Here is a 143803-nt window from a genome sequence, read left to right on the forward strand (position 1 = left end):
CATTCTACTGCCAATGTTTGTCTATGGAGATTGCATGGGTGTGTGCTCAATTGTATACACCTGTCAGCAACGGGTGTGGCTGAAATAGTCAAATCCCACTCATTTGTAGGGGTGTCCACATCATTTCGTATTTTTAGGTGTGTGTGTGTGTGAGACTAAGTTGCTCCGGATAAGAGTCTCTTGCTAAATAATGTATGCGTCTTGGCTCATACTGATGCAGTTCAATAAAAACAAAATGTAAATCATTCATTTTCATTAATTGTATAAAAATGTATTTATGATCAAGGACACCATTGAGTAACACCGAGTACAACAGGAGTGACCGTCCAAGATGATCAATGACAACAGAGTCTTATCGGCCAAACTTTCAGACTGGTACATAAGAGATTCCACACAAGACTAAGAACAGCATTGAAAAACATGATTTAAAAGATAAAACAAAATGTTAGCCGTTTTGCTGGTGCTACGATTTCAAAATAGTCCGGACATAACAATTGAGGTGATAACTTGTGTACAAAAAAAATGATTTTTACATAGGGCTGGATTTAAAAGTATTTTTTTTTTTTTTTTTTACAAAAAGTGCAGGAGCTCCGAAGCCTTCCTTCCTCCTTAAACTCTTCATCACACCCTAAAAACAGAGCATCTTAAGGGTATTTTTAAAGATCTTTACAAAAAAAGTGGTGAAATCTCAAATATACATTTTCTAAATTAATATCTGGGCCATCATTATGGCTTGTTGAATGGTCTTCAAGTGAAACCTTATACTACATTAACATTACGACCTATACACATCATGATGATTTCATAAACATTTCCTCCTAAAAGATAGTTTAAAACCCGCACATTGTTAGAGACCACATAAACTGCACTTAAAAAAAAATGGGACTAAAAAGCAGACTAGGAAATAAGCATGCATACCAAATTACACCCTATTCTAGTGTATAGTGCACTATATAGGGAATAGGTCCCATAGGGCTGTGGTCAAACAGTGCACTATATAAGGAATAGGTTGCCTTTTGGGATGCAAAATTTGCAGGCAGACAACAGAAAAATCACTTATCCCCCCCCCAAAGGTTTAAAAAAAATATGTAAAAGAAGCAGTCAGTTAAAAGAGGAATGCATACTAACATCAGAAGCACAGTGAAAAGTAAAAAAAAAAATATATCCGTCATATATACACATGTAATCGAGTGTGTATATTATACAGGTTTGACTGCCCATTCCTGTTCAAATGAGTCTGGAGCAGTCAGGTCCTCACACTCAAATACTGCATGACATTCAGTTCAGTCAGTCCAAAATTGTAGCTGCAGATGAGAAATATCTCCCAGAAAGTCGCCACGGTCCTGTTCATTTAGGCACCAAACCGAAGAAAACGGTCCAAATTGGAGAGGTTCTGCCTGGACTTGTCCAATCAGAAACGTTTTATTTTCCTTAGTTGCAAAACGTTTGTGCCCTAACAAACACGGCCCTACTTTCAAGAATAAACAAGACGTCCGTCTAGGCAGAAGCCTTTTACAATACAAGGGGATTGCTCTAGTCTGGGGATACAGTTTAGTTTGAGTATAACAGTTTAGTTCGAGAATACAAAACATATACAAATACTCAAACTGTACATAGCTTCAGGAATTATAAAGATTGGTGTTTTGTTGTTTTCTGTAACAAGAAAATCCTCTGCAATGGCGTTTTGTTGTTGGTATTTTCATGAAAATGTTAATCGGTAATGAAAACGTAGTTGTAGACAGAGATCCATATAAAACAACATCCTCATTTGAGTCAGTTAAACGTGATTCTCCTCATCTCCGCTGTGTTGAAAGGAAGGCATCCCTCTCCATGTACTGCAGGGCTAGTCCATAGAATTAGAACGAACATTCTAATATAAATATACATTCTATATTTCTATGGGTTAGCCTGCTGGGTCAACCAATCACAAATCAGTCTGGAGGAAGGAGATCGTGAAGACGAAACCGGTCTCTGACGTAAGGCCTTACGTCCTCATTCTGTGGGAGAGTAAGAACAGAGGTTGCATAAAATAGTACACCAAGAGAAATGACTGAAGTGACTTTCGTGGAGGAAGAGAAAGAACAGAAACGGGTCTGTTTATGCAAGCCGTATACAGACAATCTTACAGGTACAAGGGCAAATTTACATTTTACTTTTTTTTTTTTTCTCAAATGTTTGATTGAGTACATAAGGAAGTCGCTTGAGTTGGATGCACATCCAACAACATACCATCTCCACTAGCTTCTCCAGAATGAGTACATACCATCTCCACTAGCTTCTCCAGAATGAGTACATACCATCTCCACTAGCTTCTCCAGAATGAGTACATACCATCTCCACTAGCTTCTCCAGAATGAGTACATACCATCTCCACTAGCTTCTCCAGAATGAGTACATACCATCTCCACTAGCTTCTCCAGAATGAGTACATACCATCTCCACTAGCTTCTCCAGAATGAGTACATAACATCTCCACTAGCTTCTCCAGAATGAGTACATACCATCTCCACTAGCTTCTCCAGAATGAGTACATAACATCTCCACTAGCTTCTCCAGAATGAGTACATACCATCTCCACTAGCTTCTCCAGGAAAGGAACCAGCTTGAGGAGCTCGTTATCATTCCTGTCCATGAACCAGCTCTCGATGGGAATCCCATTGGAAAGCTGCGATGAAGAACCATGACGTTTTGAATAGTATATGAATATATGCTACTTTGTCGTCACTTTTATCCAAAATACTTTGTATATTGAGTGCATATAATTTAAGTATGCGATTCCTGCGGGATAGAATGAGTAGCTGTACTGTGAAAGGTATGAAGGCTTACCTGATAGGCGAAGGCTTGAGGTGAATTGTCGATTATTATGGTTTTTGACAGATCTCTTCCAAGAATGTTTAGGTCCTTGATGTAGTTTCCTTGAACACACACACAGTGCTCACGAAACAACCGATGCCTGTAGGAGAGGTAGAAAAATAACCAAATGATTAGTCAAGTGTAGTGGTGGGTGTTAGGACATTAGCACAAGCTTTATACACACACCCTAATCCCTACGTAGGTGCACTACTTTGGGGAATATTGTGCCATTTGGGATACAGATCATGGTGCAACTCAACACTGGTTAGTTGTAATCGTTCAAAAGCAATAACTTTTTATTTAACTGACCTGACCAACTGTTTCTTGGGGTCCAGGATGTTCAGTAACTTGTCTGCATACACCTTCTTAGAGGCAGTGAACAGAATGATCTGTGAACGACAAGAAACCCATAAGAATAATTTTAAAAGATATATATTTCCGTTCCGTTTGATTGTCTGTCCCAGTGAAGTCTACAGTAGAGGATTACACGAGAACGGGACGCGCGGGAATCAAGTTCGGGACAGGATCAACAGTCCACAAGAATGGGCAGTGCAGTAATAGGGGTGGAAATACAGTGTCATGTCATAGACAGGACAGACAGGGGTTTTTCTTTATTTTTTTACATTGTAGAACAAACAAACAAAACATGAAAACTATGAAATAACACACATGGAATCATGTAGTGACCAAGAACGTGTTAAATCAAAATATATTTTATATTTGAGATTGTTCAAAGTAGCCACCCTTTGCCTTGATGACAGCTTTGCACACCCTTGATATTCTTGCAGCCACAGGCATTGCTTGCTGTTTGGGGTTTTAGGCTGGGTTTACATTTACATTTTAGTCATTTAGCAGACGCTCTTATCCAGAGCGACTTACAGTAGGGAATGCATACATTTCATGCATTTTTTTGTTGTTGTACTGTATAGCACTTTGTGACATCGGCTGATATAAAAAGGGCTTTATACATAAATTTGATTGAATAGCCTACATACTTTTGCACGCAAAATTGAGCACGGGACGGCAGTGATTTATATGGAGAAGGGACAGGACAGTTCCGGGGTTATAGAACTGTTGTGGGATCAGGATAGTACAGGTGGGGGGGGAATTGACAGAACAAGACAGGAATGAATATTCACTCTAGTCTACAGTGGTCTGATGTCTATGTATTAAACACGTAGGACCTCACCTCGTAAATTTGAGACATGCGCTCCAGGAACTCTCTGAAGAACGGCCTCAACCGCACATACACCTGCAGAGAAGACAGAATCATATGGAAACCATATGTCAAGAGCGTTCCCTGTTCAGTGAAAGATATATTTTGCATGATGAAAAATAGGGGTAGGTTATAGAAAATCAACGGACCATCAATGTAATAAGAAATCTCAGTTGCCAGTAGCAACCACTACAGAATGTCCGGTCAGAACAAGGATGAGGCGGATGTCCAGGTTAAGGGGGGGTTTAATGGAAGATAGCCACATACATCTGACCACTCATGGTTCAGATAACTGACAATCATGTCCAGTGAGACCTGACATTAACTACGGGTCAAATTGTTGCGCTTGGCTGGAACAGAGCTGGAGATGAATCATGCCAAGTGATCCTAGTCCAGAACCCCTCCCCAGCGGAACAGCGGAGTGTTCGGGAACCCCTCCCCAGCGGAACAGCGGAGTGTTCGGGAACCTCTTCCCAGCGGAACAGCGGAGTGTTCGGGAACCCCTCCCCAGCGGAACAGCGGAGTGTTCGGGAACCCCTCCCCAGCGGAACAGCGGAGTGTTCGGGAACCCCTCCCCAGCGGAACAGCGGAGTGTTCGGGAACCCCTCCCCAGCGGAACAGCGGAGTGTTCGGGAACCTCTCCCCAGCGGAACAGCAGAGTGTTCGGGAACCCCTCCCCAGCGGAACAGCGGAGTGTTCGGGAACCCCTCCCCAGCGGAACAGCGGAGTGTTCGGGAACCTCTTCCCAGCGGAACAGCGGAGTGTTCGGGAACCTCTTCCCAGCGGAACAGCGGAGTGTTCGGGAACCTCTTCCCAGCGGAGTGTTCTGGTTCTCAGGTCACTTATGTCATTTGATGTTGAAGACACCGACAAGTACCCCTGCATGGGGGGACCATCCAAGCGAAGAAACAAGTGAAAGAGGGACCCAACATGTCCGTATGCACGTACACTTAAACATCAGACCGACATGGATTTAGTCCACGGAGGGAAACGCTGGTAGTTCTCATCAGGATGGGGACGTTTCAGACCATACGGTGTTCCCAGGGTCCAACACTAACTGAAGTCCAGGTAATCTAGGCCGAACGAGAATTGCTGATAAGTAATTGGCTGACCTTGACCAATAAGACACTAACAAAAGTGGGGGTCCCCTGAATGGGATACTAAGCTGCCTGACTAGAAGCAGATGACTGAAGCTGGCCATTTTAACATGACAAAATCACATAAAACCTAATGCTTTTTCTCAATTTGTCTTACCTTGATTCCTCATGTCCCCCCTCTCCTCGCCTCCTTCTCAAAACGCATAGAAGTAATCCATGGGAAAAAAGACCGTGGATATTCTCTTACAATGTGGTTTGAGAATAAAGCGAGGAGAGAGAGAGAGAGAGAGAGGACACAAGGAAAGAATCAAGGAAAGAAGAATTGAGAAAGAGCCCTTGACAATCACTTAACACCTGTGGATTTCTATAGTATCACAGCCTGTACCTGGTAGATTACATCTTGGAACAGGACAGGGAAGGTCAGGGCTGCGTCCTCCAACTCATTCAGACTACAGTGCACCAACGTCTCGTCCTGATGAAGACAAACAGTACATCTTCTGGTTAGTGGCTGTTCAACCTTCTTTAGTTGAATGCACCGATTGTAAGACGCTGTAGATGAGAGCTAGCCTAGTCGCAGATTGGTTTGTGTTTCTTCTGCCTACTCCAATTGTCAAGCCCAATTTAACCTTTGCTAAGCCCCAGAATTTTGAGAAACCAATCGCACCGCTCCGATGGGACAGCAACTGTGGTAGTCTGGCACCCAGGCTATATTAAAGAGAGCAGAAACAGAACGGCACCCAGGGTATATTAAAGAGAGCAGAAACAGACCGGCACCCAGGCTATATTAAAGAGAGCAGAAACAGACCGGCACCCAGGCTATATTAAAGAGAGCAGAAACAGACCGGCACCCAGGCTATATTAAAGAGAGCAGAAACAGACCGGCACCCAGGCTATATTAAAGAGAGCAGAAACAGACCGGCACCCAGGCTATATTAAAGAGAGCAGAAACAGACCGGCACCCAGGCTATATTAAAGAGAGCAGAAACAGACCGGCACCCAGGCTATATTAAAGAGACCAGAAACAGACCGGCACCCAGGCTATATTAAAGAGACCAGAAACAGACCGGCACCCAGGCTATATTAAAGAGAGCAGAAACAGACCGGCACCCAGGCTAGACATGAGCTTCTGCTAATGACTCAAATACAAAAATGTGCTACTCACTAAATCTAGGACCAGGGAGAACTCTGGTGTGCTGCGTGTTTTGAGAGGCAGTGCTGGTTTCCTGGCTATCTGCTCCTCAGTCAACGGAGGCACATGCTTGATGAAGAAGTACCTGAAAACAGAGCAGGCACAGAAGATTTTCGTTGGTCCAAGTAAAGAAAAACCTTTACACACAATACTTTTCTTCAGTTTGTTAGATGGTGATGACGACACACAGATGGGCGACCTATTTCTACTACTTATTATTCTACAGACATTTAAAGAGAGAGGCATTTAAAACGTTTGTTTGTTTGGTAAGGTTGCTAAATAAACTAAGAGGTACTCACGGATCAAAGACTTCCCAGTCCTCCTCGTAGGTGCCGTCTGCAGGGGCCGTGGGAGGAGCGTGGGAGTAACAGCTGACTGGGGTGCATCCCGGAGCTGGATGACATCATATTTAAATGGAGCAGAAATCCACAGGTTTTATTTATTTGCATTTACTTTTCTCCCCAGGTATTTCAACATAGCAAACACAGCAAGTAAAAATTCCACTGAATATTCCAGATCACTAATCACTGGGTTTTAACCTGTTAGAAGGGGGCATATCCCCCCGTGGTGACCTGTTAGAAGGGGGCATATCCCCCCCGTGGTGACCTGTTAGAAGGGGGCATATCCCCCCGTGGTGACCTGTTAGAAGGGGGCATATCCCCCCGTGGTGACCTGTTAGAAGGGGGCATATCCCCCCGTGGTGACCTGTTAGAAGGGGGCATATATCCCCGTGGTGACCTGTTAGAAGGGGGCATATATCCCCGTGGTGACCTGTTAGAAGGGGGCATATATCCCCGTGGTGACCTGTTAGAAGGGGGCATATATCCCCGTGGTGACCTGTTAGAAGGGGGCATATCCCCCCGTGGTGACCTGTTAGAAGGGGGCATATATCCCCGTGGTGACCTGTTAGAAGGGGGCATATCCCCCCGTGGTGACCTGTTAGAAGGGGGCATATCCCCCCGTGGTGACCTGTTAGAAGGGGGCATATCCCCCCGTGGTGACCTGTTAGAAGGGGGCATATCCCCCCGTGGTGACCTGTTAGAAGGGGGCATATATCCCCGTGGTGACCTGTTAGAAGGGGGCATATCCCCCCGTGGTGACCTGTTAGAAGGGGGCATATATCCCCGTGGTGACCTGTTAGAAGGGGGCATATCCCCCCGTGGTGACCTGTTAGAAGGGGGCATATATCCCCGTGGTGACCTGTTAGAAGGGGGCATATCCCCCCGTGGTGACCTGTTAGAAGGGGGCATATCCCCCCGTGGTGACCTGTTAGAAGGGGGCATATCCCCCCGTGGTGACCTGTTAGAAGGGGGCATATCCCCCGTGGTGACCTGTTAGAAGGGGGCATATCACCATGGTTACCTGTTAGAGGGGGCATATCTGTTTCTGTAACCATCTCCCCTTCCTCGACAGGTGGTTCTGGTGTAGCCAGGGGAGCCGGTGGTGGTACTGGAGCTGGGGCAACAGGAGACAGGACGATGCCTTCTGTAGATGTGGGGGTACTGGTGGACATTTCCTCCACCTCCAGCTGCTTCACAATCTCCTCAGCCTCCAGCACCTGCCCAGGTGAGTCAGACCCAAGAGTGGCTGGATCGGGGAGACACAGGGTTAATCTCAAAAAGTATTTTCTGTGATTCTTTGCATATTCTCTCGTTAACTCCGAACAGAGAGGAATAAGGCAATGACGAGAGAAGAGTGAGCATGGATGAAGAAAAAAAAAAAAGGAAAAAAAAGTGCAACCCACAGATGTTTTACATTTAAAACCTCTGTCTGGACGAGGGGAATACACAGAGTGACGTGGAGAAGAGGGAGGTATAAGAGAATTCCTTTAGGACCGGTAAAAAAAACGTTAAAAAACAAAACCACGGGGCTGGTATCCCAGACAGATTACGCCAAGTCATGGACTAGTAAATCACGTTGGAGAAACTCCATTGAGTAAATGTGTTTCAGTCCAATAATAGGTTTAATCTGTAACCGGTCACATTCTTAGACTGGTCCTCCTGGTTGAAAAAAAAACAAAAAAACACAAGACACAATGATGAGACTTGAGGCAGATTCTGTTACCCGTCTTGGTTGCAGGTGAGAAGAAGTTGAAGACTGGTGAGAAGATGGTCCCCAGGAGAGTAGTGCGAGGAGGGCTGATGGCTACCTCCACGGGGACTTCCAGTTTTCCATTGGGCTTCAGGGGCTTACTGTTCAACGTCATTGGATCTGAGGGGAAAACAAGAGAACTTGACTATTTCCAATGAAACCTTCAAAATCCACCTGCTTATGGCAATGCAAGATACTTCCGATTTCCTGAGAATGATCACCGCCTCCTTATAGCGGAGGGGAAGTGTTATCCACGTGGTCGACAGCCCGAACTCTTCCACTGGATATGACAACATCCACACAATTATAGCAAAACAGGACATTTCGATGTCATGAACATTAATGACCAATTGACTCATTGCAACATTTCCAAAAGCAGATGTTCACAAAGATGGCGTCGTGACAACAGTTTGTCATTTAGCGCTATGAACGACTCCATTATTAATACAGATTACAAACTGGGTGGTTCCAGCCCTGGATGCTGATTGGCTGACAGCCGTAGTATATCAGACCGTATACCACGGATGTGACAACATGTATTTTTACTGCTCTAATTACGTTGGTAACCAGTTTATCATAGCAATAAGGCACCTTGGGGGTTTGTGGTATATGGCCAAAATACAACGGCTAAGGGCTGTGTCCAGGCACTCTGCGATGCGTTGTGCATAAGAACAGCCCTTAGCCGTGGTATATTGGCCATATACCTCCCCCCCTCGTGCCTTATTGCTTAATTATGCCAGAGGAATGTCTTGACTCACCAGGTTTGTTAGCCCTTCTCCTGCAGCCCCCGGGGATAGCTTTGTTAGGAGGATGAGGAGAAGACGTGATCAGGTTGCTGCTGTCCACTTTACAATCAATACGACTCCTCTTAGCTGGGATGTCATGCTCCATCTGACATAAAGGAAGCAGAGTAGGAGGGACTAGTAGTTAGTGTCACGACTTGCTGAAAGCAACATTCAATATGGCACCCTTCTGACTCGTAGCTTTTATTTAGGATGCTACTCCTCTTCAACCGTTTAAGATCAAAACGCCATTCAAACTATAAAAAGGTGAATTGCACCAGCAGATTTTGGCCTCTTTTTGGGGGGGGGCTTGCTCCTCAAGAAATGGCAGCCATGACAGAAGCCAAATGTGACTTGGCTTGGGGGTGTGGTTTGATGTGGGTGTGTCCTTGCCACCACCAAGACACACCCATCTGTCAGAATCTTTAGCATTTGATGTACAAATCCCATTCAAGTCATGGGACCGATATTAGTATTTTTCCAGCATCATGTCCAAATCATTTGAAAGTATCTCAAATTGATTGTGAAGCTCAACAAAGTCAATTGGATTATTTGAACACGAAGCGTGTTAAAACGCTAATATCCATCCCATGAATGGGATGTGCTGCAATTTATTTTATATTTAACCTTTATTTAACTAGGCAAGTCAGTTAACCTCTTGAGGATACCCTAGGATAGGGGGCGCCACAGCGCATTTTGAAAAAAAATCGTTCCCATTTTCAACGGCCTACTAATCAAACTCAGAAGATAGGGCATGCATATACTTATTATATATGGATAGAAAACACTCTAAAGTTTCTAAAACTGTTTGAATGGTGTCTGTGAGTATAACAGAACTCATTTGGCAGGCAAAACCCTGAGACATTTTCTGACAGGAAGTGGATACCTGATGTGTTGTATTGAGTTGAAACCTATCCCATTGAAAAACACAGGGGTTTAGGAATATTTTGGCACTTCCTATTGCTTCCACTAGATGTCGCCAGTCCTTTCACAGTGGTTTGAGCCTTATAGAGTCAAAACTCAGTGAATGACAGGAGTTTGAAATTGGTCACAGGGGATGGGCCATCACCATTATGACGCCGGCGGCCATGTCTGCCCCCACCTTTGGAAACGGTTTTAAAGGCAATGAAATCATCCCCCTCGAATCTTATTGGCTCTCTTGGTGTTAGAGGCCCTGAACATTTATTTTATACAACGTTTGACATGTTTGAACGAACCTACATGCGCGAGGATTACTTTCAGTATGAAGTGCAGAGCTGCGTTTGGAGAGAGCCATAGGACGCGCTACCAACATCAGGCTAATGGAACGTGAAGTATGGCCTTTTTGACCGAAAATACATCTGTTGTGGACCTGGGATGCTTTCTGATGAAGACAACTAAAGGTAGGCGATTATTGACAATATTATTGAAGATGAGATGGTTCATACTGTTGCGTCCAAGATGGCGCCGAGCACTGTATATTAGCTGATTTTCTGAGTATCGCATCTCCTTTTATCGCAAAGTGTGATTACCCAGTAAAGTTAATTTAAAATCTGGTATGACGGGTGTTCTCAAGAGATATTCATCTATAAATGTTAGATTGACAATATACATTTAAAAAATCGTTATAGTATAGCAATTTATTGAAACGTAGCATTGTTTACCGGGACGCTTTTGAGGGGAAATTAGGTAGTCAACGTCAGACAGAGATGTAAAATGCTGTTTTTATATATAAATATGACCTTTATTGAACAAAAGAATGCATGCATTGTATAACATGATGTCCTAGGGGTGCCATCTGATGAAGTTTGTAAAAGGTTAGTGCTACATTTAGCTGTTTATTGATAATATGTGATGGAAGTGGTTGGTCGGAAAATGGCTATGAAGCTGCTTTTTACGATGGACTCATCTAATATAATCTAATGATTTGCTTTTCCTGTAAAACCTTTTTGAAATCGGACGACGTGGGTCGATTCAGGAGAGGTGTATCTATAAAAAAAAAAAAAAAATATTTTTTATTTTTGTAAAAAATTATGATAATTTTTTAATGCTAATTGGCGATATGATTTTTCGCTGGATTTTGATCCCGCAAACGGGATCAGATGCTCAAGAGGTTATCAAATTCTTATTTACAATGAGGGCCTACCGGGGAACACCTCTACACTCTAACCACTAGGCTACCTGCCACCTCTACACTCTAACCACTAGGCTACCTGCCACCTCTACACTCTAACCACTAGGCTACCTGTCACCTCTACACTCTAACCACTAGACTACCTGCTGCCCCAAATGTGAGCATTTGCAAACAGTTCACACAAACACACCTTGACAGCATTTCCCCTGATGAACTTCTTGATGGTGGAAAACAGGCCTGTCTCATTCTTCTGCATTCTGGGGCCTCTCCTGGTCGCGGCAGTGGTCTCCACCTCACAGTGTTTCCTCTTGGCCTGGGCTGGGCGTGGGGCTGAGGCTGGACGGCCGGGGCTGGATTTGGGACCAGGTTTAGTGCTGGGCTGCTGAGAAGCTTTCCGCACTCTCAACCTCATCATCCTACACGTTACATGGAAGACTGGTGTGGCAGCACAGCAAGCAGACAGGGCAATATATATTACAACTACAACAAAGAAAACACGGGAAACCAGTGAGGTGACATGTAGCCAAGTCAGAGCTTTAACACTGCCACAACACGTTTATTTATTATAGCCCTAACAATGTGTTTATTTTACTTTGTTAGGATGTTTGGCATATTCTTGACATCTGTATTCCCAAAATCGATTATATCTAAAAAAAAATATAAAAAAATAAAAGAGTATTGAGAATTATAATTAACCGTTATTGTAATTTTAATTTATAAATATTTCAGAATACAGATTTAAATTCACAATAACATATCCACAGTGGGATGATCTATGCTACAGTACTATGCTACAGTAGTTATTTTATGAACACTACCAGAAAAGTGGGCGGTGTTCATTCTGCAAGCTTTTTTCTCTCCTTCTAGCTGAAGTTGTTGCCAAACTTAACTAGCTGCTTGTATGAGGCCTAGGTAACTAGTTAGAAAACGACGAGAATTCCCTTTCACAAGCCAAGTCATATAGGACTTTAAACCAAATATGAGACTTGACCAAAGTCACCTATATATGGCTCCAAACATTAGTAATTTGTTAGCTAGTATCTAGTTAGCAAAACTGTAAGTGCAAGCCCGTGAACAGCGAGTGACAGGCATGAACATTGCATTAGCTAGTTAACTGTTATGTAACCAGTGTTAGCTAGCTAACCTTAACTGTTAGCGACCCAATTATTTTATTACGGTCATTCTAAAACGATATACCGGTATTCACATAGTAAGATGGCTAGTTAGCCAACGAAATCGGGACTAACGATAAAAGTAACGGCATAGTTGTCTGGCTCGCGAACTAGCTAACGTTAGAGTTAGCTAAAGCTATCCACTTAAGATTAGCAGGCTAGCTAGCCATTTTGATTTCACGATTGCCAACCAAACAACATGCATAACATCGGGCAACAGTTTAATATTAGATTAAATGAAACAAATGACTAGAATTGCAAAACACGTCGCTAGATATAGTTAGCTAGTCACGTTAGCTGGTAGCATTTAGCTACACCAAGCTGGCAAGCTAGGTGCTCACTGGTGATATGGCAATCGTTTGAATCAAAGACATGTTGACACAGCCATAAACAATGAACGTTACTTACCGACGGTCCAATAAATTCGTAACCAAACTTGCCGCTTGCCTGTCCACACTGGTAGCCGCAACAGGGCGGCCACCGAGAGAGAGAGAAGTCTGGCCGTCGTTAACGCTGCCAGCTGTGTTCAGAACCACAGACCATCGACGGGCTCTTTGGACGCCATTTCCCGCCTCATCACAAATTCTGAGAGTGCACTCGATAAAACTACTCTGACTCCAGCGCTAGTTTGATGTCTAGGAATGTGGATTACATTACATGCAATTTACAGTGTGCCCACCATCGCAAAAACAGCTACAAGTAACCACTGAATAACGTCATAAGTATGCGGTAAAATGGTTTGTAAGAAATATATTATTTTCATGATATGGTTTGACTGCTCACGTGTTTCAATACGGAGCATATATGTGGCTGCTGCACCGGAGTAAACCGAGTGTACCCACTGTAATGCGAATCCTAGCTCCCTCGTCTGAAACCACGGTTGATTGTTACATATATATATATATGTTTAATGTATTTAACTAGGCAAATCAGTTAAGAAGAAATTCTTATTTACAATAACGCCTACCCTGGCCGAAACCTAACCCGGACGATGGGCCAATTGTGCGCCACCCTATGGGACTCCCAATCACGGCCGGTTGTGATACAGCATGGAATCGAACCAAGGTCTGTAGTGACGCCTCTACCACTGAGGTGCAGTGCCTTTGACTGCTGCGCCACACATATGACCTGCGCAGGCGCAACTAGGCATTACTGGTACACAATTTATTTTCAAAAATAGGTTTGGAAAGCAAAGTCTGATCGCATATACTTCCAAAGCCTACTAAGCATACTGAGTACCAGTATGTGTGGATGCCTTGTATGGTGTGGTCATTGTAAGCAGAGAAGGACGTCATACTATAGAATTTGTCAAACATAAAAGGGATCGGCATAGGACTAGCCCTTCAGTGTAGCTTATCAGCAAAATAGATCAAAAATAGTACAAAATAAAATGTTCTTTATTAAAATTACTCAACTTTTATATTTATTTCCTATAGAAATGAAAGCAGGACAATCATATGTAATAAAATCATATTGAGGTGAGGCTGATTGTTACATTAGCTGTATATATCTAATGTTTGCTTTGGAAATTCATATTTAAATACATTTTAGTATAAAGCTGGTCAATTCTCTCCTAATAATCCTCATGAGTTGTGAGAATCCCTGTTACTCCCATTTATAAGACATTTAATTATTTACAAGCCATTATCATATATAGATAAGTTTATGTGCTGCTAACATGTTGTGTTGCTACCATGCTGTGTTGTCATATGTTGCTGCCTTGCTATGTTGTTGTCTTAGTTCTCTCTTTATGTAGTGTTGTGTTGTCTCTTGTCGTGATGTGTGTTTTGGCCTATATTTATATTTTATTTAATCCCAGCCCCCGTAGGAAGCCTTTTGCCTTTTGGTAGGCCGTCATTGTAAATAAGAATTTGTTCTTAACTGACTTGCTTAGTTAAATAAATAATTAAAATATAGCCTATATGTGAAAAACTCTGCCTTATGGCACTTTAAACGATGTGTACAGTATGCAGTGCTTAATTTGTTAAAATCGGGAGGTCCCGGAACACTCAGCGAGAGAGGGGCCAGACTATATGCCCTCGAATATAGCTGTGGGGTTTACACAAGTCCGGATTTCTTTTAGCCTAATTTTCAAGACAAATGTACAGCAATTTTTTTTTTTTAAGTCACTGCAGGTCTCCTGCCATATGCACACATACTCAGTTTACAATAACCGTATTTCATATAATTTAAGACTAACAGTAGAACACACATCACAATATCAGAGTATAACTTAAGATTTTTCTTATTTTATGTTGGCTACAGCAGAGCACATGATAATATATAGGCCCACTGCCTATAACATGAAGCGCATATCCCCCCCCCCCCAAAAAAAAGATATAGATGTACTTTGTAAAGTGGTTGTTCCACTGGATATCATAAGGTGAATGCACCAATTTGTAAGTCGCTCTGGATAAGAGCGTCTGCTAAATGACATAAATGTAAATGCATATTCAGATTAAGGAAAATATGTTCCTGCCTCAAAACCTCCCACAATGACTTTCCATGTTAGTAAATGTCTTGCTCAAAGCCATGAGTATCTGTGACGTTTAGTCTCCTTGTAAGGCTGTTCAGAAGAATCTGTCTGTAGTACCTATTATTTTTTTTCATTTTGAGTGTTAACGATAACGTGGGTGTCCTCTTTAGCCTCGTCTACAATGCTTGCTTCCACTAAATGCTCCTTGGTTCGGGCATGTTAAAAAACTTTTCAAAGGGCTTTTTTTTTTTTTTTTACGTCACAGGCAGAGGACATTAGTGTACATTCCACCCAATCTTTTGCTAGTTTAATCCATCCAGTCGTTTCTAGACCCAAGCTCTCTACATTTTTGCATGTTGTACAGCCCAGCTTTTAATTTCACATGACAAGCCAGGGGTTATACCTTTGCTTGTTCTTGAACTGAGCCTCCGTTCAGTGGATCAACCTGGGCTCAGAGCATTTCGTATTATTCTGTACGTAAATCTGAGATGCTCCTTTTAGTATGATATGTTACATTTCGTATGGTATGTATTAATTTGTGAATGTCCATCACCCATTTCGTATGGTACGTTACGATTTACAATTCCTAATATATGTTACGAATTTGCAAAACGTACAATGTTACGAATTTTAGCTAGGCGTCTAACGTAAACTAGGGGTTAGGTTTAAGGTTAGAGGAAGGGTTAGCTAACATGCTAAGTAGTTGAAAAGTAGCTAAAATGCTAAAGTTATCTGTGATGAGATTCGAAGGCCTACTTGCTAGTGGAGGTGGCAGGATTAGCAGCGCTGCTAGCTAAGGCATGGCCATCAGGGTCAGTTTTCCCCCACTCCTCTCTTCCGGCACTGACAGTTCTCTGGTTCGCTTCGGGTTTGATTCACAATTTTTCTCAGGATTGTTTAACTTGAAATACATCATCATTGCTTCTTCTTATCCATTTTTAAAATTTGTCTTTCCCACGTTTCAAATTCAGTAGGGAGACGACTAGCCTAGGCTATGTGACTACGTACAGTAGGGGCCTCTTCCCTAGCTGACCACCACTACCAAGACCTGTGTCAAGATCAGTTACTTACCCCCCACCGACCCTACCCATAACCTTTAAGTACAAATAAGAAAGCAGGTCTGGAATCAGTGTGGGAGGATAGGATGATTACACAGGATCCTCGTGCTTTTACCTGATGGTTTTTCCAGGGGTCGGGAGAAATAACAAGTAGGCAATTTGATTTGACTGATAGCTTTTATTAGAATGTTTATAGTGCCAACAGTGAAACAATTAATAAATCATGCCGCAAGAGGTACCAGATCCCGGAAAATAGATGATCTGGCTCAAATTAAGCACTGACAGTATTATTAGAGGTTTTATGGAATATATATATATATATATAAAAAAATCCAATTGTATTTTCAATATCTTGCTTAATTGTATTATGGTTATTCAAATAGTGGTCTAGGAATAGAGTTGTAAAGTTCTAGTAACTTTCCAAAAATTACCAGGTTTTCCAGAAATCCTTGGAATTTTGGGAAAGTCACAGGAATTTTGCAACCCTATCTGGGAATCAAAGATCAGAGAAAAAGTTGATTACATTGTAGCAGTCTGAAACAGCTGAATTGGTTGTAGAAGCTTCTATTTCATCCCAAGGTGCATGATTTTCCTGTATGGTCCTGGTCCACCCCAAAACCCCCTATGGGAAAAATATCAGATGTATTGTTTGGACTAATATTAGCAACAAAAAGCTCTATAAAACATGTATTCCCTGTTTAGTCTATATAAAAGGTTGGTTTTATTAGAGCACACAACAGAAAACATTTAGTGATGGAAAATGAGCATTTCTTACTGGTCAAATCAAGTAAATCCATCCCCCCCCCCCCCCATTGGTGCCTTACGAACACGACCCAGTAATTATCTTTGACAGCTACTTACTTGAGAAGTCCATGCCAGTACAGATGAGGCATCACGTCAGCTTTCATGTGGTACATGGTCCATCTCTCCTTGCTTTGGTCAATAGGGAATGTCTCCAATGGCTGCCCACTATAGTCAAACTCAGCCAGAATGACGGTGTTGTAGTTCGTCACCAAAGGGCAGGATGTGTAGCCATCATACTGTAAACACAAGTATTTTAGCGCTATATTTAAGCAATAAGGCATGGCGGGGTGTGGTATATGGCCACTCCGCTTTGCGTCGTGCCTAAGAACAGCCCTTAGCCGTGGTATATTGGCCATAACCACAAACCCCCACGAGGTGGCTTATTGCTATTATAAACTGGTTACCAACATAATTAGAGCAGTAAAAATAAATGTTTTGTCATACCCGTGGTTTACGGTCTGATATACCACGGCTGTCAGCCAATCAGCATTCAGGGCTCAAACCACCCAGTTTATAATAATGTGGATACGTGCCAAAAGGCACCCTATTCAATTCATATTGCACTACTTTTGACCAGGGCCCTGGTCATCAGTAGTGCACTATATAGTGTGTCATTTGGGACATATCCTGTGTTATCTTGAAGATTCTAAAAATACTAATACGCAACGCATGTAATTTTTAATACGAGGTTAAGTGTAATAGTGTTATGTAAGGTAACGTACCTTCCTATCCGGCTTTTCATTCTTCAACACTTTTGAAATTGTTCTATCCAGAATACTAGACTGGGCAGCTGGAAATAAAAATGCACCATATTCTTACTGACGCTCTTCCCCATGCTCAACAAATGTAGTACATGTAGGTCCAGGTTTTCAACCTCGCAGGGAAATACCACAGCAAAAGTTTTGCAACAGCTGTTTCCCCTGGTGTTTAGTTGTGGTAGCGCTATTCATGTTTTACTAGTGGCAAAACAGAAGAAACAAACAGACTTACCCACGGCAGCAGCTGTTTTGGATGTCGGCAGGTTGGTGCAGTCTCCGATCCCAAACACGTTGGGATACTTGTTATGTTGAAGGGTCTCTTTGTTGATGTCTAGCCAGCCAGCCTCATCAGCCAATAAGGATCCTTTAACCACCGGGTTGGGTCCCATCGGAGGAGTGACATGAAGCATCTCATACTGAAAAAGAAAGAAAAGCTTGATTCCCTGACTGAAAATTAGCACAAACAAATCAAACTATTACTGTCATGTTGTTGCCCAGCAAATACTCTGATAGTGAGTTAAGCCCTGTCTGATAGTTAGTGAGTTAAGCCCTGTCTGAGCCAGAATGACCCATAGGCTCCTGCCCTATCTCCTAATTATGTAGTGAGGCAGCTTGATGTACCAGTACACCCCCTGGACAGGATGCTAGTCTATCTCCTGTTTCTGTAGTGAGGCAGCTTGATGTACCAGTACACCCCCTGGACAGGATGCTAGTCTATCTCCTGTTTCTGTAGTGAGGCAGCTTGATGTACCAGTACACCCCCTGGACAGGACGCTAGTCTATCTCCTGTTACTGTAGTGAGGCAGCTTGATGTACCAGTACACCCCCTGGACAGGATGCTAGTCTACCTCCTGTTACTATAGTGAGGCAGCTTGATGTACCAGTACACCCCCTGGACAGGACGATAGTCTATCTCCTGTTTCTGTAGCGTGAGGCAGCTTGATGTACCAGTACACCCCCTGGACAGGACGCTAGTCTATCACAGGGCCTTACCACCAATCTATCCCCTTAATGCCAAACAGAGGGACATCAGGTACCATTTTTTAGAGTCTTTGGGAGTTCGATCCCCAGTTGAATCATACCAATCTTCTTATCTTAGAAACACCAACCACAAGACCACTGAGATAGCGAATGCTACAATAACTGTGAATGCTACAATAACTACATCTGCATACTACGTTACTTAGCATCAGTTTTCTATGTCAACTTAAATAATATGTTAGAAAAGTGTGAACATATCCCTCGGCTACATTCTTTTTTCCATTAGCAAATTACCTCCAACACTTTGGTTTCTCCAGGATTGTCGAGGTTTTCAAACACAGCTTCCTGCTTGTCGGCGCGGACCTCGATGAGATTTTGTCTGAGATTCACCTGGATGTCGCGACTCTTCACAATCTCCCACAATGCATCTGCATATTTCTTGACCCCAAACAGCACTGGCAGTGATGTGTTGTACACAACGTTGGCCTTAGCCCTTTTTCCTGTCTTCGAGAGGGATCAGATCAGAATAAACCTGTTATAATATTGAGGAAGGGTATGACACAGATGAGAGCTGGGTTGTGTTCATTAGGTACCAGCAAGAAATACACTTTTACCATTTCAAAACGTTTTGCTACGGTGTGCACTGATGAACACAAGTCAACCCAGATATAAAAAGGTATTCTGAATCTACATTTTTGTAACAGTTTATCTGATGCATTTTATATCACAATACCTTTCTGAGATAAGCATCGGTCAGGTACATGATCTTCTGTGGTGCTCCTGCACACTTCACCGGAGTGTTGGGGAAAGAGAATACAGCATTTCCCTCCTTGAAGTTCTGCAGTGCACTCCAAGTCTTCTCCACAGTTTGTACGGAATAGTTTGAACCAATCTTAAATTTTACCCAATCTTCAATCTCAGGCAGGCCCTTGATCTAGAGAGTGATTGTGAGACACAAAAATAGATGATCATTGGCAGAGACCGACTCATACTATAAAAGGAATTATGTTAAAGGCCCAGTGCAGTAAAACGTGATTTACCTGTATTTTAAATATATTTCCACACTAAAGTTGGAATAATACTGTGAAATTGTGAAAAAATATGATAATGCCCCTTTAGTGTAAGAGCTGTTTGAAAAGGCCACCTGAAATTTCTGCCTGTTTTGGTAGAATGGAGTTTTGGCCTGCCTGGTGACATCACCAGACGATAAATTCGTTAATAGACCGATAAGAGAGTTCCAAACCTCCCCACTCAGACAGTCTGCTAAGAAGCTATTTTTGTTTATTTTTTTGACCATTTTAATTGATAACAATTCACAGTAAGTTATTTCATTGTTCCCCAGAAATGATTTGATATTGAAACAAACATGTCTGCATTGGACCTTTAAAACAATATTGAGGGAGTGGTGAAAGGCATAAAATGAACAATATGGTGCTTATTACCTTCTCATAGTGTAGCTGTAAACCTAAAGCCACTATCAGATATTGGTAGGAGATCTGTTACAGGGAAGACAATACAAGTTCCAGTCAGTTGTAAGGTAAAATTATTGTAGGCCTACTTCCTTGTTATTAACAAACATGCACTGAGTATACAAAACAATGAATAACTTTGCTCTTTCCATGATATAGACTGACCAGGTGAAAGCTATGACCCCTTATTGATGTCACTTGTTAAATCCACTTCAAATCAGTGTAGGTGAAGGGAAGGAGACAGGTTAGAGAAGGATTTTTAAGCCTTGAGACAATTGAGACATGGATTGTGTGTGTGTGCCATTTAGCGGGTGAATAGGGAAGAAAAAACAATGTTCCCTCAAAAAAGAATTCAGCACTGAGCACATTTCAGGTCTGCTGAGCGCAAACGTGAACGTTGTGAAAATTCTGCGCAACTTCCTGAACGCCTTTACTGTCAACACGGAGGCGTAACCACTTTAAGTTACAGTTTTAACAGTGGCCAAGTAGGCTACTGTGGCTATTTGATCATAATCTAGGCTTACCAGAGTTGCCTACCATTAAAACATTTTTTTGAGAAAATGCATCCCATAACATTAACATTCTATCATTCAGCCTACAGTATCAGCCAATGTGTGGTGTTCAATGTAGGCCTACATTCCATAAGACTTCTGAAAAAAACATGCAGTGCTTGACATTAACCCATTTATCCCCTTGTCCTTCAGACAAGCAGGTGACTGAAAATGTTGTTTGATGCAAGAAACCACTTTACAAAATAAAATGCATTATTATACCAATACAATTATTACAGAGAATCAGACAAATTATGCTACCCTCTGCCTATTCACTACTTAGCTTACTCAAGCCTGTCTCAAAATACAACACTGCTCCTTTAAGACAACAAAAAAAGCTTGTTACCTGACTCGCTTTTCAAAGATGTCTAGAAATGTACACGTTGTGTGCTCTTGTAGGAAGCAATCACTCCACTATTGCTGACTACAAACGATCTACAACTGGGCTAATAACTCACTAACTAGCAAAGGAAATGAACAAAATGGACACACATGGCTACATGCAGCTCTCCCTTTGATCTCAAAAGCACTGCATCTACTCACGACCACTCATGCTGTAAACACGGTCCAGTTCAAAGTAAATGCCACAGATCCATATGGCAATGGTCTATTTGCATATAGGCCTACTGCAGCTTTGATTGGTTATGCCACACCGGTCTGTTCAATCTCGTGCTTCTCTACGTGGGCCAATGTTTCTCCTGGGCGGCAGTCCCAGGGCAAGCGCGCAGTTTAGAGGGAACATGGGGTGCAACTCACTGTTAGGAAGGCGTTCCTAATGTTTGGTATACTCCGTGTAAAGGACATGTAAAGCTGAATGATTTCATTGTAATTTGTCCAGTTGCATATCAAGAGGATCTATATTGCAGGCCTCTCCAACCCTGTTCCTAATTTAGTGAACCTGACTCTAATAATTAGCTGGTTGATAAACTGAATCATGTCAGTTACAACTGGGGTTGGATTGAAAACCTACAGGAGAGTAGCTCTCCAGGAACAGGGTTGGAGAGCCCTGGTGTAAACCTACAGGAGGGTTCTTCTCCAGGAACAGGGTTGGAGAGCCCTGGTGTAAACCTACAGGAGAGTAGCTCTCCAGGAACAGGGTTGGAGAGCCCTGGTGTAAACCTACAGGAGAGTAGCTCTCCAGGAACAGGGTTGGAGAGCCCTGGTGTAAACCTACAGGAGGGTTCCTCTCCAGGAACAGGGTTGGAGAGCCCTGGTGTAAACCTACAGGAGGGTTCTTCTCAAGGAACAGGGTTGGAGAGCCCTGGTGTAAACCTACAGGAGGGTTCTTCTCCAGGAACAGGGTTGGAGAGCCCTGGTGTAAACCTACAGGAGAGTAGCTCTCCAGGAACAGGGTTGGAGAGCCCTGGTGTAAACCTACAGGAGAGTAGCTCTCCAGGAACAGGGTTGGAGAGCCCTGGTGTAAACCTACAGGAGGGTTCTTCTCCAGGAACAGGGTTGGAGAGCCCTGGTGTAAACCTACAGGAGGGTTCTTCTCCAGGAACAGGGTTGGAGAGCCCTGGTGTAAACCTACAGGAGGGTTCCTCTCCAGGAACAGGGTTGGAGCCCTGGTGTAAACCTACAGGAGGGTTCCTCTCCAGGAACAGGGTTGGAGAGCCCTGGTGTAAACCTACAGGAGAGTAGCTCTCCAGGAACAGGGTTGGAGAGCCCTGGTGTAAACCTACAGGAGGGTTCTTCTCCAGGAACAGGGTTGGAGAGCCCTGGTGTAAACCTACAGGAGAGTAGCTCTCCAGGAACAGGGTTGGAGAGCCCTGGTGTAAACCTACAGGAGAGTAGCTCTCCAGGAACAGGGTTGGTGAGCCCTGGTGTAAACCTACAGGAGGGTTCTGCTCCAGGAACAGGGTTGGAGAGCCCTGGTGTAAACCTATGAGAACAGGGTTTGAGAACAGGATTGGAGAGCCCTGGTGTAAACCTATGAGAACAGGGTTTGAGAACAGGATTGGAGAGCCCTGGTGTAAACCTACGAGAACAGGGTTTGAGAACAGGATTGGAGAGCCCTGCTCTATAGCCTTTTATCTTGCCATCTGATGTTGAAGTGTTATGGCTTTTTCATTTTTTTCCCCCCAGTTTAGCATTTTGCCTCCAGCACCTTCACTAAATTGTTTTTGCTGTGTGTGGTAGATTCAGGCTGTTATGCGCAGGAAGGATAAGCAACACAGATTATGACAACACTTGACTGACCTTTGCCTTCAGATCGAGACCAATCCCTATAATGACATTTCATAACTTCAATCAATGTGAATTAAATCAAATAAACGATATGGAAAGTAAACAGCCCTACCTACCTCCATGCCATTTCCTGTGCGCACAGTGTTTGTGTCTGGGTTGATCTCCTGAACCCTGGATCTAACCCATTTGACACCAGACGGCACAACACTGGCAGTAGGGCGACCAGAAGAGGCCACACCTTTAGCCCCAGCGCCAACCAATGTCCAGATGGGCTGATAGTAGTGCATCTAAAACCACAGGAAGAATGTTGCTTATTATAAACTGGGAGGTTCGAGCTCTGAATGCTGATTGGCTGACAGCCGTGGTATATCAGACCGTATACCACGGGTATGACAAAACATTGATTTTTACTGCTCTAAATTACATTGGTAACAAGTTTATAATATCATTAAGGCACCTTGGGGGTTTGTGATATGGCCTATATACCACGGCTAAGGGCTGTATCCAGGCACTGCGCCTAAGAACATCCCTTAGCCGTGGTATATAGGCCATATACCACACCCCCTCCCCGGGCCTTAATGCTTAAATATATACTCTTGTGCACGAGACTACATGTTCCACATCCAAAATGGCCCCCTATTCCTTATGTAATGCACTATGGGCCCCTGGTCAAGTAGTGGACTATATAGGAATAGGGAGCCATTTGAGACTCACCCACTGTCTTTAATACCTCACTGGGTTCCACTATGGCCACGTTTTCCGCCCCTAGCATCCTCTTCATCCGAGCACTCATTGTGATGCCACCACTTCCTCCTCCCAGCACTAGGACCTTGTAATGCTCTTTGGAGGAGGCATGGCTGCTGCTGCTGGTGTGGAGATGACAGATGCCAATAGCAGCAGTCCTATGGCACTGCCTCCACAGGGCTGGCTGCCGATGCACCACTCGGACTGTAGCCATGTATTATTTACTGTATGATCTCTAGAATGGATTCAAAGTCAGGATTCAGTTACAGTGATTCCATAGGGCCTAGTGACTGACAGATTATTGACAGGAAGTGATTACATTACATAGGGCCTAGGCCGAGTGACTGACAGATTATTGACAGGCAGTGTAGTCAAAGAAAAAAACAGCAGAAGGTGCATGTCTGCAAACATAAAAAACACACGAACAATTATTAGGTTATTGAGGCTACTGGTTATATTCGTCTTATGTGTAAGGTTAACTGTGTAACTGTTCTATCAATTGGACTTCTTTAACCTAGCTAGTTCATTGCCAACCCACATAGTACATATGCATATTTCATAGCCCCCCCCATGCCAAAAAAGAATAATAGCATTGAGCAAAGTGATTTGAAGTCTATGCAGAGCAGCCTATTCACTCCTATTCATATCATTCTGCCAAGACCTCTACTAGCTTGGGTTAAATGTGGAAGACACATTTCAGTTAAATACATTCAGTTGGACAACTGACTAGGTATTCCCCCATTCCCTTTCAATGCAACTTATTCTGGGAGTCTGTTGAGACATTGGGCTGGGACCACTCTAAACACTAGTCAACATTTAAATGGTGAATTATAGGATCTCTGATGATCCCACAGACTGTAAAACACATGGACGAAGTCATCGATGACGTCACCCCATTGTTTCCTATGAGGATGCTCAGTGGGGTATTTCATGATCAGGAAGTGTGATTTCAGTGTGTCGAAATGTTTTTGGAAACATTGCATGCATAGTTTGAGCTACTCTAGGAAATGATGTTGCAGGTTAGCTCAGTGCTGTCCTTGTGGAGTTTCTCAAATTGAAGGCAGACCGCGGTACTGCAGGCTGCCATTAGCAATTAAATGATCCTCATTTCTTCGTCTGTATGTTCATTTTATCTTTATTTTACTAGGCAAGTCAGTTTACTAGGCAAGTCATTTGACTGAAATGCCCTCAATATCTGACATCCCAGTTAAGGATACAATCATTTATCTGGGAATAACAAAAACTAAGAAACAAAAGCTAGATGTTTTCTGAACTTTATTTAATTTCACATTTATTTAACCAGGTAGGCAAGTTGAGAACAAGTTCTCATTTACAATTACGACCTGGTCAATATAAAGCAAAGCAGTTCAACACATACAACAACATAGAGTTACACATGGAGTAAAACAAACATACAGTCAGTAATACAGTAGACAAATAAGTCTATATACAATGTGAACAAATAAGGTGAGATAAGGGAGGTAAAGGCAAAAAAGGCCATGGTGGCAAAGTAAATACAATATAGCAAGTAAAACACTGGAATGGTTTGTAGTGGAAGAAAGTGCAAAGTAGAAATAGAAATAATGGGGTGCAAATTAGCAAAATAAATAAATAAATACAGTAGGGGAAGAGGTAGTTGTTTGTGCTAAATTATAGATGGGCAATGTACAGGTGCAGTGATCTGTGAGCTGCTCTGACAGCTGGTGCTTAAAGCTAGTGAGGGAGATAAGTGTTTCCAGTTTGAGATTTTTGTAGTTCGTTCCAGTCATTGGCAGCAGAGAACTGGAAGGAGAGACGGCCAAAGGAGGAATTGGCTTTGGGGGTGACCAAAGATATTCCTGCTGAAGCGCGTGCTACAAGTGGGTGCTGCTATGGTGACCAGTGAGCGGAGATAAGGGGGGACTTTACCTAGCAGGGTCTTGTAGATGACCTGGAGCCAGTGGGTTTGGCGACGAGGATGAAGCGAGGGCCAGCCAACGAGAGCGTACAGGTCGTAGTGGTGGGTAGTATATGGGGCTTTGGTGACAAAATGGATGGCACTGTGATAGACTGCATCCAGTTTATTGAGTAGGGTATTGGAGGCTATTTTGTAAATGACATCGCCGAAGTCGAGGATCGGTAGGATGGTCAGTTTGGCAGCATGAGTGAAGGATGCTTTGTTGCGAAATAGGAAGCCAATTCTAAATTTAACTTTGGATTGGAGATGTTTGACGTGAGTCTGGAAGGAGAGCTTACAGTCTAACCAGACACCTAGGTATTTGTAGTTGTCCACATATTCTAAGTCAGAACCGTCCAGAGTAGTGATGCTGGACGGGCGGGCAGGTGCAGGCAGCGATCGGTTGAAGAGCATGCATTTAGTTTTACTTGTATTTAAGAGCAGTTGGAGGCCACGGAAGGAGAGTTGTATGGAATTGAAGCTCGTCTGGAGGGTTGTTAACACAGTGTCCAAAGAAAGGCCAGAAGTATACAGAATGGTGTCGTCTGCGTAGAGGTGGATCAGAGACTCACCAGCAGCAAGAGCAACATCATTGATGTATACAGAGAAAAGAGTTGGCCCAAGAACTGAACCCTTTGGCACCCCCATAGAGACTACCAGAGGCCCGGACAACAGGCCCTCCGATTTGACACAGTGAACTCTATCAGAGAAGTAGTTGGTGAACCAGGCGAGGCAATCATTTGAGAAACCAAGGCTATTGAGTCTGCCGATGAGGATGTGGTGATTGACAGAGTCATTGGCCAGGTCAATGAATACGGCAGCACAGTATTGTTTCTTATCGATGGCGGTTACGATATCGTTTAGGACCTTGAGCGTGGCTGAGGTGCACCCATGACCAGCTCTGAAACCAGATTGCATAGCGGAGAAGGTGCGGTGGGATTCGAAATGGTCGGTAATCTGTTTGTTGACTTGGCTTTCGAAGACCTTAGAAAGGAAGGGTAGGATAGATATAGGTCTGTAGCAGTTTGGGTCAAGAGTGTCCCCTCCTTTGAAGAGGGGGATGACAGCAGCTGCTTTCCAATCTTTTGGAATCTCAGACAACACGAAAGAGAGGTTGAACAGGCAACTAACCTGATCATAGAAAGAACTCAAAATAAATGTAACCCAGCTAGCAATGAGGAATCAGCCCAGCGCAGATCCTGGGAATCATTGGTTACAAAGGGATGTAGCTCTTTGGTTACTCTCTTTCTCAGAAGTTTCTTTTTAACTAATTACATTACATTCGTTTCATATAAATGAATACAAAAAGTGCTACCTTACTAAACATGAACTTAAAACGTTTTTTAAAGACATTGATGTTTATTGTACCTTCTGTAATGAACAACCGGACTGTTTTACGTTTATTTTATACCCGGAAGTTGTTGAAAGATATGTAGATGTTTTTTGGGATTATATACATGCACATTTTCTCCTTCTACTTGAAAATGTTATTTGTTTTTTACAAAGTATTGCAAAGGCTATGCGAAACCTTCTTAATCAAAATCATTGTTATTTTAGCTCAATTCCAAATTCGTAAATGGAAGAGTCGAAAACCTCTATTATTTGAGAACGAAATTCCAACACAATTTCTTCTTCTCATAACATAAAAAACGGTCAACTTTGAATGTTTGTACTTTTTACAAGGTGTTTATTTAAATGTATTGTATGTATGTATTCCATGACTGTTCTTTGTAATGTTTGTATACTTTTTTTCTACTATATTGTATATTTTGAATTGCTTAAAAATACATTGGACTGGGACTGAGTCGAGGACCAATGTCCCAACAGACTCCCAGAATTTGTTGCGTCGAAGCTAGAAACCTACCTTATTTAAGAAGAAAGTTGCGAAAACGGGATATGATCCTTGCAAGCTGGCGATCTATGACTGGCTACTCAGACTCCTTGCTCTGGTCAAATGTACTGTCGATCTACCTTCAGTGTCTTAAACACACCTCGAGAGCGTGTCACCGATTGCGTAGTATAGTTTTCGTAGTAAGCCACTACAGTAAGTACAAATTGGCCTCGTTTCACAAAACCCGGACTTCATGACGCTTGAAAAAACATTCCGCCCACAAGAAACACATGCTTGATCAAACCTCTTCAAACGGAAGCTGTGCAGAAACATGAGTTGTAAACAAATGACTGCACAAGCTCATCGACCTGTTGAAAGTCTATCAACTGCTGAGTGCATTACTCGCAATGTCCACATGATGACACCATTGTCAAAAGAAAACCCTGGCAATGGGTCACTGCCAATGACGTACAGTAACCCTTAAGGTCCTTGTGTAATGTGATATTGTACCCCCTAGCCCAATTGTCCATTGTATATTATTTATATATACTTGTGTTCCTACATGTACTTCCTGTATTGATTTGTTGTTATGTATTGGCCATTGAGAGACGGTTTGAAAGGCTTTGAAGCCACCGTTCGGGCATTTTCGCACTCCCCAGTGGGAGCAGTCCTCCGTTAGAATGGTATTTCAATGAAATGTTTCAAGGACAAAATTACATGTATTTAAGCATGATTTGTGTTTTAGTGGTGACATTTACATTAGTTTTCTAAAAGAAATGGCGTTTAGCTAACATAATATAATTTATAAGTATGCATTAAGGTGTCTGAAATAGAATAAATGTGGCAAAAACTAATGTAGACATTAATAAATACTTTTTCCAGCGGTGGGGGGAGTGCCAAGATGGAGGTTGTCACTAGTTATCACAGCCACAAAGTCAAATTGGATATATCGTCAAAATTCCTGAAAACAAAAATTAGATTTAAGGTTAGGCATAAGATTAGCAGTGTGGTTAGGGTTCCGTTTAAAATCTGATTTCACAAGAGAAATTGTAGAAATAGGCGGGGTTTATGACTTTCTGGCTGTGGCAACTAGTGACGACCGAAATTAGTGTGTGTGTGTGTGTGTGTGTGTTATCAAATCAAATTTTATTAGTCACATGTGCGGAATACAACAGGTGTAGTAGACCTTACAGTGAAATGCTTACTTACAAGCCCTTGACCAACAATGCAGTTTAAAAAATACGAATAAGAATAAGAAATAAAAGTTACAAGTAATTAAAGAGCAGCAGTAAAATAACAATAGCGAGACTATAAACAGGGGGGGTACCGGCACAGAGTCAATGTGTGGAGACACCGGTTAGTTGAGGAAATTGAGGTAATATGTACATGTAGGTAGAGTTATTAAAGTGACTATGCATAGATAAAAACAAAGAGTAGCAGCGGTGTAAAAGAGGGGTGGGGGGCAATGCAAAGTAGCCATTTAATTAGATGTTCAGGAGTCTTATGGCTTGTGGGTAGAAGCTGTTTAGAATCCTCTTGGCGCTCCGGTACCGCTTGCCATGCGGTAGTAGAGAGAACAGTCTATGACTAGGGTGGCTGGGGTCGTTGAAAATTTTTAGGGCCTTCCTCTGATGCTGCCTGGTATCGAGGTCCTGGATGGCAGGAAGCTTGGCCCCAGTTTTGTACTGGGCCGTACGCACTACCCTCTGTGGTGCCTTGCGTTCGGAGGCCGAGCAGTTGCCGTACCAGGCAGTGATGCAACCAGTCAGGATGCTCTCGATGTTGCAGCTGTAGAACCTTTTGAGGATCTGAGGACCCATGCCAAATCTTTTTAGTTTCCTGAGGTGGAATAGGCTTTGTTGTGCCCTCTTCACGACTGTCTTGGTGTGTTTGGACCATTCTAGTTTGTTGGTGATGTGGGCACCAAGGAACTTGAAGCTCTCAACCCACTCCACTACAGCCCCGTCGATGAGAATGGGGGTGTGCTAGGTCCTGCTTTTCCTCTAGTCCACAATCATCTCCTTAGTCTTGGTTACGTTGAGGGATAGGTTGTTATTCTGGCACCACCCGGCCAGGTCTCTGACCTCCTCCCTATAGGCTGTCTTGTCGTTGTCGGTGATCAGGCCTACCACTGTTGTGTTGTCTGAAAACGTAATAATGGTGTTGGAGTCGTGCCTGGCCATGCAGTCATGGGTGAACAGGGAGTACAGGAGGGGACTGAGCACGCACCCGTGAGGGGCCCCTGTGTTGAGGATCAGTGTGGCAGATGTGTTGCTACCTACCGTCACCACCTGGGGGCGGCCCGTCAGGAAGTCCAGGATCCAGTTGCAGAGGGGGGTGTTTAGTACTAGGATCCTTAGCTTAGTGATGAGCTTTGAGGGTATTATGGTGTTGAACGCTGAGCTGTAGTCAATGAATAGCATTCTCACGTAGGTGTTCCCTTTGTCCAGGTGGGAAAGGGCAGTGTGGAGTGCAATAGAGATTGCATCATCTGTGGATCTTTTTGGGTGGTATGCAAATTGGAGTGGGTCTAGGGTTTCTGGGATAATGGTGTTGAGGTGAGCCATTACCAACCTTTCAAAGCACTTCATGGCTACGGAAGTGAGTGCTACGGGTCTGTAGTCATTTAGGCAGGTTGCCTTCGTGTTCTTGGGCACAGGGTCTGCTTGAAACATGTTGGTATTACAGAATCAATCAGGGACATGTTGAGACCCGCACCTTGAAAGTGGCAGCTCTACCCTTCAGCTCAGTGCAAATGTTGCCTGTAATCCATGGCTTCTGGTTGGGGTATGTACGTACAGTCACTGTGGGGACGATGTCCTTTATGCACTTATTGATAAAGCCAGTGACTGATGTGGTGTACTCCTCAATGCCATTGGAAGAATCCCGGAACATGTTCCAGTCTGTGATAGCAAAACAGTCCTGTAGTTTAGCATCTGCTTCATCTGACCACTTGTTTATAGACCGAGTCACTGGTGCTTCCTGCTTTAATTTTTGCTTGTAAGCAGGAATCAGGAGGATAGAATTCTGGTCGGATTTATCAAATGGAGTGCAAGGGAGAGCTTTGTACGTGTCTCTGTGTGTACAGTGTACAGTACAGGTGATCTAGAATAGTTTTCCCTCTGGTTGCACATTTAACATGTTGATAGAAATTAGGTAAAACTGATTTAAGTTTCCCTGCATTAAAGTCTCTGGCCACTAGGAGTGCCGCCTCTGGGTTAGTGGTTTCCAGTTTGCTTATTTCCTTATACAGCTGTCTGAGTGCGGTCTTAGTGCCAGCATCTGTTTGTGGTGGTAAATAAACAGCCACGAAAGTATAGCTGAAAACTCTCTTGGCAAATAGTGTGGTCTACATTTTATCACAAGATACTCTACTTCAGGCGAGCAAAATCTAGAGACTTCTTTAGATTTCGTGCACCAGCTGTTGTTTACAAATATGCACAGACCGCCCCCCTTGTCTTACCGGAGTGTGCTGTTCTATCCTGCTGGTGCAGTGTATATCCAGCTAGCTCAATATCAATGTCGTCATTCAGCCACGATTCCGTGAAACATAGGATATTACAGTTTTTGGTGTCCCGTTGATAGGATATTCTTGATCGTACCTCGTCTAATTTATTGTCCAATGATTGCACGTTGGCGAGTAATATTGACAGTAACGGCAGCTTTCCGACTCGCCTTCAAATAACTGGGATGTTGGCCTTTTCGGATGTTCGGAGAATGTCCTGTGCATCCTGCTTGTTGAAGAAAAAATCTTCGTCAACATCCTGGAGATGTTGTAGAAACATCTCAAGGATGATCAATGCAAATAGGATTCACCTGAGCTTTATTTTAAGTCCCATAACAAAGGGTCTGAATACTTATGTAAATAAGGTATTTCTGTTTTCGCTTTATCATCATAGAGTGTAGATTGTTGACATTTTTTTTATTTTATACATTTTAGAATAAGGCTGTAACATAACAAAATGTGGAAAAAGTGAAGGGGTCTGAATACATTCCGAAAATACTATACATTACTGTTACACTACATGGCCAAAAGTATGTGGACACCCATTCAAATGAGTTGATTTGGCTATTTCAGCCACACCCATTGCTGACAGGTGTATAAAATCTAGCACACAGCCATGCAATCTCCATAGCCAAACATTGGCAGTAGAATGGCCCATACTGAAGAGCTTAGTGACTTTTAATGTGGCACCATCATAGGATGCCACCTTTTCAACAAGTCATTTCGTCAAATTTCTCCCCTGCTAGAGCTGTCCTGGTCATCTGTAAGTGCTGTTATCGTGAAGCGGTAAACTTCTAGGAGCAACAACGGCTCAGTGGCAAAGTGGTCGACCACACAAGCTCACAGAACGGGACCCTTTACAAAGACATGCTAAACTTTGGGGATATGGATTGTTTTTGTACTCTTGTGCAGTACAACTGTTTGCAACCACCTTTAAAAGAATGTATGGATAATTGAACATACAATATAAAAAATATAAGTATTATTTATACCAGCATTTCTTTAGAAAATACACTTTTAATGCAAATATATAGTCTACAAAACGTACATTGGTCTATTGTGCTGGGCAACAGGTTTAATACAGAGTGCTTGTGACTCCTTACTCCACCCACTCCGTTTCCTGCAATGCAATACACTGCACATGCACTGCATATTGGCTTATAGAAGAAGAAAAAAACGCATCTAGGTGCCGATGCTAGTCTACTCACTAAAGTCCCTAGAATACAAAACAGATGAGTTAGGACAAAAAGCTAGGTCATGTTTGCTACTGTAGCTTGAGGTTGATGTTTGAACAGTGGCACACATATCAGAACCATGGACAGCTGCCATTTTAGAATGGAACGTTGTCTACCTATCTAAAAATACGTTGCCCAAAAGCATATAAACGTGATTTCATCTTTTAGTCCACACACTGTTCCAGTAAGATCTTGGATAAAAAGGTGAGAAGTGAGGGGAATTAAGGTTTGAAATGTTCACTAGGACGGTCTGGAGTCATCGTGCTCTTGTGCAGGGTGGCAGGTAGATTAGCGGTTAAGAGCTTTGGGCCAGTAACCGAAGGGTTGCTGTGTTCGAATCCCTAAACCGACTAGGTGAAAAATGTGTCCATGTGCACTTGAGCAGGGCCCTGATTGCACCTGAAAGTACTAAAATATAGTCTTGACCCAAATACCAATATCAACATGAGATGCAAAAACACAATGGAAACCTGGTTTGTCATTACATGAAGTGCTAACAGACAGGCATACCTGTTTTAGGCCTTTGTCTGGAACTTCTGGCCTTTTGCTCTGCCCATTCCATTGGCACCAATGCATTAATCAAATCAAATCAATTTATATTTATGTGGCGGACTGCAATAGCATCGAATAGTCCCTGCGATATGCAACTGTTCAGGGAAATCAGGAACCAATACACACAGTCAGTCAGGAAAGCAAAGGCAAGCTTTTTCAAACAGAAATTTGCATCCTGTAGCTCTAACTCCAAAAAGTTTTGGGACACTGTAAAGTCCATGGAGAACAAGAGCACCTCCTCCCAGCTGCCCACTGCACTGAGGCTAGGCGACACGGTCACCACCGATAAATCCATGATAATCTAAAATTTCAATAAGCATTTCTCTACGGCTGGCCATGCTTTCCTCCTGGCTACCCCAACCCCGGCCAACAGCTCCGCACCCCTCGCAGCTACTTGCCCGAGCCTCCCCAGCTTCTCCTTCACCCAAATCCAGATCGCAGATGTTCTGAAAGAGCTGCAAAACCTGGATCTGTACAAATCAGCTGGGCTAGACAATCTGGACCCTCTCTTTCTAAAATTATCCGCCGCCATTGTTGCAACCCCTATTACCAGTCTGTTCAAACTCTCATTTCGTCCGAGATCCCTAAAGATTGGAAAGCTGCCGCGGTCATCCCCCTCTTCAAAGGGGGTGACACTCTAGACCCAAACTGTTACAGACCTATATCCATCCTGCACTGCCTTTCTAAAGTCTTTGAAAGCCAAGTTAATAAACAGATCACTGACCATTTCGAATCCCACCGTACCTTCTCCGCTGTGCAATCCGGTTTCCGAGCTGGTCACGGGTGCACCTCAGCCACGCTCAAGGTACTAAACGATAGCATAACCGCCATCGATAAGACAGTACTGTGCAGCCATCTTTATCGACATGGGCAAGGCTTTCGACTCTGTCAATCACCGTATTCTTATTGGCAGACTCAATAGCCTTGGTTTCTCAAATGACTGCCTCGCCTGGTTCACCAACTACTTCGCAGATAGAGTTCAGTGTGTAAAATCGGAGGGCCTATTGTCCGGACCTCTGGCAGTCTCTATGGGGGTACCACAGGGTTCAATTCTTGGGCTGACTCTTTTCTCTGTATATATCAACGATGTCGCTCTTGCAGCGGGCGATTCCCTGATCCACCTCTATGCAGACGACACCATTCTGTATACATCTGGCCCTTCTTTGGACACTGTGTTAACTAACCTCCAAACTAGCTTCAATGCCATACAACACTCCTTCCGTGGCCTCCAACTGCTCTTAAATACAAGTAAAACTAAATGCATGCTCTTCAACCGTTCGCTGCCCGCACCCGCCCGCCCGACTAGCATCACTACTCTGGACGGTTCTGACCTAGAATACGTGGACAACTACAAATACCTAGGTGTCTGGCTAGACTGTAAACTCTCCTTCCAGACTCATATCAAACATCTCCAATCCAAAATCAAATCTAGAATCGGCTTTCTATTTCGCAACAAAGCCTCCTTCACTCATGCCGCCAAACTTACCCTAGTAAAACTGACTATCCTACCGATCCTCGACTTCGGCGATGTCATTTACAAAATAGCTTCCAATACTCTACTCAGCAAATTGAATGCAGTCTATCACAGTGCCATCCGTTTTGTTACCAAAGCGCCTTATATCACCCACCACTGCGACCTGTATGCTCTAGTCGGCTGGCCCTCGCTACATATTCGTCGCCAGACCCACTGGCTCCAGGTCATCTACAAGTCGATGCTAGGTAAAGCTCCGCCTTATCTCAGCTCACTGGTCACCATAACAACACCCACCTGTAGCACGTGCTCCAGCAGGTATATCTCACTGGTCATCCCCAAAGCCAACACCTCCTTTGGCCGCCTTTCCTTACAGTTCTCTGCTGCCAGTGACTGGAACGAATTGCAAAAATCGCTGAAGCTGGAGACTTATATTTCCCTCACTAACTTTAAACATCAACTATCTGAGCAGCTAACCGATCGCTGCAGCTGTACATAGTCCATCTGTAAATAGCCCACCCAATCTACCTACCTCATCCCCATATTGTTTTTATTTACTTTGCTGCTCTTTTGCACACCAGTATCACTACTTACACACCATCATCTGCTCATCTATCACGCCAGTGTTAATCTGCTAAATTGTAATTACTTTGCTACTATGGCCTATTTATTGTCTTACCACCTCACGCCATTTGCACAAACTGTATATAGCCTTTCTTTTTTTTCTATTGTGTTGTACGCTTGTTTATTCCATGTAACTCTGTGTTGTTGTTTCTGTCGCACTGCTTTGCTTTATCTTGGCCAGGTCACAGTTGTAAATGAGAACTTGTTCTCAACTAGCCTACCTGGTTAAATAAAGGTGAAAAAAAGAGAAGAAAATATAGCCCTTCTTACATCAGCTGATATCTCAAAGTGCTGTACAGAAACCCAGCCTAAAACCCCAAACAGCAAGCAATGCAGGTGTAGAAGCACGGTGGCTAGGAAAAACTCCCTAGAAAGGGAGGAAGAAACCTAGAGAGGAACCAGGCTATGAGGGGTGGCCAGTCCTCTTCTGGCTGTGCCGGGTGGAGATTATAACAGCACATGGCCAAGATGTTCAAATGTTCATAAATGACCAGCATGGTCAAATAATAATAATCATAGTAGTTGTCGAGGGTGCAACAAGTCAGAAACTCAAGAGTAAGTGTCAGTTAGCTTTTTCATAGCCGATCTTTGAGAGTATCTCTACCACTCCTGCTGTCTCTAGAGAGTTGAAAACAGCAGGTCTGGGACAGGTAGCACATCCGGTGAACAGGTCAGGGATCCAGCAGGTCTGGGACAGCAGGACTGGGACAGGTAGCACATCCGGTGAACAGGTCAGGGTGTCATAGCCGCAGGCAGAACAGTTGAAACTGGAGCAGCAGCACGGCCAGGTGGACTGGGGACAGCAAGGAGTCATCATGCCAGGTAGTCATGAGGCATGGTCCTAGGGCTCAGGTCCCCCAAGAGAGCGAAAGAAAGAAAGAAAGAAAGAAAGAAAGAAAGAAAGAAAGAAAGAAAGAAAGAAAGAAAGAAAGAAAGAAAGAAAGCAAGAAAGAAAGAAAGAAAGAAAGAGAGAAAGAGAGAATTAGAGAGAGCATACTTAAATTCACACAGGACACTGGAGAAATACTCCAGATATAACAGACTGACCCTAGCCCCCCCGACACATAAACTACTGCAGCATAAATACTGGAGGTTGAGACAGGAGGGGTCAGGAGACACTGTGGCCCCATCTGATGATACCCCCGGACAGGGCCAAACAGGCAGGATATAACCCCACCCACTTTGCCAAAGCACAGCCCCCACACCACTAGAGGGATATCTTCAATCACCAACTTACCATCCTGAGACAAGGCCGAGTATAGCTTACAAAGATCTCCGCCACGGCACAACCCAAGGGTTACACTGTAAATGCATTACTCTTCCCCTAATGGAGTTACCAAGTGGGCCTATGATAGACTGGCATATCTCACAATAACCAAAATTAACTTCATGCTGATGAGCTGGCCGTGCCTTAGCTTTACACATTTAAATTGTCCCTAGACCAGCCTTGACATGTGGCAAAAAAAATTATAAATACAAATACGACAAATACAATATTTGCCTCTGGGACTTGGGTTTTGGACTTGGAGAAACATATCACTTTCAAATTCCTAGACAGAGCTATGGATGCAAGGACTGACCATCCATGATATCAACATTATAGTTTTACCATGTTTTTGGGGGGCCTTTACAGTATTTGTTTACATTTATTTTGTTTACAAAAATTTGTAGTAAAACAAGCTTATATGTTGGGTTTTGATGGACAGTTGAACTAAGCTCATGAAGCCTTTACTGTGTAAGTAATATTCAGTTTGCTTTATCAGGTCATTCATTTGGAGAACATCTCACCATACCCAGTGACGGTGAGGAATCAACAAGAACAGGAACTATCAAAGCAATTAACATACAAGTATGACATGCACATGCTAATGATTAGAATGGTTCTTCAGGTTGGGGTAGAGATCAACGAGTTAAAACACTACCCAGAGCTGAGGGCAAACTCAGCTCTTGGTTCAGTGTCCTCCGCTGGAGCCAGAAATAAGAACATGGTTATACTACCCTCCTTATTTATGCTGTTGTCTTCTGCTCTGCTGGCAGATGGATACTAAAGTAAAGATTCCTCAAATCAAGATGTTGTTGCTGTCCTTCATTTTCTTACAAGTGTATACGTCTGGAACAATATACTGTACAAGCACTACATATTTCCAGAGAGGGCTTTCTTATTCATTTTGAAGTTATGATCTATTTTATGAGCACCGCCAACACCACCACCAACAACAACACAGTGAATGGGATGATTAATTAAAAAGCCAGCAACACTCTGTATTATTCAGTGCCCCATGAAATGACACCATATCTAGATTCTACAGACCCTACTGACTACTCCCAACCCCACTTTTACATCAGCACAAATAATAGTTTTTCACTATAAGCCAAATATTGTCAACATACCAGTCTGAACGTTGTATTTTTACATATCTGATTTTTTTTCAACAAAAATTCCTTCTTGCATTTGCTTATAAGCACAATGCAAATTGACATTGATTAAAATGTAATATACTGTATTTTGAATGGGTTATCCACCTTGCAATGTTTTGAAATGTGGGCTTTTATTTTAAAGGGCTCCTCATTACCATAGGAAAGTGAAGCTATCGTTAGTTCCGCTAGCAGTAGTGAGAGAAACGCGCAGATTCTCCAGAGCTGCATTTGAGTCTAAATCTACCTCCTTCACTTTAATGATGAGGGATGGTAAAAAAAACTGCTTGATTGCCATAGCGACATCAGGAAAACTGGGCAGTTGTGCTTCAAATACAGCAGTTTTGTAACATTTTAATTGAGCCTTTCATTCTCCTTAATTGCCAGTGTGGTGAGATAAGTCGATCAGTTGGTATATGACGATACATGCGCTGCTCTGTAAGCCACGTCTATGTGGGAAGAACAAGGCATGTTGCACTGGGACACGTTTTAATACAGTGAAAAAAGCCTCTCATTTTACAATGGGTCCGTCATGGTTATGTGTGGCCTAGTTATGCTAATATATTTGAGATCAATGTATAGAGTACCACATTATGAGTAATAATACCCATAAAACCTAACGGTCAAACAAGGAAATGGTTCCAATAGTTTTCCCACCATTTTACCCATAGGGCATTTTAGCAATACATAAAATAAGGGCTGTGTTTCGTGTAGGCTTACCCTGGTGTGACGTTTTGATAACCGTGTAAAACTCTCTAGGACAAGGTGACTTATTAATATATTTGCCTGTATTTACCCCCACCCCCAAAAAATGAAATGCTAATTAGATGCTAATGTGGCTATCATAAAGAACACAATACCCGTTAGCAAAGGTGTCAGTTAGAGATGACGTGCAGGAGGTTGCAGGGATTTGTAGTCTTGCATGATGTCTACATTTATGCTAATAATAATTTTCGAATCTGAGAGTAAATAGAGCCAAATATATTATTATTATACCTTTATTTCAACAAGGAACACAGACTGAGACCAAGGTCTCTTTTACAGCTGGGCCCTGCGTATACATGTTTACACATACAGTTTAGGTACAATGATTAAGAAACTACACAAGACAAACAAAATGATTACAGACAACACAAAAAAATTGTTTACTAGACGACCTAAATTATTGGGATCATCTTGTTATCGTTAGTGTTTGAAATAGATTAAGCTCGTTGACAAAACAGACCATGTGATGCCTTTTTCACACAGAGATTTGTCAAAGATCCAAGGTAGGTCAGTGTAAGCTATGTGATTATTAGAGACAGCTTTATCGCAGTGGATGTCATTTATTAATTTACTGTTATAGTATTCATCAGTAGAAGCTATCATAGCTGCGGGGAGTAGAGGTGTTGAGGGTTCTGCAGCACCCCCTGGAAAAATCAGAATAGAAAAAGTTAACTTTTTTTCCCCCACAAAAGTAATGCACTGGGCCTTTACTAGTCCTGTATTTCAGGATCAATATAGCCTTCTGTAGAACAGCCAGTGGTGGAAAAAGTACTAAATTGTCATACTTGAGTAAAAGTAAAGAATATGTGTATGAAGGTATAAATTCCCTTAATTTTGCTGGACCCCAGGAAGAGTAGCTGCTGCTTTGGCAGCAGCTAATGGGGATCCATAATAAATACAAAATACAAACTAGCTAGCCATTTCACAGCGGTTACGCATACTTTCTCCACCGCTGATGGTGTGTATCTAATTGTCGTACCTGAGTAAAAGTAAAGATGCCTTAAAAGAAAATGACTCAAGTAAAAGTGAGTCACCCAGTAAAATACTACGTAAGTAAAAGTCTAAAAGTTTTTGGTTTTAAATATATTTAAGTACCAAAAGTAAATGTAATTGCTAAAATATACTTAAGTATCAAAAGTAACAGCAAGGTCCTTTGCTGTTGTTCTGGGATTGATTTGCACTTTTCGCACTAAAGTACGTTCATCTCTAGGAGACAGAACGCGTCTCCTTCCTGAGCGGTATGACGGCTGCGTGGTCCCATGGTGTTTATAGTTGCGTACTATTGTTTGTGCAGATGAACTTGATACTTTCAGGTGTTTGGAAATTTCTCCCAAGGATGAACCAGACTTGTGGAGGTCTACAATTTTTTTTCTGAGGTCTTGGCTGATTTCTTTTGATTTTCCCATGATGTCAAGCAAAGAAGCACTGAGTTTGAAGGTAGGCCTTGAAATACATCCACAGGTACGCCTCCAATTGACTCAAATGATGTCAATTAGCCTATCAGAAGCTTCTAAAGCCATGACATCATTTTCTGGAATGTTCCAAGCTGTTTAAAGGCACAGTCAACTTAGTGTATGTAAACTTCTGACCCAGTGGAATTGGGATACAATGAATAATAAGTGAAATAACCTGACTGTAAACAACAGTTGGAAAAATTACTTGTGTCATGCATTTTAAATTTACATTTTAGTCATTTAGCAGACGCTCTTATCCAGAGCGACTTACAGTAGTGAATGCATACATTTCATACATTTTTCTTTTTTTTTTGTACTGAGTAGATGTCCTAACCGACTTGCCAAAACTATAGTTTGTTAACAAGAAATTTGTGGAGTGGTTGAAAAATGTGTTTTAATGACTAACCTAAGTGTATGTAAACTTCCGACTTCAACTGTAAGTATCAAAAGTAAAAGTATACATCATTTTTTATTGATATGATTTCAATCCCTTTCACTCCACAGAGAAAGTAATAACCAGAGTCTACATGACTCACCTGAATCCCTTTCACTTCACAGAGAAAGTAATAATACCACTGAGAATTGTCTCTGTCTTTCTCAATGACTTCTGAAGACAGAGTGAAATCCCTATAAAAGAAAATACAATGTTGTTATTCTGAGGGGGCTGTCTCCAGGTAAATACAATGTTGTTATTCTGAGGGGGCTGTCTCCAGGTAAATACAATGTTGTTATTCTGAGGGGGTTGTCTCCAGGTAAATACAATGTTGTTATTCTGAGGGGGCTGTCTCCAGGTAAATACAATGTTGTTATTCTGAGGGGGCTGTCTCCAGGTAAATACAATTAGATTGGTGATCCTATGCAGTCGCCAATGCATCTAGGGCAGCAATTCAAGACAGATTCAAGAAGACGCTTACATGCAGATTATAGGTGAATTGCACGGGCATAAAAAGCAGGAGGAAGGATTGTGTGGAGATTAACCGTCAGCTCTTGTGTTTTGGTTCTGTGTTGGCCAGGTGGATTTTCTTGGAATCATTGACAGTGACAGCAGCCAGAATACTCTGCTCAATAGCCATTGGGAGCACAGCATAACCACAGTAGTCAATGTGTTCTCCTAGCAGTAATGATTGATTTGATTTATTTCACCTTCATTTAACCAGGTAGGCAAGTTGAGAACAAGTTCTCATTTACAATTGCGACCTGGCAAAGATAAAGCAAAGCAGTTTGACACATACAACAACACAGTGTTACACATGGAGTAAAACAAACATACAGTCAATAATACAGTAGAAAAATAAGTCTATATACAATGTGAGCAAATTAGGTGAAATAAGGGAGGTAAAGGCAAAAAAAGGCCATGGTGGGAAAGTAAATACAATATAGCAAGTAAAACACTGGAATGGTAGATTTGTAGTGGAAGAAAGTGCAAAGTAGAAATAGAAATATTGGGGTGCAAAGGAGCAAAATCAATAAATAAATACAGTAGGGGAAGAGGTAGTTGTTTGGGCTAAATTATAGATGGGCTATGTACAGGTGCAGTAATCTGTGAGCTGCTCTGACAGCTGGTGCTTAAAGCTAGTGAGGGAGATAAGTGTTTCCAGTTTCAGAGATTTTTGTAGTTCGTTCCAGTCATTGGCAGCAGAGAACTGGAAGGAGAGGCGGCCGAAGGAGGAATTGGCTTTGGGGGTGACCAGAGAGATATACCTGCTGGAGCGCGTGCTACAGTTGGGTGCTGCTATGGTGACCAACGAGCTGAGATAAGGGGGGACTTTACCTAGCAGGGTCTTGTAGATGACCTGGAGCCAGTGGGTTTGGCGACGAGTATGAAGCGAGGGCCAGCCAACGAGAGCGTACAGGTCGCAGTGGTGGGTAGTATATGGGGCTTTGGTGACAAAACGGATGGCACTGTGATAGACTGCATCTAATTTATTGAGTAGGGTATTGGAGGCTCTTTTGTAAATGACATCGCAGAAGTCGAGGATTGGTAGGATGGTCAGTTTTATGAGGGTATGTTTGGTAGCATGAGTGAAGGATGCTTTGTTGCGAAATAGGAAGCCAATTCTAGATTTAACTTTGGATTGGAGATGTTTGATGTGAGTCTGGAAGGAGAGTTTACAGTCTAACCAGACACCTAGGTATTTGTAGTTGTCCACATATTCTAAGTCAGAACCGTCCAGAGTAGTGATGCTGGACGGGCGGGCAGGTGCAGGCAGCGATCGGTTGAAGAGCATGCATTTAGTTTTACTTGTATTTAAGAGCAGTTGGAGGCCACGGAAGGAGAGTTGTATGGCATTGAATCTCGTCTGGAGGGTTGTTAACACAGTGTCCAAAGAAGGGCCAGAAGTATACAGAATGGTGTCGGCTGCGTAGAGGTGGATCAGAGACTCCAGCAGCAAGAGCGACATCATTGATGTATACAGAGAAGAGAGTCGGCCCAAGAATTGAACCCTGTGGCACCCCCATAGAGACTACCAGAGGCCCGGACAACAGGCCCTCCGATTTGACACATTGAACTCTATCAGAGAAGTAGTTGGTGAACCAGGCAAGGCAATCATTTGAGAAACCAAGACTATTGAGTCTGCCGATGAGGATGTGGTGATTGACAGAGTCGAAAGCCTTGGCCAGGTCAATGAATACGGCTGCACAATATTGTTTCTTATCGATGGCGGTTAAGATATCGTTTAGGACCTTGAGCGTGGCTGAGGTGCACCCATGACCAGCTCTGAAACCAGATTGCATAGCGGAGAAGGTGCGGTGGGATTCGAAATGGTCGGTAATCTGTTTGTTGACTTGGCTTTCGAAGACCTTAGAAAGGCAGGGTAGGATAGATATATGTCAGTAGCAGTTTGGGTCAAGAGTGTCACCTCCTTTGAAGAGGGGGATGACCGCAGCTGCTTTCCAATCTTTGGGAATCTCAGACGACACGAAAGAGAGGTTGAACAGGCTAGTAATAGGGGTTGCAACAATTTCGGCAGATCATTTTCGAAAGAAAGGGTCCAGATTGTCTAGCCCGGCTGATTTATATAGGTCCAGATTTTGCAGCTCTTTCAGAACATCAGCTGACTGGATTTGGGAGAAGGAGACATGGGGAAGGCTTGGGCGAGTTGCTGTGGGGGGTGCAGTGCCGTTGACCGGGGTAGGGGTAGCCAGGTGGAAAGCATGGCCAGCTGTAGAAAAATGCTTATTGAAATGAAGACATACAGTTACGGTTTATAGCCCTTATAAGGGATAACATTGATTTATGTTTTACTGTACATCAAGTTTCAAGTTAATGTCACGGTGAAATGCCTTTCTTGCCAGCTCTAAACCCAACAATGCATTAATCAATCATCACCTGTCTTTATATTGTATTTATGCATTTCTGCTTATAGCAGCATCTATACATATGTTTACATACCTATTAGATTGACTCTTCCACAAGCTCGTGCATAAAAGAGAAGATTCACCTAACTTTTCATACTTTTTCTCAAAGGCATCTTTCAGATTTTGCAACCTAGGAATACAATACATCGGGAAAATGAAAATGAATGAACAATTCAGGGAGTGAGTTGAGTACAAAACTGTCTTAGTGTTGCTTACTATACATGTATAATACATGCATTGATAGTTTTAGCAACTGTAATGACCAATATAGTATGTAGACAATTATCACTATCATAACTCACCTTTCATTTGCACTTATCAGAATCTTTGTCTTTGGCGGCCATTGTTTTCAAACCAAATACCAACCGGTTGTTTTTAGACTAGTGGTAAATCCCCAAATCTAGCCAGGGTAGCCTACTATACTGAAGATAAAGATTGAAACACACCAATACTAAACTTAGCAAAAACAAAAAAACATCCTCTCACTGTCAACTGAGTTTATTTTCAGCAAACTTAACATGTGTAAATATTTGTATGAACATAGCAAGATTCAACAAATGAGACATAAACTCAAGTCATTTTATTTTAAGGCATCTTTACTTTTACTCAGGTACGACAATTAGGGGGGGGGGGGGGGGTCAAAATCAAAAGTAACAGTCAGTATCTGGTGTGGCCACCAGATGCATTAAGTACTGCAGTGCATCTCCTCCTCATGGATTGCACCAGATTTGCCAGTTCTTGCTGTGAGATGTTACCCAACTCTTCCACCAAGGTACCTGCAAGTTCCCAGACACGTCTGGGGGGAATGGCCCTAGCCCTCACCCTCCGATCCAACAGGTCCCAGACGAGCTCAATGGGATTGAGATCCGGACTCTTCGCTGGCCATGGCAGAACACTGACATTCCTGTCTTGTAGGAAATCATGCACAGAATGAGCAGTATAGCTGGTGGCATTGTCATGCTGGAGGGTCATGTCAGGATGAGCCTGCAGGAAGGGTACCACATGAAGGAGGAGGATGTCTTCCCTGTAATGCACAGCGTTGAGATTGCCTACAATGACAACAAGCTCAGTCCGATGATGCTGTAACACACTGCCCCAGACCATGACGGGCCCTCCACCTCCAAATCGATCCCGCTCCAGAGTACAGGCCTCGGTGTAACGCTCATTCCTTTGACGATAAACGCGAATCCGACCATCACCCCTGTTGAGACAAAACCGTGACTCGTCAGTGAAGAGCACTTTTTGCCAGTCCTGTCTGCTCCAGCGATGGTGGGTTTGTGCCCATAGGCGACGTTGTTGCCGGTGATGTCTGGTGAGGACCTGCCTTAAAACAAGCCTACAAGCCCTCAGTCCAGCCTCTCTCAGTCTATTGCGGACAGTCTGAGCACTGATGGAGGGATTGTGCGTTCCGGTTGTTGCCATCCTGTACCAGGTGTGATGTTCGGATGTACCGATCCTGTGCAGGTGTTGTTACACGTGGTCTGCCACTGTGAGGACGATCAGCTGTCCGTCCTGTCTCCCTGTAGCGCAGTCTTAGGCGTCACACAGTAATGGACATTGCAATGTAGTGACCTGGCCACATCTGCAGTCCTCATCTGCAGCCTAAGGCACGTTCACGCAGATGAGTAGAGACCCTGGGCATCTTTCTTTTGGTGTTTTTCAGAGTCAGTAGAAAGGCCTCTTTAGTGTCCTAAGTTTTCATAACTGTGACCTTAATTGCCTACCATCTGTAAGCTGTTAGTGTCTTAACGACCGTTCCACAGGTGCATGTTCATTAATTGTTTATGGTTCAAGGATGGGAAACAGTGTTTAAACCCTTTACAATGAAGATCTGTGAAGTTATTTGGATTTTTACGATTTATCTTTAAAAGACAGGGTACTGAAAAAGGGACGTTTCTTTTTTTGCTGTGTTTATCTGCTGACTTTTATAAGCGGGTCCCTGGATATTTTTGAACTGCTGATCTACGACCAGCTCTTCCTACCAAAACCACAACCTCAAACACTTTCAGTTAAACAAAAAACTGTTTCTAGACCAGGTGTTAACATATTCATTGTAACGAAACGTAACAACACGGAAGAGTAGAAGAAGAAAAAAAGGTTCCAGTTCATAGGAATCACGATTCAGGCTGACGTTCACGTTGCGCAGAAAGGCATTGGTGGCGGATAACGTTGGAGCTTGAACAAACTGCGACTCTCTGCTGCCTACCGCTAGCTAGCTAGCTAGCATGATCCTCTCACCAGTGCTCCCTACTTCTCTCCACACTCCTATTTAAAAGAGTCACTCCAGCGATGCACCTACGCTTGTACCATTAGCAAGTTTGCTGTCGAGTTAGTTAGCTTCGTAGTCAAGATGTCTGATATGGAAGATGACTTCATGTGCGATGATGAAGAGGATTATGATCTGGTAAACTCCTCCGAAGTAAATATATATGGATATTGTAGCTGATTACCATATACAGCGTATTTAGCTAGCTAGTTAGCTAGATAACCAGCGTAAACATTCCACGTTGCACTCCACTCCGCTAACTTTAGCTAGCTAACCTATTACTCTCAGCTACGTTACTGTAGCTGTTGTTGGTGCTCATATCATTGACAGCTAAATTGCGTAGTTAGTTAGCTAGCTTTGTTTGCAATGATTTGTTCACATACTGCAACTAATGGTTGCTATACAGTTTGCACCGTTACATGATCCAGCTGTTTGCTTTACAAATCACCATGACAAAACAACACACATCATCATGAGCTAGCTAGCTGGCTAGCTGAATGTCAACACAACAGTGGGTGTTGATCTTGTAAACTGCATTGATGATGAATTGTGTGATTTCAGGAATACTCAGAGGACAGCAACTCTGAGCCCAATGTTGATTTGGAGAATCAGTACTACAATTCAAAGGCCCTGAAGGAGGATGACCCCAAAGCAGCTCTCAGCAGCTTCCAGAAAGTTAGTTATCACACACGCACGCACACACACACGCACACCATGTCAATGTCTGTCCATTTATTAAATGCCTCTTTCTGAACCCCAGGTCTTGGAGCTAGAGGGCGAGAAAGGAGAATGGGGGTTCAAAGCTCTGAAACAGATGATAAAGATGAATTTCAAACTGGTAAGCATTAGACATTAGTCTCACAAGTCTCCAAAAATAGTCTCTGAAATATTACATGTAGGCTACCTACAACTATTGTCTGACAGGCATACTGTAGGAGTAGCCAAGGTATTCATAAATATGAACAGCCTACTTTATGCGACATCTCTGATCAAATGTGATAATATTTTGTAAAGAAATACCATATTATGGGAGCATAAAATTGTATTTTGAATTACATTTCTTTAATTTGCCCCCCCCCCCCCCCCCACACACACACACACACAGATGAATTTCCCTGAAATGATGAACAGGTACAAGCAGCTGTTAACATACATTCGGAGTGCAGTTACACGAAACTACTCCGAGAAATCCATCAACTCCATCCTTGATTATATCTCTACGTCTAAGCAGGTATCGTTCGCAACATCAAATTATCAATCAATTAACAATATTGATTCTGTGATCATCTGAGCTTTACAATTTTGGAAAATAGTCCGAACAAACTGAATGTTTGAAGAGAAGGGAAATATTTTTACATTTTTTTTTTTTTTAAGATGGACTTGCTGCAAGAGTTTTATGAAACCACATTGGATGCATTAAAGGATGCCAAAAATGACAGGCTTTGGTTTAAAACCAACACTAAGGTATGATTCATTTTAAAGATAATACGTAAAGTTATATATTTTTCTTATGTCATTAATTCCATCCACAATATCATCATAATTAACATTTTATACAATGCAAAAAACATATGTGGCAAGTGGCATATCATTTATATGGAGACAGTGACTTTGATACTTGTGTGATTTGGTTTCCTCCTCGGTTTGTCCTGTATGTTGTTTAGCTTGGGAAGTTGTACCTGGAGAGAGAAGAGTATGGTAAGCTTCAGAAGATCCTGAGACAGCTGCACCAGTCCTGTCAGGTGAAGAAACACTCCTCATCAATGCAATCAGAGGTTTTCACAGAGGTTTTACCACCAAATCTAATTCAGCATTATAACATCATAATGAAAAAACATTCTTGTGTGTTCTTAGTGACAGTAGATTGGAACTGTATTGTATCATTGTAGCCCGGTCTGAGTTCTGTTTGCGCTGTATAGACAACTTCTATAGCTGTTGTCATGACCACAGGAGTCAAGACAGCACAAACAGATCTGCGGCTGGGCTAGTATGGCTGTGGAACCATTGTGGAAATCTAGAATTCCCTGTTTCTCCTCAAGTGTCTGTGGAATTATATCTCTAGTATTTGTTCTGTCTAGGTGTATAGACGGATGATTAGTATTTGTCCCATGTTCTGTCTTGGTGTATAGACGGATGATTAGTATTTGTCCCATGTTCTGTCTAGGTGTATAGACGGATGATTAGTATTTGTCCCATGTTCTGTCTTGGTGTATAGACGGATGACGGTGAGGATGACCTGAAGAAAGGCACCCAGCTCTTGGAGATCTATGCTCTGGAGATCCAGATGTATACGGCCCAGAAGAACAACAAGAAGCTGAAGGCCCTGTATGAACAGTCTCTACACATCAAGTCTGCCATCCCTCACCCTCTCATCATGGGAGTCATCAGAGGTAGACACATCTCTGCCTACACCTTAACTCTATAACCACGTCTCTACCTACACCTTAACTATATAACCACGTCTCTACCTACACCTTAACTATATAACCACGTCTCTACCTTAACTATATAACCACGTCTCTACCTACACCTTAACTCTATAACCACATCTCTACCTACACCTTAACTATATAACCACGTCTCTACCTTAACTATATAACCACGTCTCTACCTTAACTATATAACCACGTCTCTACCTTAACTATATAACCACGTCTCTACCTTAACTATATAACCACGTCTCTACCTTAACTATATAACCACGTCTCTACCTTAACTATATAACCACGTCTCTACCTTAACTCTATAACCACGTCTCTACCTACACCTTAACTATATAACCACGTCTCTACCTACACCTTAACTATATAACCACGTCTCTGCCTACACCTTAACTCTATAACCACGTCTCTGCCTACACCTTAACTCTATAACCACGTCTCTGCCTACACCTTAACTCTATAACCACGTCTCTGCCTACACCTTAACTCTATAACCACGTCTCTGCCTTAACTCTATAACCACGTCTCTGCCTTAACTCTATAACCACGTCTCTACCTACACCTTAACTATATAACCACGTCTCTGCCTACACCTTAACTATATAACCACGTCTCTACCTTAACTATATAACCACGTCTCTACCTTAACTATATAACCACGTCTCTACCTTAACTATATAACCACGTCTCTACCTTAACTCTATAACCACGTCTCTACCTACACCTTAACTATATAACCACATCTCATTCACTACACCTTAACTATATAACCACGTCTCTGCCTTAACTATATAACCACGTCTCTACCTTAACTATATAACCACGTCTCTACCTACACCGTAACTATATAACTTAGGCTCCTGACTGGTGCAGCGGTCTAAGGTACTGCATCTCAGTGCCAGAGGCGTCACTACAGACCCTGGTTCGATCCCGGGCTGTATCACAACCGGCCGTGATCGGGAGTCCCATAGGGCGGCGCACAATTGGCCCATCGTTGTCCGGGTTAGGGCAGGGTTTGGCCTGAGTAGGCCGTCATTGTAAAATAAGAATTTGTTCTTAACTGACTTGCCGAGTTTAAATAAAATAAATAAAAAAAACTTTATAACCCAGACACACATTCATGGGCTCTTTGTCAAGGGTTTTTCCCTTTTTTCTTGCATTCTTGCTTCGTTCTCAAAACACATTGGAGGAGAAGACCCAAGGTCCCTTCCCTCTGACGTAGTCCTCTAATGTATTTTAAGTAGGAGGCAAGTACAGAGTGTCCTTTTTCAGGACCATGGTTGATTTTCTAGGAAATGATCCCTGACCATGTCGTTTGGTCTCTCTCTTGTTTTGTATTCTGAAGAGTGTGGAGGGAAAATGCATTTGAGAGAAGGGGAGTTTGAGAAGGCTCACACAGACTTCTTCGAGGCGTTTAAGAACTACGATGAATCAGGAAGTCCTCGACGGACCACCTGTCTGAAGTACCTGGTGTTGGCCAACATGCTGATGAAGTCTGGAATCAACCCCTTCGACTCCCAGGAGGTATGAAAGGTCTCATTAGTGATAAGAGATGAGTCTCTCTTAGGGATGGTTTCCCAGACCCAGATTTAAAACGTAGGGCCCTGTCACAATATTATAACCTGCTAATTAAGTAAATTCATTCATATTTTAGTGAACATGGTGATGTGCGTTGTATTGGTGCATCTTTCATAATGTTTGAGTATCTTTACTCATGCTGACATTTGTTTCTCTTAGGCTAAACCCTATAAAAATGATCCAGACATTCTTGCAATGACAAACTTGGTCAGGTAAGACTACATCTCATTCACTATTCCAATCTAACCTTTCTGGGAAGAGTTTTGCTTTGGCTGTTTGTCTACACACCGTTTGTCTACACACTGTTTGTCTACATTGTGTTGTATGAACACTGTCTGATTACTGAATGGAAACCAATGCTCTATTCTGCCCCCCCCCCCCACTCCCCCTCCAGTTCCTACCAGAACAATGACATCACAGAGTTTGAGAAGATTCTGAAGACCAATCACAGTAACATAATGGATGATCCGTTCATAAGGGAACATATAGAAGGTATGGTCTAGACATCATTTTCAGACTGATGTATTTGGTTAATGCCATCGTCAAAACACAAACATATTAGTAAGTAGTAACAAGCTTATAAGCAAGTTAAAAATCCTTATGCCTGGTGGCATGTAAAGTGTTACTGAAAATTCCTTCTATTTAATAATTTATTTCCTTTCTTTTGTCTTTCAGAGTTATTACGAAACATAAGAACACAAGTGCTCGTCAAATTAATCAAGCCTTACACGAGAATACACATACCTTTTATTTCCAAGGTAAGATCACTACAACGACCTGTCTCTGGCATTTTTGTTGTTGTTGAAAAAAGCAAAAATGTTCTCTAAATTTGAAGGTCATTATAACATTTTTGTCTCTTTTCAGGAATTGAACATTGATGTCTGCGACGTGGAAAGCCTTCTTGTTCAGTGCATTCTAGACAGGTAAATTGCATGTTGTTACATCATTGTGGCTTAGCGGTCTATAGGCACTGCATCTCAGTGCTGGAGGTGTCACTACAGACCCTGGTTCGATTCCAGGCTGTATCACATCCGGCCGTGATTGGGAGTCCCATAGGGCGGCGCACAATTGGCCCAGCGTCGTTAGGGCTTGGCCGGAGTAGGCCGTCATTGTAAATAACAATTTGTTCTTAACTGACTTGCCTAGTTAAATAAAGTTTCAATAAAGGTTAAATAAAACAATAATGCACCACAGTTTTGTGAATTTACCATCATTGACCTTCTATTGAACTTTTCTTCTTATACCTGTCAGCACGATCAACGGCCGCATCGACCAAGTCAACCAACTGTTGGAGCTGGATCACCAGAAGAGGAACGGAGCCCGATACATGGCTTTAGATAAATGGACGAATCAGCTGAATACTCTCAACCAGGCAATCGTCAGCAAACTGGCCTAATCAGAGTAGTCAGTAGTGTAACTGAAAAGTTAACCATTCGATGTTGGGGGTATTTCAACTTGAAGGAGCGAGTTAACCCAATTCATCTCGATTACAGTAGCAGTAGGCTACATTCAGTATTTTCATCTATAGGATTGATGATATTCGAAGCTTCCATTGGCAAACGTACTGTCACTTATTATGTGACTGATCATTTAAAATGGAGATCAGAGGTGCCAGCTTGTGTTTCATGGCCTTGGGCCAGTTTCCCGGGCACAGATAAATCCTAGTCCAGGATTTAGAAGCATGCTCAATGAGAATGCTTTATTGGGTTTAGGAGTTGGACTAGGCGTAATCTGTGTCTGGGAAATCGGCCCTTGCGGCCTAAAACCAACCGATTTATAATTTCTATTAGAAAACGATGGCCATTGTACAGATAGAGGATTGTAAAATCCCACTTATGTACATTTCTTATAGTGAAAGGACATGTCTGTCCTCCGCCTTCCGTGAAAACAAATTATTTCTAATATTAAGGTTGAGCATGTTCCATGTCAAAATCAGCATGCCCTTTTCTGTAAAATATCCAGCGCTCTATACAGTATTTCATTAATGTAGGTCCATGTTTCATATGGTACATTGTTTTGACACTGTTGTCAAACAATTTCAGCTTTTCTGTTTTATTAATGAATAATAAACGATAAATTGTACCTTCCTATGGTGTCACTTCTGAAATATTTTTTTTTAACATATTTTTGCAAATCATGTGGAGGAAACTCATCTTCTGTAAATATCATACTTCAGCAAACATCTCTACAAATCGTCCCAAAGCACTATTTTCTTTCACTTCCAGGTTGGTGATTTGGCTGTTGGCAACAACAAACCCCCCCCCCCCCCCCCCATCTGTGTTTGAGCATGGCCATTGGTGGGGGTCGTTTGATGACGCTTGTTGAATTCACCAATCAGCGACGGAGAGTTTATGCCGCTGTTTGGGCGCGCGAGTCGAAACACAGGAAGTTCATTACTATTATTAACCTGCCAGATTGATAGCTATCTTTTGTTGTTCATGATATATACGCAACCGTTTTGTTCTGATTGGCAACTGTTAACAAAACTGTACTCTTGTCAGGCTAGTACGTTATTAGGTAACTGTGCCCGTCATGCCAGTCGTTCGATGCTTTGTTTGTTTTCTGGTAAATGGTTGCTATGTTAGCTAGCTAATGTTAGCTAACCAGTCCGATCATTTATTGCCCAGCATCATGTGTATCTGCTGTTTTGTAACGTTTTACATTTGATTTTTTTTTTGTCCTCGCTGACAACCATTTATCATCGGATATCCACTTGTACTTCAAATCAAAAGGTAAGGTGATCAGTGAGTGGACTGTTTTGATCACTCTTAAAACTAATTGACTAACGTTAGCTCGTTCGGCGTCGTACTAAGGGCATAATGACAATGTTTCGGATACGAGGTGTGTGTGGTTTGTGTGAGCCCTCCGCTCTCACTGTCAATCAAATACACAGCCACGTCATGAACATCTGCGCTCTCTTGTGCTTTCTCAGCTCTTCTCTCACTATTAGTACTGATCATCATGTCCATCGACTTTGATAGTGCTGCTCTGCAAACTCAACATGAGGAGGAGGAATACGACCCAGAGGACTATGCCCGAGAGCAAGAGGTACGAAATACTCTGTCATTCTCTCTAACACACACAGACTATGCTATTTTTGTTGATAAACTTGCTTGTTGCTAGGGTAGTAACGTACCTCTGCAAGACGAGTGGATCAGAAATGTATCATGTGCCTATGAAACAGTGTTGCTACTATGTTTTCTGGCAATGGTTTCATTGTGACCTCAATTCAGAGTGTTTTCGCAGATAGTAGACGTGCTGCCACTCCGTAAGGGCGGGGATAGTGGTGATATGTATAATTATCGGCCCATTTCAAGGCTTCCTTCTCTAGCTAAGATTATTGAATCCTTGGAGTAGGAAGCAGATAATTCAGTCAACCTTTTTTTAATTTTTTTTTATCTGTTCTTGATCATGGTGTTCTTATTTATCGAAGTGTAGCTGCTACTACTCTGAAACCTTGGAATGAGTAGGTGTGTCCAAACCTTTGACTGGTACTGTATACAGTACCAGTCAAAGGTTTGGACACCTACTCTTATTCTATTTTTACTACATTGTAGAATAATAGTGAAGACAAAGCTATGAAATTACACATATGGAATCATGTAGTAACCAAAAAAGTGTTAGAAAATATATTTAGATTTGTTTATTTGAGATTCTTCTAAGTAGCCACCATTTGCCTTGACGACAGCTTTGCACACTCTTGGCATTCTTTCAACCAGCTTCATGAGGTAATCACCTGGAATGTATTTCAATTAACAGGTGTGCCTCGTTAATTTGTGGAATTTCTTTACTTAATGCGTTTGAGCCAATCAGTTGTGTTGTGACAAGGTAGGGTTGGTATACAGAAGATAACCCTATTTGGTAAAAGACCAAGTCCATATTATGGCACGAACAGCTCAAATAAGCAAAGAGAAACAACAGTCCATTACTTTAAGACATGTTCAATCTGGAACATTTCAAGAACTTTGAAAGTTTCTTCAAGTGCAGTTGCAAAAACCATCCAGCGCTATGATGAAACTGGCTCTCATGAGAACCGCCACAGGAAAGGAAGACCCAGAGTTACCTCTGCTGCAGAGGACAAGTTCATTAGAGTTAACTGCACGTCAGGAATTGCAGCCCAAATAAATGCTCCACAGAGTTCAAGTACTTAGAGGTCGACCGATTCATCGGCAGGGCCAATTTTCAAGTTTTCATAACAATCGGTAATCAGCGTTTTTGGACGCCGATTACATTGCACTCCACGAGGAGAATTTTACATAATTATGACATAACATTGAAGGTTGTGCAATGTAACTGCAATATTAGACTTAGGGATGCCACCCGTTCAATAAAATACGGAACGGTTCCGTATTTCACTGAAAGAATAAACGTTTTGTTTTCGGAATTGACCATATTAATGACCTAAGGCTCGTATTTCTGTGTGTTTATTATATTATAATTAAGTCTATGATTTGATAGAGCAGTCTGACTGCGCGGTGGTAGGCAGCAGCAGGCTCGTAAGCATTCATTCAAACAGCACTTTCCTGCATTTGCCAGCAGCTCTTCACAATACTTGAAGCACGGTGCTGTTTAGGACTTCAAGCCTATCAACTCCCAAGATTAGGCTGGCAATACTAAAGTACCTATTAGAACATCCAATAGTCAAAGGTATATGAAATAGAAATTGTATAGGGAGAAATATTCCTATAATAACTACAACCTAAAACTTCTTAACTGGGAATATTGAAGACTCATGTTAAAAGGAACCACCAGCTTTCATATGTTCTGAGGAAGGAACTTAAACGTTCATTTTTTTTTTTACATGGCACATATTGCACTTTTACTTCTCCAACACTGTGTTTTTGCGTTATTTAAACCAAATTGAACATGTTTCATTATTTATGATACTAAATAGATTTTATTGCTGTATTATATTAAGTTAAAATAAGTGTTCATTCAGTATTGTTGTAATTGTCATTGTGTGTGTGTGTGTGTGTGTCGATTTAATCGGCATCGGCTTTTTTTTGGTCCTCCAATAATCGATATCGGCGTTGAAAAATCATAATTGGCCGACCTCTACAAGTAACAGATACATCAACTGTTCAGAGGAGACTGTGTGAATTAGGCCTTCATAGTCGAATTGCTGCAAAGCAACCACTACTAAAGGACACCAATAATAAGAAGAGACTTGCTTGGGCCATGAAACACAAGCTATGGACATTAGATTGGTGGAAATCTGTCGTTTGAGTCCAGATTTAAGATTTTTGGTTCCAACCGCTGTGTGTTTGAGAGGCAGAGTAGGTGAACGGATGATCTCCACGTGTGTTTCCCACCATGAAGCATGGAGGAGGAGGTGTGGGGGTGCTTTTCTGGTGACACTGTCAGTGATTCATTTAGAATTCAAGGCACACTTAACCAGCATGGCTACCACAGGTATTCTGCAGCGATACGCCATCCCATCTGGTTTCCACTTAGTGGGACTATCAGGTTTTTCAACAGGACCCAACATACCTCCAGGCTGTGTAAGGGCTATTTGACCAAGGAGTGTGATGGAGTGCTGCATCAGATGACCTGGTCTCCACAATCACCTGACCTTGACCCAATTGAGAAGGTTTTGGATGAGTTGGAGTGAAGGGAAATCAGCCAACAAGTGCTCAGCATATGTGGGAAGTCCTTCAAGACTGTTGGAAAATAATTACAGGTGAAGCTGGTTGAGAGTATGCCAAGAGTGTGCAAAGCTGTCATCAAGGCAAAGGGTGGCTACTTTGAAGAATCAAAAATCTAAAATATATTTAGATTTTTTTTAAATTCCTTTTTGGTTACTACGTGATTCCATATGTGTTATTTCATAATTTTGATGTCTTCACTATTGTTTTACAATATAGAAAATAGTACAAATAAAAACCCTGGTACTTATCTATCTTATCTATCTTATCTTGCTATGCTAGCTTGTGGGTAGAAGCTGTTCAGGGTCCTGTTGGTTCCAGACTTGGTGCATTGGTACCGCTTGCCATGCGGTAGCAAAGAGAACATTTTATGAATTGGATTGTCTTTGACAATCTTTTGGGCCTTCCTCTGACACCGCCTGGTATAGAGGTCCTGGATGGCAGGGAGCTTGGCCCAAGTGATGTGCTGGGCCATACGCTCTACAACCCTCTATATCGCCTTGCGGTTGGATGCTAAGTAGTTGCCGTACCAGGCGGTGATGATGCAGCCATTCAAGATGCTTTCAATGGGGGAGCTGTAGAACTTTTGAGGATCTGAGTGCCCATGCCAAATCTTTTCAGCATCCTGAGTGTGGAACAGGTGTTGTCGTTAGAGGTCGACCGATTAATCGGAATGGCCGATTTTAATTAGGGCCGATTTCAAGTTTTCATAATAATCGGTTTTTTGGGATTTTTATTTTTTACACCTTTATTTAACTAGGCAAGTCAGTAAAGAACACATTCTTAGTTTCAATGACGGCCTAGGAACGGTGGGTTAACTGCCTTGTTCAGGGGCAGAACGACAGATTTTTACCTCGTCAGCTCTGGGATTCAATCTTGCAACCCTTATGGTTAACTAGTCCAACGCTCTAACCACCTGCTTTACATTGCACTCCACGAGGAGCCCTCCTGTTACGCGAGGGCAGCAAGAAGCCAAGGTAAGTAGCTAGCAAGCATTAAACTTACCTTATAAAAAACAATCATAATCACTAGTTAACTACACATGGTTGATGATATTACTAGTTTATCTAGCCTGTCCTGCGTTGCATATAATCGATGTGGTGCGCATTCGCGAAAAAGGACTGTCATTGCTCCAACATGTACCTAACAATAAACATCAATGTCTTTCTTAAAATCAATACACAAGTATATATTTTTAAACCTGCATATTTAGCTAAAAGAAATCCAGGTTAGCAGGCAATATTAACCAGGTGAAATTGTGTCACTTCTCTTGCGTTCATTGCACGCAGAGTCAGGGTATATGCAACAGTTTGGGCCGCCTGGCTCGTTGCGAACTAATTTGCCAGAATTTTACGTAATTATGACATAACATTGAAGGTTGTGCAATGTAACAGGAATATTTAGACTTAGGGATGCCACCCGTTAGATAAAATACGGAATGGTTCCGTATTTCACTGAAAGAAAAAAGGTTTTGTTTTCGAGATGATAGTTTCCGGATTCGACCATATTAATGACCTAAGGCTCGTATTTCTGTTTGTTTTATCATATTATAATTAAGTCTATGATTTGATAGAGCAGTCTGACTGAGCGGTGGTAGGCATCAGCAGGCTCGTAAGCATTCATTCAAACAGCACTTTCGTGCGTTTTGCCAGCAGCTCTTCGCAATGCTTCAAGCATTGCGCTGTTTATGACTTCAAGCCTATAAACTCCCAAGATTAGGCTGGCAATACTAAAGTACCTATTAGAACATCCAATAGTCAAAGGTATATGAAATACAAATGGTATAGAGAGAAATAGTCCTATAATAACTACAACCTAAAACTTCTTACCTGGGAATATTGAAGACTCATGTTAAAAGGAACCACCAGCTTTCATATGTTCCCATGTTCTGAGCAAGGCACTTAAACGTTAGCTTTCTTACATGGCACATATTGCACTTTTACTTTCTTCTCCAACACTTTGTTTTTGTGTTATTTAAACCAAATCGAACATGTTTCATTATTTATTTGAGGCTAAATTGATTTTATTGATGTATTTTATTAAGTTAAAATAAGTGTTCATTCAGTATTGTTGTAATTGTCATTATTACAAATAAAAAAAATAAAAAAAATGGCCGATTAATCGGTACCGTTTTTTGTTGTTGGGGGCATCCAATAATCGGTATCGGCGTTGAAAAATCATAATCGGTCGACCTCTAGTTGTCGTGCCCTCTTCAGGACTGTGTTGGTGTGTGTGTGCTGTGGACCATGATAGAGCCTTAGTGATGTGGACACTGAAAAACAGTAGCTATGCCAACGCACTTAATCAGCATATTTAATAACCACGTTAGTCAGGGCTCATTTGAAGTGATGTTAATTAACTTCTCTTTGGAATGCATGGGCTTTGCCAAGGTTGAGCATAGACAGTGAAATGTCTGATTTTAAGTTTTATTTTTATTTTTTATGATTGTCGAACGTAGATAGACATGTTCTTTAGATTTACTGAAGAGGGTCTGGGTCGGTCTTGTCATCCGGCAAATGTGTCATGACATCATCTCTAATATTGTGGTATTTTTAGGCAGAAATCATCTGTGGTCACACTGCCCCACTCTTCAGTAGTGTATCTGTACAGTGGGTCAGTGGGAATCTCTTCAGTAGTGTATCTGGTACAGTGGGTCAGTGGGAATCTCTTCAGTAGTGTATCTGGTACAGTGGGTCAGTGGGAATCTCTTCAGTAGTGTATCTGTACAGTGGGTCAGTGGGAATCTCTTCAGTAGTGTATCTGTACAGTGGGTCAGTGGGAATCTCTTCAGTAGTGTATCTGTACAGTGGGTCAGTGGGAATCTCTTCAGTAGTGTATCTGTACAGTGGGTCAGTGGGAATCTCTTCAGTAGTGTATCTGTACAGTGGGTCAGTGGGAATCTCTTCAGTAGTGTATCTGTACAGTGGGTCAGTGGGAATCTCTTCAGTAGTGTATCTGTACAGTGGGAATCTCTTCAGTAGTGTATCTGTACAGTGGGTCAGTGGGAATCTCTTCAGTAGTGTATCTGGTCAGTGGGTCAGTGGGAATCTCTTCAGTAGTGTATCTGTACAGTGGGTCAGTGGGAATCTCTTCAGTAGTGTATCTGTACAGTGGGTCAGTGGGAATCTCTTCAGTAGTGTATCTGTACAGTGGGTCAGTGGGAATCTCTTCAGTAGTGTATCTGTACAGTGGGTCAGTGGGAATCTCTTCAGTAGTGTATCTGGTCAGTGGGTCAGTGGGAATCTCTTCAGTAGTGTATCTGGTCAGTGGGTCAGTGGGAATCTCTTCAGTAGTGTATCTGGTCAGTGGGTCAGTGGGAATCTCTTCAGTAGTGTATCTGGTCAGTGGGTCAGTGGGAATCTCTTCAGTAGTGTATCTGGTCAGTGGGTCAGTGGGAATCTCTTCAGTAGTGTATCTGGTCAGTGGGTCAGTGGGAATCTCTTCAGTAGTGTATCTGGTCAGTGGGTCAGTGGGAATCTCTTCAGTAGTGTATCTGGTCAGTGGGTCAGTGGGAATCTCTTCAGTAGTGTATCTGGTCAGTGGGTCAGTGGGAATCTCTTCAGTAGTGTATCTGTACTGTGGGTCAGTGGGAATCTTGAGGAAGGTAAGCCCTTATGATATAGCCTGGCGTTTTTGTGTTTCTAAGACACCGCCTGCTCCAAACAGATGTCAGTGTGTTACTCACCTCTCAGCCATCTGCTCTGTTCAACCCTGAACCTGTTACCTGTTACCTGTGCTGGGATATTATTGACCCAGGCAGGCAGCCTGTTGTCATACTGAAGCTAGCTCTGCTCTGTTCAACCCTGAACCTGTTACCTGTGCTGGGATATTATTGACCCAGGCAGGCAGCCTGTTGTCATACTGAAGCTAGCTCTGCTCTGTTCAACCCTGAACCTGTTACCTGTGCTGGGATATTAATGACCCAGGCAGGCAGCCTGTTGTCATACTGAAGCTAGCTCTGCTCTGTTCAACCCTGAACCTGTTACCTGTGCTGGGATATTATTGACCCAGGCAGGCAGCCTGTTGTCATACTGAAGCTAGCTCTGCTCTGTTCAACCCTGAACCTGTTACCTGTGCTGGGATATTATTGACCCAGGCAGGCAGCCTGTTGTCATACTGAAGCTAGCTCTGCTCTGTTCAACCCTGAACCTGTTACCTGTGCTGGGATATTAATGACCCAGGCAGGCAGCCTGTTGTCATACTGAAGCTAGCTCTGCTCTGTTCAACCCTGAACCTGTTACCTGTGCTGGGATATTATTGACCCAGGCAGGCAGCCTGTTGTCATACTGAAGCTAGCTCTGCTCTGTTCAACCCTGAACCTGTTACCTGTGCTGGGATATTAATGACCCAGGCAGGCAGCCTGTTGTCATACTGAAGCTAGCTCTGCTCTGTATTTTCTCTTTTGTTAAAAAGTGAAACTTCATAATGTCTCTCTCTGTCTGTCTCATACTCTCTGTAGTGTGAAGCTAGAGCAGAGTTGCATTCAACTAGATTTGACTAGACCAGACCTCTCACTCTATGGATTATAAAACAGCAGAGTTGCATTTTACTAGACTAGATCAAGCTTGGATGGATTATTGAAGCCCTGACTGGACTGGATTATCATTGGATTAACATTGCGTTAAAAAACTGCATTTATTCTACAGAGAACTGACTACATTTTTGCTTCTATGCTGTACGTACAGGAGGCTGTTATGCGCAACAAGTCAGTCATGTGAAAACTGTTTGTCTGCTCCACTTAACCAGGCTGTATGATGTGTGAGAGCCAACAATAGAGTCATCTGACTGGGAACACAAGGCTAGCCTAGAACATGTCTGGCCGTTTTGCCTTCGAATGTTTCATCGTCGCACAAGAATGATCCTCTGTGTGACGAGACCAGACTGGAATGGAGCTGAAGTAGATGTGTTTCCTCACTTCTGTTGATAACTCCCTGAGTGGGACATTTTAGTGAGTCCTGCTCTGGTTGGGGATATGCGTCCTATGATTGAGGACACAGTGGAAAATGTGAGGAACATCCAACAGTCCTTATGGGAAGTAAGTAGCTGTCTATGCCTTTTCCTGTTCCGGTCTACTCAGGCTACGGTCTACTCAGGCTACGGTCTACTCAGGCTACGGTCTACTTTATGCTACAGTCTACTCAGGCTACGGTCTACTTTATGTTACAGTCTACTTTATGCTACAGTCTACTCAGGTTACAGTCTACTCAGGTTACAGTCTACTTTATGCTACGGTCTACTCAGGCTACGGTCTACTCAGGCTACGGTCTACTCAGGCTACGGTCTACTTTATGCTACAGTCTACTCAGGTTACAGTCTACTTTATGCTACAGTCTACTCAGGCTACGGTCTACTTTATGTTACAGTCTACTTTATGCTACAGTCTACTCAGGTTACAGTCTACTCAGGTTACAGTCTACTTTATGCTACGGTCTACTCAGGCTACGGTCTACTCAGGCTACGGTCTACTCAGGCTACGGTCTACTTTATGCTACAGTCTACTCAGGTTACAGTCTACTTTATGCTACAGTCTACTCAGGTTACAGTCTACTTTATGCTACAGTCTACTTTATGCTACAGTCTACTCAGGCTACGGTCTACTTTATGTTACAGTCTACTTTATGCTACAGTCTACTCAGGTTACAGTCTACTCAGGTTACAGTCTACTCAGGCTACAGTCTACTCAGGTTAGAGTCTACTCAGGTTAGAGTCTACTCAGGTTAGAGTCTACTCAGGTTAGAGTCTACTCAGGTTAGAGGCCTACTCAGGTTAGAGGCCTACTCAGGTTAGAGGCCTACTCAGGTTAGAGGCCTACTCAGGTTAGAGGCCTACTCAGGTTAGAGGCCTACTCAGGTTAGAGGCCTACTCAGGTTAGAGGCCTACTCAGGTTAGAGGCCTACTCAGGTTAGAGGCCTACTCAGGTTAGAGGCCTACCCCATGCTACGGTCTACCCCATGCTACGGTCTACCCCATGCTACGGTCTACCCCATGCTACGGTCTACCCCATGCTACGGTCTACCCCATGCTACGGTCTACCCCATGCTACGGTCTACCCCATGCTACGGTCTACCCCATGCTACGGTCTACCCCATGCTACGGTCTACCCCATGCTACGGTCTACCCCATGCTACGGTCTACCCCATGCTACGGTCTACCCCATGCTACGGTCTGCCTCATGCTACGGTCTGCCTCATGCTACGGTCTGCCTCATGCTACGGTCTGCCTCATGCTACGGTCTGCCTCATGCTACGGTCTACTTTATGCTACAGTCTACTTCATGCTACAGTCTACTCGGACTTCTTCATGCTACAGTCTACTTCATGCTACAGTCTACTTCAGGCTACAGTCTACTCTGGCTACTTCATGCTACAGTCTACTTTATGCTACAGTCTACTTTATGCTACAGTCTACTTTATGCTACAGTCTACTTTATGCTACAGTCTACTTTATGCTACAGTCTACTTTATGCTACAGTCTACTTTATGCTACAGTCTACTTCAGGCTACAGTCTACTTCAGGCTACAGTCTACTCGGGGCTTCTTCATGCTACAGTCTACTTCAGGCTACAGTCTACTTCAGGCTACAGTCTGCTACAGTCTACTCCAGGCTACAGTCTACTCCAGGCTACAGTCTACTCCAGGCTACAGTCTACTCCAGGCTACAGTCTACTCCAGGCTACAGTCTACTCGGGCTACAGTCTACTCGGGCTACAGTCTACTCCAGTCTACTCCAGGCTACAGTCTACTCCAGGCTACAGTCTACTCCAGGCTACAGTCTACTCCAGTCTACTCCAGGCTACAGTCTACTCCAGGCTACAGTCTACTCCAGGCTACAGTCTACTCCAGTCTACTCCAGGCTACAGTCTACTCCAGGCTACAGTCTACTCCAGGCTACAGTCTACTCCAGGCTACAGTCTACTCCAGGCTACAGTCTACTCCAGGCTACAGTCTACTCGGGCTCCATACTGAAATGGCACCCTATTTCCTGTATAGTAACTTTTTGAGCATGGCTGGTCAGAAAGTAAGTCAACTAAAGGGAAAAGGGTGCGTTTTCAGCCTTACTCTTCACTCAGGGCTCCCTGTCGCTCTGGGTCGTGTAGAGCACGTGTATTTATGTTGATGGCTGTCAGGGAAACCTGTCGTGAGAGTCTGTTCGCCTGGGCATGACGCCTGACGTAGTGAAGAGTTGCTGTCTTTCTGTTGGACATTAGGTGAGGAGGAGCTAAGCTTTTTCTCCACGCTGGCTTGTTTATCTCCACGCTGGCTTGTTTTTCTCCACGCTGGCTTGTTTATCTCCACGCTGGCTTGTTTATCTCCACGCTGGCTTGTTTATCTCCACGCTGGAGGTTATTTGCTCCTTACAGTTTGTGTCAAATCAGAAATGACTACAGTGAAAATGGAAAAATGCTTTTCACATGTTGGATTTTGGAGGAGAGATGCACTTTAAAAATTGGCATTTGTTTGTTTAGAAATAAATACTTATCTTTTAAGCAGTCCTGTGAACATTCTCCAGGTTTTCTATAACTCCTGAGACTCCTGGCTGAGGGAATTCGTTGAACTATTTGAGCGGTTGCCCCCACTGTTTTCCTAGACTGTCACTGTATAACTCTGTAACCAAGGTAACTACAGAACAGTGAATCATATCCCCTTGTTTCTTCTTCTCTAGCTCCACAAGCTGCTCACTGACCTGCCTGATGACGTGTTGTTTCTTCTTCTCTAGCTCCACAAGCTGCTCACTGACCTGCCTGATGACGTGTTGTTTCTTCTTCTCTAGCTCCACAAGCTGCTCACTGACCTGCCTGATGACGTGTTGTTTCTTCTTCTCTAGCTCCACAAGCTGCTCACTGACCTGCCTGATGACGTGTTGTTTCTTCTTCTCTAGCTCCACAAGCTGCTCACTGACCTGCCTGATGACATGCTGGAGGACAGCAGAGACTCCTCCTCTCCTGAGCTGGACTGCTCTGCCTGCAGCAACACAGACACACGGGACAGGTAAGGTTATTTATTTTCAGCCAGAGACAGAGATGAAATAGAGAGGGACTATAGTAGTAGTAGTAGCAGCAGCAGCAGAGGGAGAATAGTAGTAGCAGCAGCAGCAGAGGGAGAATAGTAGTAGTAGTAGTAGCAGCAGAGGGAGAATAGTAGTAGTAGTAGTAGCAGCAGAGGGAGAATAGTAGTAGTAGCAGCAGCAGCAGAGGGAGAATAGTAGTAGTAGCAGCAGCAGCAGAGGGAGAATAGTAGTAGTAGTAGTAGCAGCAGAGGGAGTATAGTAGTAGTAGTAGTAGTAGTAGTAGTAGTAGTAGTAGTAGTAGTAGCTGCAGCAGAGGGAGAATAGTAGTAGTAGCTGCAGCAGAGGGAGAATAGTAGTAGTAGCTGCAGCAGAGGGAGAATAGTAGTAGTAGTAGCAGCAGAGGGAGAATAGTAGTAGTAGCAGCAGCAGAGGGAGAATAGTAGTAGTAGCAGCAGCAGAGGGAGAATAGTAGTAGTAGCAGCAGCAGAGGGAAAATAGTAGTAGCAGAGGGAGAATAGTAGTAGCTGCAGCAGAGGGAGAATAGTAGCAGCAGCAGCAGAGGGAGAATAGTAGTATTAGCAGCAGCAGAGGGAAAATAGTAGTAGCAGCAGCAGAGGGAGAATAGTAGTAGTAGCAGCAGCAGAGGGAGAATAGTAGTAGCAGCAGCAGCAGAGGGAGAATAGTAGCAGCAGCAGCAGAGGGAGAATAGTAGTAGCAGCAGCAGCAGAGGGAGAATAGTAGTAGCAGCAGCAGAGGGAGAATAGTAGTAGCAGCAGCAGAGGGAGAATAGTAGCAGCAGCAGCAGCAGAGGGAGAATAGTAGTAGTAGCAGCAGCAGAGGGAGAATAGTAGTAGTAGCAGCAGCAGAGGGAGAATAGTAGTAGTAGCAGCAGCAGAGGGAGAATAGTAGTAGTAGTAGCAGCAGCAGAGGGAGAATAGTAGTAGTAGCAGCAGCAGAGGGAGAATAGTAGTAGTAGTAGCAGCAGCAGAGGGAGAATAGTAGTAGCAGCAGCAGCAGAGGGAGAATAGTAGTAGTAGCAGCAGCAGAGGGAGAATAGTAGTAGTAGCAGCAGCAGAGGGAGAATAGTAGTAGTAGCAGCAGCAGAGGGAGAATAGTAGTAGTAGCAGCAGCAGCAGAGGGAGAATAGTAGTAGTAGCAGCAGCAGAGGGAGAATAGTAGTAGTAGCAGCAGCAGCAGAGGGAGAATAGTAGTAGTAGCAGCAGCAGAGGGAGAATAGTAGTAGTAGCAGCAGCAGCAGAGGGAGAATAGTAGTAGTAGCAGCAGAGGGAGAATAGTAGTAGTATAGTAGCAGCAGCAGAGGGAGAATAGTAGTAGTAGCAGCAGCAGCAGAGGGAGAATAGTAGTAGTAGTAGCAGCAGCAGCAGAGGGAGAATAGTAGTAGTAGCAGCAGCAGCAGCAGAGGGAGAATAGTAGTAGTAGTAGCAGCAGCAGAGGGAGAATAGTAGTAGTAGTAGCAGCAGCAGAGGGAGAATAGTAGTAGTAGTAGCAGCAGCAGCAGAGGGAGAATAGTAGTAGTAGCAGCAGCAGCAGAGGGAGAATAGTAGTAGTAGTAGCAGCAGAGGGAGAATAGTAGTAGTAGCAGCAGCAGCAGAGGGAGAATAGTAGTAGTAGCAGCAGCAGCAGAGGGAGAATAGTAGTAGTAGCAGCAGCAGCAGAGGGAGAATAGTAGTAGTAGTAGCAGCAGCAGAGGGAGAATAGTAGTAGTAGCAGCAGCAGCAGAGGGAGAATAGTAGTAGTAGTAGCAGCAGCAGAGGGAGAATAGTAGTAGTAGTAGCAGCAGCAGAGGGAGAATAGTAGTAGTAGTAGCAGCAGCAGAGGGAGAATAGTAGTATAGTAGTAGCAGCAGCAGAGGGAGAATAGTAGTAGTAGTAGCAGCAGCAGAGGGAGAATAGTAGTAGTAGCAGCAGCAGCAGCAGAGGGAGAATAGTAGTATAGTAGCAGCAGAGGGAGAATAGTAGTAGTAGTAGCAGCAGCAGAGGGAGAATAGTAGTAGTAGCAGCAGCAGAGGGAGAATAGTAGTAGCAGCAGCAGAGGGAGAATAGTAGTAGTAGCAGCAGCAGAGGGAGAATAGTAGTAGTAGTAGCAGCAGAGGGAGAATAGTAGTAGCAGCAGCAGAGGGAGAATAGTAGTAGTAGCAGCAGCAGAGGGAGAATAGTAGTAGTAGCAGCAGCAGAGGGAGAATAGTAGTAGCAGCAGCAGACGGAGAATAGTAGTAGTAGCAGCAGCAGAGGGAGAATAGTAGTAGCAGCAGCAGACGGAGAATAGTAGTAGCAGCAGCAGCAGAAGGAGAATAGTAGTATAGTAGCAGCAGCAGAGGGAGAATAGTAGTAGTAGTAGCAGCAGAGGGAGAATAGTAGTATAGTAGCAGCAGCAGAGGGAGAATAGTAGTATAGTAGCAGCAGAGGGAGAATAGTAGTATAGTAGCAGCAGCAGAGGGAGAATAGTAGTAGTAGCAGCAGCAGCAGAGGGAGAATAGTAGTAGCAGCAGCAGAGGGAGAATAGTAGTAGCAGCAGCAGACGGAGAATAGTAGTAGTAGCAGCAGCAGAGGGAGAATAGTAGTAGCAGCAGCAGCAGAAGGAGAATAGTAGCAGCAGCAGAGGGAGAATAGTAGCAGCAGCAGAGGGAGAATAGTAGCAGCAGCAGAGGGAGAATAGTAGCAGCAGCAGAGGGAGAATAGTAGCAGCAGCAGAGGGAGAATAGTAGCAGCAGCAGAGGGAGAATAGTAGCAGCAGCAGAGGGAGAATAGTAGTAGTAGCAGCAGCAGAGGGAGAATAGTAGTAGCAGCAGCTGCAGCAGAGGGAGAATAGTAGTATAGTAGCAGCAGAGGGAGAATAGTAGTATAGTAGCAGCAGCAGAGGGAGAATAGTAGTAGCAGCAGCAGCAGAGGGAGAATAGTAGTAGCAGCAGCAGCAGAGGGAGAATAGTAGTTGCAGCAGCAGCAGAGGGAGAATAGTAGTTGCAGCAGCAGCAGAGGGAGAATAGTAGTGTAGTAGCAGCAGCAGAGGGAGAATAGTAGTATAGTAGCAGCTGCAGCAGAGGGAGAATAGTAGTATAGTAGCAGCTGCAGCAGAGGGAGTATAGTAGTATAGTAGCAGCTGCAGCAGAGGGAGTATAGTAGTATAGTAGCAGCAGAGGGAGAATAGTAGTATAGTAGCAGCACAGGGAGAATAGTAGTAGTAGTAGCTGCAGCAGAGGGAGAATAGTAGTAGTAGCAGCAGCAGAGGGAGAATAGTAGTAGTAGTAGTAGTAGCAGCAGAGGGAGAATAGTAGTATAGTAGCAGCAGCAGAGGGAGAATAGTAGTAGTAGCAGCAGCAGCAGAAGGAGAATAGTAGTAGTAGTAGCAGCAGCAGAGGGAGAATAGTAGTAGTAACAGCAGCAGAGGGAGAATAGTAGTAGTAGCAGCAGCAGCAGAGGGAGAATAGTAGTAGTAGCAGCAGCAGCAGAGGGAAAATAGTAGTATAGTAGCAGCAGCAGAGGGAAAATAGTAGTATAGTAGCAGCAGCAGAGGGAGAATAGTAGTAGTAGCAGCAGCAGAGGGAGAATAGTAGTTGCAGCAGCAGCAGAGGGAGAATAGTAGTATAGTAGCAGCAGCAGAGGGAGAATAGTAGTATAGTAGCAGCAGCAGAGGGAGAATAGTAGTATAGTAGCAGCAGAGGGAGAATAGTAGTATAGTAGCAGCAGCAGAGGGAGTATAGTAGCAGCAGCAGAGGGAGTATAGTAGCAGCAGCAGAGGGAGAATAGTAGTATAGTAGCAGCAGCAGAGGGAAAACAGTAGTATAGTAGCAGCAGAGGGAAAACAGTAGTATAGTAGCAGCAGAGGGAGAATAGTAGTATAGTAGCAGCAGCAGAGGGAGAATAGTAGTAGTAGCCAGCAGCAGAGGGAGAATAGTAGTAGTAGCAGCAGCAGCAGAGGGAGAATAGTAGTAGTAGCAGCAGCAGCAGAGGGAGAATAGTAGTATAGTAGCAGCAGCAGAGGGAGAATAGTAGTAGTAGCAGCAGAGGGAGAATAGTAGTATAGTAGCAGCAGCAGAGGGAGAATAGTAGTAGCAGCAGCAGCAGAGGGAGAATAGTAGTAGTAGTAGCAGCAGAGGGAGAATAGTAGTAGCAGCAGCAGAGGGAGAATAGTAGTAGCAGCAGCAGAGGGAGAATAGTAGTATAGTAGCAGCAGAGGGAGAATAGTAGTATAGTAGCAGCAGCAGAGGGAGAATAGTAGTAGCAGCAGCAGCAGAGGGAGAATAGTAGTAGTAGCAGCAGAGGGAGAATAGTAGTAGTAGCAGCTGCAGCAGAGGGAGAATAGTAGTAGTAGCAGCAGCAGCAGAGGGAGAATAGTAGTATAGTAGCAGCAGCAGAGGGAGAATAGTAGTAGTAGCAGCAGCAGCAGAGGGAGAATAGTAGTATAGTAGCAGCAGCAGAGGGAGAATAGTAGTAGTAGTAGTAGTAGTAGTAGTAGTAGCTGCAGCAGAGGGAGAATAGTAGTAGTAGCAGCAGCAGCAGAGGGAGAATAGTAGTAGTAGTAGTAGTAGTAGTAGTAGTAGCTGCAGCAGAGGGAGAATAGTAGTAGTAGTAGTAGTAGTAGTAGTAGTAGTAGCTGCAGCAGAGGGAGAATAGTAGTTGCAGCAGCAGCAGAGGGAGAATAGTAGTTGCAGCAGAGGGAGAATAGTAGTTGCAGCAGAGGGAGAATAGTAGTAGCAGCAGAGGGAGAATAGTAGTAGTAGCAGCAGCAGAGGGAGAATAGTAGTAGTAGCTGCAGCAGAGGGAGAATAGTAGTTGCAGCAGCAGCAGAGGGAGAATAGTAGTTGCAGCAGCAGCAGAGGGAGAATAGTAGTTGCAGCAGCAGCAGAGGGAGAATAGTAGTTGCAGCAGAGGGAGAATAGTAGTTGCAGCAGCAGCAGAGGGAGAATAGTAGTTGCAGCAGCAGCAGAGGGAGAATAGTAGTTGCAGCAGCAGCAGAGGGAGAATAGTAGTTGCAGCAGAGGGAGAATAGTAGTTGCAGCAGCAGCAGAGGGAGAATAGTAGTTGCAGCAGAGGGAAAATAGTCGTTGCAGCAGCAGCTAGTAGTAGTAGCAGAGGGAGAATAGTAGTAGTAGCAGCAGCAGCAGCAGAGGGAGAATAGTAGTAGTAGTAGTAGCAGCAGAGGGAGAATAGTAGTATAGTAGCAGCAGCAGAGGGAGAATAGTAGTAGTAGTAGTAGCAGCAGCAGAGGGAGAATAGTAGTAGTAGCAGCAGCAGCAGAGGGAGAATAGTAGTAGTAGTAGCAGCAGCAGAGGGAGAATAGTACTAGTAGTAGCAGCAGCAGAGGGAGATTAGTAGTAGTAGTAGCAGCAGCAGAGGGAGAATAGTAGTAGTAGTAGTAGCAGCAGAGGGAGAATAGTAGTAGTAGTAGCAGCAGCAGCAGAGGGAGAATAGTAGTAGTAGCAGCAGCAGAGGGAGAATAGTAGTAGTAGCAGCAGCAGAGGGAGAATAGTAGTAGTAGTAGCAGCAGCAGAGGGAGAATAGTAGTAGTAGTAGCAGCAGCAGAGGGAGAATAGTAGTATAGTAGCAGCAGCAGAGGGAGAATAGTAGTAGTAGTAGCAGCAGCAGAGGGAGAATAGTAGTATAGTAGCAGCAGCAGAGGGAGAATAGTAGTAGTAGCAGCAGCAGAGGGAGAATAGTAGTAGTAGCAGCAGCAGCAGAGGGAGAATAGTAGTAGTAGTAGCAGCAGAGGGAGATTAGTAGTATAGTAGCAGCAGCAGAGGGAGAATAGTAGTAGTAGCAGCAGCAGAGGGAGAATAGTAGTAGTAGCAGCAGCAGAGGGAGAATAGTAGTAGTAGCAGCAGCAGAGGGAGATTAGTAGTAGTAGTAGTAGCAGAGGGAGAATAGTAGTAGTAGCAGCAGAGGGAGAATAGTAGTATAGTAGCAGCAGCAGAGGGAGAATAGTAGTAGTAGTAGTAGCAGAGGGAGATTAGTAGTATAGTAGCAGCAGCAGAGGGAGAATAGTAGTAGTAGTAGCAGCAGAGGGAGAATAGTAGTAGTAGCAGCAGCAGAGGGAGAATAGTAGTAGTAGTAGTAGCAGCAGCAGAGGGAGAATAGTAGTAGTAGCAGCAGCAGAGGGAGAATAGTAGTAGTAGTAGTAGCAGAGGGAGATTAGTAGTATAGTAGCAGCAGCAGAGGGAGAATAGTAGTAGTAGCAGCAGCAGAGGGAGATTAGTAGTATAGTAGCAGCAGCAGAGGGAGAATAGTAGTAGTAGTAGTAGCAGCAGCAGAGGGAGAATAGTAGTAGTAGCAGCAGCAGAGGGAGAATAGTAGTAGTAGCAGCAGCAGCAGAGGGAGAATAGTAGTAGTAGCAGCAGCAGAGGGAGAATAGTAGTAGTAGCAGCAGCAGAGGGAGAATAGTAGTAGTAGCAGCAGCAGCAGAGGGAGAATAGTAGTAGTAGCAGCAGCAGAGGGAGAATAGTAGTAGTAGCAGCAGCAGAGGGAGAATAGTAGTAGTAGCAGCAGCAGAGGGAGAATAGTAGTAGTAGCAGCAGCAGCAGAGGGAGAATAGTAGTAGTAGCAGCAGCAGAGGGAGAATAGTAGTATAGTAGCAGCAGCAGAGGGAGAATAGTAGTAGTAGCAGCAGCAGAGGGAGAATAGTAGTAGTAGCTGCAGCAGAGGGAGAATAGTAGTAGTAGCAGCAGCAGAGGGAGAATAGTAGTATTAGCAGCAGCAGAGGGAGAATAGTAGTTGCAGCAGCAGCTGAGGGAGAATAGTAGTTGCAGCAGCAGCTGAGGGAGAATAGTAGTTGCAGCTGAGGGAGAATAGTAGTTGCAGCAGAGGGAGAATAGTAGTTGCAGCAGAGGGAGAATAGTAGTTGCAGCAGAGGGAGAATAGTAGTTGCAGCAGAGGGAGAATAGTAGTTGCAGCAGAGGGAGAATAGTAGTTGCAGCAGAGGGAGAATAGTAGTTGCAGCAGAGGGAGAATAGTAGTTGCAGCAGAGGGAGAATAGTAGTTGCAGCAGCAGCAGAGGGAGAATAGTAGTTGCAGCAGCAGCAGAGGGAGAATAGTAGTTGCAGCAGCAGCAGAGGGAGAATAGTAGTTGCAGCAGCAGCAGAGGGAGAATAGTAGTTGCAGCAGCAGCAGAGGGAGAATAGTAGTTGCAGCAGCAGCTGAGGGAGAATAGTAGTAGTAGCAGCAGCAGAAGGAGAATAGTAGTAGTAGTAGCAGCAGCAGAAGGAGAATAGTAGTAGTAGTAGTAGCAGCAGCAGAGGGAGAATAGTAGTAGTAGCAGCAGCAGAGGGAGAATAGTAGTAGTAGCAGCAGCAGAGGGAGAATAGTAGTAGTAGCAGCAGCAGAGGGAGAATAGTAGTTGCAGCAGAGGGAGAATAGTAGTAGCAGCAGCAGCAGAGGGAGAATAGTAGTTGCAGCAGCAGCAGAGGGAGAATAGTAGTTGCAGCAGCAGCAGAGGGAGAATAGTAGTTGCAGCAGAGGGAGAATAGTCGTTGCAGCAGAGGGAGAATAGTCGTTGCAGCAGCAGCTAGTAGTAGTAGCTAGTAGTAGTAGCAGAGGGAGAATAGTAGTAGTAGCAGCAGCAGAGGGAGAATAGTAGTAGTAGCAGCAGCAGAGGGAGATTAGTAGTATTAGCAGCAGCAGAGGGAGAATAGTAGTATTAGCAGCAGCAGAGGGAGAATAGTAGTTGCAGCAGCAGCTGAGGGAGAATAGTAGTTGCAGCAGCAGCTGAGGGAGAATAGTAGTTGCAGCAGCAGCTGAGGGAGAATAGTAGTTGCAGCTGAGGGAGAATAGTAGTTGCAGCAGAGGGAGAATAGTAGTTGCAGCAGAGGGAGAATAGTAGTTGCAGCAGAGGGAGAATAGTAGTTGCAGCAGAGGGAGAATAGTAGTTGCAGCTGAGGGAGAATAGTAGTTGCAGCTGAGGGAGAATAGATAGCAGCAGAGGGAGAATAGTAGCTGCTGCAGCAGAGGGAGAATAGTAGCTGCTGCAGCAGAGGGAGAATAGTAGCCGCAGCAGTAACAGCAGAGGGAGAATAGATAGCAGCAGCAGAGGGAGAATAGCGGCCGCAGCAGAGGGAGAATAGCGTCCGCAGCAGAGGGAGAATAGTAGTAGTAGCAGCAGCAGAGGGAGAATAGTAGTAGTAGCAGCAGCAGAGGGAGAATAGTAGTTGCAGCAGAGGGAGAATAGTAGTTGCAGCAGAGGGAGAATAGTAGTTGCAGCAGAGGGAGAATAGTAGTTGCAGCAGAGGGAGAATAGTAGTTGCAGCAGAGGGAGAATAGTAGTTGCAGCAGCAGCAGAGGGAGAATAGTAGTTGCAGCAGCAGCTGAGGGAGAATAGTAGTAGTAGCAGAGGGAGAATAGTAGTTGCAGCTGAGGGAGAATAGTAGCCGCAGCAGTAACAGCAGAGGGAGAATAGATAGCAGCAGAGGGAGAATAGATAGCAGCAGAGGGAGAATAGATAGCAGCAGAGGGAGAATAGATAGCAGCAGAGGGAGAATAGATAGCAGCAGAGGGAGAATAGATAGCAGCAGAGGGAGAATAGATAGCAGCAGCAGCAGCAGAGGGAGAATAGATAGCAGCAGCAGAGGGAGAATAGATAGCAGCAGCAGAGGGAGAATAGATAGCAGCCGCAGCAGAGGGAGGATAGCGGCCGCAGCAGAGGGAGGATAGCGGCCGCAGCAGAGGGAGAATAGCGGCCGCAGCAGAGGGGGAGTGGAAGTGGGGTCTGGATTTGTACTCACACAGATGGTGCAGTATATGTAGACCAGCCTGTGGCGGTGGCGTTGCCCGCTAGGTGGCGTTGCCCGCTAGGTGGCGTTGCCCGCTAGGTGGCGTTGCCCGCTAGGTGGCGTTGCCCGCTAGGTGGCGTTGCCCGCTAGGTGGCGTTGCCCAGTAGGCCAGCCGGTGGCACAAGACACTTTTGAATGTTGGTACATTTAGGCTAATAGCCATCATGGGATAATGCAGAACACACATTTCCATTTGTTCATTCATGGACATTGTAAAATAAAGTTATTGACATTTTCTATCCTTCTCAAACAATACATAGTTCAATCAGATGAGTTGTACGTTTGTATTGATGATCATTCCATACACCTTAGTAGGACTTGTTTTTGTATTGATTTCTCAGATCACAACAGCCTACGTGGAATCACCAACAAACTGAATGGTCCGATCACCAAACACCTGCCTCACATGAAGAAGTAAGCATTTCAACAAACAATACTTTCCTTGTCAGTGTTGATTGTGTGATATGGGTTCATATCGAGGTCTTGTGATAAGTGTAATATCCAGGGACGTGGTATTTCCAACATATTTTAAAGGGAAACCAATATTGTCCTTGCCCTTTGCAGAACTATGAGAAGGACTATGACCACGGCTCCTACCATGAAGAGTACCCCTACGAGGAGGCTGCTGTGGTTGGGCAGATCAGCGGCCATGCCAACCAGGCCAACCATGCCAGTCTCCCCCAACAGGGCCACCCCCAGGCCTGGAACCAGCCAGGACTGACTGAGTACCAGCATGTACGTCACGTTTTTAACTTGAAATGCCCTAATAAATCATCAAGACGAGTCCTGAACTAAAAGGATGTTTGAAGTGGAAGTGGAAGAGCTTCTGAGGCTTAATCTGTGTCTGGGAAACCAGTCCCAAGATTTTTAATTATGAGCCAGAGACATGTCTATTCTCTTCAAATGTAGCCCTTTATGATATTTTAGTTGCAACTGAAGTTACACAGGGTTAATAAACACCTTCATGTCCAAACAGGAGGAGTCACGCGGGGTTAATAAACACCTTCATGTCCAAACAGGAGGAGTCACGCGGGGTTAATAAACACCTTCATGTCCAAACAGGAGGAGTCACGCGGGGTTAATAAACACCTTCACCTCCAAACAGGAGGAGTCACGCGGGGTTAATAAACACCTTCATGTCCAAACAGGAGGAGTCACGCGGGGTTAATAAACACCTTCATGTCCAAACAGGAGGAGTCACGCGGGGTTAATAAACACCTTCATGTCCAAACAGGAGGAGTCACGCGGGGTTAATAAACACCTTCATGTCCCCTCCAAACAGGAGGAGTCACGCGGGGTTAATAAACACCTTCATGTCCCCTCCAAACAGGAGGAGTCACGCGGGGTTAATAAACACCTTCACGTCCAAACAGGAGGAGTCACGCGGGGTTAATAAACACCTTCATGTCCAAACAGGAGGAGTCACGCGGGGTTAATAAACACCTTCACCTCCAAACAGGAGGAGTCACGCGGGGTTAATAAACACCTTCATGTCCCCTCCAAACAGGAGGAGTCACGCGGGGTTAATAAACACCTTCATGTCCAAACAGGAGGAGTCACGCGGGGTTAATAAACACCTTCATGTCCAAACAGGAGGAGTCACGCGGGGTTAATAAACACCTTCACCTCCAAACAGGAGGAGTCACGCGGGGTTAATAAACACCTTCATGTCCAAACAGGAGGAGTCACGCGGGGTTAATAAACACCTTCACCTCCAAACAGGAGGAGTCACGCGGGGTTAATAAACACCTTCACCTCCAAACAGGAGGAGTCACGCGGGGTTAATAAACACCTTCATGTCCAAACAGGAGGAGTCACGCGGGGTTAATAAACACCTTCATGTCCAAACAGGAGGAGTCACGCGGGGTTAATAAACACCTTCACCTCCAAACAGGAGGAGTCACGCGGGGTTAATAAACACCTTCATGTCCAAACAGGAGGAGTCACGCGGGGTTAATAAACACCTTCATGTCCAAACAGGAGGAGTTACACAGGGTTAATAAACACCTTCATGTCCAAACAGGAGGAGTCACGCGGGGTTAATAAACACCTTCACCTCCAAACAGGAGGAGTCACGCGGGGTTAATAAACACCTTCATGTCCAAACAGGAGGAGTCACGCGGGGTTAATAAACACCTTCATGTCCCCTCCAAACAGGAGGAGTCACGCGGGGTTAATAAACACCTTCACCTCCAAACAGGAGGAGCAGCAGTATGGTGAGAGTTACACATACACCAGCGTGGGTACTGAGCAGTCTGCTGCAGCAGCCGGCACTGACTTCTCCACAGAGGAAGGGGGGTATAGAGGTGAGCTGTACCCACGTGGAGCTGTTCTCCCTGGGGTGGACTACCAGAGAGTAGTGGGGGACCATGGGGACGAGCAGAGCAGCACCAGGAAACGTGTCCAAGTGAGTGGAGTCATATTTGATTTGTATTTTTTTTTACTTCAACAAGATTCCAATGAGAGTAGATAAAAACATTTTTTTATTTTTACAATATTTTTTATGGACAGTAATGTGACTGTATGAAATGTGGCATTTAACAAAATGAGAATCTTGTTACCAGTGTTAATGCATTGAAATCCATTAGTCTCTGGGCTCATCAAACTGATTTATTGTCTCACTGTTGTTCTGTTGTCTTCGTGTAGAAGTTTGACAGTGGGGGATCAGGAGACCATTACAAGGCCAACTACAACCCCTACCAGCCTGCCATCCAGCCCAAGATGTTCAACTCAGAGGTCCCCCACCAGCACCTCGACGACCACTATGACCAGCTGCAGAGAGACTTCCTGGACTCGGCACAGAGTAAGTCTTTTCACATTGTCTTGGTTGGATGTTCAGGATCTTTTGACAAAGTTGGCCAAAGAATTACATTTTTTAAATATTGTTTTACATTTTTTTAACGTCTTTCTGATATTTTACTTGGATGTATGGAAAGTTTGACCGGTTCTGTTGTTACAGTTGTTTATTGATAAGATAGATTTAATTTGAATTGTTGTTGCGTGTGTTCCAGCTACTGCAGACACTCAGCAGCTAGCCCAGCTCCAGATCCTCAACAAGGCCCAGCTGAGACAGATCGAAGACCTGGAGCAGAAACTGGAGGATTCAAGACGCAATATGAGATACCTGGAGCATCAGTTTGCCATCGTGAGAGGTGTGTGGACACTGAAACCAGATGCTAGCTAGCTAGCTAGCTCAGTCTACTGACCCACTTCATGAACTGTCACCAGCATGTGTAGTGGAAGTGAAAGCTCGTCCGTAACATGTTTCCCTTCGATCTGAAACGTAAAAGACAACTGACGCTCAACGGAGTGACGGACTAGTCTCTTGCTCTGTTGGCTAAGAGGGGTTGGCTTTGAGCGGTGTGTTATGGTGCGGAAGGTTGTGAGTTCCAGGCCGTCTCATGGTAGAACTGAATGCACTCTGTTATACCTGAATACCTAGATGTTTCTCTCTCCTGTTCCCCCCCTCCCCTCCCTCTCTCCTCCCAGATGAGAAGGAGGGTCTGGCTGGGAGTCTGAAGGAGTCCTGCAGAGGGATGGAGGAGGCCAAGGAGAGAGAGGTGCTGCTGCAGACTAGCGTTAAGACTCTGGAACTGCAGGTTCAGGCTCTTACTGACCAAGATCATGAGGTACGGTTTATGTCTGTTGATGTTACCATGACGATAATGGGTTACACCTGGGTTGCATTACACCCTGCACTTGGATGGGAGACCTGTATTCAGATTCTAGTCAGTTGGATTAGAAAGTTGTATTTAGGGCTGTGGTTGTCATGACATTCTGTCAGCCGGTTATTGTCCTGGTCTCACGGTAACTGACCGTTAACATAAACACATTTAGCATCATGGCTTCCACACAGCCTACAAGCCATGATGCAGACCTTTGGAACATCTACAGTTTAAAAAGTCTAATAAATCCATGTAATATAGCTGACACCATCACAATAAATCCATTATTTATTTTACACAGGTCTAAAGAAACATGATATGAATAAACATTTATTTCGAAAGAACCTAATGAGTCGGACTACCGTGTTTTATTTACATTTGAGTCATTTAGCAGACTCTCTTATCCAGAGTCATTTAGCAGACTCTCTTATCCAGAGTCATTTAGCAGACGCTCTTATCCAGAGTCATTTAGCAGACGCTCTTATCCAGAGTCATTTAGCAGACTCTCTTATCCAGAGTCATTTAGCAGACTCTCTTATCCAGAGTCATTTAGCAGACTCTCTTATCCAGAGTCATTTAGCAGACTCTCTTATCCAGAGTCATTTAGCAGACGCTCTTATCCAGAGTCATTTAGCAGACGCTCTTATCCAGAGTCATTTAGCAGACTCTCTTATCCAGAGTCATTTAGCAGACGCTCTTATCCAGAGTCATTTAGCAGACTCTCTTATCCAGAGTCATTTAGCAGACGCTCTTATCCAGAGTCATTTAGCAGACTCTCTTATCCAGAGTCATTTAGCAGACTCTCTTATCCAGAGTCATTTAGCAGACTCTCTTATCCAGAGTCATTTAGCAGACGCTCTTATCCAGAGTCATTTAGCAGACGCTCTTATCCAGAGTCATTTAGCAGACGCTCTTATCCAGAGTCATTTAGCAGACGCTCTTATCCAGAGTCATTTAGCAGACGCTCTTATCCAGAGTCATTTAGCAGACGCTCTTATCCAGAGTCATTTAGCAGACTCTCTTATCCAGAGTCATTTAGCAGACGCTCTTATCCAGAGTCATTTAGCAGACTCTCTTATCCAGAGTCATTTAGCAGACTCTCTTATCCAGAGTCATTTAGCAGACTCTCTTATCCAGAGTCATTTAGCAGACTCTCTTATCCAGAGTCATTTAGCAGACGCTCTTATCCAGAGTCATTTAGCAGACGCTCTTATCCAGAGTCATTTAGCAGACTCTCTTATCCAGAGCCACTTACAGTAGAGACACCCTCCTGTAGGTTTTGACTCCGAACCTACAGGAGGGTATCTCTCCAGGAACAGGGCTGGAGTTAAAACCTACAGGAGGGTATCTCTCCAGGAACAGGGTTGGAGTTAAAACCTACAGGAGGGTAGCTCTCCAGGAACAGGGTTGGAGAGCCCTGTTATAGACACTATGGTTGCCCCCCAATTCTCTACCCTTCTCCCAAAATGTGCTCCTTTTCGTGGTTTTAACAATGTTGGGAACCTACCTCAACTCACGCTTTCGCCAACGCTTGTAGAGCCACGATGGGGAGTGTGCAGTGCACACTTTGAGAGAGGAGGTGAGAATAAGCCTGCGGAATACAAGTGTGTGTGTGTGTGTGTGTGTGTGTGTATCCCTCTAGAACACCAAGAGGCAGCGTGTGGCGGCGGCGGCGGTGGACAGCATGCAGCAGCAGATGACAGAACTGTGTCGGTCAGACAGTCTGTCTAGACTCCGAGAGCAACACGACAGAGACCTAACAGTGGTCAGAGAGCAGCACGACGCCAAACTCTTGGTGTTACAGCAGAGACTGGACACCTGCAATCAGGCCCTGGAAGAACAGGTCAGGACCCAGTGGAATTGATGTTGACCTCCATATTAACCAGTAAACGTGATCACTTAGCGTTTGTTCTTTGGTATCACACTTGATTATCTTGAGCTAATGAGACATTGTAAGAGGTTCATACATGCTTATGACAATGTAATGAATGTATTATAACCGGCTTTATAAAGGCTTTAAATGAATCCGTGGTGAAATTTGCTGTGTTGGTCCTGGGTAATCTCTGGTCACGATAGACTGAACCTAAGAGTTGTCACGTTGCGGTCAGTGAATCCCGGACTAACCACTTCAGTGGCTGTGGTATCATCCAGGCGGAGGTGGTCCAGGGTCTGCGTGATCAGGTAAGGCAGCAGGAGAGACGGAGAGAGGAGGAGCAGGTGGAGAGAGCAGGAGTCATCAACATTCTCACACAGCGCCTACAGGAGAGCCAACAGCAGTGTGCCAAACTGCTACAGACTGGTGTGTGTCCGTGTGTGTCGTGTCTGTGTGTGTCACCACCTTGGGAAATGCTTGTTGATGTCCATCACCTGTTTGTCCAAGCCCCCTCTGTCCATCACCTGTTTGTCCAAGCCCCCTCTGTCCATCACCTGTTGTTTGTCCACGCCCCCTCTGTCCATCACCTGTTTGTCCAAGCCCCCTCTGTCCATCACCTGTTGTTTGTCCAAGCCCCCTCTGTCCATCACCTGTTGTTTGTCCAAGCCCCCTCTGTCCATCACCTGTTGTTTGTCCAAGCCCCCTCTGTCCACCACCTGTTGTTTGTCCAAGCCCCCTCTGTCCATCACCTGTTGTTTGTCCAAGCCCCCTCTGTCCATCACCTGTTGTTTGTCCAAGCCCCCTCTGTCCATCACCTGTTGTTTGTCCAAGCCCCCTCTGTCCATCACCTGTTGTTTGTCCAAGCCCCCTCTGTCCATCACCTGTTGTTTGTCCACGCCCCCTCTGTCCATCACCTGTTGTTTGTCCACGCCCCCTCTGTCCATCACCTGTTGTTTGTCCAAGCCCCCTCTGTCCATCACCTGTTGTTTGTCCAAGCCCCCTCTGTCCCTCACCTGTTGTTTGTCCAAGCCCCCTCTGTCCATCACCTGTTGTTTGTCCAAGCCCCCTCTGTCCATCACCTGTTGTTTGTCCAAGCCCCCTCTGTCCATCACCTGTTGTTTGTCCAAGCCCCCTCTGTCCATCACCTGTTGTTTGTCCACGCCCCCTCTGTCATCACCTGTTTGTCGTTCAGGTTCAGTCCAGGAGATGGGCCAGCTGCAAATGAAACTACAACAGACTCAGTCAGCCAAGACCATGAGTGACAACATGAACAAAGCCTTGCAGGTATTCCCGTGGTTTGTATCCAGAAATGTAGAATATTAAGAAAATGTGTATCACGCAAACACTTTACTTGTTTCTATTTCACTTGTTGAGTTACGTTTACATTATTTAGTTAAGTTTATCTTCTAAAACTGCTCTCCTTGGTTTCTACAGCAGATCAACCTTTAATACCTGTAATAAGCATTCATGAGACTTTATAATGCCTACTTTAGTGGTTATAACACGTCTCTCACCTCTTGGTTTCTACCGGAGCTGACGGGGCAGATCAACCTTTAATACCTGTAATAAGCATTCATGAGACTTTATAATGCCTACTTTAGTGGTTATAACACGTCTCTCACCTCTTGGTTTCTACCGGAGCTGACGGGGCAGATCAACCCTTTAATACCTGTTTATATATAAGGCTTTATAATGCCTTATTATAGCAGTTATAATATGTTATGTCCCCTTTTTTTTCTCCATCTCAGGAGGAGTTGTCTGAGCTGAAGGAGCAGATCTGTCTGTATGAGTCTGCTGTGAAACATGGAGTCCTCTCTGTTGAGGTGAACGGAGGAGATATCTGGCAGAACCAGCTGTCTGACTCCTATGTAGACCTGGGGATCAAGAAGACAAACTGTAAGAACGGACGACTTCACAGGTACGCAATGTAACAATTGACTGTTGTACCCTTAGACATGAACTTCATGTATCTGTTTTGTTTCAGTTTCAGGGTTGAGGTCAATTCCATTTCATTTCAGTCACATTCAGGAAGTTAACTAAATGAGAAATTAAAATGTTTATTTTCCTGAATTGAAAAGGATTTGAGGCCCCAACCCTGTTCAGTTTTATAAGCTCCAGACTGCCAGTCTTGTCTATTAAGAGATGTTTTACAGCTGTATTGTTAGTGGTCCTGAATGGCTCAGTTGGTAGAGTATGGTGCTTGTAACGCCAGGGTCGTTGGTTCAAATCCCGCAAGGACCACAAACATAATACAAACATCTGCACTGTCTGTAAATGTATTTGGATTTAAAGCGTCTGCTACGTGGCACGTGTATAATTGTATAATTTCACGTGTATGATGTTCTCCTTCTGTCCCGTAGCACTCCTCTGGTGGAAGTGTCTGAGCCCAACCCAAAGCTGCCCAGAGAGAAGGAGGACGGGGCTGTGAAGGAGCTCCGGGCAGAGTTACAGCGCTGTCTGGCCAGTCTGAAGGGGAAGAGGCAAAGGATCAGTCAGCTGCAGGACCAGCTACGGGACTCACAGGGACGGGTTAGTGATGGGATTTTATTTAGGTTTTTTCCTGAGGAATTTCAGGCCGCTCTTGCAAAAGAGGTTTCTAAACTCAAGGCTCTTTCCTGGTTAAATAAACGTGAAATGAAAATAATTCCCTCTTCTGATTCATCCTCGAGTGTATAATTAAAACCCACATACCCCATAGTCAAAGTTCCTATTTTCCCATCCCTGCAGGTGGACCAGCTCCAGACCCAGCTAGACCAGGACCAGACCAGCAACACAGCAGAAACCAGACCAGTGGAGACACATCCAGATGTAGTTTCCCAGAAAGAGCTGTCCAGGCTGCAGGAGGACAGGCAGCGCCTGCAAGAACGCCTGGAGGTTATTCATCATTTGATAAAGATTCTAGAAGACTTTTCACACTATTGAGCTGCACCAAGCTGAGCTCTACCAATCTGTGACAAGCCCAAAAAGTGTAGTTCTGGTTTGACACGGTAGTGTGAAGATGGTATCTCTGTTTGAACTAAACTCCCAATATATGACAACTCAGTTGGTAGAGCATGGTGCTTTTGCAACGCCAGGATATAAAAAAGTTGGATGTAATAAATGTATCACTAGTCACTTTATATAATGTTTACATACCCTACATTACTCATCTCATATGTATATACTGTACTCTATACCATCTACTGCATCTTGCCTATGCCGTTCGGCCATCGCTCATCCAAATATTTATATGTACGTATTCTTATTCATTCCTTTACACTTGTGTGTATAAAGTAGTTGTTGTGAAATTGTTAGATATTACTGCACGGTCGGAACTAGAAGCACAAGCATTTCGCTACACTCGCATTAACATCTGCTAACCATGTGTATGTGACCAATAACATTTGATTTGATTTAGTGGGTTCGATTCCCGGGACCAGCCATATGTATAAAAAGAATGTATGTATGTGTTTGAGTTGAGTTGCTTTGGATAAAAGTGTCTTCTAAATGGTGTTATTATTATGATTTATCAACAGCTTTTTCCAGCACCCACCTCAGTGTTACATTCTCACAGTTATCTGTCTGTCTGTCCCCCTCCCAGGCGCTGGAGAAGAAGAACGTGGAGCTGAAGCAGAGGGAGGAGAAAGTGAAGGGGGCTAACTCAGAGCTGTGTACCAAGATGAGAGAGATGATTCAGGAGCTGGACCAGGAGAAGCAGGAGGCTGCTCAGAGGTTTGGCAGATATGTCTGTGTCCTGGCATCCCTAGAGAGAGAATAGTTGTATCTCTATATAGCTGGTGTACTGTGTAACACAGAGAATATCCTAATGGATACTAGTCATCATATGGGAAAATGAGTGACTGTGCAGGTGTGTAATGACTCATTGTACTACTACTGTACTGATGTGTGTGTGTGTGTGTGTGTGTGTGGTCCAGGTATGAGCGGACCCAGCAGCAGTTCAGAGACGACGTAGTGAACCGTGTTCGTTCAGAACTCACCCTGGAACACACAGCTCAGATAGATGACATCATGGCAGACCACCAGCTGCAGATACAACAGCTACAGTAAGAGCTCCTGTGTGGCTCCGGCGACGGCTTGGCCCTGGGGTCAATAATTCCTGCTGTGATCACATACGACTTACAGGAGCAATTGAGGTTAAGTGCCTTGCTTAAGGGCACATCGACACATTTCTGACCTAGTCAGCTTGGGGATTCGAACACCAGCGACCTTCTCGTTCTTAATCACTAGGCTACCTGCCGCCCGCCTGTAGGCCGCTACCTGCCGCCCGCCTGTAGGCCGCTACCTGCCGCCCGCCTGTAGGCCGCTACCTGCCGCCCGCCTGTAGGCCGCTACCTGCCGCCCGCCTGTAGGCCGCTACCTGCCGCCCGCCTGTAGGCCGCTTTGAGTAAAAGTATCTGCTAGGCAGCATATAAACCATATTCTGCCATCTCAGTCAGTAACAGTTTTTAAGCGGTCTCCTGTATAACCTCGTCTACAATGACAATCCGTTCTTCTCTGGATAGAGCCAAGCTGTGTGAGGTGAATGGAGAGATGGTGGCAGTACAGGAGTGTTACATCTCACTCTGCAAGGACAAAGACAGGCTGGAGGAAAACCTGCAGGGCAGAATGGAGGAGGAGGAGGAGAAGAAGAGGGAGAATGAGGTATATAGTCTAGTACACACACACACACACATACACACACACACATTTTATGAAGATGCTATATGAACAATAGCCTGTTCCCAGATCTGTTTGTGTTGTCTTGTTTGCTTGTTGTCATGTGGATTTACAGTGAGGTAAAAAAGTATTTGATCCCCTGCTGATTGTGTACGTTTGCCCACTGACAAAGAAAGGATCAGTCTATAATTTTAATGGTAGGTTTATTTGAACAGTGAGAGACAGAATAACAACAAAAATATCCAGAAAAACGCATGTCAAAAATGTTATAAATTGATTTGCATTTTAATGAGGGAAATAAGTATTTGACCCCCTCTCAATCAGAAAGATTTCTGGCCTCCCAGGTGTCTTTTATACAAGTAACGAGCTGAGATTAGGAGCACACTCTTAAAGGGAGTGCTCCTAACCGCAGCTTGTTACCTGTAAAAAAGACCTGTCCACAGAATCAATCAATCAATCAATCAGATTCCAAACTCTCCACCATGGCCAAGACCAAAGAGCTCTCCAAGGATGTCAGGGACAAGATTGTAGACCTACACAAGGCTGGAATGGGCTACAAGACCATCGCCAAGCAGCTTGATGAGAAGGTGACAACATCTGGTGCGATTATTCGCAAATGGAAGAAACACAAAAGAACTGTCAATATCCCTCGGCCTGGGGCTCCATGCAAGATCTCACCTCGTGGAGTTGCAATGATCATGAGAACGGTGAGGAATCAGCCCAGAACTACACGGAAGGATCTTGTCAATGATCTCAAGGCAGCTGGGACCATAGTCACCAAGAAAACAATTGGTAACACACTACGCCGTGAAGGACTGAAATCCTGCAGCGCCCGCAAGGTCCCCCTGCTCAAGAATACATATACAGGCCCGTCTGAAGTCTACCAATGAACATCTGAATGACTCAGAGGACAACTGGTGAAAGTGTTGTGGTCGGATGAAACCAAAATCAAGCTCTTTGACATCAACTCAACTCGCCGTGTTTGGAGGAGGAAGAATGCTGCCTATGACCCCAAGAACACCATCCCCACCGTCAAACATGGAGGTAGAAACATTATGCTTTGGGGGTGTTTTTCTGCTAAGGGGACAGGACAACTTCACCGCATCAAAGGGACGATGGACGGGGCCATGTATCGTCAAATCTTGGGTGAGAACCTCCTTCCCTCAGCCAGGGCATTGAAAATGGGTTGTGGATGGGTATTCCAGCATGACAATGACCCAAAACACACGGCCAAGGCAACAAAGGAGTGGCTCAAGAAGAAGCACATTAAGGTCCTGGAGTGGCCTAGCCAGTCTCCAGACCTTAATCCCATAGAAAATCTGTGGAGGGAGCTGAAGGTTGGAGTTGTCAAACGTCAGCCTCGAAACCTTAATGACTTGGAGAAGATCTGCAAAGAGGAGTGGGACAAAATCCCCCCTGAGATGTGTGCAAACCTGGTGGCCAACTACAAGAAACGTCTGACCTCTGTGATTGCCAACAAGGGTTTTGCCACCAAGTACTAAATCATGTTTTGCAGAGGGGTCAAATACTTATTTCCCTCATTTAAAATGCAAATCATTTTATAACATTTTGGACATGCGTTTTTCTGGATTTTTTTGTTGTTATTCTGTCTCTCACTGTTCAAATAAACCTACTATTAAAATTATAGACTGATAATTTCTTTGTAAGTGGGCAAACGTACAAAATCAGCAGGGGATCAAATACTTTTTTCCCCAACTGTAGCTATAGAGCACAAACAGGTCTGGAAACGGGCTAGGAACGCTGGTGCAGAGAATGGCTTTTTATTATTTGCGAACTATTTATTTTTAGAATTATTTTCTATATAAGACAACAGATAAGAAGTCTCCAGGAGAGAAACCACACTGAACAAGAGGAAGAAAACAAACAAATAAATTAAGAGAAGAATCTGTATGTACACACCGGAACAGCCTGTCTACTGTATGTACACACCGGAACAGCCTGTCTACTGTATGTACACACCGGAACAGCCTGTCTACTGTATGTACACACCGGAACGGCCTGTCTACTGTATGTACACACCGGAACGGCCTGTCTACTGTATGTACACACCGGAACGGCCTGTCTACTGTATGTACACACCGGAACAGCCTGTCTACTGTATGTACACACCGGAACGGCCTGTCTACTGTATGTACACACCGGAACGGCCTGTCTACTGTATGTACACACCGGAACGGCCTGTCTACTGTATGTACACACCGGAACGGCCTGTCTACTGTATGTACACACCGGAACGGCCTGTCTACTGTATGTACACACCGGAACAGCCTGTCTACTGTATGTACACACCGGAACGGCCTGTCTACTGTATGTACACACCGGAACGGCCTGTCTACTGTATGTACACACCGGAACGGCCTGTCTACTGTATGTACACACCGGAACAGCCTGTCTACTGTATGTACACACCGGAACAGCCCGTCTACTGTATGTACACACCGGAACAGCCCGTCTACTGTATGTACACACCGGAACAGCCTGTCTACTGTATGTACACACCGGAACAGCCCGTCTACTGTATGTACACACCGGAACAGCCTGTCTACTGTATGTACACACCGGAACAGCCCGTCTACTGTATGTACACACCGGAACGGCCCGTCTACTGTATGTACACACCGGAACGGCCTGTCTACTGTATGTACACACCGGAACGGTACTGTATGTACACACCGGAACGGCCTGTCTACTGTATGTACACACCGGAACGGCCCGTCTACTGTATGTACACACCGGAACGGCCCGTCTACTGTATGTACACACCGGAACGGCCCGTCTACTGTATGTACACACCGGAACGGCCCGTCTACTGTATGTACACACCGGAACGGCCCGTCTACTGTATGTACACACCGGAACGGCCTGTCTACTGTATGTACACACCGGAACGGCCCGTCTACTGTATGTACACACCGGAACGGCCCGTCTACTGTATGTACACACCGGAACGGCCCGTCTACTGTATGTACACACCGGAACGGCCCGTCTACTGTATGTACACACCGGAACGGCCCGTCTACTGTATGTACACACCGGAACGGCCCGTCTACTGTATGTACACACCGGAACGGCCCGTCTACTGTATGTACACACCGGAACGGCCCGTCTACTGTATGTACACACCGGAACGGCCCGTCTACTGTATGTACACACCGGAACGGCCCGTCTACTGTATGTACACACCGGAACGGCCCGTCTACTGTATGTACACACCGGAACGGCCCGTCTACTGTATGTACACACCGGAACGGCCCGTCTACTGTATGTACACACCGGAACGGCCCGTCTACTGTATGTACACACCGGAACGGCCCGTCTACTGTATGTACACACCGGAACGGCCTGTCTACTGTATGTACACACCGGAACGGCCTGTCTACTGTATGTACACACCGGAACGGCCTGTCTACTGTATGTACACACCGGAACGGCCTGTCTACTGTATGTACACACCGGAACGGAACAGCCCGTCTACTGTATGTACACACCGGAACGGCCAGCCCGTCTACTGTATGTACACACCGGAACGGAACAGCCCGTCTACTGTATGTACACACCGGAACGGAACAGCCCGTCTACTGTATGTACACACCGGAACGGAACAGCCCGTCTACTGTATGTACACACCGGAACGGAACAGCCCGTCTACTGTATGTACACACCGGAACGGAACAGCCCGTCTACTGTATGTACACACCGGAACGGCCAACCCGTCTACTGTATGTACACACCGGAACGGCCAGCCCGTCTACTGTATGTACACACCGGAACGGCCAGCCCGTCTACTGTATGTACACACCGGAACGGACAGCCCGTCTACTGTATGTACACACCGGAACGGGACAGCCCGTCTACTGTATGTACACACCGGAACGGGACAGCCCGTCTACTGTATGTACACACCGGAACGGACAGCCCGTCTACTGTATGTACACACCGGAACGGGACAGCCCGTCTACTGTATGTACACACCGGAACGGGACAGCCCGTCTACTGTATGTACACACCGGGACGGCGTGTCTGCGGGGCATGTACACACCGGGACGGCGTGTCTGCGGGGCATGTACACACCGGGACGGCGTGTCTGCGGGGCGATGTCTTCTCTCAGATGAGCCATTGATCATGTTTTTGCGGTATTCCTACCTGGAGAAATGTGTAATTTTAAGAGGCTCCGCTACATTTCTCCTGTTTGTCCACCTCTTCAGTCCAGGGTGTATTGGTTGTATCGTTATTGCTTGTAGCAACTAGCCAGCCAGCCCTTTATAGAGAGAGCATTGTATTGTGGGGTTTGTAGTCAACTTGAGCTACAACATGTTGCTACCAACCTTATTATAATGACAAAATGAAACATTTGTTGACAAAAAAACCCAACTAATTCTCACGAATTAGTGTTATTTAACAGTGTGAATAAAAAATAAATAAAAAACATTTTAAAATCGCTCTGCTGGAATGCCCAATTCAGTAATATCTGAAGTTGGGCAAAAAATTGCCACCCAACATGTTGTGGACGTGTTAAAGTGGAAAATCTGATTTTTCTGGACTTTTTTCATTACAAATGAACTTTCTGCACAAGGCATCAATGTCCTTGAAGAAGTTAAGAGGAGGGTGAAAGAGGAAGCATTGGAAAAAAGACCATTTACACAGGCTAGAATATAATTTTTGTGGGGGGGCCGACACTCGTCCGTGGAGACTGACATGCAGGGCGACCAATTATTTTTTGGGGGGGATTTTAACGCGGGATGCACTAAAGTTGTCACCAATGATGAAGATGGGTGGGCCTGATCTGAATGCCACCAATGATGAAGGTGGGTGGGTGGGTCTGATCTGATCTGAATGCCACCAATGATGAGGGTGGGTGGGTGGGTCTGATCTGATCTGAATGTCACCAATGATGAGGGTGGGTGGGTGGGTCTGATCTGAATGCCACCAATGATGAGGGTGGGTGGGTGGGTCTGAATTGAATGCCACCAATGATGAGGGTGGGTGGGTCTGATCTGAATGCCACCAATGATGAGGGTGGGTGGGTGGGTCTGATCTGAATGCCACCAATGATGAGGGTGGGTGGGTGGGTCTGATCTGAATGCTCAGGTAAGTAAAGCTGTGACATTCAAGAGACAGGCAATGGTGGTAAATTGACTATTTCTGTCTGTGGCGTTTTAATGGCATTACGATAGACTTAGACCAATTCATCTTGTAGTTCGTAAAATAACCAAATTCTTCAAAGACGCCAAGGACTTGAACAGAGTTGGCAATGTCAGATGGGTACATCAAAACGTAATCAGTGTAAAGGGATTAATATAGGCGATATAGAGTACCAGTCAAAAGTTTGGACACACCTACTCATTCAAGGGCTTTTCTATATTTTGACTATTTTCTACAATGTAGAATAATAGTGAGGACATCAAAACTGTGAAATAACACATGGAATCATGTAGTAACCAAAAAAGTGTTAAACAAATGAAAATATATTTGATTATTCAAAGCAGCCACCTTTTAACTTGATGTCAGCTTTGCACACTCTTAGCATTCTCTCAACCAGCTTCACTTGGAATGCTTTTCCAACAGTCTTGAAGAAGTTGCTACATATGCTGAGCACTTGTTGGCTGCTTTTCCTTTACTCTGTGGTCCAACTCATCCCAAACCATCTCAATTGGTTGAGGTCGGGTGATTGTGGAGACCAGGTCATCTGATGCAACACTCCATCACTCTCCTTCTTGGTCAAATAGCCCTTACACAGCCTGGAGGTGTGTTGGTCATTGTCCTGTTGAAAAACAAATGATAGTCCCACTAAGCGCAAACCAGATGGGATGGGATATCACTACAGAATGCTGTGGTAGCCATGCTGGTTGAGTGTGCCTTGAATTCTAAATAAATCACTGACAATGTCACCAGCAAAGCACTTCCACACCATCACACCTCCTCCTCCATGCTTCGCGGGGGGAACCACACATGCGGAAATCATTCTTTCACCTACTCTGCATCTCACAATGACACACGGCGGTTGGAACCAAAAATCTCAGGACAGATTTCCATCGGTCTAATGTCCATTGTTCTTGTTTCTTGGCCCAAGCAAGTCTCTTCTTATTGGTGTCCTTTAGTAGTGGTTTCTTTGCAGCAATTTGACCATGAAGGTCTGATTCACGCAGTCTCCTCTGAACAGTTGATGTTGAGATGTGTCTGTTACTTGAACTCTGTGAAGCATTTATTTGGGCTGCAATCTGAGGTGCAGTTAACTCTAATGAATTTATCCTCTGCAGCAGAGGTAACTCTGGGTCTTCCTTTCCTGTGGCGGTCCTCATGAGAGCCAGCTTCATCATAGTGCTTGATGGTTTTTGCAACTGCACTGTTCAGTTCTTGAAATATTCTGGATTGACTGCACATTTGTCTTAAAATAATTTTGTCCTTTCTCTTTGCTTATTTGAACCCTGGAATGAGTAGGTGTGTCCAGACTTTTCACTGGTACTGTATGTACTGATGTTTCCCAACAGTCTGCGTTAGCGGTTCTAGTGAGACCCCAGGGCAACCCTGTTTCGTACTCCTATGAGACTCAAACTCAAGCGGACCCCTGGCACGTTTGAACGCGTGCACTGGGACCAGCGTAATAACTGTATAACTGAGGGTCTGAAGCCAAACTGCTAATAGATAGTCCCACTCCACACAGTCGAAGGCCTTCTCTGACTGCATCCAAATAGTAGGCTGCACCGGGCTGCTGCTTAACAGCGTCAATATGTAGTCAGTGACGGACATTGTCCGAAGCCGGGCGGCCCTTTACGAAGCCCGCCTGGTCCGGATCGTTAGGGATGAAATACAAGTGTCCAATCTTCTTGATTGAACCTTCACATGCAGCTTGAAATCCCAATTCAAAATTGACAAGGACCTGCAGCTGGAACGTTCCCAAAGGATCTTTACAAGGGGAAATAAGGGCTGTTTTCTGATCTGTTTTCTGTTCCCACCTCAAGCGAATAATGAATTGAAAAATGTATTTTGGATTTGTGTCCTTTTCTCAGCTGAAAACTCTAGAGGAGAGCAGAGCTGCTCTGGAGAAGCTGAGATCAGACCTGGAGAGCCAGCATCAGGAGAATGTCACCAAGCTCAGAGCCCTGTGGTCCGAAGAGAAGGACAAGGAGCTCAGACAAGAGGTCCAAACCCAGCTGACCAAGGCCAAGGCTATATGGAGGGAGGAGAAGGAGGAGGTAGGAGTTGTCTTGTGTTCCATCTGTAGCTCGTCTTGCTTTATGAATGGATCAGTACTGCCACCCCACAAAGTTTATTTGTCATATGCACAGGATACAGCCAATGACAGTACAGTATGAAGATGGGCAGAGACTGCTTATCCAAAATAAATCCCCAATCACCTTTTCTAGGTGACGTTAGCTAGCTAAACTCATGTGCAGAAACATGTCATCTGGTCAGCGGTCATGTCGCGAAAACGTGTCGGCTTGCCACTTTCACGAGGTTGGAGTAATAACAGGTTCAGCTACTTAGACATTGGTTCCAATCTATAGGCCGTGCCTTTAATCTGTAGGGCCGTGCCTTTAATCTGTAGGGCCGTGCCTTTAATCTGTAGGGCGTACCTTTAATCTATAGGGCGTACCTTTTAATCTGTAGGGCGTGCCTTTCTTTAATCTGTAGGGCGTGCCTTTAATCTGTAGGGCGTGCCTTTAATCTGTAGGGCGTACCTTTAATCTATAGGGCGTACCTTTTAATCTGTAGGGCGTGCCTTTCTTTAATCTGTAGGGCGTGCCTTTCTTTAATCTGTAGGGCGTGCCTTTCTTTAATCTGTAGGGCGTGCCTTTAATCTGTAGGGCGTGCCTTTAATCTATAGGGCGTACCTTTTAATCTGTAGGGCGTGCCTTTCTTTAATCTGTAGGGCGTGCCTTTCTTTAATCTGTAGGGCGTGCCTTTCTTTAATCTGTAGGGCGTGCCTTTCTTTAATCTGTAGGGCGTGCCTTTAAAATGTACAACCTAAAGAATAATATTTGACTTCTCCCGTTGACTTGCCAAACCCTAAACCTCGGTCTTGTCTGTCGTCTGCTTTGCAAACCGTTCCCGGAAGTATCGTGATGTAGCACCTCTGGGTTTGGAAACGCTGACCCAGCGGGGTGTAAAAGGTAAAATGAAATGCTGACTTGCGAGCTCTCAACAACAGTGCTGTGAAGTGTGTGTGTGTGTGTCTACTGAACAAAAATATAAACGCAACATGCAACAATTTCAACAGTTTTACTGAGTTACAGTTCATAAGGAAATCAGTCAATTGAAATAAATTAATTAGCCCTAATCTATGGATTTCACATGACTGGGCAGGGGCTCAGCCATGGTTGGGCCCCCCCCCCAGAAAAGGTATTTATTACAGACAGAAATACTCCTCAGTTTCATTAGCTGTCCGGGTGGCTGGTTTCAGACGATCTCGGATGTAGAGGTCCTGGGCTGGCATGGATACACGTGGTCTGCGGTTGTGAGGCCGGTTGGATGTACTACCAAATTCTCTAAAATGACATTGGAGGCGGCTTATGGTAGAGAAATTAACATTCAATTATCTGGCAACCTTCTCTGGTGGACATTCCTGCAGTCAGCAGGTCAATTGCCTGCTCCTTCAACTTGAGACATTGTGTTGTGTGACAAAACTGCACATTTTAGAGTGGCTTTTTATTGTCCCCAGCACAACGTGCACCTGTGTAATGATCATGCTGTTTCATCAGTTTATTGAAATGCCACACCTGTCAGGTGGATGGATTATCTTGACAAAGGAGAAATTCTCACTTACAGGGATGTAAACAAATTTGTGCACAAAACATTTGATAGAAATAAGATTTCTGTGCGTATGGAACATTTCTGGGATCTTTTATTTCAGCTCATGAAACATGGGACCAACACCTTTACATGTTGTGTGTGTGTATGTATATATATATACACACACACACACAATACTACAATGCTTTCGCAAAGTATTCAGACCTTGACTTTTTCCACATTTTGTTACGTTACATCTTAATTCTAAAATGGATAAAATAAAAATCCTCATTAATATACACATGACAAACCCTGTGACAAAGCGAAAACAGGTTTTTAGAAATTTTTGCAAATGTATTAAAAATAAAAAACATAAATACCATTCTTCTGCAGAGAAGAATGGGAGAAACTCCCCAAATACAGGTGTGCCAAGCTTGTAGCGTCATACCCAAGCAGACTCGAGGCTGTAATCCCTGCCAAAGGTGCTTCAACAAAGTACTGAGTAAAGGGTCTGAATACTTATGTAAATGTGAAATTTCCGTTTTTTATTTGTAATAAATTAGCAAACATTTCTAAACCTGTTTTTGCTTTTTCATTATTGGGTATTGTGTGTAAATTAAGAGGTAAAAACTATTTAATCAATTTTAGAATAAGACTGTAACCTGTAACTTAAGATTTATTAAAATATATACAGATTGTACTATGAAATATAGTATGTCAGATTTAATGGTGGACTAGAGGTGCAGATCTGTGATAATCAGGGTTATGTTTTATTCCTGCATTTGACCTTCCCCTCCTAAACCAATATGTTATGCTACTTTTCTTGATCTATTATTTAGTACGGTTACATGCACACAATAATAGTTATTGTGAATAGTCAGATTAATATAATAGTTTGATTTGAAATATTTACATGCAATGCAAGAAAAACGATTTTTAACCTAATAATCCTGTTTACATGGATTGAAATCAAGCTACTTTATGGGACATTGATAAATGTAGAAAATCGGCGATCTAAATAACCCTTCTAGCACAGCGACCATGTTATTTTTGGGGGGGAAGCGGATTTGATTCTGAGTTCGGACGTATAAAGTTTTGTATGTGAACTATTTCTAAGATACTTTCAGATTTTCCCCGAACTTCACTTCACTTGTACGTAAGCGGGAGGCTTGCGCTGCTGATGTGAACACATGCGTAGATGAAATAACCCGCTCGAACACCTAGTAAACTGTTTACATGTCCTAACAATTTGAAAGATTGCTCAGAAAACCAGGTATTTTTGATCAGTGTATGTTTACTTCCGATTATGACCGTATGCAGATGAGCAGAGTAAGCTGTTTACATGACTAATGGCATACTCTGCTGTAATCAGTTTTATAACGAATTATTAGTGTTCATGTAAACATACTCATTGTCCCGATCACATCCTGGATAATATATCTCTGTCCTGTGAAGATGGACAGGTCCTGGACTCAGAGGCTGGAGGCAGCCGTAGCAGACACCAGAAGACAGAGACCCACAGATACCCAGGAGTCTCAGACGGACCTACCTGAGGAGGAGAAGGCCTGTCAGACACCCAGCCCTGAGACGACCAAGGCTGCTCCAGGCTGCACTATGGAGGAGCTGGACACCAGGTATTTTACACATTCTATTCTGTTGTGATTTATTGTAGGATTTAATTTCTTCATGACAATCTATGGTTGTAAATAGTGTACAAATCAGTATGATTGACTTGCTTGACTTAAGCCCTTGGCTCCAATGAGAAGCATAAGCTGTATATGACTGTGAACAACCACTACCACCACTACTACTACTACTACCACCACTACTACTACTACTACTACTACCACCATTACTACTATTACCACTACTACTACTACTACTACCACCATTACTACTATTACCACTACTACTACTACTACTACTACCACCATTACTACTATTACCACTACTACTACCACCACTACTACCACCACTACTACTACTATTACTACCACTATTACTACTACTATTACTACCACTACTACTACCACTATTACTACTACTACTACTACTATTACTATTACTACCACTACCACTATTACTACTACTACTACTACTACTACTATTACTATTACTACTACCACTACCACTACTACTATTACCACTACTACTATTACTATTACTACTATTACCACTACCACTATTACTACTACTACTATTACCACTACTACTATTACCGCCACCACTACCACTACTACTACTACTACCACTACTACTACTACCACTACTATTACCACTACCGCCACTACTACCACTACTAATACTACTACCACTACTATTAACACTACTACTACCACTACTACTACTAATACTACTACCACTACTATTAACACTACTATTACCACTACCGCTACCACCACTACTACTACCACTACTACCACAGGCTCCGGGAACAGAGGCTCCAGCTGCAGCGAGAGGCAGACACGACACGACGCAGAGCAGTGGAGGATGCTGGGAAACGAGTCCAGAAAGAACTACAGGAGAAGCACCTGGAGGACATGTCTAAACAGGTCAGAGGGAAAGACCATTCAATCAAGTCTTGTATCTGAATCATATGTAGTCATCATTTAGTTATACAGGTGATCACATCGCCATGGTTTTGCATGCCAGACCTATCCACTTGTGAGGTGTGTTAATGTGAAATCAAATGCCTGTGATGTGGCTTTTCTGGGTCAGTAGTATTGATGGTGCTTCTTGAGTATGAGGTGTTGTAGAATGATCCCTGGTTGAAGCCTGGGACAGGGAGGGATCTACTCTGTAACATTGGAGCCCAGGTCGGGACAGAGGGGAGGGATCTACTCTGTAACATTGGAGCCCAGGTCGGGACAGAGGGGAAGGATCTACTCTGTAACATTGGAGCTCAGGTTGGGACAGGGAGGGAGGGATCTACTCTAACATTGGAGCCCAGGTTGGGACAGAGGGGAGGGATCTACTCTGTAACGTTGGAGCCCAGGTCAGGACAGAGGAGAGGGATCTACTCTGTAACGTTGGAGCCCAGGTTGGGACAGAGGAGAGGGATCTACTCTGTAACGTTGGAGCCCAGGTCAGGACAGAGGAGAGGGATCTACTCTGTAACGTTGGAGCCCAGGTTGGGACAGAGGAGAGGGATCTACTCTGTAACATTGGAGCCCAGGTCGAGACAGAGAGGAGGGATCTACTCTGTAACGTTGGAGCCCAGGTCGGGACAGAGGGGAGGGATCTACTCTGTAACATTGGAGCCCAGGTTGGGACAGAGGGGAGGGATCTACTCTGTAACATTGGAGCCCAGGTTGGGACAGAGGGGAGGGATCTACTCTGTAACATTGGAGCCCAGGTTGGGACAGAGGGGAGGGATCTACTCTGTAACATTGGAGCCCAGGTCGGGACAGGGAGGGAGGGACATTGGCCCTAACTGACTATAACAGAGTTGGCTCCATATTCATAGAGCGTCTCAGGGAAGTAGTGCTACAGCGTAATCATTAGTCCAAAACCTTTTGCTATGGAAACCGTTAACTCCAAACTGAAAACAAGTTTCTATCGGACACATTCAGGTATGCTATAGATACAAAAGTATGTGTACACCCCTTGAAATTAGTGGATTCGGCTATTTCAGCCACACCTGTTGCTGACAGATGTGTAAAATCAAGCACACCGCCATGCAATCTCCATAGACAAACATTGACAGTAGAATGGCCTTACTGAAGAGCCCAGTGACTTTCAACGTGGCACCATCACAGGATGCCACCTTTCCAACAAGTCAGTTAGTCAAATATCTGCCCTGCTAGAGCTGCCCCGGTCAACTGTAAGTGCTGTTATTGTGAAGTGGTTAACGTCTAAGAGCAACAACGGTTCAGCCGCAAAGTGGTAGGCCACACAAGCTCACAGAACCAGATCTCAGAGTGCTGAAGCGCGCAGCGCGTAAAAATGATCTTTCCTCGGTTGCAACACACTACTGAGTTCTAAACTGCCTCTGGAAGCAACGTCAACACAAGAACTGTTCGCCACCATTGGACTCTGGAACAGTGGAAACGTGTTTTCTGGAGTGATGAATCACGCTTCACCATCTGGCAGTCTGACGGACCAATCTGTGTTTGGCGGAAGCCAGGAGTGCGCTACTTGCATAGTGCCAACTGAAAAGTTTGATGGAGGAGGAATAATGGTCTGGGAGGACAGCTAGCTTCCGTCCTCCTCTGGGTACATTGACTTCAATACAAAACCTAGGAGGCTCATGGTTCTCACCCCCTTCCATAGACTTACACAGTAAAAACAGTGCATTCGGAAAGTATTCAGACCCCTTGACTTTTTCCTCCATTTTGTTACGTTACAGCCTGATTCTAAAATGAAGAATGATGAGTTGACTTATTCCTTATAGCTCCTAATAAATTTAAGCCCGGTGTTGGCAACATTACTTCTGATCCAGAAGGTGGCAATGAAATCCCTCCCTATATGACTTGACTTACCAGTTAGTTAACTGACTACTTATAGCTCCTAATGATTTTAAGCAGAGTGTTGGGGGCAGTTTTTCATGGTTAGGGCTAGGCCCTTTAGTTCAAGTGAAGAGAAATCTTAACGCTACAGCATACAATGACATTCTAGACTATTCTGTGCTTCTAACTTTGTGGCAACAGTTTATGGAAGGCCCTTTCCTGTTTCAGCATGACAATGGCCCCATGCACAAAGTGAGGTCCATACAGAAATGGTTTGTCGATCAATGTGGAAGAACTTGACTGGCCTGCACAGAGCCCTGACCTCAACCCCATCGAACACCATTGGGATGAATTGGAACGCCGACTGCTGTCCAGGCCTAATCGCCCAGCATCAATGACCGACCTCACTAATGCTCTTGTGGCTGAATGGAGCAAGTCCCCTCAGCAATGTTCCAACATCTAGTGGAAAGCCATCCTAGAAGAGTGGAGACTGTTATAGCAGCAAAGGGGGGGACCAACTCCATATTAATGCCCACGATTTTGGAATGAGATGTTCAACAAGCAGGTGTCCACATACTTTTGTTCATGTAGTGTATTTTCCCTCCCTGTTTGCTTCCTTTTTGGATCCTAGTGAATACACCCCCTGATCTAGGATCAGCTCCCTCATGTCCCTGTCATCTTATTCATTCTGATCTAAAAGGCAAAACTGATCCTAAATCAGCACTCCTCTACTCTAAGACACTTTGTGAATGTCTCTCTGATTGTCTCCTGCAGGTTGAAGGAGCAGTAAGCAGAGCCTACAGCCTCTGGCTCCAGGACCTCCCCTCCCTGCCGGAGTACAAGGCAGCGCTCCAGAGAGAACGAGAGAACTGGGAGAAAGTACAGGAGCAACATGTTCAACAACGGGTACAATTGACTGTCACTGTGTTTCACTGTGTTTCACTGTGTTCTTGTCTGACTCAGTTTGAATGTTGCTTATATTGGGGATAATATTCATCTTTGTCGCTAAGTTATACAGTATTTAACATCATCCCTGGATAAAATACATCTCATCTTTGTCGCTAAGTTATACAGTATTTAACATCATCCCTGGATAAAATACATCTCATCTTTGTCGCTAAGTTATACAGTATTTAACATCATCCCTGGATAAAATACATCTCATCTTTGTCGCTAAGTTAATACAGTATTTAACATCTAAACAATGAATGAATTGAAAGATTAGCGGTGAAATGGTCCTTTTAACTAACTTAATCCCAGTAGTCAGATGGTAACAAAACGTAGCACTTCTTCTGCTTCACTCCAAAGCATCTTGTAGTTCAAGTTTCTCTCTGATTGTGTCAGGTGTCCCTAGCCCTGAGGGAAGCAGAGGAGAGGCTGAGGAGTTCGGAAGAGGAGGAGCAGGGAGGAGACCAGAGGGTTGAGGAGCTCCAAGAGGAGGTGCGGCGTTGGAGGCAGCTGGAGGAGGACCTGAAGACCGAGGTGGAGGAGGTGGCACATCTGCAGAGCCAGGTGGATGATCTGCAAAGCCAGCTAGACCATGAGAGGGAGGAGAAGGCTGCCCTGCTGAAAGCCGAGCTACTTGCAGCCAGAGCCTCCTGGAACAGAGAGAAACAGCAGGAGATCTCCTCCCTGCAGGCCTTCCAGGAGGAGCAGCTGAAACAGGTGCAGAAGGATGTGCGGAAGGAGGCGAATGGGGAGGCGGAGCGCCAGAGGAAAGAGCTCCTTTTGCAGAAGGAGGCTGAGCTGCAACAGGCTCTGAGGGACCGAGAGGAGGACTGGAAGAGGCAGGAGGATAGGAGGGGCAAGGAGGAGAGGAGGCAGGGCAGAGCGGAGGAACGGGAGGAGGTGCTCCAGGAGCTTAAGGCTGGGCTGAAGGAGGTGCAGTCTGTGCTCCTCAGAGGAGGAGCCCACAAAGAGAAGGAGAACGGAGGAGAGGTGGAGGGGAGGAGGAGAGCCAGCGGGAGCGTCAGGGAACTCCTCATGTCTACCTGTAAAGACCTCCTCCTCAAAGCTGTAGCCCAGGCCAAGAAGGAGTGGAAGAAGGTGGCTGTCTTTCTCCTTCTCTTTCTCCTTCTCTCTCTCACATTCTACCGACAGTGTGATAACTAGTATCATTAGACTTTAGAGCCGTGACATGGAAGCAGGGGTTCTGCATTGTGTAAGACATTGATAGTTTAATCTCGAGGTGACTCTCTGACCCGGTCTGACTAATACTCGTTTCATGTTGTTCTCCAGATCAGTGAGGAGAGGCTTGGCCGGGCGCTGAAGGAAACTCACGAGCGTCATGAGAAAGAACTCAACCAGATTCATAGTATGTTTCTTCTCAAGTCTTTTCTATTCACTGATGTACTGTGAATGGAATGTGGCAGACACTGTTATCCACAGAACCCGCTGTTATCCACAGAAACCCGCTGTTATCCACAGAAACCCGCTGTTATCCACAGAAACCCGCTGTTATCCACAGAAACCCGCTGTTATCCACAGAAACCCACAGTACAGTGTGAATATGATTCCATGCTGAATTGAACTCCCAATTTGAGTGAGAGAGAATTATTTTTTTTAAAGTCTGATGTAATATGTTGTTGTTCCACTTATTCAGGCTCCACTGCTCAGAAGACGGAAGAGGGTGGTTGTGGGAAGCAGTGTGCTGAGACCGTGTCCGAGCTGCAGAAGAAGAGTCGGGACCTCCAGAGGCATCTAGAGAAGGCCTGCAGACAGCTACAGATGACCGTCAAGGACCACAAGGCCTCAGTGCAGTGCCTCAAAGGTAACAAACTCCCTGTTGAATCCCAAATCAACCCTTGGCTCCTATTCCTTAGCCCAGTGGTTCTTCATCCTGGACTTGGGGACTAAAAGGGGTGTAGATTTTGTTTTTGCTCTAGAGCTACACAGCTGATTCAAATGATCAACTTATTATCAACTTTTGAATATTTGAATCAGCTCTGTAGGGCTTATGGGTAAAAACCGAAAGGTGCACCCCTGGAGGGCCTCAGGGCCACGTTTGGGAAATGCTGCCTTGGGTACTTAGGAGGCGTCTACAGATCTAACGGGACTCGATAGGTGTACACTATTTGGAAAATCTTTCACCGAGCCTGTCAAAGAGGAAAAGGAGAAATATGACCATATTGCTTACATCATTCAGATCTGAAAGAATTGGTTAGACGTGCCCAGGTGGTAGCAGCTAGGGGGTAAACTACTAGAATGGCCGTGACGGTCATTCTGACCATTTTTGATATTTCCATTGATATTCCATAAATTGCTAAATGAATGCATTTATTATGTTAAAATAGGTCCTAAGAAACATCTGGAAACCAAATGTGTATTCTAATCAGTCAGAAAATGTATTGATTTACATTTACATTTACGTCATTTAGCAGACACTCTTATCCAGAGCGACTTACAAATTTGATCCAGAAGCGCGTAGACTAACTATTAAAATAAGACGGTAGTGTATTTTCGGGCTGTAAGATGACAGATTCTCGTACTAAACTATATTGAAACTAATAACACTAATATTAATTGTGGTCTAACGACAACATTAAATTGACACTGGTGGGATGGGAGACAATATAATCAAATAGAGAATGAAGAGACTGATGAACAAAGATGGGAACGGCGGTAAGTAAACAGCACTTCTTCCATATCGTCCTACAGAGGTCCATGCAGGCCAGACATTCGGATTGATATACCCTATCTGAAAGAGCCGATTCCAAGGTTTCTAACTAACCTAGTTTTTTATTTTACCAAACAACTCTACAAATTGCTTGGATGGTCTCTGTCAAATATCTCGTTGTTAAAATAACGGAGTCTGTACTGGTGACAATCGGCAATAGCCAAAAATATCCTTTCTATTTTCTTCTGTTATATGCGTTTACTGTGGTAGGGCAGGGGTATATAAGCCTGTGATGACTGCTAAATCAGCAGCCATAGCCTCTGATATTAAGCACAGATGAATACAACCAAAACATGCTATTCGGTTCTTTTGAAATAAATTGTATTGTGTTAATGTTTTTTATGACCTTCCTAAACAAAATATGAATGGATTACTACGTGATTGTGTATATTAAATGGATTACTATGTGATTGTGTATATTAAATGGATTACTATGTGATTGTGTATATTAAATGGATTACTATGTGATTGTGTATATTAAATGGATTTCTATGTGATTGTGTATATTAATGGATTTCTATGTGATTGTGTATATTAAATGGATTACTATGTGATTGTGTATATTAAATGGATTTCTATGTGATTGTGTATATTAATGGATTTCTGTGATTGTGTATATTAAATGGATTTCTATGTGATTGTGTATATTAAATGGATTACTATGTGATTGTGTATATTAATGGATTACTATGTGATTGTGTATATTAAATGGATTACTATGTGATTGTGTATATTAAATGGATTACTATGTGATTGTGTATATTAAATGGATTACTATGTGATTGTGTATATTAATGGATTACTATGTGATTGTGTATATTAATGGATTTATTAGACTGGCGGCTATTTGTACTCGTCGAGACGCGGCTATTCTACATATTTAGAAAAGGCCAGGGACGGATGGGTTCAAGGTTTTTATTGAAAACTGTCAAATTGACCGTTTTGGCGGTTCTAGTGTTGAGGCTCACAAAAAGGATTGCATCAAGTGATAAATTGATCATCGATTGCCTGAGTGTGAGTCTAATTCCGTGTACTTCCTTGCCCCCACCCACCCACCTCCCTCTATTTGTAGATGAGCATGAGGTGGCCCTACGGAAAGAGAAAGAGGACAACCTGCAGAAACTTGAAGAATTGAAAAGCTCTGCAGCCAAAGAATCCTCTGGGTACGTAAACAATATATATTTTTTGACTCATCCATATTGAATATCTCTAGTCGGATGCGAAGTCACTGGTAACCAAAGGAATGTTCTAAATGAATAAATATCCACTGCAGGGGTTCAGACATGGAGCAGAGTCTCCATGCTGGCCTTGAAGAGATGAGGGAGCAGTACATGAAGGCTGTTGAGAAAATCAGAGGTGAGTGAAATAAACGTACTACTTTAGCTACAAAAGGCTGTAAAGAAACCCACCCCAGTTCAAGTGTGAATGTTCTTAGATGATGGACATGCTGCAGGTCTCTCCTTATGTACCATGATGTTTCATTCTCCAGGTGACATGCTGCAGGTCTCTCCTTATGTACCATGATGTTTCATTCTCCAGGTGACATGCTGCAGGTCTCTCCTTATGTACCATGATGGTTCATTCTCCAGGTGACATGCTGCAGGTCTCTCCTTATGTACCATGATGTTTCATTCTCCAGGTGACATGCTGCAGGTCTCTCCTTATGTACCATGATGTTTCATTCTCCAGGTGACATACTGCAGGTCTCTCCTTATGTACCATGATGGTTCATTATCCAGGTGACATGCTGCAGGTCTCTCCTTATGTACCATGATGTTTCATTCTCCAGGTGACATGCTGCAGGTCTCTCCTTATGTACCATGATGTTTCATTCTCCAGGTGACATGCTGCAGGTCTCTCCTTATGTACCATGATGTTTCATTCTCCAGGTGACATGCTGCAGGTCTCTCCTTATGTACCATGATGTTTCATTCTCCAGGTGACATGCTGCAGGTCTCTCCTTATGTACCATGATGTTTCATTCTCCAGGTGACATGCTGCAGGTCTCTCCTTATGTACCATGATGTTTCATTCTCCAGGTGACATACTGCAGGTCTCTCCTTATGTACCATGATGTTTCATTCTCCAGGTGACATGCTGCAGGTCTCTCCTTATGTACCATGATGTTTCATTCTCCAGGTGACATGCTGCAGGTCTCTCCTTATGTACCATGATGTTTCATTCTCCAGGTGACATACTGCAGGTCTCTCCTTATGTACCATGATGGTTCATTATCCAGGTGACATGCTGCAGGTCTCTCCTTATGTACCATGATGTTTCATTCTCCAGGTGACATGCTGCAGGTCTCTCCTTATGTACCATGATGTTTCATTCTCCAGGTGACATGCTGCAGGTCTCTCCTTATGTACCATGATGTTTCATTCTCCAGGTGACATACTGCAGGTCTCTCCTTATGTACCATGATGTTTCATTCTCCAGGTGACATGCTGCAGGTCTCTCCTTATGTACCATGATGTTTCATTCTCCAGGTGACATGCTGCAGGTCTCTCCTTATGTACCATGATGTTTCATTCTCCAGGTGACATGCTGCCGGTCTCTCCTTATGTACCATGATGTTTCATTCTCCAGGTGACATGCTGCAGGTCTCTCCTTATGTACCATGATGTTTCATTCTCCAGGTGACATGCTGCAGGTCTCTCCTTATGTACCATGATGTTTCATTCTCCAGGTGACATGCTGCAGGTCTCTCCTTATGTACCATGATGGTTCATTCTCCAGGTGACATGCTGCAGGTCTCTCCTTATGTACCATGATGTTTCATTCTCCAGGTGACATGCTGCAGGTCTCTCCTTATGTACCATGATGTTTCATTCTCCAGGTGACATGCTGCAGGTCTCTCCTTATGTACCATGATGTTTCATTCTCCAGGTGACATGCTGCAGGTCTCTCCTTATGTACCATGATGTTGCATTCTCCAGGTGACATGCTGCAGGTCTCTCCTTATGTACCATGATGTTACATTCTCCAGGTGACATACTGCAGGTCTCTCCTTATGTACCATGATGTTTCATTCTCCAGGTGACATGCTGCAGGTCTCTCCTTATGTACCATGATGTTTCATTCTCCAGGTGACATGCTGCAGGTCTCTCCTTATGTACCATGATGTTTCATTCTCCAGGTGACATGCTGCAGGTCTCTCCTTATGTACCATGATGTTTCATTCTCCAGGTGACATGCTGCAGGTCTCTCCTTATGTACCATGATGTTTCATTCTCCAGGTGACATACTGCAGGTCTCTCCTTATGTACCATGATGGTTCATTCTCCAGGTGACATGCTGCAGGTCTCTCCTTATGTACCATGATGGTTCATTCTCCAGGTGACATGCTGCAGGTCTCTCCTTATGTACCATGATGTTTCATTCTCCAGGTGACATACTGCAGGTCTCTCCTTATGTACCATGATGTTTCATTCTCCAGGTGACATGCTACGTTACCTCAAGGAGAGTAAGGAGCGAGCAGCGGAGATGATCCGTGTCGAGGTGCTGAGAGAGAGGCAGGACACAGCCAGGAAGATGAGACGCTACTATCTGACCTGTCTACAGGAACTTCTAGAGGACGGGGGGCAGGCCACAGGGTATGCTGCATACACCTGCATACACCTGTCCAATCCTCTCAGATCTCTACTGGTGCCCAGGAGGTAGCGGTTGATTTGGGATTAAGGGTTGTAGTTAAGGCTAAGTGTAATCCTCCCTTTTCTTTCCTTCCCCTTCAGGGCTGAGAAGAAAATAATTCACGCTGCGAGTAAGCTGGCAGCCATGGCCAAAGTGTTGGAGACCCCTACCAAGAGGAAAACGGGAAAGAGCCACAGCTTACCGGGTAAGACCGTGTTGATTTTAATATATGATGAAAATAAATAGGGTACAGGATCATCAAATGGAATCGTCCTTCTAGGGAGTTTGTGACAACTGTTGATGTAAAAAATACAAAAAAAACACATGCTTTAAAAATTAATCTGATTGATTGTTCCAAATGATCTCTTGTATCAACAGGCTCGTCATCAAAGACAGAGGCCGCTACTGACAACCATCCAGGCAACGCTTCAGGTTCTCCTTCTAATAAAACCCAATGTCCAGCTAGCCACTTCCCTGGGATCACCATGTCCAGCGGTGATGAGGGGAGAATCCTCAAGGCCAAGACGTACTCTGACCCTGACTCCAAAACCACCTGGAATACCGGGCCTGTTAGTAAACCCACCCACCTGAACCTCCTGACCAATGGAAAGGAGAAAGGAGCCCCTGCAAACATGCTTGGGAAAACCCATGTCTCTTCAGGACTCTTCCTCTCACTTCCTCCTCACAAATCCTCTCATCAAATGAGTCAAACCTCCCTCGACTGTTACCGTGGTGATTTTACTAACGTTACTCTGAGGACCCAGACCAGCAGGGAGCTGTACCTGCAGGGGGCGGAGTCGGGGAGATCAGACGACGACAACTTCCTGTGTCACCGTAGTAACGCTAAACCCTTCCTGGTCCAGGAGGAGCTTCCCGTTAGAGACGAAGGAGGATCGAGCGATTGGAGTTTATCCAGTAATGGGTCCCAAGATGGCCACCACGTCCTCGCAGTTTCCTCTCAACCAGGCAGAAAAATGGAAACTGTGAAACCGTTCCCTTTGCGTGGACCTTCTTCAGCTGATGACCTGGGTGACTTCAGTAACCTCACCACTGACAACTCTGACATGACCGTTTACAAAGATTTTGTCAATGTTCAGTCTTGCGCCAAAGCCTTGACTTTCCCCAGTGTCCCGCCTCAGACCAAAGCTTTAACTCAGTCTGTCCCCAGTATGAAGACTGGTAGTAGTAGATCAAGTCACAGAGAGCCTGTCCCTGGCTCTGAGGGGGACAGGCAGAATCAGAACCAGTTCCAGAACAGCTTGTGTTCTAAGAGTCTGTTCTCTGAGCTGAAGCGGAGTCAACAGCAGGACAGTGGTTTTGACGGTCCATTCTTTCATCAGAAATAATTGCTAACAGTCCTAAGACTCTGTATGGCACTGTTCTTATAAATAGAGCAAGTAGAGATTTGAGTGAGTCTTGAATTTTGTATTTTGGTTCAGCTTTACATTTACATTAATATTTTAGTCATTTAGCAGACGCTCTTATCCAGAGTGACTTACAGGAGCAATTAGGGTTAAGTGACATGCTCAAGGGCACATTGACAGATTTTTCACCTCGTTGGCTCTGCGATTTGAACGGTCTTAACCGCTAGGCTACCTACCGCCCAACATGATATGATGTGGGAAATGACTGAGGTAATCGTTACGCCGGGGTAATCGTTACGCCGGGGTAATCGTTACACCGGGGTAATCGTTCCGCCGGGGTAATCGTTACACCGGGGTAATTCTAAATTGCCACAAACGTGTACAAGTAAACCTCGTGTTCACGTGTGTTAGGACCAATAGCTATCTTAGGTTGTGGTGTGCAGTGAATGTGCCTTCAAGAACAGATGAATACGTAGTAGGATACAAGCCTTGTGTGACCTGGTTTCTTTCTAGTCAATGATTTCCACATTTCTAAAACGCTACATTTCTTCTGTCTGTGTTTTTTTTATGGATTTTTATCTGTACTGAAGGATTTTTTATTTTTATTTTTCTAAATTAAACTATTTTTATATCAAGGTTGTGAGATATGCTGTGCATGTAACAAAATACACTTTTTTATCTTGTTTGTTTAGATCTTACTGATGTGGACTATAATAAAAAGGGTTCTATTAACTCATCAACAGTGCAAAGTCTGTATTTCCCAGAAGAAAATGCCAATGAAAGGCATATTGCACATCCTAGTGTCTTCGACATTCCACCTCCCACGTCTACTATCAGTGGTGGGGGAAAAAAAGTACTCGAATCTCATACTTGAGTAAAAGTATAAAGATACCTTAAACATCTAGGGGTTCCGCTAGCGGAACGCCTCGCCAATATCCAATGAAAGAGCGTGGCGCGAAATACAAAAACCTCAAAAATGCAATAATTTCAATTTTTCAAACATATGACTATTTTACACCATTTTAAAGATAAGACTCTCGTTAATCTAACCACATTGTCGGATTTCAAAAAGGCTTTACAGCGAAAGCAAAACATTAGATTATGTTAGAGTACATAGCCAAAAATAAACACACAGCCATTTTCCAAGCAAGCATATATGTCACAAAAACCCAAAACACAGCTAAATGAAGCACTAACCTTTGATGATCATCATCAGATGACATTATGTTATACAATACATGCATGTTTTGTTCAATCAAGTTCATATTTATATAAAAAAACAGCTTTTTACATTGGCGTGTGATGTTAAGAAAATGTATTCCCACCGAAAACTTCTGGTGAATTTACTAAATTACTCATCATAAACGTTGACAAAATACATAACAATTATTTTAAGAATTATAGATACAGAACTCCTTTATGCAATTGCTATGTCAGATTTTAAAATAGCTTTTCGGCGAAAGCACATTTTGCAATATTCTGAGTACATAGCTCAGCCATCACGGTGAGCTATTTTGACAACCGCCAAGTTCGGGGCACACTAAACTCAGAATTATTATTAGAAAAATTGTATTACCTTTTGCTGATCTTCGTCAGAATGCACTCCCAGGACTGCTACTTCCACAAGAAATGTTGTTTTTGTTCCAAATAATCCATAGTTGTGTCTAAATACCTCAGTTTTGTTCGTGCGTTCAGGTCACTATCCAAAGGGTAACGCGCGAGCGCATTTCGAGACAAAAAAATTCAAAATGTTCCATTACCGTACTTAGAAGCATGTCAAACGCTGTTTAAAATCAGTTATGGTATTTTTCTCGTAAAATAGCGATAATATTCCAACCGGACAATCGTGCATTCATTCAAAGAGGAAAAGCAAAAACAGCGTGGTCTCGTGAACGTGCATATCCAATCTCTTTGTCACCAGGCAGACTACTGAGAAACTGAGCTACTATACTCTGCCCAGAGACAGGAGACGCCTCAATCCGCTTTCTGAAGGCTTTAGAGAGCCAATGGAAGCCTTAGAAAGTGCTACGTAACCCCACAGATACTGTAGTTTCGATAGAGAATCAAAAGAACTACTACAAGTTCTCAGACAGGCCACTTCCTGCTTGGAATTTTCTCAGGTTTTTGCCTGCCATATATTCACAGACACCATTCAAACAGTTTTAGAAACTTCAGAGTGTTTTCTATCCAAATCTACTAATAATATGCAAATATTTTACTCTGGGCCCGAGAAGTAGGCCGTTTAATTTGGGTACGTTTTTCATCCGGCCTTGAAAATACTGCCCCCTATAGCGAAGAGGTTAATAGAAAATGACTCAAGTGAAAGTCAACCAGTAAAATACTACTTGAGAAAAAATCTAAAAGTATTTGGGGGTTTAAATATACTTAAGTATCAAAAGTAAATGTAGTTGCTAAAATATAGGTTAGTATCAAAAGTATACATTTCAAATTCCTTTATATAAACTAAACAGCATTATATTCCTTTATAAACTAAACCAGGGACACTGATCCCTGGTTTAGGGATCAGTGTCCCTAAACCAGGACAGTTGTTGCTCAATATGTGACTAGAATGATGTCGTAAACAGCCAACTTTCCGGGACATAGACATGTCTTATATGGGCAGAAAGCTTAAATTATTGTAAATCTAACTGCAGTGTCCAAATTACAGTAGCTATTACAGAAAAAAAATACCATGCTATTGTTTGAGGATCGTGCACAACAACAAAACACTTATCACGGCAACTGGTTTGATACATGCACCTCTGAAGGTAAATAATGTACTTACATTCAGTAATCTTGCTCTGATTTGTCATCCTGAGGGTCCCAGAGATAAAATGTAGAATAGTTTTGATAAAATCCATTTTAATATTGAAATGTAGGAACTGGTTTCTACAGGTAAACCACTGCTGATCCCAGCTTATGGAATTAGAGCAATAAAAGCCTCACTTTATCTAATTCATGCTGATAAAAAAAATATAAATCCATAGGCCTAATGGACACATGCTCAAACTCACACACTTTTGATAGGCTTAAAGGGGCAATCTGTAGTTTCTACATCCAATTATATATCCATTGATTCTTGAAGAATATAACTTAGCAATGCCTCCTGAGTTTAGTTCAACTGTCACACTCCATCAGAACCCAAAATAAGCTTGTTTTTCTCCAATGTATGTAAACAATGTAAATGTTAACACACTGTATAGCCTCAAAACATGATTCAAACTATAATGTTGATATCATGGATGGTCAGTCCTTGCATCCATAGCTCTGCCTATTAATCTGAGAGTGGTTACATTTCTCCAGGCCCATCCTTCAGCTTTTTACCAAAACAGAGGCGGGGCGACCATTTTATTATTGTTTCATCTGTGGATTTGCCCTTTAAACAGCTGCATATTATCAAGATATCAAAGAGTCACCAACAAAAAGGTAAACAAGAGGCCTGTAGCAAATGCAGCATATGGCATTCATTTATCACATGTAAATAGCACTTTTCAGTAGTGCTCAAAGCCATTCAATGATAATCAATGAGCCCAATCAGTCCTCCATGACAACACAATCATAAACAACAAAGTAGGGCTGGCTAATAAGTCCTTAGTTTTGGGGTCATGCTCAGGTAAAACAATTTGGCTAATCTATACTTCCATATTTCCAAGTCCTATTCTTGAAGATCAAGGGGTATAACATGTATTGGAATGACTGGAAGTCTGATAGACTTTTGGTTTTTAATGTAAAGGTATAATTTATTATATGTAGTAGAAAGCGATGGGTTGGAAGAACATTGAATAGTCCTGCAGTGTACAGCTACACATCAGGAAGAAGAGGCAGGCCACCGCCTGCAGCATCTCATTGTTAATGTCGTTGGAACGGCACATGGTATTTTGAAAAGCACATAATGAAACTGTTGTTATGCCTATGTGAAGGCTAGGTACATAAGTACTTTACATACATAACACATTCATAAGCAGTACATACTGTATATTTTGTGTTGTAGATATGTGGTAGTAGAGTAGTGGCCTTAGGGGGCACACAGTGTGTTGTGAAATGTAATGTAAACTGGTGTAACTGCCTTAATGTTGCTGGACCCCAGGAAGAGTAGCTGCTGCCTTGGCAGGAACTAATGTGGATCATTAATAAATACAAATACTATACCGGCACTCTCAAACTACCTACCTGCCTATGCCAGAACATACTTGGTAATGATTCAGGTAATCCCTTCCTCTAGCTTTTCCAACTCTGTTAGCTGGCACCAGATGTATTTGTCGGACCAGTTTCAGTTTGCATTAAGAAATCTGAGCTGAAAAGACATGTGAGCCAGACCAGAACATGTCAGCCTGATAAGTGTGTGAAGAGGTCATGTGTCCTTTTCTTTACTTTTTGAACATGGATCATCATAACTGATTATTGGCATATCTGACTTCCTGGAACTGTCTCTCACCGGTGTTCTACTAATGAAGGATCGGTGATGATCTGGGGGTCCTTCAGCAAGGCTGGAATGGGGTAGATTTGTCTTTGTGAAGGACGCATGAATGAAGCCACCATACAAGGTTGTCCTGGAAGAAAACTTGCTTCCTTCTGCTCTGACAATGTTCCCCAACTCTGAGGATTGGTTTTTCCATCAGGACAATGCTCCATGCCACACAGCCAGGTCAATCAAGGTGTGGATGGAGGACCACCAGATCAAGACCCTGTCATGGCCAGCCCAATCTCCAGACCTGAACCCCGTTGAAAACCTCTGGAATGTGATCAAGAGGAAGATGGATGGTCACAAGCCATCAAACAAAGCAGAGCTGCTTGAATTTTTGCACCAGGAGTGGAATAAAGTCACCCAACATCAATGTGAAAGACTGGTGGAGAGCATGCCAAGACGAATGAAAGCTGTGATTGAAAATCAGGGTTATTCCACCAAATATTGATTTCTGAACTCTTCCTAAGTTAAAACATTAGTATTGTGTTGTTCAAAAATGAATATGAACTTATTTTCTTTGCATTATTCGAGGTCTTACAACACTGCATCCTTTTTTGTTATTTTGACCAGTTGTCATTTTCTGCAAATAAATGCTCTAAATGACAATATTTTTATTTGGAATTGGGGAGAAATGTCAGTAGTTTATAAAATGAAACGAAATCTACCGGTCAAAGGTTTTAGAACTCCTACTCATTCAAGGTTTTTCTTTATTTTTACTATTTTCTATATTGTAGAATAATATTGAAGACATTGAAACTATGAAATAACATATATGGAATCATGTAGTAATCAAAAAAGTGTTAAACAAATCAAAATGTATTTTATAGTTGAGATTCTTCAAATAGCCACCCTTTGCCTTGATGACAGATTTGCACTCTTGGCATTCTCTCAACCAGCTTCATGAGGTAGTCACCCGGAATGCATTTCTTTTAACAGGTGTGCCTTCTTAAAAGTTAATTTGTGGAATTTCTTTCCTTAATGCGTTTGAGCCAATCAGTTGTGTTGTGACAAGGTAGGGGTGGTATACAGAAGATAGCCCTATTTGGTAAAAGACCAAGTCCATATTATGGCAAGAACAGCTCAAATAAGCAAATAGATACGACAGTCCATCATTACTTTAAGACATGAAGGTCAGTCAATGCGGAAAATTTCAATAACTTCTAAAGTTTCTTCAAGTGCAAAAACCATCAAGCGCTATGATGAGACTGGCTCTCATGAGAACCACCACAGGAAAGGAAGTCCCAGAGTTACCTCTGCTCTAGAGGATTAGTTCATTAGAGTTACCAGCCTCACAAATTGCAGCCCAAATAAATGCTTAGTAAGTAACAGACACAACATCAACTGTTCAGAGAAACCACTACTAAAGGACACCAATAAGAAGAGACATGCTTGGGCCAAGAAACATGAGCAATGGACATTAGACCGGTGGAAATTTGTCCTTTGGTCTGGAGTCCAAATTGGAAAGTTTTGGTTCCAACCGCCGTGTCTTTGTGAGACGCGGTGTGGGTGAGCGGATGATCTCTGCATGTGTATTTCCCACCGTAAAGCATGGAGGAGGAGGTGTTATGGTGTGGGGGTGCTTTGCTGGTGACACTGTCTGATTTATTTCGAATTCAAGGCACACTTAACCAGCATGGCTACCACAGCATTCTGCAGCGATACGCCATCCCATCTGGTTTGGGCTTAGTGGGAATATCATCTGAATTCAACAGGACAATGACACAACACACCTCCAGGCAGCGTAAGGGCTATTTTACCAAGAAGGAGAGTGATGGAGTGCTGCGTCAGAGACCTGGCTTCCACAATCCCCCAACCTCAACCAAATTGAGATGGTTTGGGATGAGTCGGACCGCGAAGTGAAGGAAAAGCAGCCAACAAGTGCTCAGTCTATGTGGGAACTCCTTCAAGACTGTTGGAAAAGCATTCCAGGTGAAGCTGGTTGAGAGAATGCCAAGAGTGTGCAAAGCTGTCATCAAGGCAAAGGGTGGCTATTTTGAAGAATCTCAAATAAAAAATATACTTTGATTTGTTTAACACTTTTTTGCTTACTACATGATTCCATATGTGTTATTTCATAGTTTCAATGTCTTCACTATTGTTTTACAATGTAGAAAATAAAGAAAAACCCTTGAATGAGTAGGTGTTCTAAAACTTCTGACCGGTAGTGTATATATATTTTTTTAGGGGTAGATCGGCTTTAATATTGCAGATAGATTGCGGCTTCCATCAATGTAATTGTTTGCATCACTTCCAATCCCCCATATTTCTGTAAATATACATACAGTACCAGTCAAAAGTTTTGACACACCTACTCATTCAAGGGTTTTTCTTTATTTTTCCTATTTTCTACATTGGAATCATGTAGTAACCAAGAAAGTGTTGAACAAATCAAAATATATTTGAGATTTGAGATTCTTCAAGGTAGCCACCTTTTGCCTTGATGCCAGCTTTGCACACTCATGGCATTCTCTCAACCAGCTTCTTGAGGTAGTCACCTGGAATGCATTTCAATTAACAGGTGTGCCTTAATTTAATTTGTGGAATTTCTTTACTTCTTAATGCATTTGAGCCAATCAGTTGTGTTGTGACAAGGTAGGGGTATACAGAAGATAGCCCTATTTGGTAAAAGTCTATATTGAAGAATAGTTTTTCTAACTGCACATTTTGCATTATATCAATGAGGCTCTACTATGCCACTCTACTGTCTACTGAATCAGGCTCTACTATGTTCCTCTACTATCTACTGAATCAGGCTCTACTATGCTACTCTACAGAATCAGGCTCTACTATGTTCCTCTACTGTCTATTGAATCAGGCTCTACTATGCTCCTCTACTGTCTACTGAATCAGGCTCTACTATGTTCCTCTACTGTCTACTGAATCAGGCTCTACTATGTTCCTCTACTGTCTACTGAATCATGCTCTACTATGTTCCTCTACTATCTACTGAATCAGGCTCTACTAGGCTCCTCTACTGTCTACTGAATCAGGCTCTACTATGTTCCTCTACTGTCTACTGAATCAGGCTATACCATCTACTGAATCAGGCTTTACTATCTACTGAATCAGGCTCTACTATGTTCCTCTACTGTCTATTGAATCAGGCTCTACTATGTTCCTCTACTGTCTATTGAATCAGGCTCTACTAGGCTCCTCTACTGTCTACTGAATCAGGCTCTACTATGCTCCTCTACTGTCTACTGAATCAGGCTCTACTATGTTCCTCTACTGTCTATTGAATCAGGCTATACTATCTACTGAATCAGGCTTTACTATCTACTGAATCAGGCTCTACTATGTTCCTCTACTGTCTATTGAATCAGGCTCTACTATGTTCCTCTACTGTCTACTGAATCAGGCTCTACTATGTTCCTCTACTGTCTACTGAATCAGGCTCTACTATGTTCCACTACTGTCTACTGAATCAGGCTCTACTATGCTCCTCTACTGTCTACTGAATCAGGCTATACTATCTACTGAATCAGGCTATACTATCTACTGAATCAGGCTCTACTATGCTCCTCTACTGTCTACTGAATCAGGTTCTACTATCTACTGAATCAGGCTCTACTATGTTCCTCTACTATCTACTGAATCAGGGTCTACTAGGCTCCTCTACTGTCTACTGAATCAGGCTCTACTATGTTCCTCTACTGTCTACTGAATCAGGCTCTACTATGTTCCTCTACTGTCTACTGAATCAGGCTCTACTATGTTCCTCTACTGTCTACTGAATCAGGTTCTACTATCTACTGAATCAGGCTCTACTATGTTCCTCTACTATCTACTGAATCAGGCTTTACTAGGCTCCTCTACTGTCTACTGAATCAGGCTCTACTATGTTCCTCTACTGTCTACTGAATCAGGCTCTACTATCTACTGAATCAGGCTCTACTATGTTCCTCTACTGTCTACTGAATCAGGCTCTACTATGTTCCTCTACTGTCTACTGAATCAGGCTCTACTATGTTCCTCTACTGTCTACTGAATCAGGGTCTACTATGTTCCTCTACTGTCTACTGAATCAGGCTCTACTATGTTCCTCTACTGTCTACTGAATCAGGCTCTACTATGTTCCTCTACTGTCTACTGAATCAGGGTCTACTATGTTCCTCTACTGTCTACTGAATCAGGGTCTACTAGGCTCCTATACTGTCTACTGAATCGGGCTCTACTATGTTCCTCTACTGTCTACTGAATCAGGCTATACTATCTACTGAATCAGGCTCTACTATGTTCCTCTACTATCTACTGAATCAGGCTCTACTATGTTCCTCTACTATCTATTGAATCAGGCTCTACTATGTTCCTCTACTATCTATTGAATCAGGCTATACTATGTTCCTCTACTATCTACTGAATCAGGCTCTACTATGTTCCTCTACTATCTATTGAATCAGGCTCTACTATGTTCCTATACTGTCTACTGAATCAGGCTCTACTAGGCTATATTACTGTCTACAACAACATTTGTACATATGGCACAATGAATATTATCTCAAAACTTGAGGGTTACTTTCACAAGGGTCTTTCATAAGTCTTATCCAATCAGTGCTGAACTACTGGTTGGATGATGTGCCTGCCCACTAGGCTCGCTCAAAGGTTGTTACAGGGCATTGGTTGCCATATTCTTTCTGTGTTGAATGACGTTTGTGAATGGTATTTCCAGCTGCTTGCCAATAACAGACGATTATCATTATATATAATAGCAATGAATATCAGCTGTTTATTTTAATTTGAGCCATAGGTACATAATTCTTGATCATATAAGAGGCTTGATTTAATCATTTTTTTCCCTGTGTGAAATAACAGTTCAAATGTTCAAAAAGGTCAATCTGGCAACCCACAGGGGGAGGAATTAGGGAGAACATATACACCGCCCACTGCACTCGGGCTGCTTGTTATGCGAGGTCGGGATTTCGGATTGAACTTTGCCACCCATTTATCACTTTATAACGTTCCGTTCTTTGGAGGTAGGTCTAAAACCTTTTAATTCTCAGCGGCACAAGTGTCTGTAAACCGCAGTTACAAGATGTACATTTGGTTTACAATCATAGCCGGATTGGCAGTTTTGCCCTTTCTTCTGAAAACGTTATTCGACCCATACTTTGGTCAAGATTGTTCATATATCTTCAAAGCAATCAAACTTGGAATCAGGCTGCAAAAATACAAAAAGAAAAATCCTTTCTATAGCATTTTGGACTGCTTTTTGGACACGGTGAAGAAACAACCGAATAAAACGTTCCTGCATTTTGAGGGGACATCCCATTCTTACATCGAGGTGGATAAACAGAGTAACAAGGTTGCCAGAGCATTGAGTACTCACGCTAATGTAAAGGAGGGGGACACGGTAGCTCTCTTTATGGGGAACGAACCCTCTTACGCGTGGATTTGGCTGGGCCTGGCCAAACTGGGCTGTGCAACCGCTCTGCTAAACTTCAACATAAGGTCTAAATCTCTGCTACACTGTTTCTCATGCTGTGGGGCCAAAGTGATCATTGCAGCGGCAGGTAAGGATTCCACTATATTCATCAGTTTGCATCAGTTTCAATGTGGGACTTTTATTTTTAAGGCGACCCTACTGTTTGCTTACGCTAATGTTGTTCACCACACACACGCGTAGGTAAGGGATAGGGTCGGGTTGTCACTAGTAACCACGGCCACAAAACCATAATTATGTCTAAACTCCGCATATTTCTACGATTTCTCTTTATTAAAAATATGATTTGAAACCTAACCTTACCACACTGTTAACTTTATGACTAACATTAAATTAAGACCAAAAGTAAACATAGCCAATTTTGACTTTGGGGCTGAGGTAAGTAGTGAAAAGTTTGGGGTGCATGTTTTTCTAGACTACTAGGCCCTAGTCTAGAGGTCGGCCTGCAGCGTATATATTTCAAAAACCCCAAACAGCAAACATTATACTAGTGTGTTCCTTTAGTAAGACTGACTCTCACAGTAAACTACTTGAAATCACAAATGTGTTCGCCATAGTGGTACCCGGGTCAGTTGCTTGTTCACCCACAACCGCTCGTCGTAGCTGATAAATAACCCGTCCACAACCGCCTGACTTTATGAAAGTGAACATCTGAAACCTTTAACCACTGATATAGAAAATACACTTTAGACTAGTCAAAGACTCCGGAGTGATTTATTTTTCAAGGGGTGCAGGATTTATTTTTCTTCTGTCTGACTTTATATATGTTTCTGTTTATAATTTCCGACATTTGTGTAGGCTATTTGTTAGTCAACTTCTCTTCTGTCATTATACAGTATTGTAACGACCCTGGGTTTATTAGCACGGATATCGCCGTTTGAGCAGGCTTTTGCGGCACAGTCGATAGCGCGCCGGACTTCGGGCTAGAAGGTCGAGGGTTCGAGACCTGCTCCCTCGGAGCCTGCTGTTTCATTACAGTATGCTGCCACAGAAGATTAAATAAAACCTTTGCTCACCAGATTAATAGAAGGAAAACTGTAATCTAATTGACATCGGAAAAATGTTCTGTTAACTTTCGCGGAGAAAATATGTTTAGGGACTGGGGAGATTTTTTTAAATGACAGCAGTTTGACCGCTTTGAAAAACGACCCAACATGTTTCTGATACATTTTCAGTTCGGCTTGGATGTATATTTTGTGGTTAAAATACTGTTTTTAAAGATAGCACCTCTACTACAGACTGTATCTGAGCATTTATATTCTCCAGATGCTGAAATAAATACGATTTCTCCACTCCTGTTCCCGAGTAAACATTTATTACATTTGATGTATAATTTTACTGCAAGAAATTTTTAATTCTGCAGGACTTAATATTAAGGCTATGTAAGAGGTTATAGACCCACAGTCAGTGTCCAGATTTCAGTTTCCATTTAACCCATCTGAACAGTAGGCTGCAGTTGAGTTACAGTTCACTTGAACTTCCCGATCTTGTGACTGTGGAATTTGTATAGTGCCTCACAATCATCACACATACCATAACCAGTACTGCTTTCAACTTCTTTTTACCTATTAACCAAATCAACTCTCCATTTCTCAGCTTTTCTCTTATTGGATTAAACTCCGACATTGTCCTTTTTGCCTCCCACGTATTGAAGTAAACTTTTCTGCCGTTCTCAAAAGCAATTGGCGTGAAGGCGATTTCCCTGACTTACAGTTAGGGAGTGGTCGAAATGTACACTTTTTTTTACCCAGAGGAAAATGGGGGAGGGTCATCATTTTTCTATTTCAGTTATTTGGGAGGGTTTAGTATTTTAACAGTTCGTCCAGGGGAGGATGATGTAATTTATAATCGGTTAACACACTTAACACAGTGGTGAATCTAAACGCTGGCGGTAGGCTATAGGTTGGGGGGGGGGGGGGGGGGGGGTCTGTTTTTGTTTTAGCTTTTCACTGGGGCTCCCGAGTGGCGCAGTGGCGTAGAGGTACTGCATCTCAGTGCAAGAGGTGTCACTACAGTCCCTGGTTTGATTCCAGGCTGTATCACATCCGGACGTTTTTGGGAGTCCCATAGGGCAGCGCACAATTGGCCCAGCGTCGCCCAGGTTTAGGCGTCATTGTAAATAAGAATTTGTTCTTAACTGACTTGCTTAATTAAATAAAAAAAATAAAAAATCCGGAGCAGTGCTGGCGGTGGCGTGAAAGGGCTGGGCTGTACGTGTGTCTAGGCTTGGTCCCTCACTGGCCAATCAGAACGAGCTCCATGACTAAACATGAGGTTGTTTCAAGTTGTTTATGGTCTTTTATGTGTTGCCTTGGAATCAACTCCAATTCCAATGTTAGTCCGTTAAACAAACTATAACGGCTTACAGAAACGAAATGACGAAATGTAGACCCATCCCATCTTTGCTAAATATGTTAACTTGAACCAGTTTGCAGTCAACATTATTCTAAGTAATTGAATTGGATTCAATTTGGAAATATGTACATAAAATTAGCACGGATGTAATTGACATTACTACGAAGCGGCAGCCGTGGAGATGGACAGCGCATGGGTGCTGAAAGTAGGCTAATTCTAGAAGTCCTAAAGATTTAAAGTCTTAATTTGACTTTAGGCTACTAACAACAAGAGGGTTTTGGGTTGGGAGTCTATTTCTTCCTATTCAAGCAATAAGAGGTAGGCCTAACTGTTTGACAGACAAAATTATAGTCTATCCATAGATTTTTCAGCCAATTCCTTCAGTCACCATGTACTCCTTAAATATCTCAGTGTCAGTGAAGGGCTTGGTGTGTTAAGTTAAAACCAGGACTAGAAACAAGCTGTAAAATGGAAAGACGTAACTCCGATATCTTTGCTTTGTCTCTATGATAGATCTGCGCTACAGCCTTCTATAGCGGAGGACACAAAAAACTGTACTGGTGGGAAGTGATGTGTGATTCTGTCATTATCAATTGATGTTAAACAACATACTAACTCTAAATCAGTCAGGAGCAAGCCAGGTAGCCTAGGAAGAAGGAACGAAAACACATTATTTAGGTTATATTGTTGATGTTATTAGTATATTATCGTTATTGTTATTAGTATATTATCGTTATTATCATTGTTATTATTATTATTATTACGTTATTATTATCGTTGTTATTGTTATTATTATCATTGTTATTAGTATATTATCGTTATTATCATTGTTATTATTATTATTATTACGTTATTATTATCGTTGTTATTGTTATTATTATCATTGTTATTATTGTTATCGTTATTATCATTGTTATCTTTATTATTATTTTTTAAGAAATAAATTGTGAAGCATTTTAGACATGCTACAGTCTGGCAGGAGCGCTCAGGATTTCAACAACTCATCAACAACAGCACTTCAACAACATGCCTATACATTTCAAATGTAGGCTGTATAAAATAAAACAATTACTTAAAATTACATAATAATTAATTCACTTTTAGAAACACGTTTGGCCAGTCTTTGGTTTGAGGATCATGCGGTGAGCTATGCATGCCTAGGTTTGACCAGTCTATTAGGAATGTATAAGGAATGTATTCTACTGGAATGTTTAATACTGTATTCTATAAGCAATGTATTCTACTAGGAATGTAACATAAGCCTCCATGTGGCACGTCCCTCATGGTTGATCTGCTGAGGGGCTGACAGCAAGACATAGAATGTTCTGGTATGTAGTATAGATATCCCAGGCTCCACATGTTGCATTTCTTAATGGAGGACCTGAACATAATTACAAATAATTTGTAGACTGCAAGTTGACTGGAAGAAGCCCAAACATGTATTTGACTAAACATAATTTCAAACCTTGCTTACATCTTTATACGATCATAAACACTGCTCAAAAAAATAAAGGGAACACTTAAACAACACAATGTAACTCCAAGTCAATCACACTTCTGTGAAATCAAACTGTCCACTTAGGAAGCAACACTGATTGACAATAAATTTCACATGCTGTTGTGCAAATGGAATAGACAACAGGTGGAAATTATAGGCAATTAGCAAGACACCCCCAATAAAGGAGTGGTTCTGCAGGTGGGGACCACAGACCACTTCTCAGTTCCTATGCTTCCTGGCTGATGTTTTGGTCACTTTTGAATGCTGGCGGTGCTTTCACTCTAGTGATAGTATGAGACGGAGTCTACAACCCACACAAGTGGCTCAGGTAGTGCAGCTCATCCAGGATGGCACATCAATGCGAGCTGTGGCAAGAAGGTTTGCTGTGTCTGTCAGCGTAGTGTCTAGAGCATGGAGGCGCTACCAGGAGACAGGCCAATACATCAGGAGACGTGGAGGAGGCCGTAGGAGGGCAACAACCCAGCAGCAGGACCGCTACCTCCGCCTTTGTGCAAGGAGGAGCAGGAGGAGCACTGCCAAAGCCCTGCAAAATTACCTCCAGCAGGCCACAAATGTGCATGTGTCTGCTCAAACGGTCAGAAACAGACTCCATGAGGGTGGTATGAGGGCCCGACGTCCACAGGTGGGGATTGTGCTTACAGCCCAACACCGTGCAGGACGTTTGGCATTTGCCAGAGAACACCAAGATTGGCAAATTCGCCACTGGCGCCCTGTGCTCTTCACAGATGAAAGCAGGTTCACACTGAGCACGTGACAGACGTGACAGAGTCTGGAGACGCCGTGGAGAACGTTCTGCTGCCTGCAACATCCTCCAGCATGACTGGTTTGGCGGTGGGTCAGTCATGGTGTGGGGTGGCATTTCTTTGGGGGGCCGCACAGCCCTCCATGTGCTCGCCAGAGGTAGCCTGACTGCCATTAGGTACCAAGATGAGATCCTCAGACCCCTTGTGAGACCATATGCTGGTGCGGTTGGCCCTGGGTTCCTCCTAATGCAAGACAATGCTAGACCTCATGTGGCTGGAGTGTGTCAGCAGTTCCTGCAAGAGGAAGGCATTGATGCTATGGACTGGCCCGCCCGTTCCCCAGACCTGAATCCAATTGAGCACATCTGGGACATCATGTCTCGCTCCATCCACCAACGCATCGTTGCACCACAGACTGTCCAGGAGTTGGCGGATGCTTTAGTCCAGGTCTGGGAGGAGATCCCTCAGGAGACCATCTGCCACCTCATCAGGAGCATGCCCAGGCATTGTAGGGAGGTCATACAGACACGTGGAGGCCACACACACTACTGAGCCTCAATTTGACTTGTTTTAAGGACATTACATCAAAGTTGGATCAGCCTGTAGTGTGGTTTTTCACTTTAATTTTGAGTGTGACTCCAAATCCAGACCTCCATGGGTTGATAAATTGGAATACCATTGATTATTTTTGTATGATTTTGTTGTCAGCACATTCAACTATGTGAAGAAAAAAGTATTTAATAAGATTATTTCTTTCATTCAGATATAGGATGTGTTGTTTAAGTGTTCCCTTTATTTTTTTGAGCAGTATATATATATATCTATTATGAAAGGAAGTATATTGGAACAGATTTCCAAAATTAAAATCAGTTGAAGCTGATTTGCTGGTGTTTTTAGTATTTTATGTCCAACAAAACAAAAAACATCTCAGAAAACTTGGGAGGCCAAATAAAATCACCTCTAGGCTGCCAGTTGGGGAACCTGGTCTAAGGAGTTGAGAGTAACATCACCTGCCTGTCTCTCACTCTCTGTGTCTCTCTACGTCTCTCTCTCTCTCTCTCTCTGTCTCTCTCCCTTTCTCCTTCCCTCTATCCTACAGAGCTGAAAGAGGCAGTGGAGGAGGTTCTCCCTACACTAAAACAGCAGGGTATCTCTGTATACCTCCTGTCAGAGGAGTGCAGTGTAGAAGGCATCAACCCCCTCTCAGAACATATCGCCCAGGCCTCAGACACTCCCCTGTCAGCTGACCTCAGGGCCAACATCACCAGCAAGAGCCCTGCACTCTACATCTACACCTCAGGAACCACTGGTAAGAACCTCAGTCCTCCACTACACCTCAGGAACCACTGGTAAGAACCTCAGTCCTCCACTACACCTCAGGAACCACTGGTAAGAACCTCAGTCCTCCACTACACCTCAGGAACCACTGGTAAGAACCTCAGTCCTCCACTACACCTCAGGAACCACTGGTAAGAACCTCAGTCCTCCACTACACCTCAGGAACCACTGGTAAGAACCTCAGTCCTCCACTACACCTCAGGAACCACTGGTAGGCACCTTGGTCCTTCTCTACAACTCAGTTCTCCTCTACACCTCAGTCCTCTTTTACACCTCATGAACCACTGGTACCACTCCTTCCAGCCCTGGAAGGAGCTGGGGATTAGAGGTCGACCGATTATGATTTTTCAACGCCGATACCGAAACCGGTTATTGGAGGACCAAAAAAAATTGGTACCGATTAATCGGAAAAATTATATATATATATATTTGTAATAATGACAATTACAACAATACTGAATGAACACTTATTTTAACTTAATCTCTCTAGCTATTTAGACACCCACCAAGTTTAGCCCTCACCAAAGTCAGATTTACTATAAGAAAAATGTTATTACCTTTGCTGTTCTTCGTCAGAATGCACTCCCAGGACTTCTACTTCAATAACAAATGTTGGTTTGGTTCAAAATAATCCATAGTTATGTTCAAATATCCTCTGTTTTGTTCGTGCGTTCAAGACACTATCCGAAGTGTAAAGAAGGGTGACGCGCCCGACGCGTTTCGTGACAAAAAATTTCTAAATATTCCATTACCGTACTTCGAAGCATGTCAACCGCTGTTTAAAATCTATTTTTATGCCATTTTTCTCGTAAAAAAGCAATAATATTCCGAATGGGAATCTGTGTTTTAGTACAAAGAGAGAGAAAATAAAAACATGGGGTCGCCTCGTGCACGCGCCTCAGTCTCATTGTCCTCTGATAGACCACTTACCAAAGGCGCTAATGTTTTTCAGCCAGGGGCTGCCTCGACATCATTCAGCTTTTTCCCGGGTTCTGAGAGCCTATGGGAGCCGTAGGAAGTGTCACGTTACAGCAAAGATCCTAAGTTTTCAATAAAAAGAGTCAAGAAGCCCAAGGAATGGTCAGAGAGGGCACTTCCTGTACAGAATCTTCTCAGGTTTTTGCCTGCCATATGAGTTCTGTTATACTCACAGACACCATTCAAACAGTTTTAGAAACTTTAGGGTGTTTTCTATCCAAAGCCAATAATTATATGCATATTCTAGTTTCTGGGCAGTAGTAATAACCAGATTAAATCGGGTACGTTTTTTATCCGGCCGTGTAAATACTGCCCCCTAGCCCTAACAGGTTTTAATACACTGCTCAAAAAAATAAAGGGAACACTTAAACAACACATCCTAGATCTGAATGAAAGAAATAATCTTATTAAATACTTATTTCTTTACATAGTTGAATGTGCTGACAACAAAATCACACAAAAATAATCAATGGAAATCCAATTTATCAACCCATGGAGGTCTGGATTTGGAGTCACACTCAAAATGAAAGTGGAAAACCACACTACAGGCTGATCCAACTTTGATGTAATGTCCTTAAAACAAGTCAAAATGAGGCTCAGTAGTGTGTGTGGCCTCCACGTGCCTGTATGACCTCCCTACAACGCTTGGGCATGCTCCTGATGAGGTGGCGGATGGTCTCCTGAGGGATCTCCTCCCAGACCTGGACTAAAGCATCCGCCAACTCCTGGACAGTCTGTGGTACAACGTGGCGTTGGTGGATGGAGCGAGACATGATGTCCCAGATGTGCTCAATTGGATTCAGGTCTTGGGAACGGGCGGGCCAGTCCATAGCATCAATGCCTTCCTCTTGCAGGAACTACTGACACACTCCAGCCACATGAGGTCTAGCATTGTCTTGCATTAGGAGGAACCCAGGGCCAACCGCACCAGCATATGGTCTCACAAGGGGTCTGAGGATCTCATCTCGGTACCTAATGGCAGTCAGGCTACCTCTGGCGAGCACATGGAGGGCTGTGCGGCCCCCCAAAGAAATGCCACCCCACACCATGACTGACCCACCGCCAAACCGGTCATGCTGGAGGATGTTGCAGGCAGCAGAACGTTCTCCACGGCGTCTCCAGACTCTGTCACGTCTGTCACATGTGCTCAGTGTGAACCTGCTTTCATCTGTGAAGAGCACAGGGCGCCAGTGGCGAATTTGCCAATCTTGGTGTTCTCTGGCAAATGCCAAACGTCCTGCATGGTGTTGGGCTGTAAGCACAACCCCCACCTGTGGACGTCGGGCCCTCATACCACCCTCATGGAGTCTGTTTCTGACCGTTTGAGCAGACACATGCACATTTGTGGCCTGCTGGAGGTCATTTTGCAGGGCTCTGGCAGTGCTGCTCCTCCTTGCACAAAGGCGGAGGTAGCGGTCCTGCTGCTGGGTTGTTGCCCTCCTACGGCCTCCTCCACGTCTCCTGATGTACTGGCCTGTCTCCTGGTAGCGCCTCCATGCTCTGGACACTACGCTGACAGACACAGCAAACCTTCTTGCCACAGCTCGCATTGATGTGCCATCCTGGATGAGCTGCACTACCTGAGCCACTTGTGTGGGTTGTAGACTCCGTCTCATGGTACCACTAGAGTGAAAGCACCGCCAGCATTCAAAAGTGACCAAAACATCAGCCAGGAAGCATAGGAACTGAGAAGTGGTCTGTGGTCACCACCTGCTGAACCACTCCTTTATTGGGGGTGTCTTGCTTATTGCCTATAATTTCCACCTGTTGTCTATTCCATTTGCACAACAGCATGTGAAATTTATTGTCAATCAGTGTTGCTTCCTAAGTGGACAGTTTGATTTCACAGAAGTGTGATTGACTTGGAGTTACATTGTGTTGTTTAAGTGTTCCCTTTATTTTTTTGAGCAGTATATAATACATCAATAAAATCAATTTAGTCTCAAATAAATAATGAAACATGTTTAATTTGGTTTAAATAATGCAAAAACAAAGTGTTGGAGAAGAAAGTAAATGTGCAATATGTGCCATATAAAAAAGCTAACGTTTAAGTTCCTTGCTCAGAACATATGAAAACTGGTGGTTCCTTTTAACATGAGTCTTCAATATTGCCAGGTAAGAAGTTTTAGGTTGTAGTTATTATAGGACTATTTCTCTCTATACCATTTGTATTTCATATAGCTTTGACTATTGGATGTTCTAATAGGTACTTTAGTATTGCCTGCCTAATCTCGGGAGTTGATAGGCTTGAAGTCATAAACAGCACAATGCTTGATGCACAGCGAAGAGCTGCTGGCAAATGCATGAAAGGGCTGTTTGAATGAATGCTTACGAGCCTGCTGCTGCCTACCACCGCTCAGTCAGACTGCTCTATGAAATTATAGACTTAATTATAATAACACACAGAAATACGAGCCTTAGGTCATTAATATGGTCAAATCCGGAAACTATCATTTCGAAAACAAAACCTTTTTTCTTTCAGTGAAATACGGAACCGTTCCGTATTTTATCTAACGGGTGGATTCCATAAGTCTAAATATTGCTGTTATATTGCACAACCTTCAATGTTATGTCATAATTATGTAAAATTCTGGCAAGTTAATTACAGTCTTTGTTAGGAAGAAATGGTCTTCACACAGTTCGCAACGAGCCAGGCGGCCCAAACTGCTGCATACACCCTGACTCTGCTTGCACAGAACGCAAGAGAAGTGACACAATTTCCCTAGTTAAAAGAAATTCATGTTAGCAGGCAATATTAACTAAATATGCAGGTTTAAAAATATATACTTGTGTATTGATTTTAAGAAAGGCATTGATGTTTATGGTTAGGTACATTGGTGCAACGATTGTGTTTTTTCCACGAATGCGCTTGTTAAATCATCCGTTTGTCGAAGTAGGCTGTGATTCAATGACAAATTAACAGGCACTGCTTCAATTATATGCAACGCAGGACAAGCTAGATAAACTAGTATTATCATCAACCATGTGTAGTTAACTAGTGATTATGTTAAGATTGATAGATTTTTAAAGATAAGTTTAATGCTAGCTAGCAACTTACCTTGGCTCCTTGCTGCACTCGCATAACAGGTAGTCAGCCTGCCACGCAGTCTCCTCGTGGAGTGAAATGTAATCGGCCATAATCGGTGTCCAAAAATGCCGATTACCGATTGATATGAAAAGTTGAAATTGGCCCTAATTAATCGGCCATTCCGATTAATCGGTTGACCTCTACTGGGGATGGTTTCTGGAAAGGGCTCCTAGTCCCCTAATGGATGGATTTGGATGTAGGCTCTTCATGTAAATCTGAAAGAAAGATTTTGTTTTTGCTTATACCTATTGAATTGTTTCCTGGGGGTAGAATTTGTTATGCATACGTCATTCAATGCACTGTGTCTATTGTCTATAGATAACCCACTGTTCTATCTGACTGTAGGTCTACCTAAAGCGGCTCTGGTGACCCAGGAGAGGGTGTGGGCTGCGTCCTTTATCCAAGCCGTCTCAGGAGTGACATCCGAGGATGTGTTCTATATCAACCTGCCTCTCTACCACAGCGCCGGCTTCCTCATCGGACTCACTGGGGCCATCGAGAGGGGTAATGTTATGACTCTTATTTTGAAATGCTAGGAATGAGTTGTCAGATTGTCTATTTAACGTGTCAATGTGTTGGTATCTGCTCCCTATTCAAATAAGCCATACAGAATGGAGTAAAAGTCAGAGCAGAGTGTATTGCTGAAGCCTTTAGACACATTTGTAGTTTTAACTACATTCCAGATAGGCGTTCGACATGTATCGTGTTGCACAGTGAAAAGATGACTTTGGTCTACTTTTAAAACATGTCTAAACAATATGGTGTAAGTTAGTCAGGATATATGATTAAATACCCAATCTGTTACATCATCTGTCTCCTATACCAGGCATAACAGTTGTTCTGAGGAGAAAGTTTTCAGCGTCTCAGTTCTGGGAGGACTGTAGGAAACATAATGTAACAGTGATGCAGTACATCGGAGAGACCATGAGATACCTCTGCAACACACCCATGGTAAAGGACACCTCGTCTAGGACACAGATCCTGTGTGGCTCAGTTGGTAGAGTATGGCGCTTGCAATGCCAGGGTTGTGGGTTCGGTTTCCCACGGGAGGGGACCAGTACGAAACTGTTTCCCAACGTTGAGAAAGGGGTGAATTTGGGAGCAGCATCATGTTGCAACTGCTTTCTGTACAGGGTCGTAGTTTCTTCACTAACTTAGATTTTCTAGTTGACCAACACTCTATTTACACTACGGGTCAAAGGTTTTAGAACCCCTACTCAATCAAAGGTATTGGAACCCCTACTCAATCAAAGGTTTTAGAACCCCTACTCAATCAAAGGTTTTAGAACCCCTACTCAATCAAAGGTTTTAGAACTTCTACTCAATCAAAGGTTTTAGAACCCCTACTCATTCAAAGGTTTTAGAACCCCTACTCAATCAAAGGTTTTAGAACCCCTACTCATTCAAAGGTTTTAGAACTTCTACTCCTTCAAAGGTTTTTATTTATTTTTACTATTTTCTACAATGTAGAATAATAGTGAAGACATCGAAACTATGAAATAACACATGGAATCATGTAGTAACCTAAAAAGTGTTAAACAAATCAAAATATATTTTATATTTGAGATTCTTCAGAATAGCCACCCATTGACTTGATGACAGCTTTGCACACCCTTGAAATTCAACCAGCTTCATGAGGAAGTCACCTGGAAAGCATTTCAATTAACAGGTGTGCCTTCTTAAAAGTTAATTTGTGGAATTTCTTTCCTTAATGTATTTGAGCCAATCAGTTGTGTTGTGACAAGGTATGCAGAAGATAGCCCTATTTGGTAAAAGACAAAGTCCATATTATGGCAAGAACAGCTCAAATACGCAAAGAGAAACAGTCCATCATTACTTTAAGACATGAAGATCAGTCAATATGGAACATTTCAAGAACTTTGAAAGTTTCTTCAAGTGCAGTTGCAAAAACCATCAAGCGCTATGATGAAACTGTCTCTCATGAGAACTGCCACAGGAAAGGAAGACCCAGAGTTACCTCTGCTGCAGAGGATAAGTTCATTGGAGTTACCAGCCTCAGAAATTGAGCCCAAATAAATGCTTCAGAGAGTTCAAGTAACAGACACATCTCAACATCAACTGTTCAGAGGAGACTGTGTGAATCAGGCCTTCATGTTCAAATTGCTGCAAAGAAACCACTACTAAAGGACACCAATAGGAAGAGACTTGCTTGGGCCAAGAAACACGAGCAATGGACATTAGACTGGTGGAAATGTGTCCTTTGGTCTGGAGTCCAAATTTAAAATGTTTGGTTCCAACCCCATGGCTTTGTGAGACGCAGAGTAGGTGAACGGATGATCTCTACATGTGTTGTTCCCACCGTAAAGGATGGAGGAGGAGGTGTTATGGTGTGGGGGTGCTTTGCTGGTGACACTGTCTGCGATTTATTTAGAATTGAAGGCACACTTAACCAGCATGTCTACCACAGCATTCTGCAGCGATACGCCATCCCATCTGGTTTGGGCTTATCATTTGTTTTTCAACAGGACAATGACCCAACACACTTCCAGGCTGTGTAAGGGCTATTTTACCAAAAAGGAGAGTGATGGAGTGCTGCATTAGATGACCTGGCCACAATCACCCGACCTCAACCCATTTGAGATGGTTTGGGATGAGTTGGACAGCAGAGTGAAGGAAAAGCAGCCAACAAGTGCTCAGCATATGTAGCAACTTCTTCAAGACTGTTGGAAAAGCATTCCAGGTGAAGCTGGTTGAGAGAATGCCAAGCGTGTACAAAGCTGTCATCAAGGCAAAGGGTGACCATTTGAAGAATCCCAAATATAAAATATATTTAGATTTGTTTAACACTTTTTTGGTTACTACGTGATTCCATATGTGTTATTTCATAGTTTTGATGTCTTCACTATTATTCTACAATGTAGAAAATAGTAAAAGAAAGAAAAACCCTTGAATGAGTAGGTGTTCTAAAACCTTTGACCGGTAGTGTACCTGCCAACTGTGAACTGTCTGGCTTTAGACACTGTGTGTGTGTTTATAACACGATGTCTATCAAAGTTACTACTTTAGGACTCCCGAGTGGCACAGCGGTCTAAGGCACTGCATCTCATTGCAAGGCACTGCATCTCATTACTTCGATTCCAGGCTGTATCACAACAATTGGCCCAGCGTCGTCCGAGTTAGAGTTTGGCCGGAGTAGGCCGTCATTGTAAATAAGCATGTGTTCTTAACTGACTTGCCAAGTTAAATAAATAAAGGTTAAATAAGAGTGTCTGCTAAATTACACATTTTTAGTATATGTAGTTATCTCCAGTATAATACTCTACGACTACAGTTTTTATTTTAAAGTTACAGCCGCCTTATTGCCTTTGGTCTGTTATAAAACTCAGATGACCTAGCAAAGTTAAATTGAACTGCTTTTAATTGGAGAAAATATATAGGAAAGGCTTCACCACCATGTAATGGATCTTTTCTGACCGCCGGCTGTGTCTATTGAGTGGAATATCATTTCACAGATCGCTCTTCGTCCCGTTTCTATTTTCAGAAAGACAACGAGAAGGACCATAAAGTGCGTATTGCCATCGGCAACGGGGTCCGTTCAGACATCTGGAGAGAGTTTCTGAATCGTTTTGGAGACGTCGCTGTCAGGGAACTGTACGCTGCCACCGAGGGAAACATTGGCTTCATCAACTACACCAGCAAGATCGGAGTGGTTGGACGAGTCAACTTTCTCCACAGGGTAGGTAGTGATTTGACCTCAACACAATTAAACCAGGAGAACTACCTGACGTGTAAATGATGTGCCTCCTTAACAGAAAATATATATATATATATATTTTTTTGTAATTGTGTTTCACTTTCAGAGAATGTTCCCCTATACTTTGATCAAATTTGACATTGAAAAGGAGGAACCTGTTAGGAACTCCAAGGGTCTGTGTATACAAGCAACGAAAGGTACCTTTTTTTTTCTTATTTTCTGTTGACTTTTACCCCACTGACACAGAGTCTGAACTGTCTAGCTTTGGACACAAAGTTACTTCAGTTTAAGGCAGACTGTGACATGGATTGGGTCCAAGTCATTGCTTCATATTGTTGACGGTACAACGTTGAGAAAGGGGTGAATTTGGGAGCAGCATCATGTTGCAACTGCTTTCTGTACAGGGTCGTAGTTTCTTCACTAAATTAGATTTTCTAGTTGACCAACACTCTATTTACCCACCAACTGTGAACTGTCTCGATTTGGACACTCTGTGACATGGATTGGGTCCTGCTTTATATTGTTGACAGAACAACATTGGGTAAAGTAAAACCCAATGTCGTCTTTGCAATTAAGAACCTGGAGCCGTGTGTATCACACGTCTCAATAGGACTGCTTTATGGTCAGTTCTTGGATAACAATGCATACGTTTACATTTACAGGGGGGGGGGGGGGGGGGCTGATCCCAGATCAGTGCTCCTTAGTCGCTTGATACATAGTTCTTAAAATAAATATTGTGAGCATCATTATCCTCATCTTCCTTTTTTTTTTTTAGGTGAGGCTGGACTTTTGGTTGGAAAGATAACCAAGAGATCTCCCTTTGTTGGTTATGCTGGTAACGACCAGCAGACAGAGAAGAAGAGACTGAGAGACGTCTTACAGAAAGGTGACCTGTACTTCAACACTGGAGACCTGTTGAGGATCGATGAACAAAACTTTGTTCAGTTTCAGGATCGGGTTGGTGACACTTTCAGGTAGGCAGTACAGTTGACAAAATTCCCAGGTTTCCCAGTTGGAAAATCAGAAGGAAATAAACCAGGAAATCTGGAAAACCTGGGGATTTTGGTAAAAGGTATCAGACTTTTCCAACCCTACACAGTATGTTACTCAGGCTTCAAATTACACATCTCTTGGGGCTGCCAAACATCTCTTGCGGTTGACCAACATGGAAATATTTTTGTTATTTCAGGTGGAAAGGCGAGAATGTTGCTACAACTGAAGTGGCAGATATCCTCACAATGGTGGACTGCATCAAGGAGGCTAATGTATATGGCGTGAAAGTTGAAGGTAAATATGAATCTATATGGTCAGATTTAGGTTGTTAACAGCTACTAAGTTATAGGTTGTTACTTACATTATTATAGGTTATTACTGACCACGTGTATTAGAGGTTATTACTTACATTATAGGTTATTACTTACAATCTGTATTATAGGTTATTACTTACATTATAGGTTATTACTTGCAATATGTATTATGGGCTATTACTTACATTATAGGTTATTACTTGCAATATGTATTATGGGCTATTACTTACATTATAGGTTATTACTTGCAATATGTATTATGGGCTATTACTTACATTATAGGTTATTACTTACATGTATTATGGGTTATTACTTACATGTAATATGGGTTATTACTTACAACATGTATTATGGGTTATTACTTACAACATGTATTTTGAGATATCAGCTGATGTAAGAAGGGCGATATAAATACATTTGATTTGATGTATGCTATTCGCTAGTAGGAGACTATAAAATCAAAGGCAATAGACTGCTCATCCATACACATACAATAGACTGCTCATCCGTACACGTACAATAGACTGCTCATCCATACACATACAATAGACTACTCATCCATACACATACAATAGACTGCTCATCCATACACATACAATAGACTACTCATCCATACACATACAATAGACTGCTCATCCGTACACGTACAATAGACTACTCATCCATACACATACAATAGCCTACTCATACAATAGACTACACATACAATAGACTACACATCACCCTGTGATGCATCCCAAATGGCACCCTATTCCCTGTAGAGAGCACTACTTCTGTCAAGGGCCTATAGGGCTCTGGGTGCCCTACATTGGGTGGCATTTGGTATGTGGGCTCCCGAGTGGCGCTGCGGTCTAAGGCACTGCATCTCAGTGCTAGAGGCGTCACACAAACCTTGGTTCGATTCCAGGGCTGTATCACAACCGGCCGTGATTGGGAGGAACCATAGGGTGGCGCACAATTGGCCCAGCGTCGTCCGGGTTAGGCCGTCATTGTAAATAAGAATTTGTTCTTAACTGACTTGCTTAGTTAAATAAAAGTTGAAAAAAAAAAAAATGTAGGCTGAAAATTGTCTCTCTCCAGGTCATGAGGGGAGGATTGGAATGGCTGCTGTGAAGGTAGAAGAAGGGAAAGAGTTTGACGGCGCTAGCACCTTCAGCCAAGTAGCCAGCTACCTCCCTGCTTACGCAAGACCGCGCTTCATTAGAATACAGGTGAGCTTTACCCGACGTCGTTGAAAGTCAGCTCTGTTTGTTCTCATGATTTTAAAATCAGTATAACTATCAAGGTCGTTTACTATTGAAATGTTCTTTTAACATCTCTGTCATTCAAGTTGAAAAATCTGTTGTCTTGAATTATACTCAGCTCTTAAAATATACTTGTATACTGTTTACGGTGCATTCGGAAAGTATTCAGACCCCTTCACCTTTTCCACATTTTGTTACAACCCAATTCTAAAATGGATTAAATACAACTTTTTTTTTTTTAATCATCAATCAACCCACAATGCTCCATTATGACAAAGTAGGTTTTAGACATTTTTGCAAATGTATAAAAAATAAAAAACAGATACCTTATTTAAGTCTTCAGACCGTTTGCTATGAGACTCGAAATGGAGAGAATGTTGGCCCCCAGTATGAGGTCCTGAGCACTCTGGGGCAGGTTTTGATCAATAATGTTTTATTAAACATAAAAAACTGAAATATCCCATTTACATAAGCATTCAGACCCTTTACTCAGTACTTTGTTGAAGGCGATTACAGCCTGGTGTCTTTTTGGGTAGGACACTACAAGCTGGGCACACCTGTATTTGGGGGGTTTCTCCCATCCTTCTCTGCAGATCTTCTCAAGCTCTGTCAGGTTGGATGAGAAACGTCGCTGCACAGCTATTTTAAGGTCTCTCCAGAGATGTTCGATCAGGTTCAAGTCCGGGCTCTGGCTCAGAGACTTGTCCTGAAGCCACTCCTGCGTTGTCTTGGCTGTGTGTATAGGGTCGTTGTCCTGTTGGAAGGTGAAACTTCACCCCAGTCTGAGAACCTGCTCCAGAGCGCTCAGGATTTCTTGAAGGATCTCTGTACTTTGCTCCGTTCATCTTTCCCTTGATCCTGAAAAGTCTCCCAGTCCCTGAAAAACATCCCCACAGCATGATGCTGCCACCACCACGCTTCACTGAAGGGATGGTGCCAGGTTTCCTCCAGATGTGACGCTTGGCATTCAGGCCAAAGAGTTCAATCTTGGTTTCATCAGACCAGAGAATCTTGTTTCTTATGGTCTGAGAGTCCTTTAGGTACAGTTGAAGTCAGAAGTTTACATACACCTTAGCCAAATACATTTAAACTCAGTTTTTCACAATTCCTGACATTTAATCCTTGTAAAAATTCCCTGTCTTAGGCCAGTTAGGATCACCACTTTATTTTTAGAATGTGAAATGTCAGAATAATAGTAGAGAGAATGATTTATTTCAGCTTTTATTACTTTCATCACATTCCCAGTGGGTCAGAAGTTTACATACACTCAATTAGTATTTGGTTGCATTGCGTTTAAATTGTTTAACTTGGGTCAAACGTTTTGGGTAGCTTTCCACAATAAGTTGGGTGAATTTTGGCCCATTTCTCCTGACAGATCTGGTGTAACTGAGTCAGGTATGTAGGCCTCCTTGCTCGCACACGCTTTTTAAGTTCTGCCCACAAATTTTCCATACGATTGAGGTCAGGGCTTTGTGATGGCCACTCCAATACCTTGACTTTGTTGTCCTTAAGCCATTTTGCCACAACTTTGGAAGTATGCTTGGGGTCATTGTCCATTTGGAAGACCCATTTGAGACCAAGCTTTAACTTCCTGACTGATGTCTTGAGATGTTGCTTCAATATATCCACATAATTTTCCTGCCTCATGATGCCATCTATTTTGTGAAGTGCACCAGTCCCTCCTGCAGCAAAGCACCCCCACAGAACATGATGCTGCCACCCCCGTGCTTCACGGTTGGGATGGTGTTCTTCGGCTTGTAAGCCATCCCCTTTTTCCTTCAAACATAACGATGGTCATTATGGCCAAGCAGTTCCAAAACAATTCTGAGGTCTTTTGATTTTCCCATGATGTCAAGCAAAGAGGCACTGAGTTTGAAGGTAGGCTTTGAAATATATCCACGGGTACACCTCCAATTTACTCAAATGATGTCAATTAGCCTATCAGAAGCTTCTAAAGCACTGACATCAATTTCTGGAATTTTCCAAGCTGTTTAAAGGCACAGTCAGCCTAGTGTATGGAAACTTCTGACCCTCTGGAATTGTGATACAGTGAGTTAAAAGTGAAATAATCTGTCTGTAAACAACTGTTAGAAAAATTACTTGTGTCATGCACAAGGTAGATGTCCTAACCGACTTGCCAAAACTATAGTTTGTTAACAAGAAATTTGTGGATTGGTTTAAAAATGAGTTTTAATGACTCCAACCTAAGTGTATGTAAACTTCCGACTTCAACTGTACCTTTTGGCAAACTCTAAGCGGGCTGTCATGTGCCTTTTACTGAGGAGTGGCTTCCATCTGGCCACTCTACCATAAAGGCCTGATTGGTGGAGTGCTGCAGAGATGGTTGTCCTTCTGGAAGGTTCTCCCATCTCCACAGAGAAAATCTGGAGCTCTGTCAGAGAGACCATTTGGATATTGGACTCCTCCCTGACCAAGGCCCTTATCCCCGACTGCTCAGTTTGGCCGGGCGGCCAGCTCTAGGAAAAGCCTTGGTGGTTCCAAACTTTCATTTACATAAATATTCACACTTGAGTCAATAGCTGTTAGAAGCATCTTTGGCAGAGGTGCTTCTAACATTCATTGACTCAAGGGTGTGAATATTTGTGTAAATGAGATATGTATTTGTAAGAAGTTTGGAACCACCAATACTTCATAGAGCTGGCAGCCCGGTCAAACGGAGCAATCGGAGATAAGGGCCTTGGTCAGGGAGGTGTCCAAGAACCCGATGCTCCCTCTGCCAGAGCTCCAGCTTCCTCTGTGGAGATGGGAGAACCTTCAATAAACTCAATATTAGGAAGATGTACTTAATGTTTTGTACACTCTGTGTGTGTGTGTGTTTTAAACTCAGCAAAAAAAGAAACGTCCTCGCACTGTCAACTGCGTTGATTTTCAGCAAACTTGTGTAAATATTTGTATGAACATAACAAGATTCAACAACTGAGACATAAACTGAACAAGTTCCACAGACATGGAATAATGTGTCCCTGAACAAAGGGGGGGGGGGGGGGGCAAAATCAAAAGTAACAGTCACTATCTGGTGTGGCCACCAGCTGCATTTAGTACTGCAGTGCATCTCCTCCTCATGGACTGCACCAGATTTTCCCGTTCTTGCTGTGAGAAAAATACCCCACTCTTCCACCAAGGCACCTGCAAGTTCCCGGACATTTCTGGGGGGAATGGCCCTAGCCCTGTCCAATAGGTCCCAGACGTGCTAAATAGGATTGAGATCCGGGCACAGACAGAATGAGCAGTATGGCTGGTGGCATTGTCATGCTGGAGGGTCATGTCAGGATGAGCCTGCAGGAAGGGTATCACATGAGGGAGGAGGATGTCTTCCCTGTAACGCACAGCGTTGAGATTGCCTACAATGACAACAAGCTCAGTCCGATGATGCTGTGACACACCGCCCCAGACCATGACGGACCTTCCACCTCCAAATCGATCCGCTCCAGAGTACAGGCCTCTGTGTAACGCCCATTTCTTCAACGATGAACGTGAATCTGACCATCACCCCTGTTGAGACAAAACAGCGACTCGTCAGGGAAGAGCACTTTTTGCCAGTCCTGTTTGGTCCAGCGACGGTGGGTTTGTGTCCAGAGGCGACGTTGTTGGCGGTGATGTCTGGTGAGGACCTGCCTTACAACAGGCCTACAAGCCCTCAGTCCAGCCTCTCTCAGTCTATTGCGGACAGTGTGTTCCTGGTGTAACTCGGGCAGTTGTTGTTGTTGCCATCCTGTACCTGTCCCGCAGGTGTGATGTTTGGATGTACCGATCCTGTGCAGGTGTTGTTACACGTGGTCTGCCACAGCGATGATGATCAGCTGTTCATCCTGTCTCCCTGTAGCGCTGTCTTAGGCGTCTCACAGTACGGACATTGCAATTTCTTGCCCTGGCCACATCTGCAGTCCTCATGCCTCCTTGCAGCATGTCTAAGGCACGTTCACACAGATGAGCAGGGACCCTGGGCATCTTTCTTTTGGTGTTTTTCAGAGTCAGTAGAAAGGCCTCTTTAGTGTCCTACGTTTTCATAACTGTGACCTTAATTGCCTCCCGTCTGTAAGCTGTTAGTGTCTTAACGACCGTTCCACAGGTGCATGTTCATTAATTGTTTATGGTTCATTGAGCAAGCATGGGAAACAGTGTTTAAACCCTTTACAATGAAGATCTGTGAAGTTATTTGGATTTTTACGAATTATCTTTGAAAGACAGGGTCCTGAAAAAGGGACGTTTCTTTTTTTTCTGAGTTTATATTCTTAAAATAATCTTAAATATATTCTTATGTATAACACTTAAGAGCTCCTTCGAGATGACGGGAACATTTAAGATGAAGAAAGTGACGTTGGTGGAAGAGGGCTTCAACCCAGCTGCGGTCCAAGATCCTCTGTACTTCCTAGATCCAGCTAAGAAAACATACGTACCACTCACTGAAGAGATATACTCCTCCATAAACACCAGAGAAATTAAGTTATAAAATTAAAAAAAAAAAATTATGGTAGCTAATTAATGGACAAAATCTGCATTAATTATTAAATGTCTAATGTTTAGACCTGGTTTCAAATACTATTTGATTATTTCATATACTTTTTCCTCTGTGCTTGCCTGGGTTAACAGACCAATAGAATAATCCCAAAACTGCAAACCACACCCGGCATTTGAATGATTTCCAATAGTATTTGGAGCAAGGTCTGCTGTTAACGTCGCATGTGTTATCAGATTACACGGGGGGATAATATTACATCATGATTCTGTACACTAACCCACTGTGTCTACTAATCTCAGGGAATAGATTTGAATTATAATTTTGAAACAAACCTGATCATGTTTAAAATGATGTATTTTTGGTCTTAACGAGACTTTATATTGTTTACAGTTATACATTATATTGTAGAGGGTACCAGCATCTGAAGGTGCTTGAAAACAAACTTGATATTTTGATGTGCAGTATATTGATTGTACTTTTTGAATGGTTAATAAAACTTATGAACCCAAATAATTTACTTGTCTTCTTCCTATACTAGATTGTGGACGGCACTACAAACCTGTTTTATTATATTAGGGCACTACAAACCTGTTTTATTATATTAGGGCACTACAAACCTGTTTTATTATATTAGGGCACTACAAACCTGTTTTATTATATTAGGGCACTACAAACCTGTTTTATTATATTAGCACACTACAAACCTGTTTTATTATATTAGGGCACTACAAACCTGTTTTAATATATTAGGGCACTACAAACCTGTTTTATTATATTAGGGCACTACAAACCTGTTTTAATATATTAGGGCACTACAAACCTGTTTTATTATATTAGGGCACTACAAACCTGTTTTATTATATTAGCACACTACAAACCTGTTTTATTATATTAGGGCACTACAAACCTGTTTTAATATATTAGGGCACTACAAACCTGTTTTATTATATTAGGGCACTACAAACCTGTTTTATTATATTAGGGCACTACAAACCTGTTTTATTATATTAGGGCACTACAAACCTGATTTATGATATCAGGGCTCTATTCAATCCGTAACGCAGAAGCTCAGTGTTACTGAAATTTAAAGGCAATGTTCCTGCGTTAGCCGAGACTGCATTCATGGTCAACGCTCCATAAATCGGCGCAATCGGGAATTACCTTTAAGTGAATATTGCACAATCTGTAACGCTTCAGCGATCCAGATTGAATAGAGGCCTTAATCTAAGTGCTGTGTCGTCAATACTGTAGTTCTGTGCTTTAATAGGTTGTCGGTTGCAGACTAGTGTTTTGATACAGTGGATGTATGTTACTACAACAGCCATAAAGTAGCAGGCCACAGTAAATCTGGTCCTAGATCAGTTTAAAGGCAGGCCACAGTAAGTGGTCCTAGATCAGTTCAGAGGCAGGCCACAGTAAGTGGTCCTAGATCAGTTTAAAGGCAGGCCACAGTAAATCTGGTCCTAGATTAAAACATGTATATTTTATGTAACCTTCATTTAACCAGGCAAGTCAGTTAAGAACAAATTCTTATTTACAAGGCCTACCCCAGCCAGACCTGGACGACGCTGGGCCAATTGAGAGCCGCCCTATGGGACTCCCAATCACGGCCAGAAGTGATACAGCCTGGATTTGAACCAGGGACTGTAGTGACACCTCTTGCGCTGACCACTCGGGAGTTTGTGCTCAACTCCAAAGCAGTCATTGTCAAGACAAACTTTATTCATTTTTTTAAATTTTTATTCAAAACTAATTTGACATGACAATGAGTGACGGAGTCGGTATAATAGCACAAACCGACTGGCACTCAGGCTAGGCCAAACTAATGGCGCATATATATATAAAGTATGTGGACACCCCTTCAAATTTGTGGATTTGGAACGCACAGTCATGCAATCTCCATAGACAAACATTGGCAGTAGAATGGTCTCACTGAAGAGCTCAGTGACTTTAAACGTGGCACCGTCTTAGGATGCCACCTTTGCAACAAGTCAGTTCATCAAATTTCTGCCCTAATATATATATATATATAGAGTGTATGTCATACTGAACAAAAATATAAACGCAACATGCAACAATTTCAGAGATTTTACTGAGTTTTTCAATGTTCCCTCTAAACTGTGCGTGACGCATTACAAATATCAGCACATGGAGAGAAACACGAGATTGTACTTCACTCAACTTTCTAGAGTTATCCCTGTCAACAGTAATCAACGATTCCCTTTACCGTGGCCATTGTGATCGAATTAGCCACTTTCAACGCCACATACCGAAACAAAGCCACGCAAGAGATTTTGTTGTAGGGTTCTATTGCGCAAGACTCAGCCTGTACTTTACACAGACCGATGCGGCATAACCAATCAGAGCTGCAAATACCCTTGCCATATATGGATCTGTGCCATTCACTTTGAACTGGAATGTTTACAGCTGTGGTCCTGAGACGATAAGCTTGTTAGGAGATCGAAGGGAGAGAGCTGCATGTAGCCACATGTTGTTCATTTCCTTTGCCAGTTAGTGAGTTATTAGCCCAGTTGTAGATCGTTTGTAGTCAGCAATAGTGGAGTGATTGCTTCTTACAAGAGCACACAACGTGTACATTTCTAGACATATTTGAAAAGCGAGGTATCCTTTTTTTTTAATCTTAAAGGGGAAGTGTTGTATTTTGAGACAGGCTTTTATTTTATTTTTTTAATTTAATCTTTATTTAACTAGGCAAGTCAGTTAAGAACAAATTCTTATTTACAATGACGGCCTACCCCGGCCAAACTCGGATGACGCCGGGCCAATTGTGCGCCGCCCTATTGGACTCCCAATCACGGCTGGATGTGATGCAGCCTGGAATCAAACCAGGGACTGCAGTGACGCCTCTATCACTGAGATGCAGTGGCTTAGACCTTGAATAAGCTAAGTAGCCAATAGGCAGAGTAGCATCATTTGTCTGTAATAATTGTATTGGAATAATAGTACATTTTATTTTGTAACATGGTTTCTTACAAACACAACATTTTCAGTCACCTGCTTGTCTGAAGGACAAGTGGATAAATGGGTTAATGTCAAGCACTGCATGTTTTTTTCCCAAAAGTCTCATGGAATGTAGGCCTACATTGAACACCACACATTGGCTGCTACTGTAGGCTGAATGATAGAACAGCTATTTCCATGTTAAAATGTTATGGGATGCATTTTCTCCATTGTTTTTGATGGTAGACCACTCTGGTAGGCCTACATTATGAACAAATATCCACAGTAACCTACTTGGCCACTGTTTAAAACTGTAACTTAAAGCAGGTACAGCCTCAGTGTTGACAGTAAAACTGTAACTTAAAGCAGGTACAGCCTCAGTGTTCACAGTAAAACTGTAACTTAAAGCAGGTACAGCCTCAGTGTTCACAGTAAAACTATCTTAAAGCGGCTACAGCCTCAGTGTTGATAGTAAAACTAACTTAAAGCGGGAACAGCCTCAGTGTTCACAGTAAACGGACGCTGGATGTTGCACAGAATTTTCACAATGTTTAAATTTGTGCTCAGCAGACCTGAAATGGCAGATTTTTTTTTAGGTAACATTGATTACAGTTCATATGAGGAAATCAGTCAATTGAAATAAACTGATTAGGTCCTAATCTATGTTTGTCACATGACTGGGAATACAGATACCTCACAATGGGCCTCAGGATTTCGTCATGGTATTTTTGTGGATTGATAAAATGCAATTGTGTTCGTTGTCTGTAGCTTATGCCTGTCCGTACCATAACCCCACCGCCACCATGGGGCACTCTGTTCACAACGTTGACATCAGCAAACCGCACACCCACACGATGCCATACACGCTGTCTGCGGTTGTGAGGCAGGTTGGACGTACTGCCAAATTCTCTATAATGACATTGGAGGCGGCTTACGGTAGAGAAATTAACATTACATTCTCTGGCACAGCTCTGGTGGAGATTCCTGCAGTCATCATGACAATTGCACGCTCCCTCAAAACTTGAGACCTCTGACATTGTTGTGTGGCAAAACTACACATTTTAGAGTGGCCTTATTGTCCCCAGCAAAAGGTGCACCTGTGTAATAATCATGTTTAATCAGCTTCTTGAAATGCCACACCTGTCAGGTGGATGGATTATTTTAGCAAAGGCGAAACGGTCACTAACAGGGATGTAAACAAATTTGTGCACCAAATTTGAGAGAAATAAACTTTTAGTGCATATGAAACATTTCTGGGATCATTTTTATTTCAGCTCATGAAAAACATAGGACCAACACTTTTACATGTTGTTTATATTTTCGCTCAGTATAGTTTATCCCCTTTTGGACCCTGATGAGATCATTGAGAGTGAGAAGACACCAGACAATCTGTAACCTTTGTACACCATTCATTCACCATATGAGACACTTGACGCCACGAGTAAAAGGCTTGGAGACCGAAAGGAATTGCAACATGAATTGTAGATGATTGAAATATCTTATTACTGTAATGGATCTCCAGACATGCATTTGCATCCAAAGATTAGCAAGCTGAAAAATATACACACCAATCTGTTAAGCGAGACACACCTACAGTCAGATCAGTGTGTATTAGAAGCATCCTACTCAATAATGTACTCTCTTCTCACGATTGAAGTCTCAAACCAAGCACTACTTTTAAAATTATTTTATGTATTAATACAGTGTTATACTTAGAAATGTGTTGCAAAGAACAAAACATTTAACGTAAATAAAACTCAAATAAATAATGTCAGCCACACAGGAAAAAGAAAACTAGTGTGTTATCATCATATCAAAATAAAATAGTACGTATATGCCATAATAAATAGTCTATTAGTACAAAAATACATTTCAGTAGAACGGAGCTTTCAGCATCACAAATGGAGAGGGACCGGCTCCTTAAAGCAGCTCCCCTCAAGTACAGATCTTTTAAAATGATTTAAAACAAGCACTTTTTCTATTTTTTTTTTTGTAAATAAGAAAAAAAATGTTATTTCTGATTGTTAGAAATTCCTTTTAAGTAGTAGTGTTGTGTGGGTATGTATGATGGTAGAAAAGTTGGATTTTATTACTGCTTACTGTAGGTCAGTTCCAAGGCTCACGGTAGGTATGTATAACCAGAATACAAACACAACCAATTAAATCATCACTTTCTCTCGCTTTTTTTTTAAAACTTTTATACAAAATAACAAATGTAGAAAAGTTAATTTACAGCGAACCAAGGCCATATGCTAGCATTATGTACAGCCACAATTTAAACATGTTTTTGTTTAGTATTTTCTCAAACTTCAATATGCATAGCAGGAAAAGAAAGCATTACCGCTTCAATCAGCCTCAAATATTATGGTATGCTAAATCCAAGTTCACTGATATAATGGGTTGAAAATGCAGAGAAATGCTACTTTTTTTTTTTACTTCCATAATTGATCAATCACTACAACTTAAAAATATCTGTTTTTAAGTAAGTCTTTATACTGAAAAAAAAAGTTACTATGCATATAAGGCAGCACTGCTTGCAGTGTAAGATGGGACTTTTAATGTGTTTGAACTTAGTAGTAAGCAGGCTTCTGGACCTGAGTCATAGCACATGCATAGAGATGTAGACAGCTGCAGGAGTTTGTCAAATCAAGTCAGTTACATGTATCTACGGTAAAACATAACTACAAAATATTCACTTCTTCTAAACATGGAGAGAAATCCCATTTGACCAACCAAACAGGGGCATCCAATGCCAATACTTTACCTTCAGTCTTCAGTATTATACCTTCATAAACGACGCCTACAGTACTTAAATCTCCAATCTTCCTTCACAACCCTTGTTGAGATGAGATCATCTGCAAATCCTTAGCTATCCTTCAAGAGAGAAACGCATGACCACAGACAACCTCACAAACAAAAAATGTTTTTGCATATATCGACTTTTTTGTTTGTGAGTGCATACATTAAATTGGAAAATTTCCGTTGCAATATTCAAATGATTTTTTTTCCTCAAGAATTCTCCTTATCTAGAATTTTTTCAAAAATGTTATTTTTCTTGCAATTTGCGCAGACTTGGTTTAAAAAAAAAAAATGGCTAAAAATGTCAAAATGAGATTATTCTTCAGTCAGTCTGTGGTACTGTTCATGCATTCCAACAGCTCAATTTTTTAAATATAATATATTTTAGTTTTAAAAAGTTTTTATTTTTTGCAAGCCTTTAGTTAAAGCACCAAAAAAAGGAGGAGGGGGGAGGGGGGGAGGGGGGGGGGGAGAGCACAGCACTGGGATAGGATGCTACGTTGAGACTCCTCCCACTTCAATGGGCCTCCTACCTTGCTGAGTTAATTTTTTTTTTTGGGGGGGGGGGGGCGCAGTAAACAACGCATCAATGTTCAATATTCAAGAATCAAGTTCGTGCTTCATCAAGTCAAGCAGTGCTGCCCCCTGCTGCCTGGGAGGTGGACAACGGGGCAAGGTGGTCACAGCAGCAGGAGAGGAGGGCAACGTTTCAGTCTGTGGCTGCCCCCTGCTCTAACACATTCAGTAACAGGCCAGCTGTCTCCCTCTATGTTCAGAAGTGGTCAATGAGCACAGACACACAGTTGGCTCCCACCAGGTAGTTGGGGTCTCCTGGGAGAGACTTGTTCTGCCATGTCTTGGAGTCACCTGAAGGAATTAGAGAAACAGGAACACAGTTATCGGTCAGTCGGGTTGGTTGCTTGTCTTTCTTATTGTGCTGTTCTTTCCATTTGTTTTAAGGCCCAGTGTTATGTTAAGAGTGACCTACAGGCCGTAAATAACAGCATACGCTGACGAGAACTTACACAAAAAAATCATCATGTATATTGTGTGTGAGGAATGTACGTGCAGTGCCTTGAAAAAGTATTTCTAAACATTGTATTGTGTTAAAGTGGGATTAAAATTTATTTCATTGTCATTTTTTGGTTAACATTCTACACAAAATACTGACTGTAATACAGTATCCTAACCCTGACTAATACAGTATCCTAACCCTAACCCTGACTAATACAGTATCCTAACCCTAACTAATACAGTATCCTAATCCTAACACTGACTGTAATACAGTACCTCCCTAACCCCCGCCTAACCCTAACTAATACAGTATCCTAACCCTAACTAATACAGTATCCTAACCCTAACTAATACAGTATCCTAACCCTACCCGACTAATACAGCCTACCCTCCCGCTAACGCCTAACCCTCAATACAGTATCCTAATCCTAACACTGACTGTAATACAGTATCCTAACCCTAACCCTAACTAATACAGTATCCTAACCCTAACTAATACAGTATCCTAACCCTAACACTGACTGTAATACAGTATCCTAACCCTAACTAATACAGTATCCTAACCCTAACCCTGACTAATACAGTATCCTAACCCTGACTAATACAGTATCCTAACCCTAACTAATACAGTATCCTAACCCTGACTAATACAGTATCCTAACCCTAACACTGACTGTAATACAGTATCCTAACCCTAACTAATACAGTATCCTAACCCTAACTAATACAGTACCCTAACCCCAATACTGACTAATACAGTATCCTAACCCTAACTAATACAGTATCCTAACCCCAATACTGACTAATACAGTATCCTAACCCTAACTAATACAGTATCCTAACCCTAACACTGACTGTAATACAGTATCCTAACCCTGACTAATACAGTATCCTAACCCTAACACTGACTGTAATACAGTATCCTAACCCTAACTAATACAGTATCCTAACCCCAATACTGACTAATACAGTATCCTAACCCCAACACTGACTGTAATACAGTATCCTAACCCCAATACTGACTAATACAGTATCCTAACCCCAACACTGACTGTAATACAGTATCCTAACATTGACTAATACAGTATCCTAACCCCAACACTGACTGTAATACAGTATCCTAACATTGACTAATACAGTATCCTAACCCCAACACTGACTGTAATACAGTATCCTAACATTGACTAATACAGTATCCTAACCCCAACTGTAGTTCCCTGTCTTCTTGGTAAGCAACTCCAGTGTAGATTTGGCCTTGTGTTGTAGGTGAATTCCTCTCCCAGTATGCTGTAAAGCAGACTGCAGCAGGTTTTCTTTTACGATTTTGCCTGTGCTTAGCTCTATCCTGTTTCTTTTTATCCTGAAAAACTCCCCAGCATTGGCCGATGTCAAGCATACCCATACCATGATGCAGCCACCACCATGCTTGAAAATGAGGAAGCAGTTACTCAGTGATATTTTTTATTTTTGATGCATGTTTTGGAATATTTTTTATATATTTTATATATTAAATGTCTGATTTGTTATTGTTACCCATCACTGCCCTTCTTTACGAGGCTTTTGAAAAATTCCCTGTTTTTTTTTGCAGTTGAAACTGTGCTTGAAACCAATACTTGACTGAGGGACCTTATGTATGGGGGACAGAGGACAGGTTAGTCATTAAAACATCAAGTTAACCCTTATTATTTCACACAGAGAATCCATGTCATTTATGTGATTTGTTAAGCCAAATTTTAGTCCTGAAATAATTTAGGCTTGCCTAAACAAAGGGGCTGAATACTTATGTATTTATTAAGATAAATAAATAAAAATGCATCTAATTTTTCTTCTACTTAGAGAGTATTTTGTGTAGATTGTTGACAAACATGTACAATTAAATCCCACTTTGTAATAATAAACATGTGAAGAAATCCAAGGGGTGTGAATACTTTTGCAAGGCAGATGCTGTACATAAACCCATTATAGCTTCACATTTCAGAACTACATACTCAAAACATTTTGTTACTAAAGTGCTATATATGTTAAAAACATTACTAGGCTGTATGTACACTGCCGTTCTGCGTGTTAAATTACCATTACTAGGCTGTATGTACACTACCGTTCAAAAGTTTAAGGTCACTTAGAAATGTCCTTGTTTTTGAAAGAAAAGCTTTTTTTTTTGTCCATTAAAATAACATCAAATTGATCAGAAATACAGTGTAGACATTGTTAATGTTGTAAATGACTATTGTAGCTGGAAACGGATGATTTTTAATATAATATCTACATAGGCGTACAGAGGCCCATTATCAGCAACCATCACTCCTGTGTTCCAATGGCACGTTGTGTTAGCTAATCCAAGTTTATCATTTAAAAGGCAAATTTATCATTAGAAAACCCTTTTGCAATTATGTTAGCACAGCTGAAAACTGTTGTTCGGATTAAAGAAGCAATAAAACTGGCCTTCTTTAGACTAGTTGAGTATCTGGAGCATCAGCATTTGTGGTTTTGACTGCAGGCTCAAAATGGCTAGAAACAAATAACTTTCTTCTGAAACTCGTCAGTCTATTCTTGTTCTGAGAAATGAAGGCTATTCCATGAGAGAAATTGCCAAGAAACTGAAGATCTCGTACAACGCTGTGTACTACTCCCTTCGCAGAACAGCGCAACCTGACTAACCAGAATAGCAAGAGGAGTGGGAGGCCCGGTGCACAACTAAGCAAGAGGACAAGTACATTAGAGTGTCTTGTTTGAGAAACAGACGCCTCACAAGTCCTCAACTGGCAGCTTCATTAAATAGTACCCGCAAAACACCAGTCTCAACATCAACAGTGAAGAGGCGACTCCAGGATGCTGGCCTTCTAGGCAGAGTTGCAAAGAAAAAGCCACATCTCAGACTGGCCAATAAAA

The 143803-nt window shown here is 43.2% G+C and overlaps 6 protein-coding genes across 17 annotated transcripts in view; 3 read left to right on the forward strand and 3 right to left on the reverse strand.

Annotated features, from left to right (window-relative positions):
- Positions 1–249: 249 nt before the first annotated feature.
- Positions 250–13523, reverse strand: LOC106584720 (CTD small phosphatase-like protein 2-A). 4 transcript variants are annotated; one of them, XM_082968162.1, is made up of 13 exons: positions 12922–13523; positions 11532–11757; positions 9205–9337; positions 8420–8566; positions 7718–7942; positions 6655–6748; positions 6329–6440; positions 5552–5638; positions 4043–4105; positions 3163–3242; positions 2827–2953; positions 2570–2665; positions 250–1997 (listed from the first exon to the last, which is right to left on the reverse strand). In XM_082968162.1, the coding sequence occupies exons 2-13, from the start codon at positions 11754–11756 to the stop codon at positions 1932–1934; spliced, it is 1455 nt and encodes a 484-aa protein (XP_082824288.1). In that variant the 5' UTR covers position 11757; positions 12922–13523; the 3' UTR covers positions 250–1931. The 4 variants fall into 4 exon arrangements, with proteins under 4 accessions (XP_082824288.1, XP_082824287.1, XP_082824289.1 ...); XM_082968161.1 differs by having other exon boundaries at positions 11532–11821; positions 12922–13522; XM_082968163.1 differs by having other exon boundaries at positions 11532–11691; positions 12922–13518.
- A 2682-nt stretch (positions 13524–16205) lies between these two features.
- LOC106584721 (sulfide:quinone oxidoreductase, mitochondrial) lies at positions 16206–27618 on the reverse strand. Its single transcript, XM_014170246.3, has 10 exons — positions 27342–27618; positions 23528–23776; positions 22914–23084; positions 20033–20086; positions 19324–19524; positions 18885–19094; positions 17842–18025; positions 17574–17641; positions 16909–17087; positions 16206–16669 (listed from the first exon to the last, which is right to left on the reverse strand). Exons 2-10 carry the CDS (start codon positions 23753–23755, stop codon positions 16612–16614), a joined length of 1353 nt encoding a protein of 450 aa, XP_014025721.2. The 5' UTR covers positions 23756–23776; positions 27342–27618; the 3' UTR covers positions 16206–16611.
- Positions 27619–44793: 17175 nt separating this feature from the next.
- On the forward strand, positions 44794–51061 carry LOC106584722 (COP9 signalosome complex subunit 2). 4 transcript variants are annotated; one of them, XM_014170247.3, is made up of 13 exons: positions 44794–45108; positions 45517–45630; positions 45716–45793; positions 46061–46186; positions 46330–46419; positions 46620–46742; positions 47171–47345; positions 48742–48920; positions 49134–49186; positions 49369–49466; positions 49650–49732; positions 49839–49897; positions 50226–51061. In XM_014170247.3, the coding sequence occupies exons 1-13, from the start codon at positions 45040–45042 to the stop codon at positions 50368–50370; spliced, it is 1392 nt and encodes a 463-aa protein (XP_014025722.1). In that variant the 5' UTR covers positions 44794–45039; the 3' UTR covers positions 50371–51061. The 4 variants fall into 4 exon arrangements, with proteins under 4 accessions (XP_014025722.1, XP_014025723.1, XP_014025724.1 ...); XM_014170248.3 differs by having other exon boundaries at positions 44795–45093; XM_014170249.3 differs by having other exon boundaries at positions 44797–45108; positions 46620–46697.
- Positions 51062–51322: 261 nt separating this feature from the next.
- LOC106584724 (centrosomal protein of 152 kDa-like) lies at positions 51323–104204 on the forward strand. The gene is made up of 30 exons (XM_082968164.1): positions 51323–51706; positions 51907–52022; positions 62498–62607; positions 71744–71816; positions 71967–72137; positions 73603–73809; positions 74049–74205; positions 74414–74554; positions 74892–75031; positions 76710–76910; positions 77219–77366; positions 78133–78224; positions 78689–78858; positions 79301–79469; positions 79668–79814; positions 80521–80651; positions 80855–80983; positions 81443–81581; positions 88625–88810; positions 91803–91981; positions 92773–92899; positions 95570–95701; positions 96140–96841; positions 97034–97109; positions 97398–97565; positions 99544–99634; positions 99745–99827; positions 101911–102067; positions 102206–102309; positions 102483–104204. Exons 2-30 carry the CDS (start codon positions 51936–51938, stop codon positions 103448–103450), a joined length of 5385 nt encoding a protein of 1794 aa, XP_082824290.1. The 5' UTR covers positions 51323–51706; positions 51907–51935; the 3' UTR covers positions 103451–104204.
- An 8640-nt stretch (positions 104205–112844) lies between these two features.
- zgc:101540 (hsFATP2a_ACSVL_like domain-containing protein) lies at positions 112845–134653 on the forward strand. The gene is made up of 10 exons (XM_014170253.3): positions 112845–113443; positions 119090–119299; positions 123740–123898; positions 124221–124345; positions 126897–127091; positions 127216–127306; positions 127885–128083; positions 128299–128396; positions 129497–129627; positions 133955–134653. The coding sequence occupies exons 1-10, from the start codon at positions 112966–112968 to the stop codon at positions 134129–134131; spliced, it is 1863 nt and encodes a 620-aa protein (XP_014025728.1). The 5' UTR covers positions 112845–112965; the 3' UTR covers positions 134132–134653.
- A 3694-nt stretch (positions 134654–138347) lies between these two features.
- Positions 138348–143803, reverse strand: part of LOC106584727 (tight junction protein 1) — a 181610-nt gene continuing 176154 nt past the window's right edge. For all 6 annotated transcript variants that reach the window (XM_082968166.1, XM_082968169.1, XM_082968165.1 and 3 more), the window contains one exon: positions 138348–140767. In XM_082968166.1, the coding sequence (XP_082824292.1) occupies positions 140673–140767 (95 nt within the window). In that variant the 3' untranslated portion in view covers positions 138348–140672. The remainder of the gene's footprint in view (positions 140768–143803) is intronic.

The sequence above is a fragment of the Salmo salar genome, chromosome 23, assembly GCF_965601325.2.
Source record: "Salmo salar chromosome 23, fSalSal1, whole genome shotgun sequence".
NCBI lineage: Eukaryota > Metazoa > Chordata > Actinopteri > Salmoniformes > Salmonidae > Salmo > Salmo salar.

What these genes read in the sequence shown, in the direction of transcription:
- zgc:101540 (XM_014170253.3), top strand. Translation starts at nt 112,966, where the DNA reads ATGTACATTTGGTTTACAATCATAGCCGGATTGGCAGTTTTGCCCTTT. An exon ending in CTACACCTCAGGAACCACTG is followed by an intron (nt 119,300 to 123,739) that starts GTAAGAACCTCA and finishes ATCTGACTGTAG; the next exon opens with GTCTACCTAAAGCGGCTCTG. An exon ending in CGCGCTTCATTAGAATACAG is followed by an intron (nt 129,628 to 133,954) that starts GTGAGCTTTACC and finishes ATAACACTTAAG; the next exon opens with AGCTCCTTCGAGATGACGGG.
- LOC106584720 (XM_082968162.1), bottom strand. Translation starts at nt 11,756, where the DNA reads ATGATGAGGTTGAGAGTGCGGAAAGCTTCTCAGCAGCCCAGCACTAAA. An exon ending in TCAGGGGAAATGCTGTCAAG is followed by an intron (nt 9,338 to 11,531) that starts GTGTGTTTGTGT and finishes CCTTTATGTCAG; the next exon opens with ATGGAGCATGACATCCCAGC. An exon ending in GCATGTCTCAAATTTACGAG is followed by an intron (nt 3,243 to 4,042) that starts GTGAGGTCCTAC and finishes TGTCGTTCACAG; the next exon opens with ATCATTCTGTTCACTGCCTC.
- LOC106584722 (XM_014170247.3), top strand. Translation starts at nt 45,040, where the DNA reads ATGTCTGATATGGAAGATGACTTCATGTGCGATGATGAAGAGGATTAT. An exon ending in TAAAGATGAATTTCAAACTG is followed by an intron (nt 45,794 to 46,060) that starts GTAAGCATTAGA and finishes ACACACACACAG; the next exon opens with ATGAATTTCCCTGAAATGAT. An exon ending in AATCAGAGGTTTTCACAGAG is followed by an intron (nt 46,743 to 47,170) that starts GTTTTACCACCA and finishes CTTGGTGTATAG; the next exon opens with ACGGATGACGGTGAGGATGA.
- LOC106584721 (XM_014170246.3), bottom strand. Translation starts at nt 23,755, where the DNA reads ATGGCTACAGTCCGAGTGGTGCATCGGCAGCCAGCCCTGTGGAGGCAG. An exon ending in GCACAGGAAATGGCATGGAG is followed by an intron (nt 20,087 to 22,913) that starts GTAGGTAGGGCT and finishes TCCCTGTAACAG; the next exon opens with ATCTCCTACCAATATCTGAT. An exon ending in ATGAAAAGCCGGATAGGAAG is followed by an intron (nt 17,088 to 17,573) that starts GTACGTTACCTT and finishes TTGTGTTTACAG; the next exon opens with TATGATGGCTACACATCCTG.
- LOC106584724 (XM_082968164.1), top strand. Translation starts at nt 51,936, where the DNA reads ATGTCCATCGACTTTGATAGTGCTGCTCTGCAAACTCAACATGAGGAG. An exon ending in ATCAGGCCCTGGAAGAACAG is followed by an intron (nt 76,911 to 77,218) that starts GTCAGGACCCAG and finishes GGTATCATCCAG; the next exon opens with GCGGAGGTGGTCCAGGGTCT. An exon ending in GGAGGGAGGAGAAGGAGGAG is followed by an intron (nt 88,811 to 91,802) that starts GTAGGAGTTGTC and finishes TGTCCTGTGAAG; the next exon opens with ATGGACAGGTCCTGGACTCA.